This window comes from Ziziphus jujuba, chromosome 5 (assembly GCF_031755915.1).
Source record: "Ziziphus jujuba cultivar Dongzao chromosome 5, ASM3175591v1".
Classification (NCBI taxonomy): Eukaryota; Viridiplantae; Streptophyta; class Magnoliopsida; order Rosales; family Rhamnaceae; genus Ziziphus; species Ziziphus jujuba.
The window spans coordinates 30,106,977-30,225,000 of NC_083383.1; the positions used below are offsets into that span (position 1 = coordinate 30,106,977).

Genomic DNA, 118,024 nt, shown 5'->3' on the forward strand with positions numbered 1-118,024 from the left:
AAGTTTCTGCGTCTAGAATTATTTGAGGGTTAAAAAGTGTCAAAAACTATTGTCAAAAAGCCAAAGATTTACACTCTTCCAGTCTGAATATTGTCAAAGTTTATTACTTTTTTTTTTTTTTGGGTGAATGTCAAAGTTTATTACTTTTATAGGCGCAATTCACCTTGTCTATCACGGCAATAAAAAATTTTATCCCCCGAGACTATTGTCTGTGACAATCATTTTCTTTTCTGACCAAACTACATATCATTTAGTTTGTCAAAGTTTCGGCGCCCAAAAAAACTTTTTTTCCTTTTATATAATATCTTATTTCGCTATCATGAATTGGCCTGGTTGATCCCTTTGAATGAGTAGTGTTTAGTCTACATCTGTGTCCCAGTTAAGTCTCTGCAGCCGTTTTTTTACCAAGTTATATATATTTAGAGATTAAAAATATAATAAATAATAAATAATATTAAATTGACCTAAATGGTAAATTTCTAATTTTGGGAAAAATTCATAAATGGAAATAATCAATTGTTACTTCTACATATATCAAGTACCAGTTGATCTGATAATTTAAGACACCCATAATAAACCTTTTTTCTTTTTCCTCTTTTTTTTTTTTTTTTTTTTGTTTTTTTTGTTTTTTTGTTTTTAGGTTTGCTGAAACTGAGATTTTATTAGAACCCAGAAGGAAAGGACTGGCAAAAAAACCAAACCCATTCAGGTAGCTACACCAACATCACTTTCCTGAATATAAACCAAAACAAGAGAAGAGGGCAGGGAGCTGAAGTTTACCTCCCCATAGAACCTATGCTCTATTAGCCACTCTAGCAGTCCAAACAAAAGAGACATTAACAAACAAAGGAATCAAAAGACAAATAGGGTTAGCAATGTGTTCAGCTTTCCAATGACAGTGCTTAAAGTCGCACTTGTTATTTTTACTAGAGATCTATTATTGACATGCATGGAAGACAAAATTTAATTGGCTCTGCTTTTAATTTGTGTGATTTCGTACTACCGAAAAGTTCAATTATAAAAGTTACTATGTATTTTCTTAGACGATTCACCACTTTTGATTTCTAAAAAGGGGGGGGTTGGGTTGGGTGGGTGGAATGTGACCTTTTAAAACTAAAATTTAATATGAAAAAGTAAATTTTAAAAATAGTTAATTAAATTTCGTATAAACATATGGATAACAATAATCAATATGAATGCTGATAGAATTTCGGTGGGATGAATACAATAAGGTGGGAATGGGAAGCATGATCTCTTTTTCCTTTTATTTACTTTTGTTTAAATTAAGGCGTTATTCAAATTTATGAACAATGAGAGTATGAGTTATGCCTGCCTTTTTTTATTTTTGGTTATGAATATAAATTGTAACCATCTACCATTTTAATGTATATTTATTGTTTCGTTTAGGTTTTCTTTTCTTTCTTTCTTTTTTTTTTTTTTTTGGGTGAAAGAATTTGGTTTAACTTTAATCTTTTAATATGAGGTGGCAAAGGAGGATTGGAAGACAGGAAATGGAACAAAAATAAGGGTAGATTATCTCTGTATCCTCATGGTGGAATGGTTTTTTTTGTCTTTTCATGTATTTGAAATTAATAGATATAGTTAATGAGGTTGTCTCACTCCTGAATAGATATTACTTAATGTACAATCTTTATTTATTTATTTATTTATTTATTCATTCATTTATTTTGAAATTACTTGATGTACAATCTTAATCATTATTTTTGTGCCAAAAAATTACAAAACCAAGCACGGCCCATGCATTTCTTACAGATAAAGAGTATATGCATATTTATTTTCTTGTGACGATAAATGTCAGCAATCAATTTTTTTTCACTTTTAATCATCGGTGCTTTAGAAATTCGTGCTTGAGGGAACATTTCCACTGGCAATCCCTGAGGAGACAAAGAATGGAAATTAGGACCATAAATTATTTTTGTAAGAGCTTATTTTTCCCATATAGCAAAAATGACAATAAGAGTGTTGTTTTATTTAAACTGAGAGCAATACAAGGTTTTTCAGAATAGGCACTGATTGCAACCCTATCCAGAGACATATTGGCCATATATGTTATTATTATTATTATTTGGGCGTTGAATTTCTACTTCTAGCCTATGCTCTTGAGAACAGGGCAGCTTGAAGCAGCAGCCTCAGTTCCATCATCAATTTCAAGTTTTGCCCCTTTCATAAGTTTTCCAAGCAGCTTTTCACGGTCATAAAGGAACTCCTGCTTCACAAGTTTCTTATTTTCTTCCAACTGTTTCAACAAAAAAACAACATATCAAGGCTTAAATTTGATTTATAATGCATGTCTCTAATAGATATAAAGAAGCTTCTGTTTCATAATCTTATCTCATTATTTATTTGTATTTTGAATATCACACGCGTACATAGGCTCAGTTACTAGTTGCTTATCTTTAACAAATTTTCTTATACTAAAATGTGCATCTAAAGACTACTTTCTATCAATGAATATAAGCTTTTCCTTATCCATTTCACTGCTTCTTTATAGTATCAGAGCACTTGCTCTAAGGAGTTCTTACAATTCTTTCTTCTGTTCAAATTTTTTTTTTTTTCATTGCTACCATAGCTGACTCATCTTCTACTTTTGTGACTGATACCCAGAATTATGATTTTGTCAATGTAGTTTTTTATTAATGTTGCAACTCAAGGACCTATTCATCCTACCTCTAACAATTTTTTCACATGTAAAACTCAGTGGGATGCTCTTCTTTGTGGATATGACCTAACAGGATATGTTGATGGTTCTTTAGTGTCTCCACCTTCATCCTCTCATTTGGTGTATATGTATCGGACTTGTCAAGATCAACTTTATATGGATCCTTATTAGCATCTTTATCTAGTGATCTTGCTCCAATGGCTGCTTCAGCTAAGATTTCCCGTGAATTTTTGTGGAACAAACTATCTATCACCTATGCAAAGCAATCAACGGTGCGCCTTATCCGGCTACAAGAAGGCCTGTTAAACCTCAAGGATATTGAAATATCACAACCTACATGTTTGATATTAAAGGGGCAGTAGATGAGCTAGCCTTGCTTAACGCACCACTCAAAGATAATGAAATCATCATTTGTGTTATCAATGGTTTAAATTCTGATCTAAAAGAAATTTCTGCAGTTATTCGTTTAAGGGATACCGAAATTTCCTTTGAAGATTTACATGAAAGGCTTTTGGAGTATGAGGCATACCTTCACCAGGTAGATTCTCAAATCAATGATGATTCCCTTGCCATTGCTCATGTTGCAGACCGAAGCACCATTTCTTCTGGTTTTAGTCGCAACATCTCCAAGAAGCCAGGTACCAAGTCCTTTCAATCCTCTTTCAATTCTTCTTGTAGTAACCAATCTTTGGTTTCGTCTAGAAATTACCATGGAAAATGTCAGTTATGTAACCAGCAAGATCATTCTGTAAAGTTTTGCCCTCAACTAAAACAACGGTGGACTTACATGCCTCAACAAGGTTTGCTTCCCACTCCAAGGTTTGCTCAAAAGCCTCATGCTTTTTGTTCGGTACCGCCAGCATCTTCAACCCCCTCTCACCTTTCTTCTCAATCATCTTGGTTGCTTGATTTTGGAGCTTCACATAATGTCACCAATGACCTAAATAACTTGTCTTCTTACTCTGATTATGATGGTCCTGATGAGATCATGGTTGGTGATGGTAATGGTTCAAACATAGCTCATGTTGGATCAACTTATATTCCTGCTTCTAATTATTCTTTTCTTTGAAATGGTGTGTTGTGTGTTCCGAACATGACAAGAAACTTGATTTTCGTTTCTAAATTTTGCAAAACAAAATAATGCAAAAATAGAATTTTCACCACATACTTTTGTTGTGAATGATATCTCAATGAGGGTGACTCTACTTCAAGGATCAAATAATGGAGGGATATATGAGTGGCTATCTTACAAAGCACCTTCCTCATCACAGCCTATTTCATTCTCAAGTGTCAAGACTTCTTATCAGAATTGGCATAGTCGCTTAAAGCTCATAAGCTTCCCTGCAAATGAAATAAAGCTCATAAGCTTCCCTTTCATGTTTCTTCTATGACTGGTTCACAATCCTTGCAACTAATCTACTCAGATATTTGGGGTCTTGCACCAATAAAATCCATTAACGGGTACAAATACTATGTGATATTTATTGACCATTATACTAAGTATATCTGGTGGTTTCCAATGAAGCAAAAGTCTTATGTTTATTCTATATTTTTACTATTCAAAAATAATGTTGCAAATTTTGTTTAAAAAACAAATCGTCTTTTTTTATTTTGATAATGGAAGTGAATCCATTAAACTAAAATCATATTTTGAAAAAATTGGAATAACTCAATTTCTAACCCCTCCTCGTACCCTAGAACATAATGGGTATGCAGAATGACACCATAGACACATTAGGGAAACTGGTTTTGCTTTATTGTTTCAAGAAGATTTGCCTTTAAAATTCTAGACCCATAGTTTTAATATAGTTTTCTATTTAATAAATAGATTGCCGACTCCAAATCTTGGTTTAAAGTCTCCCTTTGAAATTCTTTTTCAAAATTTGCCAAATTATCACCATTTGAAAATATTTGACTGCCTTTGTTATCCTTAGATTAAACCTTATTCTAATCATAAATTAGAACCTACATCTAAACCATGCTTATTTTTAGGACACCAAAAAAAATCAAAGTGCTTATAAATGTTATGATTTTTCAGTGGAAATTTTTTTTATCTTTCACCTTCCCTTTGTGGAGTCTCTCTTTCCATATAAACAAAGCTCTTCTTCTCAACCCATTGATGAAGATTCATTCTCAAAATGGAATACTTCTCTTCCACACACGTGTCCTCCTCGCACAATAATTCCTTTTTCTTCCAATTCAAATAGTTCTACCCACCTAACCAGTGATATGTCTTTCAATTCTGTTAAAACTCCCACTCCTACTCAATCACTAGCACGTGATATATCTCAAACCTTTCCTTTGTCTCATCCATATCTTGATAGCCATCATATATCTACTCCTCACTCTAGTCTGCAGGAAGGAATGGTCCCTCCTATTGATCTACCCTCCACGTCATCTGCTCTTCAATGTGAGAAAACTCCATGGCCAGTCATCAAAATGACAGATTGAACACATGCTATTGGCACCAGATCCATGAATAACATCTTCAAGCCTAAGCCACTAACCAACTTCTTTGTTGTAACCTCTCATGATAAAGAAACAAACCATGTTTGATCACTTAAGCTTTGAAGAGTGCCGAATGGACAAAGGCCATGTCCTTTAAGTTTGATGCTCTAATTCAAAATGGTACATGGGAGCTAGTACCTCCCAATCCCAAATACAATCTTATTGGCAGCAAACGGGTTTTTACCATCAAGCGCAATCCTGATGGTTTGATAGGTTGATACAAGGCTTGCTTGGTCGCTAAATGGTACATTCAAACATCAGGCATTTAGTATTCTGAGACATTTCGCCCAATCATTAAACCAGTGACTATACGATTTATTTTGTCTATTACTTTGTCTAAAAATTGGTCTCTTCGACAGTTGGACATTAACAATGCTTTTCTTCATGGTCAGTTGAACGAAGAGGTCTATATGTCTCAACCTCAAAGCTTCATTCATCCAAGTAAGCCTTCTCATGTTTGTAAGCTTAAAAAAGCAATTTATGGATTAAAATAAGCACCTCAAGCATGGTATATGGAGTTGGAATCGTTTCTTCTCTCCTATTGGTTTGTAAACTCTCATTGAAACACATCTTTGTTGATCTTCAATAGCTCGGGTACGATTATCTATTTATTGATATATGTTGATGATCTTGTTTTGATGGGTTATAATGACACTGCTCTCTCGCTCTTTGTTCGAGCTCTTTCTAATAAATTCTCTCTCAAGGATCTTTGGTTCGTTGAATTATTTTCTAGGTGTTGAAGTTAATCCAACTCATTCTGGCATTCTTCTCACACAAATGAAATATATTTAAGTTGTCTTTGAGTGTACTGGCATGACTGAAGCCAAGGTTGTCACCATTCCTATGGCATCATCGACTACTCTTATGTTACAGGATGGCACAAACTTGACCAATGCTATCAAGTATCGTCAAATGGTTGGTTATTTACAGTATCTCTATCTAACTAGACCTGATATTTTTGAGTCTGTCAACAAACTATCTCAATTTATACACAAGCCAACTGAGACTCATGTTGTGGTTCTCCGACCACTTTAGAGAAGAAATATGAGAAGAAAAATAAAAAGAATTCTATTACTCTCTTAAAATAGAATACAAAAATACAAAAAACTTCTCTCTTGGATTCTCACGTGGAATCTCTCCCCTTACTGTCAAACTCTCTCTGGAATTGCTCACTCTTCTCTCAAGCTCTCTCTGGAACTTAAACACTCTCTCTCTCAGAGTTTTCTCTCAATATTCCTCACTTGGTATAATATTGAGCTTGCTCTCTTGGCTTGCTTGCATGCAACGGGATGGAGCCTATTTATAGGCTTACTGTAACACCCCGTCCCAAATCGCACCGGAATCCGTGCACGTTGACCGAGGTTGACCGTTGACCGTTGACCGAAGGGGGTCAAAAGTTGACTTTTTGACTCGGTGAGAATTTTGAGTTGACCAGGATACCGTGGCGAAGTGCACGATGCCACGAGTTCGTAGACTGGTAGCACGTCGAAAACGGAGCTACGGTTTGAAAGTTATGGACGAAACAAGTTGCGGTCCAAACTGTCCAAGGGGTGCCGGAGTTGACTTTTTGTTTATGGGGAATTGAGCTTTGACTCATGCATGGTTGTGAAGTGCTCGTCGATACGAGTTCACAGACTAGCGGCACGCTCAAAACGGACATCTGGTTAAAAAGTTATGGACGTTTGAAGTTTACCGGATACCGTATTATTTTAATGTTTTTTTTTTGGGTCGGTGAACAGTGAAACGCCACGTGTCAGTTTTTGATTGGTCCACGTGGCATGAACAGTGTCACGCAGGGGTTTTATTTGTTAAAACACTCGGGGAAGAGAGAGAAAGAGAGAGAAGAGAGAGAAAGAGAGAGAGGAGAGAGAAAGAGAGAGAGAGAGCCACTGCCGGCCACCGGAGTTTTCCACTGTTCCGGCCGAGTTACTGTACACACGCCGGACAGAAAGCTTGCCCACCTCATTTCCGGCAAAACCTCCAAATTTCACGGCGAACGGCCGCCGGACGCGCCCGGATCGGACGTCCGAAGTTTGGCGGCGATTTTTCCCCTCCACCGCCGGCCACCGCGAATCGGCACTGTTCCGGCCATTTTCCGGCCACACGCGCCTGACAGCCTTGATCCTCTCCTCAAGTCCGGCCTACCCACCAAAAATCACGGCCATCGGACCACCAACGCGCCGGGATCGGAGCGTTTTCCGGCGAGGGGTCGAAAATCTTCAAACGGTGATTTCTCCGCCGTCCGACCTCCGTTTTGCTCACCGTCGGTCCCGTTGGATTGCTCTCCTCACGATCTACAAATCTGAAAAATTTCACAGCAAACGGCCACCGTCGGAAAATACTGTTCCGGTGACGGTTGCCGGTGACGTGGCGGCCCGCCGGAAATTACTGTTCCGGCGAGTACCCGAAAATTCCGGCCAGCTCCAGTCCGCAGTGTTCGACCTCCTGAACCCAAATCCGACTTCCGTTTCCGCCAATTCGCGACGGTTTGGGAGAATTGCGGAGCCGAAACTCGAAAAGCTTTCCGGCGAGATTCCGACCCCGTCGGGTTCGATCACCGGAAAGTAAGACCGAATCCGTGATCCTCATCACACGAGCTTCGATTCGGTATATAACTCGTAACCCTTAGATGTCGCTTGGTGTTCGCTCCCCGGGTATCCATTTGGGAATTATCCGAATAAAATATTAATATTTTTGGTTTGTGCACTGTGGTTGTTTAGGTGCACGCGCGAGTAGTGGAGTGGATCCCGAGGAGGATCTTAGTTGATTTGCGCTCTCCAAGTGAGTGACCCACCTTCAAAAATTATTTTGGGCAATTAATTAAATTTAATTGGTATTTAATTTAGTATTTAATTACGCTCATGTGGTGTGGTTAATTATGGTTTTAATGCGGTTTAATTTAATTTATTTGTTATGCATGAGCAAGGTATGTTTCGGTATTAATTTTACGTGGTTTCAAATGTGATTTCTCGGGCATAATTGGGTTAAATATTTTGTGAAAATATTTGGTTAAATTTTATAAATTATACCCGCGGTATTTTTATGGTTGCATTTTGTATTTCGAGAAAATTGTGGTTTGTTGTTATCGCTGTTTCGTACCGGGTGATTGGATAAAATATGTGGGATGGTGTTTTTGTGAAATTTTGGTATACTTCCCACGGTGGTTTTTTGGAAAAACGGTACGGTTGGTTGTTTATGTTTATTTTTAGACGCACTCATACAGTATTGGTGTTCTGGTGTATGGTGTATGGACACGTGGTTTAGCACGCAGTTATTATATGGTTTAGCGTGCGGTTATTACTTCACCCGTGAGTTGCCATTGGACCGTGGGCAGGCAAGGTTATTGTTGCGCACAGCCGCCCCCCTCCTTGGCCGGGTGATGGTTTTTAGCAGTCGGTACTGTCGGGACGCCGAAGTGACCACTGCAGGTTTCTCTCTTTAACCTCCCGCCAGTCGGTGCTCGGGACGCTGGGTATCGGAGGGCAACACCGGTATATGGTGTGGTGCGTCAGGTGTAATTGTCGGTGTAATTGCAAATAATGGGTTAAACCCCAAAGGTGTTCAAATTATTTACTATAATTTATTATATTTTTATTATATATTTGGGGTATGTTTCTATTTATTTATTGTTTATCAAATGGTTTAATCCCTTGGTTTTTGGGAGGTATGCACATTGGGTTTTGCGAAAAGGTTTTAAAAAGGGAACATTTCAAACGGAGCGATTGGTGAGAGTTTTGAGGGAAATCATTATTTTCCAAAGGTTATTATTATTTATTATTAATTGTTGGTATTTGTTCCACTCCTTAATTGTTATTATTTTATTATTATTATTAAAAGGTGTTCAGTAGTTCGGGTTACTCACGGAGATGATTAGCATCTCACACTCTTAAATTCCGTTCCCTTAGGTGCAAGTGGTGGTAGACGTTCTTTCGGAGCGAACCAAGTTTTCCGCTGCTGTTGTGTTTCGAGAAGTTTCTTTGTACTCGTTCATTTCAGTGTATTATTTCTTTTCAGCCTTGTTGTATTTCTGTTGTTTAGCACTTCTTAAAGCTCTGTATACTATTGGAATACTTCTGTTTTATTTATGCACTGGACTGTTGTTGCTTTGAGAAGTGCTGGAATTTGTGGAATCAGTTTGTAGTTTGTGGGAGGAATAAGGGGATGTTTTTAGAAGTGTGTTTTCAGTGCAGGTAATTTGTGGTAAGTAAATCCCTTAGGGGAGGCTCTGTCGGATTTTCCTTTGGAGGGTCCGGTAGGGTTTCCCTGGGATCAGGGCTGTCTAGGGTTCCGGGGAAGGAATTCTGGACGGGTCCTGACACTTACAAAGTCGGTTGCATGGCCACAATCTTCAACAGCTTCTGACAGTAGCCCACAATTGTTGAGCAATCCATTTTCGGTGTTAAATGCAGCAATGGCCATTGTCAAAGATGGTGGCTGTGCAGTCTTCACACTGTCGGTGCAGTGGCGGTGCGGCTAGACTTCACAATTCTCCCCCTCCAGCCGCATTTAAACTGATGGTCATCTGCCATCCATTCCGGCTATGTCTCTGCATAAATTCAGCTTCTCTTGAGCAACAACTTTTGTTAGCATATCTGCTGGATTCTCTTTTGTGTGGATCTTCATCAGTTTCAGCAACTGTTGATCTATTACTTCGTGTATCCAATGATAGCGGATATCAATGTGCTTTGTACGGGAATGATACATTGAGTTTTTGCTCAAATCCATGGCACTTTGGTTATCACAATGTATCTTGTAGTCTTCTTGCTTGATGCCCAATTCTGTGAGAAAACGCTTTAACCACAACATTTCCTTACCCGCTTCCGCTGCGGCAATGTACTCTGCTTCAGTAGTGGATAAAGCAACATACTTCTGCAATCTTGACTGCCATGACACAGCTCCCCCCGCAAAAGTGTAGAGATAACCTGATGTAGACTTTCTATTATAAGGGTCTCCGGCCATATCTGCATCTGTATAGCCTTCTAAGATTGGAGCACCTCCCCCGTAGCACAAGCACAACTTCGATGTACCTTTAAGATACCTGAGAATCCATTTGACTGCTTCCCAGTGTTTCTTTCCAGGATTTGAAAGAAATCTGCTCACAACACCTACTGTATGAGCAATATCTGGTCTGGTACACACCATTGCATACATCAGACTTCCTACCGCTGAAGAATATGGTACTGAAGCCATCTCCTCTATCTCTTCTTTGGATGAGGGGCACAATCTCTTACTCAACTTGAAATGATTTGCAAGTGGAATGCTGACCGGTTTGGCTTTATCCATGTTGAATCTCTTTATCACCCGTTCAACATACTTCTCTTGAGATAGCCATAACCTTCTATTCTTCCTGTCTCGGATTATTTGCATTCCCAAAATTTGTTGAGCTGGTCCTAAGTCTTTCATATCAAAGGACTTAGACAATTCTTTCTTCAGCGGACTAATCTTCATTGCATCTTGTCCAACGATCAACATGTCGTCCACATATAGCAAAAGTGCAATGAAGTTTCCACCTGAAAATTTTTGAATATAAACACACTGGTCTGCTGCAGTCCTTTTATAACCTTGACTCACCATAAACGAGTCAAACTTCTTATACCATTGTCTTGGTGCTTGCTTGAGGCCATACAAGCTCTTCTTTAGCTTGCATACGAGGTTTTCTTTCCCTGAAACCTCAAATCCTTCTGGCTGCTCCATGTAGATTTCTTCATGTAAATCACCGTGAAGAAATGCTGTCTTCACATCCATCTGTTCAAGCTCTAGGTTTAGACTTGCTACTAAACCAAAAATGACTCGAATTGAAGTCATTTTTACCACTGGTGAAAAAATCTCATCAAAGTCAATTCCTTTCTTCTGAAGAAATCCTTTGACCACCAATCGGGCTTTGTGTTTCACCACCTTTCCGCTGCCATCTTTCTTGAGCTTGAACACCCATTTATTCTTTAGTGCCTTCTTTCCTGTTGGAAGCTCAACCAACTCATAAGTATGATTTTTCTGCAAGGATTCCATCTTATCTTGCATTGCTTGCAGCCACTTTTCCTTCTCTTGATGAGAAACAGCTTCCTGGAAACTCTCTGGCTCCCTCTCTTCAGTAAGCAGAATATACTCAGATTCTGGAAATCTCTTTGATGGAATTCGGCCTCGCTCAGATCTCCGAACTTGTAAACCACTGGTTTCAGGAGATGTACCATCATCTGACCGCTGTGATGGCCCTGCAGCTGCTTGAGAGGATTGAGTCTCCCCCTGCTCAATATCCCCTTCTTCCTCCTGGTCTGCTTCTGGTATATCTTCATGCACCTCATTATCTTCTGTGGCTATTTGTGCTGGTGCTGGATTAGGACAAAAATTCTCGGCACTAGAACTACAATTAGGAGACATTCTGGGCTTTTCAATGTCTTCCATTTTCTGGTTTTCATAGAATACCACATCCCTGCTTCTAATAACCTTCTTTGTTTTCGGGTCCCATAACCTGTATCCGAATTCTTCATCTACATATCCTATAAAGATGCATGGAGTAGATCTTACATCGAGCTTCTGTCTGAGCTCCTTGGATACATGTACATAAGCTAAACAACCAAACACTCTTAAATGAGAGTAGGAGGGAATCTTACCCGACCACACTTTCTCCGGAATTTCAAAATTCAACGGTACTGACGGTGATCTATTGATTAAATAGCAGGCGGCACGAACAGCTTCTCCCCAGAATGGCTTTGGCAGCTTAGCCATACTGATCATACTTCTGACCTTTTTCCATAATGGTTCGGTTCATTCTTTCGGCTATTTCATTATGTTGTGGGGTGCGAGGGACCGTCTTCTTATGTCGAATGCCGTGTCTTCTGCAGTGGCATCGAACTCCTTGGAAGTATACTCGCCTCCATTATCTGAGCGGAGACATTTCAGCTTCTTTCCTGTTTCACGCTCTACCATGGTATGAAACAGTTTGAAGTAATCCAATACCTGGTCCTTTGTCTTCAAGAAATATACCCACACCTTCCGAGAAGCATCTTCAATGAAGGTTAGGAAATACTTGTTGCCACCTAATGATTCCACCTCCATGGGACCACAAACATCAGAGTGCACCAGACTAAGCAACTCTGATCTTCTCAATGCAGAGGAACTGAAGGAGACTCTATGTTGCTTACCAAATAAGCAGTGACTACAAGGATCTAGTGCAGCATCCTTGCAAACAGTGATAAGCTTCTTCCTTGCCAAAGTGGACAATCCTTTTTCACTCATGTGACCGAGTCTCTGGTGCCACAGATTTTGAGACGCCTCTCCTTCTGCAATATTGAGGCTATCTGCACATATCTTCACATGAGTCTTGTACAGCATTCCACAAATATGTCCTCGGGCGACAACTATGGCACCTTTCGTCATTTTCCATGTGCCTTTGCTGAAGTAGTTGTCATAGCCTTGCTTGTCTAAGGCTGCTCCCGAAAGTAGATTAAGCCGAAGATCTGGAACATGACGGACATCCTTCAAAGTGATTGTACAACCAACATTCATTTTTACCTGAATATCACCAGTTCCCATAATCTTTGCGAAACTGGAATTTCCCATCTTTACCGTACCAAAGTCTCCTGCTTTGTACGTTTTAAAGAAATCTCTGTGTAGAGTGACATGGTAGGATGCTGCAGTATCGACTACCCACTCAACATCTTGGGTTGATGTATGAAGGCATGTCTCTTCTTCGGTGGAGCAGAGCGCCACTTCTCCTGTAACAGTGACTAGTGTCTCTCCATCCTTCTTCGGCTGATTACCTTGGAATCTCTGCTCTCTCAACAACTTTCTACAGTTCTTCTTCATGTGACCCTCCAGGCCACAATGATAGCACTTATACGATGATTTTCTACCTTCTGTAGATCTGCCTCTGCTCTTGCTCCTGCCTCTCCCCCTATCTCGACCACCTCTTTGCTGTCTTCCTCTCTCTGTGACGAGGGCATGTGACTGATCCATGCCAATGTCCTTTCTCCTGGCCTCTTCATTAAATAGGGCATCCTTAACCATAGACATAGTAAGTTTGCCATTCGGGGCCGAATTGCTGAGAGAGACTACCAATGTCTCCCAACTGTCTGGAAGAGAGCTTAGAAGTAGGAGGGCTTGATCCTCATCCCCTAGTTGGTAATCCACAGCAGATAGTTGATTTACCAAGCTCTGGAACTCACTGGTATGCTCGGCTACAGAAGTTCCACTCTGTAATTTTAGATTTACCAATCGCTTAAGCAACAGGGCTTTGTTCCGAGCAGTCTTGGCCTGGTACATGTCCTCCAATTTTGTCCAGAGGGCATATGCATCTGTTTCCTTCGCTACATGATGGAAGACACTGTGGTCGATCCATTGCCTGATCTGACCAATCGTTTTCTTGTTTAATTTCTTCCATTCTGCTTCTTTGCTGGGATCGGGATTTTCACCTTTAGCTTCTATAGGATCAAACAGATCCTTACAATTGAGGAGATCTTCCATCCGAGGTCTCCAAAGTGTATAATTTGTGGCAGTGAGCTTAACCATAGCTCCCGAAGATGATTCCTCCATTGACATTATGGCTTGACCAAAAATGGAGCTGAATTTGGCAAAACGGAGTTAACCGTTGCGTCCGGAACGGCCGAAAATGGTGGACTTAACTCTTCCGGGGTCAAAATATAATTACCAAAAATTTTGGGGCAAAAATGTAATTTCATAAAACTTCTGGGTCAACCTGTAAATACAGAAACTACATGGGTCAATATGTAATTTCCAACAATTTAGGGGTTGTTCCGTAATTTCAAAAAATTTTGATGACGTGGCAGATTGTGTTGACTTGTCAACACGTGGCAGATGACGTGGCGATTACGTGGCTGACGACGTGTCGGATCGCGTGGCAGATGACGTGGCTGGGTGTGCTGATGTGTCTGCTGACGTGGTCGTCTTCAACCTCCAGACGGCGCGTGCGGCGCGTGAGGCGCGTGAACTGTTGCAGAAAACTTCAGGCGGCGCGTGAGACGCTGCGTTTCTCTCCGGCGAACTTCTTTGTTCTCGTCTCATCGGGTACTTTCACCTGGTATTGTCAAATTAATTATTTGAGCAATTTTTCGAAATACCAACCTGAAGAACAGTGGCTCTGTTTCTTCAAATTTTGAACCCAAGCTCTCGACCTGGAGCTCTGATACCACTTGTTGTGGTTCTCCGACCACTTTAGAGAAGAAATATGAGAAGAAAAATAAAAAGAATTCTATTTAGGGGTGGGCAAAATCCAATCCAACCCGTTTAACCCGCCCAATCCAATCCATTTTTAACGGTTTGAATTGGATTTTTACATCAATTGGATTGGATTGGGTTCAAAATATTATAAATTGTATGGATTGGATTGGTTATGGATTAGAAATATAAATTCAATCCAATCCAATCCAATCCAAATAATATATTATATAACTAAAAAATTATATATTTTTTATTTTTTTCATTTTTATATATTAATTTTAGAATTTGTTTTCATTTTTATATAGTAATTTTTAATTTTTTTCCCATTTTTATATATTGATTTTTAATATATATATATATATATAATTTTTTTTTCTTTTACATCCCCATATCTCAAATCTCAAATCAAATTGTAAGTTGTAACCTTAAACTAAACATTTACCTTTGTTGCCGCCCACTACCAGTCCATCACCATCACCATAATATATATATATATATATTTTTACATCCCCATCATATATATATATATACATATATTGTATCCGATTGTTACTTATATATATATATATATATATATAAATGTTTAAATATAATTTATTGCTAATTTTATTGTTTTGACCTTTGTAGACCTTACAGAATCAACTAAAATTAGTGAACCTGTCAACGATGATTGATTTATGATTTACCAAAGTTTTAAGGTTAAAAAAAAAAAAGAATTATGCATTGATTCTTGAGTGAATGAATTTAGACGAATGTATTATTTTACATTATTTGTTTTAACAATTTTAATTTGATTTTATAGGAGTAAAATGATGACATTAATATTTATTATTTAATAAGTGCATGATGTGTATCATTTGCTACATTTTCTTCTTTATTTTTCATTGAAAACTATGTTGTATTATTCTAATTGTATTTTATGTTTGGATAATTATGATTTATTATTTATATTTTATATTTAAAAAAATTTTTATTTGTATTATATATTTATAAATTAGTAAGTTTCAAACCGATCAACCAATCCAAACCAAACCGATCATAAATGGTTTGGTTTGGTTTGGATTTAATGCCTCAATGGTTTGGTTTGGATTGTAAAATAAAAAAACCGATATGTATGGATTGGATTGTATTTCGGTCCAAAACCGAACCAATCCAATCCATGCCCACCCCTAATTCTATTACTCTCTTGAAATAGAATACAAAAATACAAAAAACTTCTCTCTTGGATTCTCACGTGGAATCTCTCCCCTTACTGTCAAACTCTCTCTGGAATTGCTCACTCTTCTCTCAAGCTCTCTCTGGAACTTAAACACTCTCTCTCTCGGAGTTTTCTCTCAATATTCCTCACTTGGTATAATATTGAGCTTGCTCTTTTGGCTTGCTTGCATGCAACGGGATGGAGCCTATTTATAGGCTTACAAAGTCGGTTGCATGGCCACAATCTTCAACAGCTTCTGACAGTAGCCCACAATTGTTGAGCAATCCATTTTCGATGTTAAATGCAGCAATGGTCATTGTCAAAGATGGTGGCTATGCAGTCTTCACATTGTCGGTGCAGTGGCGGTGCGGCTGGACTTCACAACTCATTGGGCAGCAGTTAAATGGGTTCTTCGTTACCTTAAGGGTACAAGCTCTTATGGCCTTTTTCTTCATCATGGCTCATCTCTTTCTTTCCATGCCTATATTAATGCTGACTGGGCAGATAATAAGGATGACAGTACCTCCACATCTGCTTTTGTTTTTTTTCTTGGCTCCAATCCTATATCTTGATGTCTAAGAAACAATGAACAGTGTCTCGATCTTCAATAGAAGCAGAATATCGTTTTGTGGCAACAACAACGCCTGAGTTATGCATATAGTCTAACCAAGCGGTCTAAGATTTTTGGTATATGTTACATAAAATTTTAATTTACACTCAAATTACATATAATTCAGATAAAATATTCAATAGGCATGCATAGTGGAACATTACTAATGATAATATATGGTAGTGAATTTGTTGGGATTAGTGGACTTGTAATCAACAATGGATGCTTTGTGGTTCAGCTCCATTTGCCATGTCTTGACAAGGTTCTGTACCATTTCTTCAAGTGACCCTGGAGGCCATACCTTCCATATATATATATATATATATATATATATATATATTCATAGATCAAATTAATTACCACTTTTTTTTTTAAATCAAAGTATGTATGTAAGATTAAAAAAAATTTTAAAAAAAAAAAAAAAGATGGAATGAGTTTGGTGAATTAGAGTTTCCTGCATATATCCATATATAGAGAGAGAGCCAGTGAACTTAGCTATTACATATTTGAAATTTCAATTTCATGCTCATAGAATATTTCTTTTAAAGGAATTAATTTGATTAATTACTTTCTTTGTATTTTATCAAAAAAAATTTACTTTCTTTATAATTAATTTAATTAATTATTATACAACATTTCTATTCACCCTCACTATCAATGCTGGCGATAATGACAGACAACTTAGTTTGTAATTATGTATATTGATTTTTATTTAAATCTTTTTTTTATTTTTTAGAAATAAAAATTGTACAGTAAAATAACGTACGTCTTATATATAAATGAGACTCACTATCACATCAATAGCTATATAACCGATGATTAACAAGCATCATCACAGAGGAGGTGAAGATTAATATTATTGACAGTGATAATTAGTTTTCTTTTTCTTTGTTTTTTAAAGAAAAGAGTTCCCCATATAGCCATAACCATATACCTCAGTGGTTAAGTACGCTAATTGTGTCCACAAGTATGTCGGTACGAATCTTATAAGTGGAAGGACCTAAGGGATAGAAAAAGAAAAAAATAATCATGTATTTTATTATTATTATTATTTTTTACATAGTATTTTATAGAGTTTTGGTTTAAGTGAACTGTTTAATTAATTTTATAGTATTAAAAATGAAATATGACATAAAATTAGTAGAAATAAAGAAAAAATGCATAATATTTTATTTTATTTTTTTAGGAAAATCCAATAGTATTTAAATATCATGAGAATTTAATTAAAATGTTCATTTTTCAGATTTTTAATCTTAAAAGATAAAAATGAAAAAATATTTTTATATTGCCATACATGATTTGTTGATCTTATTTTTAGCTAGTCAATAATTAAAATAAATTAAGTAACCCATTAAATTATTAGCGAGATTTTATAAAATATATATATATAGATATATAGATATATGCATGATAGGAAAGTATTAGCTCCACATGTTACAGTGTCATTTTTAACCACAAAACATGACATTATCCGTATATCAATACTTCTTTACTCGACATTTTCATTACTAAATAGTATTAAATCATATGGACTGAGCGAGAGTCAAATACCACTGACAAATTCCAAAATTTCAGTGGGTTAATCTCTAAAAGGTCAAAATCTCTTGATTTCTATATTATTTCATGTTGTATATAGATGTATATACAAATTGTAGCATTAATATAATTCTATAACACCAATTATAAAAATTTTAACTGTCAGAAATAATATTTGAAGGTGAAATTTCTGGGGTGAGAATCTTTGAAAAGTATACCTTATGGAAACATCTTCTTTCAAGTACTGTGACTAAGAATGAAGTTTGGTGGAGAAGTGGATGCTTGTTTGACGTACTCACCTAAGTCTGGGGTGAAAAATAATGAGTTATCCATATTGTTTATATATATATATATATGATTATAAAAATTACTAAAGATGAAAAGCATAAACTATTATGTAAAATCTAAATAGCAAGAAATGAAAAATTAGAATTTATACCCCATAATTAGTTAATTTCACAAATCTAGATCTAATTTATCAAATAAAATTTAAAAAAAATAATAATAATAAAGCTAAAAGGCTTTTAAATAATACCAGTTGGTAACCAAAAAGTTGGTTTGATGTTGAACATTAATTAGTCTTAAGAGAATCCAGATACAAATTCCCTTCAAAGAAAATATAAATAGGAGCTTGATAAAAGCTAAAAGCAGTTTCAATGGCTGATTTCCGAAATTGGGCTCGAATTATTTAGGTGGGCTCCTCTTTTGATTGCGATAATTGGGCCTCCCTGGAAATTTATGCTGCGATCTGCCCAATAGAGAGCAGCATGCCCGCATTAGTTCTTCATACCCGTTTAGAACTGCACACACTCCAAATTTCTTTTAATAAAATAAGGCCACCGGTCGAGAAACCCAAAAAAAAAAACAAAGAAAGAAGAAGTTAATATTAAAAAAATAATAAACAATAACAATTTGAAAGTTCAAAAACCAGAAAAATGTGGGAACTAAACTTTTTGATATTTTTACAATAATTAACTACAAAATGGAGTGTAAATAGAAGTAATAAGAGGTCCTGTTTCAGCAAATATGTAAATTATTTGCATGAACGAAATTAAATGATAGACCGACTCCGCTTCTTTGTCTGTCACTTTAGATGGTGTGACATTTTGCTATCGTCTTGATATATGTACAAAGGTCATATACATTGTTGTATATGACTGCAATTACATGATGAGATTGAATAGACATGGCTTGTTGTATATGACTGCAATACATGATGAGATTGAATAGACATGGCCAAAAGCAGAAATAAAGAGTTTGCGGATAAAAAGGAATGGAAGATTAGAATAAAAGCATCATAATGATTTTTTTTTTTTTTTTTTTGAAAGGCATATTTGAAGTTCTACCAGCTTGAGCATTTTTACCGAAAGGAAAAAGATTTAGGCAGCTTATACTCATTATTCCCTCTTAAAAAAAAAAAAAAAGGTAAATGGAGTTAATTAGAAGGGGTTTTCCAGGTCTAGAAAGTACAAATTAACTCAAGGGGATTTTTTGCGAAAGCATTTCTGAGTAAAATTTTAAGGGCAATTAGTAACTTGTAAGTGATAGGCCTTATAGTTTTGTACTAAAAAAACTTATGGCTACGCATAGAGTAGCTTCATAGTATGTCTTGTTGGTTCTCCTAAATAGCATCTGTCTTTTTTATTTTTTTTAGTAATTAACAGTTCATCGATTCGTCATATATTTGAATCTGAATAGAAAAAAATAAAAAAATATAATTTTTGCCAAACTCGGCTAATTGCATTATGTAAATAGCATATGCTTTAGTAGCAAAAAAAACACAACAGAAAGTGTCTTGTTTTGGGAAAGAATGAGATTTATTACTATACAGATATTTGTCGTGGAAATTTGAAGAATTTTCTCTAAGAGAAAACATGCTGCAGAATGAAAATTGAAACAGATAAGCCACTAGAAGAGAAAAATTGGTCTTGGAACGAAAATAAAAGATGCTGCAACTATTGCTTGGTCCAATTTTTTTTTCTTTTGGTTGGAGGTTAAAGGTCCTTGTAAGGAGTTATAATTGCAAATCATTACCCTTCAGCAAATTGTCTTTCTATATATATATATATTTTCTATTTGTTTGGCTTCCAAAAAAATGCAAATGGGAATCATTTCTTGGCATCTATAATGTCGGTCGTTCAAGGATTTATTTGGGTCGGCATGTTAGAGAACAGTGATCTTAAAAGTCAGAATGGTAATGGATGGATATAGTTAGGATCGAGACACGCTTTGAAGGAAATATTATATTAATTTTCCTATAAGAACAATACAAATTCAAAAACCTTAGAAGTGCTACAATAGGGTAAATTTTAATTCGCATGTTATGGCTTTCCTGAATATTTGCACAGTTTTATTTGGAAAATTTTTAAACTTTAAAAAAGGCTTTTAAAAAATATAACTTTTTAAAAAAAAAAAGTTTTGAAAAAATAGGGAAAAAAAAATTTATTACAAACAAGACATATTAAAATAAAACCTTAATATGTGTGTACTTTACTTTTTGATCTAAAAGTTCAAAACTTTCCTTTCTATATATATATATATTTTTATATGGAAATATAATTCAATTGTTTATCAACGACATGAAGCATTTCAAAATTACTATTCAAATTTCTTCATTCAAAAATGTGTTACAATTAACTACTAGAATGCTATTGGAGTTAGGTGACAAAATTTAGGAAGCAGATAATGAAAAATATTATTTAAATTTCTTCATTCAAAAATGTGTTGTAATTAACTATTAGAATGCTATTGGAGTTAGGTGACAAAATTTAGGAAGCAGATAATGACAAATGGGAGGTTTAAGATTGAGATTTGGTGATAATCCATTTGTGCTAGAAAACGATTTCTATTATATCCTCTCTTACCATTCTAGCTAGACCAGCCATGTTGGAGAAGTTGTTGCTTAAATTAGAAAAAGTTTGTGTTCATTTTTAACTCTTAAAAGTGCAATACCTAGTGAAGGTGATATCTGTAGTTGTTAAATTTATGTATGAATTTTGGTAAAATTTCTGAATTCTAGAGTGACCCAGCCAGTAGGGACCTTTGATGAGGTACGTTTCAGGAAATCAAGAAACAGTTACAAATTTTTGAATTTGAAATTATATGCATCCTAAATATAAAGTAACTATATATATATATATATATATATAAAATAATTACAATATAAATAATAATAAAATAGTCTATAAATATTAAAAATTATTATACATAAAATAAATAAAATGCTTTGTCTATTGGTATCAAAATAAAGTTTTGATAAATAATAGTAAAAGTACATCATCAATATAAAAAAAAACTCGTTCAGGATTTAGTGTATATAATAATATACTTCCAACTTATCATAATGGAAAAAAATTTCACGTAAATATGAATATATCAAAAATATTTCTCTGTATTAATTCCAACCATCTATCACCTAAAGTGAAGTATAGTATTTAGACAAAAGTCATAGAATAATTAAAAACACCAATTTATAATCATTGTGAGGATTATATAGTCTCATATGGCTAATTGGATATACAATTGAAATTTCAAAATTTTTATGTTAAGAGCTATTATGTGTACTTTTTTGATAAATTACTATTGTGTGTACTTAAGCCTTGATTCATCATAAAAATTCCATAATGCCTTTTTAAATCATAGCATATATTATTCAAGCTTTATAATCAAAATCTTATGTAGCATATGTATATTAATTTTCACTAGTAAAGGGATTTAATGATTGTTGACTTGGATTTTTTATCAAACTCTAGCATTTTTACTCTTTTTTGAGTGATATTTCAAAATTTTCTCATCATAAAACATGCTCAAATAATGAGAAATTTTAATGCATGCTTGAAAGGCTATAATTTCTATCAATATCTTCCATTGATAATCGATATTTTTGTCAACTTTTTCAACAAAATCTATACCAAATCTTTAGTTTCTATCAATAACTTTCGATTTCATTGATAATTCTCAACATCATCGATATTTGCATCGATAATTTAAACAAATATAACTTACCTCTATCGTGTCGAAGGTAAAAAAATTCTAACAATGTCAACAAAATGTTGACAATATCGACTCTTTTTTCTCCCTAATCCAAATGAGTTTTTACCAAATTCTAGATTAAAAGGACTTTAAAAGAGATAATTAAGCCATGAACTAGTATAAAGGCTTAGAGTAGTGCAAATTGATGAATTTACTTCTCCTTATTAGAAAGTTTCACTGAATAGGTCACTAGATTCCCTCCATTTGATGACTATTTGGAACAGTTTTTCCATTTTTCAATTTTTTTTTTTTTCCAATTCTTGACATTGCTCAATTATATGATGTATAAAATTTCACACCAATCGTTTGCCAAAAGACCTCCCCTGAAAAAACAAAAAAAAAACAAAAAAAAAAAAAGGCCAGTCCTTCGATAGTGATGTCATATATTAATATAGATGACAAGAGAAAGTGCTTGGGTAGAACCAATTTGTGCCAACATGAACCATGCTAGCCTTTACTTAATTACATAGGAACTACTTCTTATTCTATCCTTAAGCCAAGATATCCACTGTCCTTTTCAGTTGCTCTAACTACTTTGTAGCAAAAGCGAAAAACTTTGCTGCCTCTCAGCTAAAAAGGTCCTTTTGTTACTCAATAAATAAAAGGAATCCTTTGTGTTCACACCTGTATAACCTGTATAACGAATATTCAATCCACATGAATAGATCTCCAAGTTATTAGAGGACCAATCATTTGAACTTACTTAAGTTAGCTGCTTACATATAAAATATTAGCATATATATATATATATATGATTAAATATACTTGTTGAAAATTTGTGAAAGCTATTTCTCACTTTATGCTAAATGTTAAGGTTTTCACTTGTTCATCTCAATTTTAATTTTTAAATATTTAATAAAGTGTAATCAATTAATAGTATGAATCATAACAATTTATCTTTCCACATAAAATAGCTTTCCACATAAAATGGAAAATAGTTCTTAAACAATCAGTATTCTATCCACAAATCTTAGTCCCCTTTGGTGAAACGAATATTGAACTATTTAATTTGGATTGTATATTCCGGCTGTTGCTAAACATGAGATGTATAAATGTCTCATATGCAAATAGGCTAATAAAATGGATACTGTGGTCCTTAATTCGATGCCCAAATGATTTATAATTGGCTACTGACTAAGTTCTTAAATATTAACAATATATTTTGTATAAAATATCGGCATGTAGTACACAGAGTATGTTATATAAATTTTATTGTTTTGGATTGAATTGAATTATAATATATTATGTTAGAAATGTAATGTATTATAATTTTTTTAAAAAAATAATAATTTTAACTAAGAAAAATATAAACTTTACTTTTATTATTATGCATATGATTTGTTAAAATAATTATTTTACTCAAAATAGATCAAATTGATTTTTTATTATTATTCATATAATGTTTTTTAAATAATTATATCATTCATAATATATCGAATTCATCATACTAATTGCATTAAGAATAACTAAAAAGTTTCAACAACAAAAACTAATAATTTTTTTAATTTTAAGAAACAAATTAATATATTTTTGAGAATGTTATGCATCAGTAGATAATATAAAAAATAAATTTTCTCTTTTTTAAAAAAAAAATGAGTTTACGTGGAAAAGGAAACAAAAACAAAAAGAAAAAAATTTATCATATTTTTAAGAATATTATGCATCAGTAGATAATATTTAAAAAAAAATTCTGTTTTTTTTTTAAAAAAGAAAAAAAGAGCTTAAGTGGAAAAGGAAACAAAAATAAAAATATTACAAAAAGGACAAAATTTAATAACTAAGAAACGATATGGAAAAAAAAAAAAAAAAGGTAATATACATATTCACTTTGTAAATCAATATAATTTATCCAAAATTAAATTTCTTGATATTACTTCAATCTCATGAGACAAATGAAAGAACGGCAGCGAAAACGATTTAACCAAAAGATCCTAAACAAGACCCCACCCAAAAAAAAAAAAAAAAAAGAGGTTAGGACTTAATCAGTAATGGATAAGATTAGCATGTGTCACAGAACTTTAGTCTATATCCAAATTTTTATAAAAAAATATTTAAATATTGGTCATGGCTCCTATATTATTAATTTATTCTAAGAAAATATGACACTACTGACATGTAAGTTGACAAAAACGACATCAATAGCTAATATATATATATATATATATTGGCTAAAATGTTAATTACGGTGCCTTCAAAAAAAATATTAATCATAATAATATCATTGATACACATAATATATAAATTAATTTTTACTTGGCCAAAAAAGAAAACTCGATGCTTCTCTACCAACTTGCAATGACTGTATATATAATGCCTCTGTCTACCAACTGGTGGTATCTATTTATATACCTTGATATATTTATTATTCTTAACATTCAATATCAATTTTTTTTAATTACAAAATTATTTAATGTATGTCTTTGACTTAAGAAAATAGAATCTTGAGGTTTCAAGCTTTGTAATATTGCTGAAAATAAAATGAATAATGTTGTTTGTCACCGATGGTGACTGTCAGCATCTTATATGGTATTGGATCCATGTATATATATATGGATAAAAAAAATTTACATAATAATGGGTTCTATATATATATATATATATAAACTATTTTAACATTGGATCCATCATTATGTAGAATGGTGACAGTCACCTCTGATGACATATAACAATACTCAAATAAAATTAAAGTGTAGAGATTCTTTTTCCATGTCACATGGTAGAGTTGTGGAAGAATTGATTGGTAAGTGGTGATGGCATGCTTTTGAAAATAAGCAAATATTAAATAGTAGTATTCCCAGTTGCATCACTGTTCAGCAGCTAGCTTATCTTAAATGATCTCAAGAAAGATTTGTCAGATTATTAATTATTTTTAGCATAGAAATGAAAGCCTTAAGAAATATATACATACATGAGCAGTATGTATCATCAACTGCCAATTTTTTTATTTTTATTCTTTTTTTCTTTTTTTGAAAGAACAAATGCCAACCATTAGATTCATGAATGTGATGCTACCAAGACTTCTAAATGTAAATTAAATGGTATTAAAGAAGTAGATATGATGAGGTCCTTAGAGCACACATTTCAAAGGAATATATGTCATCAAATGAATTAACTTCTTAACAACTTGTTCCAATTGATTATTTACCCAAAAAAAAAAAAAACTTGTTGCAATTAATTAAATCAAATTCCTCTTAATACTCAACAAAATACAATAATTCCATAGATATATTCATCAACATTTGTTTACTTAATTTTGGCTACCAAGTGATATGTCATTGTATTTAGGTCTCATTTACTTTCTAAAAATTAAAGAAGTTGTTACTTCAATTGATATTCAAAATTAGAAAAAATAATTTGTATTTATACAATTGTTCAACAGATCAATTTTTTTGCTCTACTTGACTTGGCGAATGAGTGTAATCTCCATTTGTGATTTTTTGTTTCATTACGATTTATGGAAGGAAGAATTTTTATCAAAATCAAGATTTTAACCCTAAATCTAGAATATATAACAATTCTATAATATGGATATCCATATTTTTTTATTATACTGACATTCGTAAAAATGATTATTTTTTAAAAAATTATAATTTTTATATAATAGTATTAATAACTATTTTTTTTTAAAAATTTTATTTTTGTAGACATCCATACGATAAAAAATACAAACGTTGAAACCATAGAAAAATTATATATATATATATATATATGTTTAGATTATTAATATTATTCGAATCTAGAATCTTATAGATTCTCATGTACGAAGAAACGTGGATATTGCCATTAAACTGTCTGGCAAAGCAACTATTAAAAAAAATTATGTATAAAAAAAAACAATAGGCTGCAAATTCTAAAAATGAAGATAATGATTAACGGCAACCAAGCTACAACTGGGCTTTAATTTATAGAAGGAAATTCTGAAAAGCAAAACAGATAAAATATTGATAGATTGTTCAACTGATATTGTACGTATTAAAGTATGTCATTCCGTTTCAAAAAGATTGCTTTTTTACCCTAAATTGATCTAATTAATAAAAATAAAAATAAAAAAAAAACCTTAATTTCTGTTTAGAAACTATTAGTATTTATAAAAAGAAATAAAGGGCAATCTTATCTACAACAGGGGTCCCTCAATAGGTAAAAGCAAGTAGTAGCTAGCCCCAGTAAGAAAAAGGAAGAAAGAAACATACATAAAGGGGCTTCATAAGGAATCTGCAAGTATATGGTACATAATTAATGTTCCACAAAAAGATATTTTTTTTTTTTTTTAGGCCTGCCTTAGATACACATTATTAAATGTTACATTATCACGCTCAAAAGCATCAAGGAAAATTGACATGTCAAAGTTGATGTCATTTTCAATGTCTAAGTGAAAAATTAATACCAATATAATCGGAAAGAATTAGAACAAACCTAAAAAAATTAAAATAAAAAATTAAAATAAACCTGAGAGTTTGAAGATGGAGAGGCCCTAGAATATGTCACCAGCCTCAGAGAGGAACAGAGCCTTTATTGCAAAATAGATATATAAAAGCTCTCTCTCTCTCTGTCAAAAGTTATAATCAATTTCGAAGTGTAAGTTGTATAGAAAACATCAGGAAGCAAGAATAATTCTCTGTGAGAATCAGAGGAGAAGAAGATACTTACATACATACGTACATACATATATATATATATATATATATGATATATATGTATATATGTCTATAAGAATTATGAAGGAAACGAAAATGGAGAGAAGGTCTGAGAAAGGGTCAGGAAGCTCAGAAATTAGATCTGCCATTGAAGGACTATCAGAAACAGTCAAAGTTAAACCGGTTGCAGAAGAGGTCAAAGTTGAAGTACATGGTGATCATACTCATGATGATGATGCCCATTATATCCCCATAAAGCCTTTTCTTTCTATCTGCAACTCAGTTCTTCAAGTTCTTGGTTTTTACTCGCTCTCTGTCTCTGTCTCTATCTCTGTCTCTGTCTCCATCACACACGCTCAAAGAACCATCTAAAACATTTTTGATGATTATATTCTCCTTTTTCTATTTGACTTTTCTACAGATAGGATTGGTCCAACTATGGCTGTTCTCAGGCAAGATGTTTATCAAAACATTCAGGTAACACACACAAAATATATATACAGCAGAAAATGTACATGTTTAAATAATTTAAAGTTTTAACTTTGATGCTATTTAATACTATATTTGTTGCTATTTGCATGCATATAGAGATTGGAAACACTTCATGAATCTGATCCTTCAGTATTTTCAAATCTGGTTGAGATTGTGAAGAAAGAAGTCAATGAAGGAACTGCAAGAAAAGGTAGCAGCTGTAGTAAAGCCATTGTATGGCTTACAAGGTAATTATTTAAAATTCTTATAATATAATTTAACATGTATTTTCTTTTTTCTGTCTTTTTTCAGTTTTTAATTATAACAAACAGAACCAGCTGGCAAAAACGCCCCTAATAAAAATGCATATTCTTTGCTGTCTAGATCATCCATCAGATAAGTAATCAAACGTTTAATTGGGGACATATAATATATATATATATATATAGGATATGATGAATCTATTTGGTAAGAAAATATATATATTTACTATATAATTAAAAGAAGATACAACTTAGGTTACTGTGTTGTGAAATAAAGAACTGACCAATCTTCAAAGTTTGTCGTTACCTTAATGTCCTATATATTAAATCTGATAAACTCAAAGTTAAATGATAATTACAATGAAATTATTCGCCAATTCAATTATTTATTCTACCAATCAAAATCTAGTGAGAGAAAAAAAAAAAAAAAAAAAAAAAAAAAAAAAAAAAGAAGAACTGTCATGACTCATCCACCTCCCTCCATCCTAGATGAACTTCAAAACTCAAAGTTGAAGCAAACAAACTGTCTCATCTATGAACTACCCCAGCTAAGCAACTATGGCTTGTTGGTCATTTCCATTTTGAATTTTATATATTACATGCATTATTTTACTCCATCTTATTGTCATCAGAATCATAGTATGTCGTTTTCTTAAAATCTTTAGCCTACTTTGTCAATGAACTAAGAAAATCAGTTTTCAGCTGGTTTTGAAAACAAATCTTCTTCAAGTTTTGGAAAAGGAGTTTTAAACATTACCCAAAATTTGTTAATCTCGATCCTTAATTAGATCGCTGGATTTTACGGTGGCATTGCTGCAAAAATTAGCCAGAGATCCAGGGCAAAGTGTGGAAAAAGCAGTGGAAGAGTCATACAACACAACTTTGAAACCTTGGCATAGATGGATTTCTTCAGCTGCTTTTAGGGTACTATTTTTTCTTTTTACTACTATTTCATTAGCTCTGTTTTCCTTGATATGAAACTGTATGAAAAAAAAAATAATAAAAAGGTCAATTAAATAATATTTTGTTTGTTAAATAGTTGTTGATATATTTTCCTTTGGACTAACAAATAGAGAGTATTGGAAATTAGCAGATAGCTCTAAAATTGGTGCCTGACAATGAAACCTTCATTGGTCTCCTAATGGCAAAAGATGAAAACTATGAGACTCTTAAAGAAGATATGCAGACATTGATCTTGTTACTTGTTCCTTTTCTGGAGGAGATCCACTCTGTTCTGGTAATGAGCTAGCTCTCAAATCTCAAGCAATGTTTCTTAATGGTTAATGCATTAATTACTTCCAAGCTATATGTTTGTTAATTACCCTAATTATGTTCTTGATTTTGCAGAGATTTTATAGCTTGGACAGGATAAAGGCTACATAAAGATTAACTATATATATATATATCATATATTTTGTATACATTAAAAGCAGGATTTATATATACGTAAGTATATAGACTACAGAGTTTGGTTTGTAAAGTATTAATCAAGTCCCTTTGTTGTCCCTTTTTGATGTTCATAATATAGATATATACAAAAGTTGGCATGTTTTTCAATAGTAAAAGAAAATGCTTTGCTTATATTTAAGCTTATGACAAATAGAATACAAAATTACAAGAAAAATGACTCTTTATTCTCGTAAATCCAATCCATAACATTGTGACCAAACTGAAATATAAACCGTTAGCAGAATTCCAAAATGGATGTATATTTAGTTGACAAGAACTCCAAAGCTTTTGGTTTAAGCATGGTGCCATGGTGAAAGAGGATGTAAATATGGCATTTGATTATGTGCATAAATCTTATGTAAAAAGGTTGTGCAGAAAAGTCTAATTTAGGGATAATAATATAAATATATATAACAAAAGAAAAATTCCAAGAATCTTATTCATAATGTCATACACTACATCTTATTAGAACAAGCCTATAAAGACATATAGATTATTGATCACAATTTCAAAAGCTGCATTGCTATTCTTAAATTACAATATCATCATTGTCGCTTGAACAGTTTGTGATATACGAGACAAACTATCCTGTGTTTCTCAGGACTGGGCAACTAGAACCCACCCCTTCAGCAGAAGTTTCCAATTTGGCTCCTTTTAAAAGGCCTCCAATTAGTTCTCCAGGGTCATAAAAAAACTCCACCTTCACAATTTTCTTATGCTCATCCAACTATTTCATCAAAAGAAAGTATGGTTTATCAATTTTATATGTATATAAATGAAAAGAAAACTAAATAAAAAACAAACGTCTTTACGGAGACAATCCAGTGATAATATCCATATTTCTTCATATGTAAGATTTTGAATTCAGATCACCTAATAATAATAAATAGAAAATAAAAATAAAAATAAAAATAAAAGATAAATAAAGAAAGGTGAACCAAAATAATTAAACTAGTTTGTACCTCAAAAATTGCCATTCCATAGAATTCAACAAGTTGACCAGTTGGAGCATGGTCTTTGAAAGGACCTTCCATGTACCCCCAATGCCTGAACTTGTAAACAATAACAGGAGGCCCTGAGTAAACATGAAGAACCTCCAAAGCAAAACCACGAGGAAAAGTTGTGGTGAAAGCCTTGTGAGATGATTCTGATGTTTCTTTGTATGGATCATAACCTCTGGAACTTTCAGGCAATGAGGTTTGCAACAATGGGATATATCCTCCTCCAAGCTTTCCTATTTCTTTCAGATTTATACCTTTCCTTCCTGTAAATAATAATAATAATTTTTATAATTATATTTTAAATTTTCTATTATTTTATAATGTTATATATATATATATATATATATATATATATATATATTTTATTATTTATAATATACATACCATTAAGGCTGAAGGTATACTTTTCAGGATCAAGTGTTTTGTAATCATTGATGTCGACCTTATGAAAAATCTCCATTTCCCATGTCTTTACAAGGTTTTGCACTTGTTCTCCAAGTGACCCAGGAGGCCAAATCTTCAACACAAAGATATTAATCCAAACAAAAACTTAATCAATGTCATAAATCCATATTCAAAAACAGTCAAAAACCAGTAATTAAACTATATATATTCAAAAATTAGTTAAGAGAGAGGTGGACCTTGGTTCTGCCTTCTTCAAAGAGTTTGTTAACAACATTGTAGTTAGGAGGAACACCAAACTTCCACTTGGTATCCTTCTCTCCTTCTCCATTCAAAAGGTAACGATACTTGTCAGCTGAAGATGCCATTTCTAAGTTTACAATAGGACTGGATACAATATTATGTAGGTAATTATATAACAAGGAAGAGGTGGGGAAAATGGAAATAAGTAAGTTTTCTAAGAATAGTCAGACAGAGTGTTACGTCACGGCAAGTTATTGAGGAGAAAAGTCACTATTTTAGTTCCAAACCATATATATACAAGCTAGAGATGAACATACCATTAAGTATGTTTTTCCATTAAAATACATAATAGTGCACAACTTACTCTTATCAGCTATATATTATCGTATACCTTATATTTTCTTCCGAAGACATCATTTGCACTTCAAAAAAAGTTTGCTTATTCCAAAAAATAATAATAATAACAACAATAATACTCAGTTTTCAAGCTGTTTCATTATGTTTAATAGCTCAACTGATATTGCTATTATAGAATATTAAATCAATTATTTTGTCTGAGGACCATTTCAAAGTCACAAAAGGTTAATGACCATTTCAATATTAAATTACTTATATTATAATCTATTCAGAGCAATATGAGAAATTTCTTTTCAAGGGGATCCTACATCAATTACGTCGTTACTTTCTTTACCTTCCAATCAACTTACCAGTGTATCATGGCCATCCGAACTTCCCCAAAAGTTATCCTTACTTTTTTTTTTTTTTTTTTTTTTGGTGAATCAATAAAGAAATGGAAAAGAAAAAGGAAATTAATTGCAATTAAACGTCTTTCAAATTTTCTTTGTGAAATACACAACTAGAAACCTATTACCGTCACAAATAATGTTTCAGGGAATCTTTGTTCATAGGACCATTAAAATTGGACCACCGCAGACTAGCATTGTCATTCGTCCATTATTTTCAGTATGCCTATAATATCATCACCAAATATATCGAACCAAAAGAAAAAAACAAAATATAGTTCTGGTCAAATGTGAACCAACAAATATACAGTGTTTGTGGCCACCACGCATCAGCTAATAAGTACAAAAATATAAAACCAAACGTGCACCAATTCATCAAACCCACATTAGGGAATCCCGGCACAAATTTCTCCAACAAAAGTAATCAAACAAAACCAGAAGAAAATAAAAAAATAAAAAAATAAAAAGATAGGCAGCTCAAAATACAAAATTTGTATAGAACTGGCACACGCACACTTGATCTGCGGTGTTGGCTTCCAGTTTAGATATCATTACTAGCATTCTATCACTAACATTGATGAATAAAATTATTTACATAATAGCATATTCTTAAGCAATTAAACAACATTATGTTTCCTCGTGCATGGTCTCCTTTACTTGTTTCGAAGTTTGTAATAAATATGCACCATAATCATTTACAGGCTAAGTATGTCCAAGCAAGATAATGCCACCAACAGGTATAAAGAACAGGGGAACAGGGTATGGCTTTTTGTTACCTGGTTAAACTAATATTTGAATATCATATAAATAGAATATAACATTTCTACTTTTGGAAATATTTCTAAAAATTGTTCACGGAACAGGATTCCAATTTCTCAGAAGAACCAAAAAAGGTAACAGATTATCTAGTTTCTTCTTGCCAAACTTGTGGAAAAGAAAAGAGCACATTAATATAAAGACCCCACCTGCTTTAAAATAGCATAACATTCCGAGTATTAGAAACTTAGAATAGGTGGAATGCAGCCATATCTGATGCAAAGCCGAAACTGTACTGACTCCCCGCAAGGTAATTAATAAATTGAAGCTGCAGGAATTTTCAGCCTAAGGTATTTCACATGTGCATTAAACAACTCACCAGAACGTATCTACAAGCGTGGTTAAACTACTCCATAATTGTCAAAGCTTACTCGCTAGCTGAAATTCATGTACAGAAAGTAAATCGATTGTTTCCTTAGCCCAAGTTACAAAGCAGACAGAAATTTCTATGACTAAAAAGTCAAAAATCCTAAGATGGTCAGTCTTTAGTTCACCTTGTACCGTGCAATTAGCCATTTTGGAGTATCTCCTTTTTGAGTCCACAATGGTTTTCTCAGCCCTCCAGGACCAATTTTTAGACAAGAGTCGAAGTTCATTTATATGTAACGTCACGAACATTCAGATTGGTGCCACATTTCCATGACCAGCAGCTAAGAATTATCAGCCTTCGTAAGTGAAGCATCTTCAGTTGATGAAACGATCATCCCCTTCCGCGCCATATATTTTACTGGACGAGTCTGAGAACCAACCACATTTTTAGCAGACTTTTGACTAGGTTTCTTACTTTTCCTGACAGTTTTAAGAGCTAATGCTTTCAGTGGAACCATAACATCCAAGGGCAGAAGCACCTCTTCCAACTCATGTTGATCAAGATCTTCAAAGTCGCCATCGTCATACACCACCCTGAACCATCCGGTCTCTTTATCATACTCAGTCACAAGACCCGAATAATACTTGTTTCCAAACATCTTCTGCACTTCCCTCCCTTCCCACCACTCACCAAAATCTGTACTTGCAGTCGACCCTGCACCACTGGACTCTACACCACCACTTACAGTATTAGAGACATTAAGACCAACATTTGAGGAAATGTCAGGCACCCCATTAATAACAATGGCAGGCTCTCCCAGTATCTGAAAAACCCCTGTTGAAGAGGAATCTATTCCCTGCTCTTTTCTGATATTCTCCATCTTCCTATTACTAGCACTTGTTCTTGTAAAAACTGCAGAAAAGGATGCAATTATGCATAAGAATAAGAAATTAATAACCAATTTCTCGGGAAGAATGACAAATTTTGTACCAATTTATCCATATAGATACAAACACAAGTAAGCAACATCAACAGCCAAAGCCAAGCATATAATAGTTGGCCCAAAAGGGTATTCAACGAAGAAAATATGGAGGTGTATCTGAAATTGAAAACTTTTAACGAGTTCTATTTGATACAGAAAACTAACAAGTATTAGATTATGCTCATAAAAATGTACATTTTACTTCAAAGAACCAAAAATCAATCCATTTTATGACCTTTTTTCATAAATGTGGATTATAATTTTCTCCGAAGCAATCGTAGTGCAGACTAGTGAGTCAAATTTAGGTCATAATAACATTAATACTTCAATTCTGAACCAAATTTTTCAACAAATTTCAAAGCCTGATTATCAGGATTATGAAAAAGATATTTCATTCAATTATCAATCCGCGTCAACAATTTCTCAATTCTCAAATGAATTTCTTTAATTCTAACTCTTTCTATATTTTTTTCTCCAAAATTGAACTCAATAAACTACACGGTTCGTAACCCTGCTATATGCAATCAGGAAATCAGGGAAAATAATTCAACTAGTTTGATTGAATCGGGAAATATAATAATATGTTTCGAATTCAGACGAGAAGAATCCGACGATACAAGTGTATACATAGCCGATTTCGTTCGAAAAAAATCGCACCTGTTAGAAGAGAGCCATTACAGCCCAAAGCTTCAAGCTGAAGATTCCGAAATCCAAATCATCGTCTTCTTTCTCGAAGAAACTCGCAGCGGCTATGAAAGATTGAAGCTGGATGAGAACATCTCCAAAGCAGAAAATACCAGCACACAACAAGTACAGAGACTGAAGAAGAAGATAGAGAAAGAAAGGCTGCCTAATTTGGGCCTTGAGTCCGACCCATTAGAATGAGAAAGAAGAATTGGATTGGGCTTATGTAAGCCCCAACCCATATCAAAAATTTTAGGTCCATTATCATCCGATCAAATGGCAGCAGAGTTGGGCTTCAAGCCCAATATACTTGAAAGCATTAATTAAAAAAATACAATTAATAAAAAAAATTATTTCATATGAAAAATAAGCTAATACACACCCTCATATATTAAAAAAAAAAAAAATTAATCCCTAGCCTCGACCATCATTATATTGTTTGCGGTGTATGTCCTGAACAAATGGTATATATTGTGCAAAATTAAGATCCAAATTAATATAATTACACGTAAAAATATGAAAAATTATGGTAGATTATAGTTATAGATATTTGATTATATACCAAAAATTTAATCAAATATGGATTAATAGTTTTCGTGTTTATTTCATCCAAATAAAACAAGTTCTTTTTTCCTGTTTAAATAATGGAAAAATAGTTTTCCCGATTAATTTATTTTTTTAATGTAAAACAAAATCAATTCATATGTTAAAATTTTATAATACACAAAACATTGTAAAACTTTTATAATATAAAAAAAATAAAAATAAAGAAAAAAATCTTAATTAAAGGATTAATTCACGAGAAAAGAGGTCTTAATTTTCATAGAAAGCAGGAGTTAAAAATTTTAGTTATGAAATTTGTCTCCACCTCGGAAGAGGCAAATTGCAGAGTGCAGATTAGATGGCCTAAAGATCATGAGGTCTGGTCTAGAGTTTCCAAATCTGACAGTGTGTAAATGTAGCTGCCCTGCCTGCAAATCTGCAACACGATCATTAGCTTTTGTATTTAAAATTTTTAAAAAAATAAATGGAAAAAAAAAAAAAAGCAACACAGATAAAGATATTTGTGACCATGGTACCATGATTAGTGGAATTCATATTGGATTCGATATATAATTAATTGAATTTCATTTAAAATTTTGAAATTAAAATGTAATTTGGAAAATTAAATTTTTAACCTTAACCTATTAAATATTAAAATTTCACATTCATAAGAGTAAGTGAAATGATAAAAGGTATTGAGAATACATTTGTACGTTTAAAATACAAACTTTAATTTTAGATGAAAATCTCCTCTTTTTTTAAATTGTAAATAAAAAGAGCTAACAAAGCTTCACTTTATGTAAAGCAGTAATTAGATAACTTAGATTAATGCAATCTGCATGTCGCATTCATTTTGTAGGTATTTTTATGTTAGTTAAAAAAAAAAAAATAGCCTTATTCACCAAAAAATAAAAATAAAAAAACTGGCTTGAAAGTTGCCAGAATTTTGCTATTACTTATGAAGGAGGCCAGTCTTTTTGAGTGACAGAATGATACAGAAAGAAAAAAATAAAATGATTGATGATATGGGTCTGAGACCAGACAGGGACTGAGATTGTTACACGTAAAAAGACGAATAATGATGATATTTATTTAAGTTTTTCAGATTCGCCGATTAACCAAAAACAAAAGAAAAAAAAAAAAAACTTAAATTTTTTATATGTGCAAAATACAGAGAAGCAAAATAATGATGATTTTTATTTCAGTTTTTCAGATTTGCAACTTAACCCCCAAAAAAAAAAAAAAAGTTTTCAGATGAGCGAAATATTGAGAAAAGCAAAAACCTGACAACTTTGTTTTTAACATATACAGCTAGAAACATATATAGTGCTACCTACTGGTACCTCCAAAAATTTGAAATGATGAAAATACAGCAGATTTTATTAGTTGTCTAAACATGAGAAGCAAAAAACTCTACCACAAATCTAGAGTACTAGATCATCTTATATATATTTTTTTTTTGGCTGAAAATCATCTATATATATTATGTACTATATATTAATATTATTGTTATATAATTACATTTATATTTTATATGGAAAAATCCCTAGCTGCCCAATAATGGCAATTTGCAAAGCCTTCATTCATACCCTTTTTTTTATTTTTTTCTTTATATATATATATATATATATATATATACATATCATTAACATTTCCCAAGCTTGTGAGCCTCCAATGGTCGGTAACTTTTTCTGCTGCAGTACTAGTTCTAGTACTTATTTTCAGCTGAAACGGCTAATATAAGATTAGACCAACATATTAAATCAAAGTGATTTAATGATGATCTTGAGCAGCTAAATCTGAAAGTTTATTAATTAGTTGGATTCTGGAGTGAGTTGGTCTGCAGTTAATGCATATGTGTATATATATCCAAACGTATCTCAACATTTGTAATCATTTATATATAGTCGTCACATCTCATTACTTCTTCTCTCTCTATCTTTATCTTATGCCATCCAAACTGATTTTTTTCTATTCTTTTTTTTTTATAATTTTTGAAATTATTGTACTAAAAGATCGATTTTTAATTACTGCTTTGGATATTTTAATTAAGAGAATATTTTTTAAAAAAGACACCTTTTTTGGAGGGAAAAGAATATAAAAAAAATTGTTCTTTTTTGGGTCCTAAAAAAATTTGATATCTTCTGGATCTTTCTAGCCAGGGTTCTCTTTTGGGTCCTAAAAAAATTTGATATTTTTTTTGTTTTTTTTGTTTTTTTTTTTTTAACGGACTCTTGTAGAAATGATTTGACTTGTAACATTTTCAATCAAACAAGATTTTCTTAAAAAAATAAGCAATTATTTGATTGAGAATAGGGTTTTGAAGTATCATCCAACTCATCATTATTTGCTTAAAGATATACACGCAATCCATCCATATAGGGCTTTTAATCTTATAGTGGACAGATATATATATATATATCCAAAAGATTCAAAAGCTATATGTCTTTCGTTCCATTCATGTAAAATTTTCTCATCTTTAATATAATAAATTAATTAATTAATCAATACTTAATTTTATCCATTAATTCCCGATCCCGATAGAAGGCTTTAAAGAGTGTAGACATTGTGAGGGGACAGAACGTGACTTGGTCCGTTCGGCCATTTTTTCCTTTATTAACATTATACATAATTAATATCCTATCATTTTCATACTTGGCTTTGAATATTTGACAATGGCTTTCAAATCATGCAAACCTTTTGAATTTCGAATGTGGATAAGCCAAAGACTTTTGAGGCTTCACTTTTTCTTTAATTTTTAATCACTTTCTCTTTCGATAGAGGTAAGGAAACAGCTAAGGTATATTTACCTTTGTGAAACTTCTTACTTGGAACCCAAGTACTCCTCTCTCTCTCTCTCTCTCTCTCTCTCTCTCTCTCTCTCATTTCTCTTTCAGGTAGTTTTAATAAATAATCCAGACATTGTCCAGTTGGCAGATATATATCAAGATTTTTTATTTTAATTTTAAAATTCAATGGGCTTATAAACTAATACAATATATTCTCATTCGTTCCTTCTATTTTTTTTCTGTTTTATATTTTTTCCCCTTATCTTAAGGTGGAAAATTGAATTCAGTACTTCAAAACTGTCCCTATTATGCATAGCATATAATCAAGTAAAACCTATTGGAAGACTTTCCTACCGTAAACATTCTTCATGACTCAACACGATAAAAATATAATATATATATATATATATATATATATACATATGTATAACAAAAATATTAAAAGGAATCAAATATATTAAAGATGCATATCAAGCATATTATTCCCCCAAACAAACAAAAAAAAAAAGAAAAAGATATATATAAGCATATCCATAATTATGCAAATGTTGTCCTCTCTTTTCTAATACACCATATAATTAACAGGCTGGTGGCACAACAAAATTCAAGCTCAAAAAACTCAAATACTTGAAAGAAAACTATGATTTACCTACATATATATAGTACTTAGTGGCACAAAACTTGGTAAAAACCATCACAATGGACTCTGCAAGTGATCCAAAGACAAATCTAAAGAAATTAACTTACTCAGAAATATCAAAACTTTAGGTCTGCCTCTACAAAATTGACCTAAAAGTTCCTTCAAAAAGATCACCATGAGAAAGAAAATAGAGGAGACCAATTCCACTGGATATATCTAGATGAGGAATTGGCCATCTTTTTTGCTCCAAAAGGCTAAATCATACGGAGGATCAAATCAATGAGTACTGGTGCATTTTCCATCAGATTTTTCCATCATGATTCCAATATTATTATTGTTCGGAGAGAAAGAAACTTTATTGCAGTCCTTAGAGAGCCACTTGGATTGCATATAACTGGCTTTTCTCCAAGGTGGTATATGGAGGCCTCTCTCTTTCATTGATTCTTTAGCAGCTGAGCAAAGCAAAGAGATCACACTCTCAAGCTTCTCCTCAGTCCCAACAAAGATTGAAGGAAGATTAGCCACAATCTCTTCGTATGTTGGAGTTGGCCTAGCCACTTCAAATTGTGACCTGAAATCCACATCCACTATCACCCTTGTTTGTTTCCCATCTTCCTCATTTTTCTTCTCCATCACCATCACATCAATATATTCATAATCACCTGTAAATTGACAAACTAATTCCCAATACATACAAACAAATTACCCCCACATCAAATTTAATATCAAAATAAGAAAAAATCAATATTAGTTAATTTTATAGAATAAATTAGGAGCACAAAATAAAAAATTATTACAAACCTTTTGGGCGACCAAGAGTGGAAGCCCAGGAAGTTTTGCAGAGAGAAGCTTCATAGCCATCCATTTGCAATTTCATGACCAACCCTTTTTTGAGATTGCTAGAGTCTACTAGATCACTTTCCATGTTTCTCACATACATCAAGATTTTCTCGAGGAGCTCAATCTCACAGTCTGTGGCTCTCCATATCATCTCCTACATAAAAAAAAAATTAAAAAAAAAAAAAAAAAAAAACAGGAAGGAAAAATTAGCAAATAGACGATATAAGAAAATTAATCTCAGTGTGTGTGTATGTATATATATATATATATATAGAAATTAAAGTTTAGAAGGGAAATTAAGGTAGAAAGACCTGTAAAGTAATACGTGTAGGTGGATGATTGAGAGGGAGTGATTCTGATACCGAAGTTGGTGAAGGAGCTGATTCTGATTCTATGAAGTCCCTGACCATTTGAACCAGTTCTTCTTCTGTTAAGCTTTCCATTGTTTTTTTTCTATTTTCCTGTATTTCTTTTGTGAGTTTGATCTTGAAATAATACCGGAAACTCTAATTGATATGTAGTTGTTTGAGAAATCCTCGGAATGGGTTCATTTTCTGTACACAGTAAATGGAGCTGACGGTATTGAAGTTTTTTTTTTTTTTTTTTTTTTTTTTTTTTTTTTTGGGGGGTGCTACGATGAGCTTATATACAAATATACATAGAAGTCTTTCAACGGCAGCTTGACTTAAAAATTGCTGATGTCATTTGAAAATAAAAATAACAAGAAAAAAATAAACGACTGCACATATTCATACACATAGAATTAGAAAGAGACAGGAGATTTAACCCAAAAAAAAAAAAAAATAGAAAGGGAGAGGAGAGAGAAAATGTATTTTATATTATCTGTCAAATTGGGAAAACATATGTTTTACATCAAATTTTGAAAATATTTTTTTATAATAAGTTCAAATATAAAGTAATTATACATCTGTATAGATTGAAAACTAAGTATGTATGTTGCCTTGCATTTTGATTCATTTGAAAATAAAATCTTGTTTGATTATTGTTTTTTTTATTATTATTATTGTTATTTGGAACAGAAAAATTTCAGTTTTAAAAACCAAACAACAACTTGATCATAAGTTATACATATATGAGTGTTTTTGTTTTTTTTTTTTTTTTCTATGGGTATATATATACATATATATATGGGTGTTGTTTATGAGGTGGGTATTGGTTGAGATGCATTCGGTTAGCGAATTCATCCTTAATTCTCCTTCTAATACCATCTAATTAATTTGGAAGTGAAATATATTTTTTAATTATTAGAATATACTTATATAGATAGTGTTAAGCTTATTAAAATGTTTACTAAATTTATTTATTATGACAGATAATATAGTAATATATTATTAGTTTATTTTTTTAATTAATTTATTTATTTAAAAGTTGAATTTTTCATATATATATATATATATATATATTAAATCAATAATATTTTAACATATGTAATTTTATAAATAAATTTGATAAATATTTTTATATTTATAATTGTTTTGTATATATATATTTAATGAAGTAAAATATTTATAAAAATAAGCTTTTTGAAACTAACTTTATCTATAGCACTCAAATCTCATCAAATGTTTTTTATAGTTAATTACATTGAGAAAAAAAATATATCTGAAAAATGGGATTTATTCTTTTATAAGAAAAATTAGAATCAGTCTTACCTTCTTGCTTAAACGATTAAACAAGCTTTACATAGTTAATGCAATTGGTATAGATAACTTGTGCTCTTCTAGTTTTTCTTTTTTATCTTTTGTTTTAATTGATATTAGTACTATATTTTATGAATGTATAGACTAAGGGATTTTTTTTTTTGGCATAATGTATACTAATTAGGGAGTTATACTAGATAATTAAATTAATTAGAATTTTCTTTCAAGCCAAATTAATTCTAGAATAAACTAGTTAATAATTTATGGGGTACGAAAATGAAAATTATGGGGTGCTCCCTGGCAAGATATATTATTCTTATTTATTTGAGTCATATACTTCCATTGTCATAGAAATTGTCTTTTTATTTATTTATTTTTATTATCATGATCGGAATTCAAAAATGTATATATGAAAAAGTATACACATAACGATTAAATTGTATTCACGAGGGTGAAATTGTCTTCTTCATTGATTATATATATATATATATATATATTGTTTAAAGAACACGGTAATAAAGTTTTTTGTGCATCATAATCCATTCATTCTTATTGAATTTAGCATATTTTAGAAGTTATGGTAATATATGTAGTACTTTATAAATCAGTTTTTTTGTTTTTTCTCTTTTCTTTTTGTTTCCCTTTATATTGTTGAGAAAAAAATTTTATTTAGACCTTTTTGGTTGAGTACTAATTACACTTATATTACATGTTTTAAAAATCATCATTGATTTCTTGTTGGTTTTGTTATCTCTATTAAAACACTTATATTTATTAGCTTTTACATTTTAATCTCTTTTTTACTTTTAATTATCAAAATGCGTTTGTTTGAATAAATATCAAAAAAATATAGGTAAGTGGTGATTTTTCAATAAGGATTTGAATGTTCTTAAATCATCTTTGATAAGAATGTGAATTATGAAAATAAATATGTCGCTTAAGCAATTTGGATTACTCTCCAACCTTAATGTCTGTAACAAACGTAAAACTAATTTAGTCTAAATATTATTAAAGTGTATATCTATTTTTAAGAGCATCTTATTTTTTTAATTTCTTTTTATAAAAGAAAAAAATATATTCTAACAATATCATAGGCATCAAGCTGTAGTTCTGCGTCATATGGTATTTATTTTTAAGAGCATCTTCAATAATTAATGTAGATAACAATTTATATAACATTAAAATTGATATTATTTAAATTCAGGTGGCATAAATATAAATTTATTTTTAAAATTATTCTCTAATAGCAACGTACATAAGATTATTTATGATATTAACTCTATATATGTGTATTATCAAGTTTTTTTTTTTTTCTAAATTGGTTTTTTTAAGAAAAAATTTACTTAACAAAAAAACTTTACAATGTTAATAAAGTTTCCAAAATAAAACATTAATAATATTTAGCTAATATTAGTTTGACATTCATTCTAAACAATGCAAGAAAAATAATATTTTTAAAAAAGCCTATTTATATTATTTATATAGCATATTTGATTTTATAATGTATATTTCCATTAGAGATACTGAAATATATTTATTAAACATTATAAAGTTTTTAAATTTTTAAAATATATATATATATATATATAATTGATTAATAATCTTAAATAATTATTTATATATTATTATTAAAAATAATTTAAAATTAATTATATATTTATACTATTTAAATTTAAATTTAAATTTAAATAGTTGAATTTCTATATGGCATATATTACTACGTATTCACGTTGAGAATCCTGGTCGTTTATTTGATTAAATTTTATTTTTAAATAATAATTTGGGTTTAGTTTTCCACGAGAGAAAGTCTAAACTCCTCTGTGATTGGCTAGCAGCGGAGATGATCCAAAACACGTAAGGAAATACACCTTAAACTGACGTGGAACCCAGTGTGTAAAAGCAACTGACACGTATACATGCTTGCGTGGTAAGAAAAAAGGTACCGATCGGTCATCATCATCTTTAATCTTTGAAATTTTACATCCTGTCAAACTTCTCAACGTCACGGTGCCGCACGAAGTTTACAAATCACCACCAAACCAGACGACCCTTAACATGTGGGACCCAACCTTGATCCAAGATCGACGGTCATTGCTCTGTCTGTCACCGAATTAGGTCACTGCTCTAGTACCTCTATTTTTTATTTTATTTTTTTCGTCTATGGTCTTCTCCAACTGCCGGAGCCCAAAAAAAAAAAAAAAACTTTTCCTTTTCGTACAAATTTATTTCGTGTTTTAGTTTGTATAGATTTTCTCGGAAAATATCGATTTTCACGGGAAAATCCCTAAGGGCTGCTACTCTAAATTCTCTTGTACGCGAGCATTCATGCGTGCAAGCATATCTAAATTTCAATGATTTTCCTGTCTGTTTTTCGATTACTCTGACTGGTAGGTTTGACTCTCTCTCTCTCTCTCTCTCTTTTAATAATCTGCGATTGGTTTTTGAAGTTTATTTTTTTTAATTGAATTGCTGTTGGTTTTTAATTTATCGGTGGGTTGGTTTCCGTGAAGAAAAAAGCCCTCGATCTTTAGGAAAAGTTGAAGCTGTTTTGGGTTTTTTTTTTGTTTCCTTCTTTTGTGGTTTAGCCTACACTCTTCCTTTAGAAGATAAATCTCTATTATGGCTTTTATTTGGTAAATTGATTAGTCTCTGATGCTAGAACTTCAATTTTTTTTTTTTTTCCGAAAAAAGTTTTATATATATACAGTAAGTGAATATGTAAATAAATTTTTTCTAGCTATGGAATTTCGCAGGTATAATGTATATTTTAGTGAAACAAATACTTGAGCTTGCTTTGTGTAGTTGAAGGATGATAATATTTTTCTTGTAATTTTTTTTTTTTTTTTTTGGTTCAAGTTTTTATTGTTTAGGGATCAATAATTATACTTAATCTCCTAGGCTTCCCAGCTCAAGAGGCATTCTCTTCCTTTTAGTTATGTCTGAATCATGGGTTTTAGTAATGCGAATGTAATGCAAGTTTTTATTGTATTTTTGTTTTGCTCTAACAAATTGGAGGGTCTGTGACACTTCTTTGCTCTTCTGGGTCCTTTCAATCTTTTTAGAACTTGTACTTAGGATAACCACCATCAGCATTGAACCCTGTTGAGTAATTATTTTCACTCTTTTTGCAGATTCTGACCACTGATGGCTCTTTATTCAGAATTTTCAAAGCACTTGTGCATATCGGAATTGGGTGCTAGATATTGTTCCATGCAGTGCGCAATGTTAATAAGGAATTATTGCACAGGCAGGAAGGCTAGCTTTCTACGTTGAAATACCATATATTGTGGGAAAGAACGGTTTTGGTGTAGAAAATAGGAGGATAGAGTAAGAAAAAGGCACACTAAAAGCATTTTTGTAGTGATTGAGTCAGCTGCTGTGTTGAAATCTTTGATTAAGGAAAAGGGAATTCATTAAGCACAAAACATTTGATTTATTGATACTGAAAGTGGAATTGTATAATAGATTAACTGAATGGGATGGAGGAATGTTTTTTACTGCTTCTCTTTCCTTTTTGCTCTGGTTGAGTCCACAAGCAGATCAGGGAAAATGTGGTCAACTAATATGGATGCAGAATCTGGAGTGGTCTTCAGCTGGCCGATCTTCAGTGCAAGCATATTTGTAGTTGTTGCTCTTGCGCTCTCCATGTATCTTATCTTCGAGCATTTAGCTGCATATAATCAGCCAGAGGTCCATTCTTATATTCCTCTAGTTGTTTAAGTTAAATGTCTTTGTACATCATATTTAAGTGTATGCTAGCATATGGTATCATGTAAAAATTTCATATTGCTTCTATGCTTGTTACCAACTTGTATTGTCTACTATTGCATTTTGCCTCTTTTAACTTGATTGCAATTAACTGTCGTTCCTATAGTATTCCAAACTTGACAGCAGTATATTTTTGTCATTTCAGGAGCAAAAGTTTATGATTGGTCTCATTCTGATGGTTCCTGTTTATGCACTGGAATCGGTACAGCCTTCTTTCTTTCTGCAGTGTGTTTGAATTCAATTTTATTTTACCATTTCTCAGTCATCTTCAGTTGCTGCTCATTTATTTGGAAACTCAAAGGAAGACTGATATGTATTAAATTATGGCATCCTTTATTTATGCTGCTATTTCTATTGAAAATAAAGTCAGCTTATGAAACATATAGGAATTGCAAATATTTTGTGGACTAATCAGTCAATCATGTTTAATCCTGCACTTTTATCAGCTTGTGGATGTAATTGCTGCATTTAAATGCAAAATATTTGGGGAGATGAAGCATCTTATATCACATATAGATATATTATTGCTGTTTAGGAGTCATTCGTTTTGAATTAATTTTGACAGATATATAAGATATAATATTATCAACAGGATATGACATTATATGCTGCTAGAAAAGAATAGCTATTCTGACAATGTAATTATTATTGAAAATGCTGACTTATATTCTATATTGTATACAGCTTATATCATCTTTCATCTTTTGTTTTTTTTTTTCTTTTTTTTTGATTTAATTGCTCAGATATGATATTTTTGGGTGCAGTTTTTGTCACTGTTGGACTCAAATGCTGCCTTTAACTGCGAAATAATCCGGGACTGTTATGAGGCTTTTGCGTTATATTGCTTTGAGAGATACTTGATAGCCTGCTTAGGTATGTTGAGAAAATGTGATTTTCTCTCTCTTCTTTTCCAAATCAGCCACATTATATCTTGAATGCATATTTTTGTTGTATTTTATTTTGACTTTGAGATGTTGTGTATGAGTTTCTGAAGTTTAGTATAATTTCCTTCTTTTTCTTTGATAGTTTGAATACTAATGTAATATGTACCTTTTTATTTTTTTCCCTGCAAAAAATATTGCTACCTGAAGGTGGTGAAGAGAGTACGATAGCATTTATGGAAAGTCAGAGTGTAGCTGATCCCAAAACACCTCTTTTGAATGAAGCATATGCTTATGGAGTTGTGGAACATCCATTCCCACTAAATTGCTGCCTGGGAGATTGGTATCTTGGCCCCAACTTCTATCATGCTGTGAAAATTGGCATTGTTCAATATGTATGTGCTCATATTTTGCTATTAGAATTTTCTTTCGGTGATAAGCACTTCTATTTGGTGTTCACTGAAGCATTGTTTTGCAGATGATACTCAAGATAATATGTGCATTGATAGCAATAATTCTTGAAACTTTTGGAGTCTATGGGGAAGGTAGATTTGAGTGGAGATATGGGTAAGATATACTTATCCAATGTTTAACTGTTTAGGTTTAAAGCTTGTCTGTCTTAACATAAATGTATCTATGAGTTTAACTATCCAGCATATGCACTTCTCCATGCACCCAAAAGCCTATTTGGATGACCTAGTGAGTGAATTCTCTATGTTGATGCCTCCCTGTATGACCAAATGTTCATATGTATATACTTGTGTGTTTGCGCACTCTTGCACGGGTGCATACACACTTTTATTGGAGTAAGCAAATGAACAGCTGATAATATGTGCATTGATAGCAATAATTCTTGAAACTTTTGGAGTCTATGGGGAAGGTAGATTTGAGTGGAGATATGGGTAAGATATACTTATCCAATGTTTTACTGTTTAGGTTTAAAGCTTGTCTGTCTTAACATAAATGTATCTATGAGTTTAACTATCCAGCATATGCACATCTCCATGCACCCAAAAGCCTATTTGGATGACCTAGTGAATGGATTCTCTATGTTGATGCCTCCCTGTATGACCAAATGTTCATATGTATATACTTGTGTGTTTGCGCACTCTAGCACGGGTGCATACACACTTTTATTGGAGTAAGCAGATGAACAGCTGACTTTTCATGAATCTTGCATTCTATAGCAATTGATGTTATAATTACTGTAAAACTTGTTGTTTGACCTGAATTTTTGATTGCTTGCAGTTATCCATATTTGGCAGTTGTTCTTAATTTCAGTCAGACATGGGCCTTGTATTGTCTGGTTCAATTCTATACTGTCACCAAAGAGAAATTAGAACCCATTAAACCCTTGGCAAAATTTCTGGTGTTCAAGTCAATTGTATTCTTGACATGGTGGCAAGGTGTTGCTATTGGTTTTCTTTTCTCAATGGGATTCCTTAAGGGGTCTTTGGCTCTGGAGCTGAAAACTCGTATACAAGACTACATCATATGCATAGAGGTAAGCAATAAGAATATGCATGTGCCTAAGTATTACCCATTGTGCATTTCTATTGTTCGATATGTTTTTAACAAATGTAATTAAACTTGCCATAATAATAACTTGAAATGTGAAAAATTATTTGAGTATGAAGACCTGGAACATTATCAATAATAGGAAGAAGTTAAAAAAACAAAAAAGGGGTGGGTGGGCAGCATCTACATGTTTGCTTGACGCTTAAGATGATTTCAATGCACTTGGTAGTTTTGATTCAAATTCAACGCCAACTTCATTGAAGATTGAAATAAGATTTATAGGGATGTTATTGTCGTTTTCTATCACTTCAATTATGTTTCAAAAACTTTTCAGATATAATTAATTCTTTCATATTATATATTATATAATTTCTGTCACTTTCTGCATTTTAAATTTAACTAAATTTTGTTGCATTTCTGCACATCAAGCCCCTTCTACTCTGGTCTAGGTCTCAAAATCACACAATTAAATATTCTATTTGCTAGAAGTTTTAGTGTACTTTTAAGATGTGATATTTTCTCACTTAATATTTTTCATTTCAAGCTTCTTCTAATTTCAAACTTGTCAAACAAACAGATGGGTGTTGCTGCTGTGGCTCACCTTTACACCTTCCCAGCTGCACCTTACAAACGTGGAGAAAGATGTGTTCGCAATGTATCTGTGATGACTAACTATGCATCATTGGGAGCACCTCCTGATCCAGAGGAGGTCCGTGATTGCGAAAGAACTACTAGAATACGTCTGGCTCGGCATGACGAAAGGGAAAAGCGCCTGAACTTCCCCCAAAGTGTTCGTGATGTGGTAGTTGGAAGTGGTGAAATTGTGAGATATAGATTCTTGCCTCTTTCACTTTTTTTCATTTTGAGCTCGTTGCTTAACTATTTGGTGACACTTTTTTTTTTTTTTTTTGGTTCTTTTTGGTCTCTCAGATTGTTGATGACATGAAATATACAGTTTCACATGTGGTAGAACCAGTTGAAAGGGGAATTGCGAAAATAAATAAGACTTTCCATCAGATATCTGAAAACGTGAAACGGCACGAGGAGGAGCGGCGAAGAAACTCAAAGGATGATAGCTACCTGATACCTTTAAAAACAAGGACAAGAGAATTTTCTGAAGTTCATGATAATCTTGTTGAGGGGAGTTTTAGTGACAGTGGTTTATCATCAAATGTTGGGAAGAGACAGACCCAATCTAAAGCCTCTGCATCATCAAGGGTTAGAACAGGAAGATAATATTTACTGCTCTAAAGTAACATAAAAATAGACAAAGGAGGTAATTGTTAAAAATTGGCCTCATTACTGGGCGTGATTTTTGGAGGGCGTCTACATACCGAGTGTGACACACAAACTTTACTCACTAGGAAGTAACAATTCTTAGATTTTTATAATACTAATTTCAAATAATTATTTATGTCCACGATTATATCAAATTATCATTGTTATTTTTGTTAAGATCTGTAAATAGGGTTTTAGCCCAAAAAAAAAAAAAAAAGGAAAAAGGAAAAAAAGAAATCTGTACTTAAGAATTAAATCTCTTAGTTTCTTTTAGCTTTCTTAATTTAAAATTGAAATTCAAAAGTATTTTTCCTTATTTAACCTTTTAGTATCACTTTGTTTGCTCTCACTCTATAATGCGTGTGAAGGATTTGGAAAATTTTTGTTTCATGTTTAATACTTTTTGTTATGACATGTACAAGTTTCAAGCGTGTTTGGATTTTGAATCTGTAAGTAGGTGTTTTAAGGACTTTGCTATATGACCGTCAAGTCTTAGCCAAATGAAGAATGAACTTTTGTACATATTTCTGTCATTTTTTTTTATTTTTTCTTTTAAGGTTTTTTGCGTGTGTGTTTTAGAGTAAATTGCACACATTTGTACATATTTATTTTCAGCTGGAAAATTTTGTGGCGAATATGTATCTCAACTGTATAATAAGTAACAAAGATTTATAATCATGTTCTTTTGAGAATAATTTTATTTTGAAAAATTGTGCTGTAAATCTAAAACAATGTTAAAACATACAAAAATTTGGAAAATTATTGTAATTTTTGGTATAAATAAAACAAATAACACCATTTTGGCTGGTAAGCAAGTCTAAAAAGACTTTTACAGAGCTTCTTTTTTTTTTTTTTTTGAATTAAAAATTCTATTTGAAGATTAAAAATTTTTTTATTAAAAAATAAATATGTTTGATCAAAGTAAACAAATATTTATTGATAAAAAAATAATTTTTTTAAACTGTTTTAGAAAAATATAAATTTTATATTTTAAAATTTTTTTTTTAATTTATATAAAAATTTAATAAGTATTTAATATAATTTTTTAATTTATATTGGAATTTATTAAACATTTAATATAATTTTTTTTATTTACAATTAAATATTCTTTAATTTTTTAATAATAATTTTTTTTAAAAAAAATCTATTATACCATGTTTTAAAAACTAAAACTTTATTTTCAGTTATATCCAAGCGGATCCTTATACTACAAATATTTTGAGTAATGGAAGGGCAAAATGGGAGTATAAAAATGAACGTGAGGGTAAAAGAGTCATAAGAAAACAAACTAGGGTTTTAAGAGTTTTGGGTCTGCAGCTGTCGATGCTAATGCAGCGGATATATATATATATATATAGGAGGAGAAAACCCACAAATACTACAGCCATTATTTTGTTTCTCGTTGAAAACCAGATGCGGCTCTGGATTTCTATATTTCTTGTTTCTTTTTATTATTTTTCTGTTTTGATTTGGTATTATTCGTCAGAAAATATTTGATTATTTTGGAGAAGGCAGTGATGAGTAATTGAGATAGTCATGCACCACTCTGATGATTTCTTCTAATCTGTGCTGATCAATTTCTCATACCCATATTTCTCTGAGCCTTTTCGCTTTCAATTGCAATTTTTTTTTTTACTTACTGTAAGATCATCTTGATTTTATTTGGTTTCTGTATTTTCAATTTTTTTGTTTGTGGGTATTAATTTATTTTGAAGTTTTCAGTATTCAATTATTTGGATATGGAAGGAAGCCAGTTGAAATTGATGTAGGAACCAGATGATGGGGTTTCCATGAAACCTAACCATGATGCGGACCGTACAACTATTTTAGTTTTTGGGGATAAAGCTCGGTTTCTGATGGTTCCAAATCTTTGTTATTATTTTCCACACTATTTTATAAAAATAAAAAAAAGTTAATGTTTCTTTTCCTTTGTCATCAAAATATGAATATTTATAATTCTGTTATAAGTTCGTTATAATTTTACCCTTAGGTTCCAATTCTTATTGTTGGGACCTCTATTTTTTTTTTTTTAGTAAAAATATTTTCCAGAAAATAAACCTCGTTAAGTGATTTTTCTTTTATTAACACTTAAGAAAATAAGTTTATTTTATTTTAATTGCAATATGTAAATCAATTATATATATATATATATATATTCACACATAAATATGTTTTGTTTTCTTCGACTAAGAATGTATTTTCTTATTCAAAACTTTTCTTAAAAATGATTTACTTGTTACTAATCGAGTCCCTATTTTTGAAGTAAGTGAAAGTTTTGAAATAAGTGAAATATATATGAAGTAAGTGAAAGTTTTGAAGTAAGTGAAAGTAAGTGAAATATATAGAACATAATTCATAGTGTGCCAATCCAATCCGAAGATTTCTTCAGACCAATTTGAAAAGAAAATCATCACTAAATTCGATTCTCAAATGCTGACCAATAAGAAAATCATCATTAAATGCATTTCTCAAATACTCCGAGGGGATACCTGAGTGAACGTTAAGGTTCAAAGTAACAAACAAGTTTTAACTTTGTGCAATATTAGAATAAAACGGTTTTGTACTAATATATATATATATATATATAACCCCGAAGAAAGTTTTATGCAGTATCAAAATAAAATAAAACAGATGGAGGGTTTTAATGTACACATATAATACCTTTAATAAGTGAACTCTTTTGCTTGGACTATTTCCTCTTCAAACTTTTATGCGTTCTCTGAGTTTTCAAACGTTAAAACATTATATTTTTAAATAAAACTTTTCTGAATTGAAATAAACTTATTTCAGTACAAGAATTAAAATTTGAAAATTTGTTTGCCATTTTTTTTGTGGAATTTCAAAATCAATGTCTTCAAATTTTTGTTGTTAAATTTCAAAATCAATGTCTTGAAATAAATTTTTATTTTTTACTTGCAGGTCTAACATAAAAACTCATAAATAACTAGTAATTCTTTTTTTTAATTAAATCTAATTAAAATCTGTAATTTCAAATTTAGTGATTCTTAAATCTTGTAATTTAATTTTTATTCAATCCGACCAAACTAAACCGAACGGAATCATCCATTTCCATTCAATTTGGTTTCCTTTTATGATTTTTTTTGTCCAGTTTGAATAAAGAAAAAAAAAAAAAGTAAAAACGATCAAAACTGAATTGACGTCCACCTGTTTTTCTACCATTTTCATAAAGAAATTTTATATCTTTTTTTTATTGTACTTTCATGAGTATGTATAAATCTTTTTATTATTTATTTATTTATTACTATTTTATATACATGTTTTTTATATTTTAGATTTATCTATCAATAACTCCAAATCATTAACAATTATTATTAACAATTATTCTTTGTTCTTAATTGGATAGAAAGATCCCACCCTTATGCTTTTCATTTTAAATATCATGCTCTTCAAGATAAAAGGCATTATTGGTGATGCCCTTAGAAGCCATTTTGTCATTGATACTAAATCATTTTTTCTAAACAATTAATAATAATAATAAAATCATGTGAGGAAACTATTCATAGTACCCTTTTTTTTTTTCCTTGGTAAATCTATTCATAGTACCATTGATAATAAAAGTTTATCCTACCCGTCCAAGATTATAACGGGGTCACATATAATGTAGAAAATTTTTGTATACTGGCATTATAACGGAACATGGATCACCAAAATTCTACAAAATGGACACATTAACCAATTGGCATACCAAAAGAATAGGGATTTTACACATGTTTTTAAAAAAAAAAAGGCAATTCTCTCTTCTAAATTTTCATCCACTAATTGATATTATATCCGTCATGGTTAGTCAAAATGAGTACACAGATGTAAATTTCCAAATCCTCTTCTTTTGTTTTGTATGAGAAGCTTGGGGCGGCAGTTAGGATCTTTGTCTCCCAAACTGGTTCACTGGATTTTGCCAAATTGTATTCACTTCTTCTATGCAAATCAATATTCACTTCTTCTATGCAAATCAATATAAAATGCCCACGGCTACTAGAGAACAGTGAGACGAATGACTTCATCAACGTACTCAAATATAAGTTTGCAAGAAGCTATCTACATGGCTCACAAGATGGTCGGTAAGGTACACATGGTTTCAAATCACTGAAGGGCTGGAACGAGTTATCCTCTGAGCTTCTTCCAAATCCTTCAGAAACCTGCATTTCCCAACGAAGTAATGTTTGAGATTTCAAATGTCCTGAATGGATCTATTGCCGTCTTTAAATAGCAAAATATATTATTATAAACAAACATATAGAACAGAAAAATTAATTATATACAACTTGTGAGCAACCATACAAAATTAATGTTTCCTGTAAGATGCAACGTTGAGTCCTATAACCTTCTGCTCTTCAGGATAAAGTCTTAGCTACTAAGATGCACACATATCAAAGCTTAATTGTGTGCATGAAATATAAGCCCAACCAAAAACTAGTTTGGCAAATTCACATCCAATGATCTTCTGTATCAAGTTGGTTTAAATGATTACATGAATGGAGTGCAGTTAGCATATAAAATTATCAAACAATTTTCCCACCTATCAGATGCTAGTTCACTGAATATAATATGATGATGGCTTAAGGCATACCTCTTAGAATTGAGAACCACGGAACCGCCGAGTATAAAACGAGTTCCAGAATTGCTGGCATTTTGTAAAGCAACAGAACGAGATTCCTCATATGTTGTGCCACCAACAATGAAAATGACCACATCCTGTGGCCTGCTTGATTACATATACAAGTCATTCAGAACTGACAATCATATCCAAACAAATTAGTGCTTTCTGATTCTTATAGACTAAATTCATTGACAGCACAACAAAAAAAAGTTATTGTTAAGTTCTAAACTTCTAATTCCAAAGAAATAAATTGCACATTGCGATTTACGGTAGAATGTGATGAAGACCAAACTACATATACAACATATATTACTGTCAAGAATGAATTTCTTAGATATTTCGATTAAAAAAAAGGTAAGAGATTAGAAACTTTGAAAAACAAAGTGCAGGTTGCGCCATACATATGAAAGAGTATACAATAATGATGTATTTGGCAAATCAAATACCACTCCATGCAGTAACATCCTTTTGAATCTTTTCAACTTAAATTGGCATTTTCTCCATCATAATTATTGTGTAGAAACATCTACAATAATTAGCCTATTTTAGTTCTTTTTTTTTTTTATGTTATTTATGTTATTGTTATAGAAGGTCTGCCCTAAGAAAAGGGGAAGAGGAAGAAAAAAATGAAAAAGAAAAGTGTAATCAAATCTATATAAACGCAATCCAGATCATAATGAAACATTCCGGTGTTTTCAGATGGCATGGTATATTTATAAAGATAGACAAAAAATCAGCTTAAGGCCACCCTTTGCATATGGTGATTAAAGTTAGAAAGGATTTGTCATTACCTTAAGGAGAACCAGATTTTTGACAATACACTGCTATCCTAGCAAAATGTGGTCATACACTTCCATTCTAAACTCTAGTTTTTACATTGCTTATCTTTCATTACTAATTGCCATTTCGAAGGAAATATAGTGTGTAAACAATTGTAGACCAGGTTCTAGCATGCCATGATCCATTTCCATTCTGTATCATAGTCATTCATGTTTTTATGTAATTTAAGGTGGAGCACTATAATAGGGGTCAGAGTTATCTTTTGACATTGTTACTCTTGAATAATTAAGTAGTCTTCTACCTTTTGTCATTTCTAGGATTTGTAGCTTCTTTAATATTTTCAGTTAATCTTTTCATACTCCTTGTCCGTACCAGATGGTCCCTTACCAATCAAACAAACTACAGTGATCATGTCACAACTTTGCAATTGAAGTTAGCAGCATTCCCTAGCATTAAGTTTTGCTCACGGCAAGGGGAAAATTAAGCAAATTTTTGTACCAAAGAAGCTTCAAAATTGATAGTACCCCTTAAGTAATGACCACACATTCACAGAATGGCAATTAGCAGGCAGATAATGAAACCACCATATTTTCAAAAAGAACTGTGTAACATTCCACAATTTTAACCAAGATTAACTCTAAAAGTTGAATGCATTATCTAACCTGCCCTGCTGGAAGTGATTTCCAACATATGGATATTCTGTATCTTTCAGCCGTCCCTTAACAATATTTTCCATGGTTTGGAAGAGAAAAGGCTGGTGTTGTGTGTAGACATTCTCAACTCCCTATAATGCAAGTCCAAGAACACCGTATAACTATCTAAAAATAAAACCATGTCTCAAAACAGAAAGTATAATTTTGCAGAACAAACCTTCAGTCCACGTGCCATATTACGAGCAATATTTAAAAGATCACGATTTCCAAATAGATCTCCACTCCGCTTATCAACACCAGCTTGCTTCAAGAGGAACTGTACAAGCTGCTGCACCATAAGCGAATAGATTAAAACCAAAGGATTTCTCTACTAGCTGATTCCAAGATACACACAAAAGCAGGCATACTTTATACAACAGCTATTGAAGAATTGGTGCAGACTGTTCAATCACAAATTCCAAAGGTTAATATTTGAAAAATGTAAAAGGAAAAGTCAAATTCTCTCGAAAAGAGAAATGACCAGTTACTGTTTAAAATGAGGGATCAGTGAGTAAATCAAATGAAGAAAATTCAACATTATCACTAATTAGCAGTGAGTTCTGGAATGCATGATGGCCGCTTTTGTGACTATGCAACAACTTATATATGTATAAATGCTCATACCATCTTCTCATTCACACCCTTCCCCCACCCCCAACACACACAAAAAATAAAATAAAAAATAAAAAATAATAAAATAAAATAAATATAAAATAAAAAAATAAAAATCAGTTCATGAATTATGTTACCCCAGGTTTGTACTTGGCAGACTGAGAAGCCAATTTGTTACAAAGATTCATCAGATTGACCGGTTTCTCCTTCTCATAGCGCAGAGCATACAACATCACAAGGCGTAGGCGGTCAATTTCAGATAAATTTTCATTGTCTAATAGATTTTTAACTGCCTGCAAAGAAAATAAAGGAGGTTAATACATGCTTTATGTTTCTTAGTTTAGTTTTAACCTTACAGTGTGGCATGTACTTAGGTCGTATTTATAGCACAATTAACATTAAAAGGTTGAACCACAATGGTACAGATATAGTGACAATATACAATACAATATTCATAGAAACAAAAATTGGATGACTCAGTAGTCTAAGCTGTAAAGGAAAAAAACAAACTTAAACCTTCTTGTTGCAAAGGTCCATTCTCATTACATGGCATGGTTTTGTCCGACTATATAGCAATATCTTAGTCATCTTGTTAGTTCTAAGTTATTTAATACATTTGATAAAAGGATTTAAAAACATAATATAATTTTCACTACCTCAAAAGCTGTCACTTCTCCACCATTGCAAGCCAACTCTTGTTCTGTTTGTGAAACTAGCATAAGTTTCCGCTCCTCAACTATCTTGCTCATTTCTGTGACCAATGTTACATGCTTTGAGACATTGCCATGCATTTGCCTGTACTCAGGGTAGTTGTCAACAAACTTGGCCATATCTTCTGCAGAAAGCTTATGCATTCAACAGTTAAATGCTATTCCTGAACGCCAATGCCTATATTTAGTAGCAATCACATCTTATCAGTCTAAGATTTCAAATTTGCCTAATACAAACCTATTGTCTGGATATTCTGATTGCTTTTTGAAATTTGTTGAAATTCATCCACTAAATGTTTGATGTTCATCCCTATATCTCCGAAATTCTCATACATGTTAGATTTGAAAAAGGAATCTTGTTCTGATGACAGCACAACCTCCTGTAAGCGTAAATAGCATAAATAAATTTTTTACCACTTAAAATGATAAAAATATGTTTAAAATACAGGAGAAATATGCAGTTCAACCTGTTGATCCTTTGAGAATTTACCCATGTTTCTTAAATCCACCTTATTGTCTTGAATACCAATCAATTCATGAACCATTGCCTGTAAAATATAGCATGAGAAATAAGATTGACTTATAATTCTACGAATAAAAATCATTACCATATCAGGGAAAGAAAAGAGGCATTTCTCATATATGTGGTAAAGTAATAGCCACTGTCACAATCACCTGATAAGTCCACTGATTCAATAGTGGTGTTACAGGGTCATCTCTCCTATCAATCACCAGCAACAAAGGAGAAACTTCTGTCCGTCTGAAATCAAAAAGACCACTTTCCTGCTGGTACATCAGCTTCTGCCACATCCCCAAAAAAATGGCATCAGTTTTCATAATGAACTAAAATTCAGGGATAGAATCTTCTGGCTGTAACTTTCACATTAGTATGGTATTATGCACGCATAAGCTACAGTTCTATGGAAATTCTTAAGAAATGAGAGAGAGAGAGAGAGAGAGAGAGAGAGAGAGAACCCGTAAACTTAGGGTTTTGCACACCAGTCTCAAAAGACCTTTTACAATGAGAAATTTAATTATCAATAAGGCTCCAGCCCATCCCTCCGATTCCTGGCCGTCAGAGTTATTGATTAACATAAAATCCCTTTATTGCCTCAACAATTATAGCTTCAACATACATAGTTTGTTACTCGGACTCTGTTCCATTTTGAGAGTTCTTTATTTTCTTCTTCTTTTTCAATTTGCAATAAAAAATATAGAATTACAATCAGCCTCATTGATACAACTACCATTTGCCTTTGGTCTCCATGAAATTTCTTCTATAGAGCAATTCCTTGAATTTTATCTTTATCTTACTCTTTTATGTTTTGCATTTTGCCTTATTGGCTGGAATGTCATTTTTATATTCTCCTGTATTGGAATCTATCTAACCTTTCTAGTCCCTTGGCCAATGTGAAATGAAGACTACATAGGATTGGATCCTTTTAATTACATTCCTTAATGAATTTATCAGATTTAATGATGCCCCTATTTATCATACACTTATTTGTTTCTTTCACAAGGATACCCAACCACATGAAAATCCCCACCTACATGCCATTTTCGCCTACACAAACTGGAGATCAAATCAGTTTAAAATTACAAAAGTTTCAAAATCAAGCTACGTTTATATATATAGTCATTTTGCATTTCACAATTACACTTACTGCTGTTTCATGTGCAACCCTTTTCGCTATGTCAGATTTACTTTGGTACCGAATGATGGGTCGTCGTTTTAATGCTAGAAAAACAGCTGCAATACCATCAACAACTCGGTCACATAAATGCTGCCAATTTGAAGGATCTACAACTGCTGGGAGCATATACGTGTGATTTGATTGAATATTCAAAGTGAAATGGTAAGGATCAACGGCAACAAAATCTGCATAGAACTCCTGCAAATCAAAATGATAACTTTTAAGTAAAATCAGTTATTAAAAAAAAAAAAAAAAAAAAAAAAAAAAGAGAGAGAGAGAGATGTAATATGAAAAATATTTCAAATAAATCTAAAAACATAAAAATAAAAAATACAAAAATAACAATAAATAAATAATCATGGGTGACATTTTTGCAGCTATCAAATAAATAAATAAATGATTACAGATATTTTAGAGGACAATTCATATGAAAATACTTCATGCCACCTCTATTTAAAAATCATGCATTCACAAAATTTCTTCATGAAAACGGCAAAAAAACAGACATCCTCATGATACTATAGACTCACTGCAGGTTTTCCCTTTTTATCATTGTTGTATGCACTAGTCATAGACATCATACCATTATAAAATAGCTATTCAGATAACTAAAATGAAAGGTCAAGAAAAACTGAAAAATACAAATACAAATCAAATTATTATAGACTTAGCTAATGAAGAATTACCTGAAGTTGTTGGACAATTTCTTGCTCATCTGAATCCGCTAAGATATGAATTTGAGTATCCTTCAATATGTTGGAGAAAACTGTAAATCCAATATGGCATAAGAAGGGGATTTGAGCAATATCTAACTATTGCTACCAGAACCATGGTCCTCCTAAACTTCCATAGCAATACTACATCTAGCCGCTTCCATAATATCCAAGAAATTAAAAAATAAAAATAAAAAGAAAAAGAAATAAAAACTTACATAAGTGGTACTCTCCAAATCTAGGACTGGCCAACTGACGCCGCAAATGTTGGATGTTCTCTGAGATGGGCCGTAGAAAGCAAACAGCTTTAAGATGTGACATTGATTCTCTTGACATGGAAATTGATTCTACCAATTCTACCAAGAATACTTCTTTTTGAAGTAGCTCGGACTGTGAATACACAACACTCACTATACTAATCTGCATCCCATAAAATAGAATAACAAACTCAATCATCAAAAGCATTTTCTAGTCAGCGATAAACCCAAACTCAAAATATTTCAAAATGTTAATAACACGTATGGAATAGTTAGGAGGAGAAATGGAAGGAATATAAAAAGATGAAGACTAAATGACGATCCCAACAATATAAACTAAAATCCTATTAATTTTCCTTTTTCTTCAGTTAATCCTTAATTTCAAACATAAAAAGGAAAACAAAATAATAATAATAGTAGTAGTAGTAATAATAATAATAATAGAAATATAGAAACTCCCAACCTCTTGTTAAAGGCTTAACATTTTCAAAAAACTAGCCTTTAGTAACCTACATATCATTTCCAATTTCAGAGAACAACTACACATGCTCTATTAACTGCTATAGTTTATAAGCCTAGAAGAAAACCTAAAACCCAGCAGAGGAACAAGGACTAACAATATCACACAGCTCAACTAAACATCATGTGCTCTCTTAAATTTCTCTAAATTTACAACCAAACAGAAATATATTTACAAAAAATAAAAAAAATAACCCTCATATTCCTCATCATTAAAACTTTAAGCCCCCAATTAATTTTTCAATTTATAAAATTAAATAAATATATATATATATATTCCTCACGCCATCTGAGCCTTAAAAAATCAATATCTTGAAATCTTTATACATCAAAATTCAAATTTGATTCACCAGGATAGATCATATTTCTATCAATTTTCATCAATTTCAACGAAAAGTTGATAAAACAAATAAATTTTAAGAAAAAATAATGGAGGAGGATCGGAATTAGAAGAGTTCATACAGTGTAAGAATCGAGGATGAGAACTTTCATGCCGGAGATGTCTTGAAGCATCCGATTGATGTAATCCCGTGCCGCCGATACCAACACCATTTTCTACGCCTACACCCTTCAGATTTCTGTGGCGGCGATTCCAGATGCCGATAGAACGGTGTCGTTTTTCTCGGAACGTTTCGACGAAACGATCTGCGGAAGCGTACGGAAGAGAATCAGAGTGAGATTTTCAGATCTGCGACGACGAGGGAACTGGGAAAGAAAATTAGTCCGATTGATGATCACAGAAAGAAGACAATGGTCGAAACCTTGAAACGCCACCGTAGTGAACCTGGGTGATTAATGACTCAACGGCGAATAAAATATGGAAATTATAAATTTTATAATTGGCGAGGGATAATTGGTGATTAAAAAACCAAAAGTATAATTACAATAAACTTTTTTGGTTTTTTTTTTATTATTTTATTTTCTAATTTTTTTTCTTTACAATACAACCTGTTTAACATAAAATAGATGAATAAAGTTTACAAATAAAAAGACAAAAAAAAAAAAAAAAAACTCAAACTAATAAAATGCAACATTTTGTTGATAAATAGGAAGAAAATAATTAGAATTCAAATGATATTGTGGGTCTTTAATAATGTATCTTACAATTTAAATAGATAAACTTATTAAATATTCATTTTTAGAATTAAAATATGAGTAATTTATATTTTGTATTTTAAACTACAACTTCTTTTTTCCCCCTCGAGTTACAAAAATCATCGGTTTTTTTTTTTTTTTTTGAAAAATACTAAAATCATCGTTGAGCCCCCCAAAAAAAAGTTACTAGGGACAAATAATTTTTATAATTTAATTTTTTAAAAATGAAAATGGTGGATTGGATTACGTATTTTTCAAAATTTAAATACTAATATAAAGTATTTAAAAATACTTTGTGATATTTAAAATAATAAAACTGTATTTAATAAATATTAAATATGATATATAACTATATATACCTATGTGAATAAAAAAATTGTTATTGGAAATTATAAAAACCGCCCACATTTATCTCTAATTATTTTTATATATGTAAATATGGTGTATATTTATATAAATATTATTTAAAATAATAAATATTATCTATATCTTTATACATGTTTGTTTCCAAAATTTATCTGATTTATGTAGTTAAGACATTTTCTAACTTTATCTATATTTTAGCATATGTATATTTTTGTTCATTTTTTATTTTGTAAAAAAAAAAAAAAATTGTTTTGCAAACCATAATGGACATGGCCTAAAATCCTTAATATTACACTTTCCATTATTATTCATTTTATTCAGGGATATAAACAAAATAAAGACAAATGGATATTAATCAAACTTACTTTTGATGTCTCAAAAAAAAAAAAAAAAAAAAGGCTTTAAGCTATAAAAAAAAAAAAAAAAAAAAAGAAAAAAGGTATGGATCATTATACATTATATAAAGACATTAGCATAAAAACAAATAACAATACTAACTACCTAAAAACCCATCCAATTATATATAAACCTAAAACTAAAACCAAAAACAATTATATGTACATGAAGCTTCTGAAAAGTCCATGACAAGGCACTGAATATATGTAGATCAAAACTATGGCCTAATCATTTATAAAATACATTTTTATTTGTGTTCAAGGTTGTGATATCTTTGTTTTTATCTTGGTGAGAATAATTGCAACAAATTGTGTAGTGAAAAGATTAAGGAAGAATTTTCTTCTGACTTGTACCATTCACACTTTGACTTAAGGTGTCTTTAAAAGTCAATTTACTTTCTAGCTAGCCAAAGTCATGAACATATTTATGATTAAAATGAATTTTATGAAAAATAATAATAATTTTGTGTAGATTGCATTTTTGTTTTTTTTTTTTTTTTTTTTTGGGGTTGACGAATTGTGGTTAACATAGATGGAGTAAGAACTTTAATTTTGTCAAGAATAATGAATGAATTTTTTAGAAAATAAATATGGTGATGAAATTTAAATATCTAAATTTTGTTTACTCGCTTAAAGTGAAATGTGATAGCGGAAACGATATATTTCCTTCTTTGTTAATATTTTTTATATTCTTCTCACTGGGCTTTGGTATTTTCGGCCTAGTTTAATTTTTTATCTTTTCTATTGACTGCTTTGGGCCAATTTACGAAGCGTTTTCTTGCTTTCTTTTAATTTATTTATTAATATTAATTTTGAATAAATAGAATAGATATTAACAAGACAAAGACAACAAGAATAATTTATAAAAAATATTTGGTGAAAAATTACCCCCCAAAAAAAAAAAATGCTCCAAGTAGGAGGACTTATTTGAGGAATGAGGGGTTAATGATTTGACTCAATAAGGCATTCTGACCTTGTATCGCCCAATTGACAACAAAAATCTTATTTACCAAAAAAAAAAATTGACAACAAAAATCTTATTATTGTATAAATTGGTAAAAAAAAAAATAGATTCTAATTAAGAAAATAAAGGTTGAAGAAGGAAAAAAAAAAAAAATAGAGGTTTGAATGTAACCAATCGGAAGCTTGGCAATACCAAAATAGATGCATCATTTTGAATTGCAAGGTAAGACAAAATATGCTTTTCCAATTTTTTTTCTTTTAAAACCAAAAAGACAACAAAAATCACTCAATAACTTTTTACATGAACAATAACCAAGTGGGAACCGATTATTATTATTATTATTTTTTGTTTTCTCTGGGTTTAAAAGTAATTTTGATTTTTTCCTTGAACAATATAAACCAAATTACATATGGATTTTTTTAAAACAAATTATAATCACATGCAACACCTGACTGATAATAATAATTGCATAAGAATATTTGGAAGGATCGAAGCTGACTAATAAATGACACATATATTTATTGTATATAAAATAAATAATCTTATATCTGTTTTTTATATAAAACTAATATTTCCTTTAATTATCAAAAAAAAAAAAAGCCGAGAGTCTGTTTGGCCATTAAGTTTTAAAACAATTTTCTGTTTTATAAAACATAAAATTATTTCCAAAACAAAAGATCGTATATTTGGCCATCAGTTTTTAAAAATGGTTTTAGAAAACAAATTAAAAAAAATAAAATTTAAAAAACATTAAAATGATATTTTCTGTTTTTTATTTTTTAGTTTGAAAAACTATTGTTATTAAACATTACTAGTTAAATATCTTTGTTTTCAAAAAACAACTAAAAATAATTTTTAATTTTTTTATTTTTAAAATAATATTTTAAAAATAAAAAATAAAAAACATGGCAAAACATGACCTAATATTTCTTTTTGGGTAGGAGATAGATAAATGATGAACTGGACATTCTTAATTCACTTTTAGGTAGCTTAAGGACATCCTTATCCATCTAAAATAATGATCAGGAAATAACAATTAACAACTACTATGGTTGACAAAATTTATTTAAACAAAATAAAACACGTAATTTAATCTTGCTCACCAACCCCCCCAAAAAAAATATTATTTATATTTCCTATGGTTGTTGGACCAAATTAATCAAACACCAAAAAAATACTAAAACAGATTTGCACAAGATTTTATGGCATAAATATAAATGAATTGAAATAAAAAAATAATATTTATTTTCCATCATTCATGCAAATGACATAATTGAGTACAAGTATGCATTTTTAACCATTAAGAGCAAGAATCAAATTGGCAATGACAGATTGTTCAACAAAAGAAATTAATTTTTAAATATTTTTAAAGTTCTAGATTCAAAATTACTATTATTTGATAAAGAAATTGTAAATAACCCAAAAAGTTTCCACTTATTAGTTTTCTTAATCATTGTTCTTTTTTTTTTTTTTTTATCACTTATCCCCAACCAAATCATTCTGCACCTACACTATTACACAAGAAAAGAATAAACTTAAACATCACCCAAATAACAGGAAAAGAAAAAAAGTGAAATTTGACTATCTTTTAAGAGGAAAAACCAGGAGAATATTTTTATTGAATTAAAAAAAAAAAAAAAGGAGAAACATTTTTTGTCCATTTCATTCTCTAAAATGTAAAGTTTAGAAGATATATTTAAAGAACTCTAACATTGACTGGTCTGAGTCAATATTTTATTGGATTACCGGGTTTTAGACAAGAGCATGAAAAAGTAATGAATTAACTGCCTTCTATGGCAGTCTTTAACTCTTTTTAAGCCGGCAAAAGCTCCGCTACTCACTCTTTTAAATAGATCACAGCAACTGGGTATTTTCTACTTTTCGTTTTCAGTTCTCTGTATTTGCTTCTCTGAATCTGTTTTTTTTTTTTTTTGTTTTTTGGGTGTTTCCATAAAGTAATAAAAATACCTTCTTTTTTTTCTGTTTTTGTGCTTGCATTTGTTTTTTCTCTAAATCAGAATCAGATGGTGCCACTCTCATCTTGTTGCTTAATCGATTGAGATGAGAGGAGCTTCTCCGAGTCCCGTGGAGCCCAGACTCCGTTTGTCTGCTTCAGCTAAGTCAGTCTCTTTCTGTCTCTGTCTCTTTGTTTTCTGTGTTTCATTGCTTTCATTTCTGGGTTTTAGCTTAATTGGGTTGTGAAGGATGATTGCGATTTCCTGGAAAATTGTTTAATTTGTGCATAGGTGTTTCAGTGTTTGTGTAATTAGGATGTAGAGTGAGCCTCATGAAAGTGTTGAGTCTTACAAGATTTGAATTGTGTGTGTAGGATTAGTCTTTTCAAAGAAAATAAAATTAGTAGTGAAGAGAAAGTTCTGTGTTTGTTTTCTTTGAGGGATTTTAGTGCTTGTTGGTGATAATGGGTTATTGTTTGCTTATTTAATTTTGTTAAGATAGTTTTGAGTGCTTCGGCATTTGTTTTCTTGGTGTAAAATAATGAATTATACTTCTGCATTTACCAACTCGAAGTTTCCCAAATTAGATATTTGTGTTTTGGTTGGCGTTTCTTTCCTCACTGAATCTCTTTGGTCTTTTGGCCTGGCTTGTTAAATCGTTTTCAGTATTTTTTTTCAGATTTTCATCCATAAAGAAAGGTGTTCTAACCGATTGTTGGAGTGGGTATACCTGTAAATATGTTTGCATTTGTGCATATGGTAATACTTTAATTTAGTTTAGGAAATATTATTGAACAGAAGTGCTTTCCGAATTTGCATGTTTCTTGTTGAAAGAATTATTCGAGAAAATGTGATGTTGAGAGGAGTTTTCTGTGGCTTTATTAATTAAAGCTTCAGTTCTTCATGTATATATATTATACTCAAATATTTTGGTTTCGGATATTGCTCTTTTTACAACTAAGGTTGCAAAACGTGAACCAATTTCAATATTCTTTAAGATCTAACAAGGGGGAACAAGAAAATAAGGGAGTTGCTGATTATAGTTTTGTCTTTAACATAATTGGTTTTTACTATAGCTCTTGCCCTCCCTTTTTGTTTTTTTTTTTTTTTTTGGTTTTTTTTTTGGGTTTTTTTCCCCTTTATTTATTATTATTATTATTTTTTTTTTCAGGAAATGAATTTATTGTTTTGATGGGGATGAAAAAAAGTTGTGTTTACAGTGTTTCACTATATCTTTCCATAATTTTCTAGAATTAGCTGATTGGAAACAAATTAGTTAATGGAGATTTTCTTCAATGTCATTGGTTGCTCTTCACATTTCTGCTATTCTTTTGGTTGCTCTTTTCATTTTCTTTTTCACTTGCTATATGGGCTGTCCTCATGTAGTCATGAATATTTTCTTGTTACAGTGAGGACACAAACAAACGAAGGTTCCAAAGAAATAAAGTTTTAAAAGATATTGAGCGGGCACTCCACATTCCTGTTCAATATCGGAATTCAAAGTACAAGCCAACCTTGAAAGTTGTGTTAGTCATTATAACATTGGCAACTTTTTTGGGACTCTTCCTCTCTCCCGCATTTTATAGTACAGAACATCTGTCCAATTCTGTAACCCGGTATGTTCTATTGGCTGCTAACTTGCTTTCACTTCCTTTTACTAGCTCCATTATGAGAATAGCTCGGGATTTCTCCCTCATTAAAGGGGGAGAAGTACAATTTGGCTACAATGACTGACATCCTTGTTGTCTCTTAATAGTAAAGTGCTACATTTTGGTGATTTGAAATTAACCTCTCATTGCCTGAATTTCAAATATTTTTCTGAGTAAAACCTTGTAGAGAATCAGCTTTCCTTCTTGTAATGTCTTGAGGGATGATTATTGCATGCAGACCCACTTCTTTTGAACGATGGATAAGAGATGGTGCTGCCCCAGATTTACGTTACCAATCAGTCTTAGACACCAACTGGGACCAAATTTCGAATGCCATAGAGAAATTGACTGACAAGGATACATATCGGGGAGTTGGCCTATTAAACTTCAATGACGGTGAGATTGATCAGTGGAAGGAGCTGATACCTGATGCTGAGCATGTTGTTCTACACCTGGACCATGCCCTGTACAACATAACATGGGAGTCCCTGTACCCTGAATGGATAGACGAAGAGGAAGATTTTGAGTTTCCTACTTGTCCTTCTCTACCAAAGATCCAGATTCCTGGAAAACCTCGACTTGATCTTATTGCTGTCAAGCTTCCCTGCAACAAGTCGGGGAGCTGGTCAAGAGATGTTGCTCGTTTACATTTGCAGCTTGAAGCAGCTAGGCTTGCTTCATCTGCCAAAGGATATCATCCAGTTCGTGTGCTTTTTGTGACTGAATGCCTTCCACTACCAAATCTATTCACTTGCAAGGATCTTATTATACGAGAAGGGGATGCTTGGCTATACGAACCAAACCGGAATACGTTGAGAGATAAGCTACAGCTCCCTGTGGGGTCATGTGAGCTTGCTGTTCCCCTTAAGGCTAAAGGTAGGACTTAAATCATTCATTCTTTATGCAGCTTTAATAGTTTTTTCCTTTGATTTTTAAGCTATAGCTTTTGATGCCATGACATGAACGCTGCTAGTCTACCACTTCATTTTAACACTTTCTTTTATTTTTATTTTTTATTTTTTTACCCCTAGCCCCCTATATGTTTTGGTGAATTCTTTGGTTAAGAAATGCTCCTATATGCATCTATGCTCAGGAATTGTATGTTTGAGAAGAATAGCAATCACCATCATAGGTGATAATGGGATCACAAAATGTGCAGAATATGTTTGGTTTTGTTGTTTGGGTGTTGTTCATGAAGAAGCGTACCTTAATTCTGCTTGTTGGAGCAGCTGAGTGCATGTTCTTCAGTCATTTTCCTTCATGAGAAAGAGTCAGAAAAGATTGCTTGTGAAATTTTATAGATCTTATTGTTGCAAATGCTTTAGAAGTAACAAACTAACCAAGTATTTTTAAGCAGAAAATTTTCACTCAGAACGAGCACACCGCGAAGCATATGCGACAATCCTACACTCTGCCCATGTATATGTTTGTGGGGCCATTACTGCTGCACAGAGTATTCGCATGGCTGGTTCAACACGAGATCTTGTAATACTTGTGGATGAATCAATTAGTGAGTATCACCGAGGTGGGTTGGCAGCTGCTGGGTGGAAAATCCACACAATCAAAAGAATTAGAAATCCTAAAGCTGAACCTGAGGCATATAACGAGTGGAACTACAGCAAATTCCGTCTTTGGCAGCTGACTGATTACGACAAAATCATTTTTATCGATGCTGACATGCTTATACTCAGAAACATTGATTTCCTATTTGAAATGCCTGAGATATCAGCCACGGGAAATAATGCTACTCTGTTCAACTCAGGTGTCATGGTTCTTGAACCATCAAACTGTACATTCCAGCTTCTGATGGATCACATCAATGACATTGTGTCCTACAATGGCGGGGACCAGGGGTATCTCAATGAAATCTTCACATGGTGGCACAGGATCCCAAAACACATGAACTTCTTGAAACATTTTTGGGAAGGTGATGAAGTAGAGAAAAAGGAGATGAAAACTCGCCTCTTTGGAGCTGATCCACCAATCCTTTATGTCCTCCACTATCTTGGTAACAAACCATGGCTTTGCTTCAGGGACTACGACTGCAACTGGAATGTGGACATTTTGCAGGAGTTTGCCAGCGATGTTGCACACAAAACATGGTGGAAAGTTCACGATGCCATGCCAGAAAACTTGCATAAGTTCTGTCTACTCAGGTCCAAGCAGAAGGCGGCATTAGAGTGGGATCGAAGACAAGCTGAGAAAGGAAATTACACAGATGGTCACTGGAAAATTAAGATCAAAGATAAGCGTTTGAAGACATGCTTCGAGGAGTTCTGCTTCTGGGAGAGCATGTTATGGCACTGGGGCGAAAAGAACTGGACCGATAATGCAACTGCTACTCCAACACCACCTGCGATTACTACAGCATCACTTTCTTCTTCATAACTCTCTTTTTTTTCTTTTTTTCTTTTTTTTTTTTTGTTATAATTTTTTTTCCATACATGCATACCCAATGTAGATGACACAGTTACAGTTCAATATATTTTACATTCTTGGGATGTGATAAAAATGTGATCTTCTTCTTCTTAAAATTGTTACATGATCCAGATCAACTGGTTCAATGTAATTAATAATACCATTTTTCTGGAAACGTATTTTACACCCTATTCTTCTTTCCGTTTGGCATATATTTGTACCCGTTTGCTGCTTTTTGATGCTGTATGAGATTATACAATGACTCTTAATCATCTTATGGTGTTTAAAGAAAACAGAAAGAAACACATATACTATTAAACTTTATATGTGATTCAAATAAATTACATAAACATCTATTTTGAATTTTTTTATTTCACGTTTATTATCGGCATTTAAAATTTATCATAAAAATATCCTGCAAAATTTTATTTTATTTTATTTTTTTTAATCCTATCATTTTTTGTTAAGTAGATGAGAATTTCAGCTTGATTGATTTCTTTTAAATGACAAGCATTTATTTATTATATATTAATTATAATAGTAATAATAATAATAATAAAGTAACAGAATTGTCTTCTCCTTTTGAAGTATTTAATTAAATAAAACGTCGACGTTTACAAGGTTAATCTTCTCTTCCAAATTAACATCCGCTCCAGTTTTCTGGTTCAGGTTCAGGTTCAGCTTTCTCATTCTTTCTGACAGAGCCGAATTCAAAATTGCACTCCAATTTGTTTTGGGTTTTTCTGGTAATTATAGAATTCGAATTCCCAGATAAAATTAAAAAAAAATTATAAAAATGAACGTATTCATATCATGGAATTCGAGAGCCTCTGTGATTTCATTTTCACAACCAAGCTTCACCACGACGACCACTTCACACTTCCAAAGGCCTTCTCTCTCATCGCCCCGCAAGTTTATTTTACCATTTTGGGCATACCCATTTCCTTATTTTCCAAACAAGTCCCACCACATACTCCATGCCCGCAAAAACAGACGCTCAGAGCCTGACCACCACCAGCCACTTCTCAAACCAACCATTATCCAAGAAGTTTCAGAAGACGATGAAGAAGACGACGTTTTTCTTGACGAATACGAAGATGGTAAAAAAAAAACCTACCCAATTCCACTTGCTCTTTTTTCCTTTTTAGTTTTGTATTTCAGTTTCAAAGTTTATGTGCTCGAAATTTTGTTATCTCACTTGACTTAAATTTAACTATTTTCTTTGTGCTGTTCTTTTTGTTCTTATGCATTTAGTTAGTTTGATTTTGATTGTGAAAAAAAAGAAAAAAGAAACCAGAACTGCTTAAACCAAAGTTAAATGCTACAAAGTACCGAATTTTTGTTTTTGACATTTTTCATGTAATAATTTTGTGGTCATTTTGACGTTTATATTCATTTGGAATTGTTTATTATCCATAATAGTTATTTTATTATTGAATACTTTCGGGTCAGCTCTGGATTTGGCCAACAGTGTCTGCACTATGCTACAGTATTTTTCCGCTAAGTATAAGCAACTGAGTAATATTTAGGATTTCCCATTTTCCTATCATTTAAAAATAGCTTATAATTGTTCCTTGTCTGAATGGTATTCTGTTTTATAGAAGAATCCTTGGATGATGTTGATGGTTATTTTGAAGACGAATATGTAGCAGACGATGCTGAGCTCTATGTAAGTGTTTGTGTTAAAGTTGTTGATACTCCTCCTAGTTTTGGATACTAAACATTGACAATATGCTGACAAAAGATTTGTTTTTTTGGTTGAAGGCTGGAGATGGAGCTGGAGGGGGTGGAATTTCTCTTGCTGGGACATGGTGGGATAAAAAAGCATTGGAGATTGCTGAAGAAGTTTCTCTTTCCTTCGACGGCGAATTGAAAATATATGCCTTTAAAACGTTGTCAAATTCAACCATCCAAGTGCGTATCGAAACACTTTCTAACAAGTAAGCATCAGTGGGAGCTTTTCTTGAGGCATAAAATTTTTTGCAGAGCATATATTGTAGGTGAACAAAATTGATGAAATAAGTATGAAATAGTTTTAATAGTACTGTGGAATTTCATTGATTTTGTTGAAAATTCTGTGAATGAGAAAAGAGAAATGATTTTAAACTTTAAAAATTGACATGCATTATTCGGTGGAGTTATGTTCTTGCATGTTTTATGCTTCTAAAGATGCCTCTAAGCAAGTATTAACTATCCTTATTGAAACATGCTGAATTTTATCTAGATGTAATTTTCTCTATCTAATTGGTTTCCCCTAAATCAAATTTTCACTTTAAGATATATGCATTATATCTGGAATGCATAGAAATATTTTTTTGTTTATTAAATCGGTATCTGTTGTTAATGATAAAAACTTTCTAGTAATTATTTTTCCTCCATATGTTATGCAAGGAATTTATGTACTAAAGAACAATGATGCATCACAGGTCTGGTTCCCCCAGCATGGAAGATATTGAAGCCTTTTCTAGAACCTATCGGGCACGGTTAGATGAAGCAGAAGTTGCTAAATCAGTACCTGAGAATATGACTTTGGAGGTGTTTTTTTTTTTTTGGTTTCTCTAACTATTTGATTTGTTTCTGTTTCCTTTTTTATCTTAAATTATTTAGCATTCTATGATAGGGGAAGAGACATTAATTGATAACCTTAGACATGAAACCTTAATTTTAGCCAAATAATTGGTAGACATGGTTGATTGCTCTAGATTCTGTAGGACTACAGCTGACTTAGTTTGGCAGGTTTAACCCAAACAACTATTATTTTTGTGCCTTTTGCCCTTTTGGGTCTAAACAGATTAGTCCTTCTCAGGTGTCATCTCCTGGTGTTGAAAGAGTAGTTCGTATTCCGAATGACCTAGATCGGTTCAAAGATAGGCCTATGTATGTGAAATATGTCAGCGAGATAGATGAAACCGGTTCACCTTCTGAAAATGATGGTGTTTTCAGGCTTCTTTCTTTTGATATGGAGACTGAGTGTTGCATTTGGGGCTTAGCAGATGTGAGGAAAAATAGAGAAAAAGCAGGGAAAGGGAGACCATTAAGCAAAAAGCAAAGGGAGTGGCGTTTGAGCACACCCTTTGATTACTTGCGTTTAGTGCGCTTGTATTCTGAAATTTGACTATTCCATTTTGTAATATTTTTTTCACTGTTAAAACCTTATGTCTATACATGAAGATCAATATATAGCATACTAAAATTTAAAGTTAAAATTTATGTAAAGGTTATTTTTCTCAGTTTGCCACTATAGGGATATAATTGTATTTTTGACATTATGAGTTTCAATTTTCTTACTTAATTGTGCGTTTTTAGTGTCATTTCTTTTGGTAGATTTATTTCTTAGCTGTAGAAATTTGCAAGGTAAAAAGAAAAAAGAAACTGATTATTCTTCATTCTTTTTTGCCAAAAAGAGAAAAAAAAAATTCATGTAAAAAGATGTGGCATCAAAATGCCTGCTAACCATAGTGATTTGCAGGCTATAAGTTTGAGGCTGCCAGCTTAAAGTTTGAAGAGGTACTATTTTACTTATGTTGCTCATGGAACAATCAAAATAACATCAGAAGGCATCTAATTCCAGCAAATAATAAATACATTTAAGAAACAGATGGTTTTTATTAGGGTTAATCGTTAATTAGTAACTTGAAGTTTCATGGTCATGTGAATTAAACCTTAAATTTTGAAATTGCTTGAATTGAATTTTTAAAATTTCAAATTTATTGCAAATCAGTTTTAATTGACCAATAATGTTGATTTTGCCATTAGATAACGTCAATATACTAATATCATATTGATGTCATAATTTGTTTTTAACAAAAAAATTAAAAAAAATACTTTTTGAGAAAAATAAGTTTTTAATTTTCTATTTTATATTTATGATTTTTTATTCGGAAAATTATATTCAATCTTATTTTATTTAAACTAAAATTTTAATGAAATTAAATATTTTTAGATAAAATCTAAACAATAAATAAAAATTTAAAATAAAAGTGGAATTTTGGTCTAATAAAAATATTTCCACTAGACTAAAAATTAAATAAAATAATTTAAATAAACCAAGAATTAATAATAATTTTTTTTATGTCCAAACTATAAAAAAATTAATCCAAATTAAAAAAAAAAGACCAAAAATTGGACAAAAATAAAAATAAAATTTAATTTTTATAATTATTATTATTATTTTTTTGGGTCAGAAGAAAAGGACAGTAGATTTATCTATATGTATTTACGAATCACTTGATTCTACAAAGAATGAACAATCATAGAAAGATTAAAAAAAGAATGAACCACTTTTACTTTAAAAAATAAAGATTTTAAAAAGAATAAGAATAAATTATTAGACCAAATAAAAAAATAATAAAAATAAAATCAATAATAATAAGTTTATTTTTATTTTCTATATTAGACCCCAAAAAAAAAGTTTAAATTCATTTTTATTTTTTTTTATCTAATTTTTACTTTTTATGGTTTGGTTGTAAACAAAATTATTATAAATTTTCGGTCTAATAAATTATTTTATTTAATATTTGGTGTTTTTTACTAGAGCAAAATTTTCAATTTTATTTTTATTTTCACGTTTGTCTAATTATTATTTTTGTAATTTCGGTCTTTTTTTTCTTTTATAGTTTAGGTGGAAAAGATTATTATTAATTTTTAGTCTAATAAAATAATTTTTTAAAAATTTTTTGATCTAATAAAATTATTCTATTACATTGAATATTCCAACTTTATTTTTACTTTTTATCTAATTTTTGATCCAAAAATATTTAATTTTTTTTTAAATTTTAATTCAAATAAAATAAAAATGAATACAAATTTTCAAATAAAAAACCATTAATATAAAATAAAATAATAAAAAATTATTATTATTATTTTTTTAAAAAAATAAATTATTATATTAGCATGGAAACGACATGCTAATTTTATTTAATATTAAAATTAATATCACTAGTTAATTAGCTTGATTTACAACAAATTTGAAACTTTAATAATCAATTTAAACAATTTTAAATTTCAAAGTTTAATTCACACTCCTTAAAATTTCAATTCACAGAACCCTAAATGTTTTAATACTAATTAACAATTAACCCTTTTTATTATTGGTTTTAGTATACCGGTTAAAGATACAAGTGAACAAAAGATAACCCAACATACCACCTGGGAATGGGATTCAAAAATAATAATAATAAAAATAAAAGTCTTCTGGGGCAACAAGAAAAAGTGTTGTCATTTCATCTATTTAATTGATAAAAAGATCTCATATTTAACATTAATTCAACTTTAAAATGAAAAAAATTAATTATTGGTTTAGGTGATTTACCATGTTATTACCAAAAAAAGAAAAGAAAAGGTGATTCACCATGTTCATGGAATCACAATGGTTTTGCACGTGTGTTCGAGTGGTATGATTGGGCTTTCCATTTCCACACTTTTCTAATAAGTTTCTTAATGAACGGTTTCATCCTCTTCTACTCCTTTGAGTGGGGAAGGTATCTTTGACTTTGAAATAGTGGATAGAAAAGTGATAGGCGTGCTGTGCTGTGCTGTGTGTGGTGGTCCTGGTGGAACACTAGCAGCCAAGAGTATCATACATACACTGTTGTCCCACCAGGCTGGTCCATAGAGTGAAAAATGTGGAAACTCATTATGCAAAATGCATCATGCTTGGAATCCTCCTTTGGCTTCATGTCTGGTTTTGACTCTTTTAATCCTTACTATGCTAATCCATTATCCACATTTTTATTCAATTTTAGACACAAAAAAAATGGAGAAAAAACTGATTAGTCCTTAGCGCCATAATTTGCATACAGGCCCAGCAATTTTATTGTACTTTAGTTTTTGGACTTTTATATTGAGGTGTTGGGAAAGGTGAAGAAAACCATAAGTATCAAAAACAGCAATTGTCCATCAACATGGAGGAAAGTTTTAACCCTTTTTTTTTTTTTTTTTTTTTTTAAATAAAAAAGAAAGATCAACCATTATTAATCAGCCCTTAAATTACCATGACCATTTTTTGAAGATGTAAGGTACCACCATCAAAAACAAGAAGAGGAACAACTTTTTACTAGTGATTAGGAAATCATAATTTTAGCAAACTAAATGAGAAAAAACAGAGAGTTTATGGCTCTGTTTTCAATGGCCCATATTATACCTTAAAAAAGAAATGAAGAAAATAAACATACTTTTTCAACTAAGGGAGGCCATATTCAGTAGCATTGCAAAAACCAAAATTCAAATTATAAAAAAATTTGTTTGACATCGGCGCTGGAATAACTTTTGTCTGTATGTATTACCCATTATTCTTGTTCCATTGTTCAGAATTCTATTTCCATGTCCAAACAAAATAGTAGTTAATTGCTTTTGACTGAAAGATCAACTTGGCTTTTTCATTTGGAGTTTTGGACTCCAGATAAAATTTTAATTTTTTTTAACCGAAAAAATAATTCTGATTGTGGGCTGTAAAGTACTAAAGTGAGCTGCAGAATCAAAGCAAACGGCTAGACTATGAGGAATGAGGTCTGATACATTGTCTTCTTCCAAAGGATAAAGTGCAAACCAAAAGGAGTTTGTGAACCTTTTTTATGTGCTTTAATTGGACAGTGTCTCTCACTCTCTTTGAAAAAGACTGATCTTTTTTATTATTTTTTGGGTTTTTTTTTATTTGTTTTAATTCTAGTTTATACCAAAACCATCCTGTTGAAGCTGATAAAGTATGGCAAAGAAGACAACTTTGTGGGTGTGTTTGTTTTTTATATAGACTCGTGGGTTTATTTATGATTATGATGATTCATGCCTACTTCGAATACTTTCTTAGATGCGAAGTAGATTTTATTTTGGCTATTGCTATATCATCATGCTGATGATTCTTAACATCTCTCTCTCTCTCTCTCACTCTCTGTGTACCAGTTTAGGCAGCAAAACCTCTTACTGAAACGTAACTTTCCCAAGCACAGGAATTATCTGCTACCAACTCTCTCTCTCTCGCTATTCTTGAGGCTGCATTTATGATAGAATATTATATATAGATATAGCAAATTTTATAAAAACCAGATCTCCTACCTTCATATTTATATATATATATATATATATAAACACCTTTTTCGTTAAAGTATTCCAGGATTCACGTGCCTGTTATAACTGAAATTTGTTTGATAAGATTTACTTTTCTTCTTTTATTATCTTTCACTATTACTATATTTCTTTTATTGGGTAGACCCCTCTTTTTCTGTTTTCTTTTTTTGTTGGTAAATATCTCTTTTGGTTTTTTTTTTTTTTTTGGCGGGTGTAATGTGAATAACGTATTACATTATTATATATAGTTGAGAGGGTGAACTTCGAGGAATGTATTAAGAGGTGGGTTTTCCGTGAAAGACTTGGGATTTTCTCAAATGGGTAGGTGTAGGTTTGGTGGGGTTTTAATTGTGCTGAGCTGTGCTTTGTTGGTGCTCGTTGGTCTTGTTGTTGAAGGATACCCAGATGAGGACCTGGTTTTGAGTCTCCCTGGTCAACCAAAAGTTGGGTTCAAACAATATGCTGGGTATGTTGATGTGGATGTAAAAGCTGGAAGAAGCTTATTTTACTATTTTGTTGAAGCAGATAAAGACCCTGATAGCAAGCCCCTAACTCTCTGGCTCAATGGCGGTTGGTTCCTATTCTCAATTGGATCTAGTTTTTTACCTTGTTTGGAAACTGGGAACTTTGAGATTTGAAGCGTTTTTAGTTTTTCCTTTTGGTTTAATTCCTTCTATTTTGTTCTTTTCTAGCTTAGAATTGTAATTTGTTTTGTAGTTTTTTTTTTTGGGACTTGTGCTTCCTTTGCCTTTCTAATGTTTAAGATTCCTTTTTGTATTTTATTTTATTTTATTGAAATGTGTCATTTTTCCCTATGCAGTTCGATTCTGTTTTCTGTGCTTAGAATGATTAATATTCTTTTTTTTTTGTTCCCGGTTTATTACTATGTATTGATGGACTAGTTTGGTGTTTTAGGTCCCGGTTGTTCTTCCATTGGTGGAGGTGCCTTTACAGAGCTGGGACCATTTTATCCTAAAGGTGATGGACGAGGTCTCAGAAGAAATTCTATGTCCTGGAATAGAGGTAGGAAAAAGTGGCATGGAATATGTATATGATACAGGAACATATTTTTAGCAAGTACTGTATATTTTACTGTTTTTGATTATGAAAACTAATATAAATTTTTTTACCTATTATCCTTATCTTTTTGTAGCTTCTAATCTCCTCTTTGTTGAGTCTCCTGCTGGTGTTGGATGGTCATACTCAAATACAAGTTCAGATTACAATACCGGGGATGCTTCTACTGGTAAAACAGATAGCTAACAAATTTTTATTGTTATTTATTTTTAGTTTATGCTTATTTTAGGCAATCTGGTCATATATGTTATTCTCCTTAACAGCCAAGGATATGCGTATGTTCATGATGAAATGGTATGAGAAGTTTCCAACTTACAAATCCAGAGCTTTGTTTCTTACCGGAGAAAGCTATGCAGGTGGGCTAGTAGTAGTTACCAAAGTTTTGATTGAACTTTTCTGGAACACTTTCTTCAAAAATGGGGTGCTTATTTTGTTTCAAAAAATTTATATAAAATGCTGTTCCCATGTAAAGTAAAAAAGGTAAAAATAAAATTAATGCTTGCTATGATAAATGGGAAGGAAAAGGATTTGTCCTTTGTTGTTTATGATAATTTCTAGTTGGGGAATGAACTTATACACCACAGTTTTTCTCATTATCCATGATTTTGTCCTATTTTTCTTGTTTTTCTTGGTTTCTGATATCTATTACTTTTGTTGTATAGGGCACTATATACCGCAGCTGGCTATTGCTTTATTGGACCACAATGAACATTCATCTGACTTCAAGTTCAATCTGAAAGGAGTTGCTGTAAGACAGCCTAACATGTTTATTGAATGTATCAATTTTTATTCATAACAGTCACATACTTAAAACAGTTTTTTGGGTTGTCTGGATGATGTTTGTTTCAATTCATCTAAAAATTATCCAATTGGCTCTCTCTGCTAGATTGGGAATCCACTGCTTAAGCTTGATCAGGATACTCGATCAACATACGAATACTTTTGGTCACACGGAATGATTTCTGATGAAATTTTCCTTACCATCACGAACAAATGTCATTTTGATGATTATGAGTATGCGAGTCCTCACAATGTAACTGACCCGTGCAACCATGCACTATCAGAAGCAAACAGCATAGTTAGTGATTACATAAATGCTTATGATGTGATCCTTGATGTTTGTTATCCAGCTATTGTTCAACAAGAACTGAGATTGCGAAAATTGGTATTGTTTTTAACTCTTAATTACTTGTTTTATTTTTGCATTTCCCTGAAACAGAGTAGCTTATATGGAATTCTAATTCAACCCTGCCCTCACTTCTGCAGGCTACTAAGATCAGTATAGGTGTTGATGTGTGTATGAGCTACGAAAGACGTTTCTATTTCAATCTTCCCGAAGTTCAGAAAGCTCTTCATGCAAATCGTACAAAACTACCTTATGGCTGGTCTATGTGCAGTGAGTAAGTGAATTTACTTGATGCTTCAATCAACTTTAATATCAATGAAATAAATCTTGTAAGTTGAACAATCTTAACTATGTTTTGCTTGAAAGTGGAAGTACAATGCTTTGATATCCTTTTGGCTTTTCGAATTTCATTTTCATAGCGCAATAGTCCTTTACAACTCCCATGAAACTTGATGTTATCTGCTTCTGTCAATAACTGCTTTTGCTTCCCAAATATTCTTTTCTTCAACCTGTCAAGCAATCCTGTGCTTAGGCCTGGAAATCATACCATATGATGTATAATGTATTGGTTTTTACAACTTGCATTATGTAACATAACCGATCTTCACATTTTGTGTATTGCACAGAGTTCTAAATTACAGTGATACCGATGGTAATATCAATATCCTTCCCTTGCTCAAAAGGATAGTTCATAATCACATACCAGTTTGGGTTTTCAGGTAATTTGTGTTTTGTGCATGAAAAGACTCCAACATATATGCTACTTTTAGAGTTTTTTTGGGCTGATGGAAATGATTGTGAACCAATTGCAGTGGAGATCAAGATTCTGTTGTGCCATTATTGGGCTCTAGGACACTTGTCCGCGAACTAGCATACGAACTTGATTACCAGATTACAGTCCCCTATGGAGCTTGGTTTCACAAGGGGCAGGTGATTATGCATTTTTGAATAGCTGTTTCTATTCTTTGAAAATTCATGTAAAAAACTTTAGGCAGTCCATGTTTTGAACAAAAACTTAATGCTGCTTCACATTTTGAATTAGGTGGGAGGTTGGGCTACTGAGTATGGAAATCTGTTGACATTTGCAACAGTAAGGGGTGCTGCTCACATGGTACCATATGCACAGCCATCGCGAGCATTGCATCTGTTCAGTTCATTCGTGCATGGCCGAAGGTTGCCAAACACGACTCGTCCATCGATTGATGATTGAGAAAAAAGGTTTTAAGCCTATCTACAACAATGTAGTAGCAGAATGTTAGCTGTTTCAAAGAATAGAAAATTTGCTTAACAGAAAGGGCAATAAAGAAGAAAAAAAAAGAATTGGTGATTGATTTATCTGCAATTGTAATTTCAATTGTATTTTGGAAAAGTTAGTAGCCTCAAGCAGAGATATTCTGCATAAACACTTTCATCCAAGTTCTTGTCTCTGTCAAATGAAAAAAAAAAAAAAAAAAAAAAAGATTTGTGTTTGGATTAAATGAAAATGAAAATGGTTTATTGGAACTAATTCTGAACTTATTCGGTTTAAAAGCATAAAGTAGCATGAATTATTAATCGAAAGAATCCTTTTCACAATCCATGTTGAAACTGTCAATTCTTCAAAACTGTCAGTAACAGCAACTTGGAACTAATTAACACATACTTAAATTGAATGAGAAAATAGATGTAATCTTTTAATATCAAAATTGCATGATTTAATTATTATTATTATTATTTCTTGTAATATTGACGTTTGAGTATTCGAATTCAAGATTATTGATTGTTCATTGCCATTGCACTGTTTCCATAGAGATAAAATAGCCGAAAATAAGGTGAAGTTGAAGCAATCCAAATTGATAAAAATTAAATTAACTCATAAAACATGTAAATTTGTTACTTATTGTTGTAAAAAAAGAAATTGTGTAGGTCGTTTATTTTTGTGTCTATGGTTTTGTTTTTTAATAATATATTAGGATACTAAATAAAGATACTAAAACATATATTACATATCATTTGTTAATATTTGATCGATTTATATTTAATTATAATTATCCTTTTAAAGATTCATCATTTTATATTTAAATTATAATAATATATTAATAATAAAATATTGATATGTGATTTTTGATACATTCTTGATCCATTTATATATTATCCTTAACATTGTATTTTTTATATTTTATTATCCTTTTTTAACTTTATAAAAAAGTAAAATACTTAACAAATTCTAATTATTATTACTTTATATTTGATATAAATAAATTACATATAATTAAATAAAGAAAAACAAATATATATTTTTTTGGTTTATTTCCATAAGTTCCACTCCATTTTTTTTATATAGAAAGTTGTACTCCATTTATTTATGTGATTCTTTTTAGAGGCATTTTAAACTAAAGTAATTATTAATAGTGTTTCTTCATTTTTGCCTCAATCTTCTCCATCTTCATCTTCAATTTGTTTTTAAAATATATATATATATATATATATATTTTTTTTTTAATCGTTTAAAATTTCAAAAAAAAGTGTCTAAATTATTTTAAACCTTGGCGCGGGTTTATATATTGACCGAGTGACCAAACCGAGTCATGAGGGAAACCCCTCCGAGTCGATGCGCCTCAGACCTCCATTGAAAGCCTTTCCCGTTTCCAGCTTTCGCTCCTCCCATCACCAACACAGTTTCTCAGCTGTTCCACATGAGTTGACTCGCCCGAGTCGAACCCCTGAATCTGTCTATAACCATCTCTTGAAGGCGTGCACGGAACAGTGCAAACTGGTTAATGCCCACCACTCGATCGACGAAACGTCTGAGACATCTCAAGCTTTGAGAACCGGCAAGGTCGTCCATGCCCACAGCTTGAAATATGGATTGGATTCCTATGGGTTTCTAGGGAATTCTATTGTTGCTCTTTATGCCAAGTGTGGCAATGTGGGTTTCACCGAGAAGGCATTTAATCGGCTTGAGAGAAAAGATGTATTGGCTTGGAACTCGGTTCTTTCAATGTACTCGAAGCGGGGATTGTTGGAACAGGTTGTTGAGTCATTTGGGTCACTGCGTAATTCTGGGGTGTCGCCGAATGAGTTCACATTTGCAATGGTTTTGTCTACTTGCGCAAGGTTGGTGGATGTTGGGTATGGTAGACAAGTTCATTGTGGTATAATTAAAATGGGGTTTGAGTTGAGCTCGTTTTGTGAAGGTGCACTCATTGATATGTATGCCAAGTGCAATTGTGTGGGTGATGCTTGCCACGTTTTCAACAGCTCTGTGGAGTCGGATACAGTTGCTTGTACTGCAATGATTACTGGGTATGTTCAAGCTGGATTCCCTGAGGAGGCGCTGAAAGTGTTCGAGGAGATGAAGAAAGTTGGCCGTGCTCTAGACCAGGTGGCTTATGTCTCTGTGATTAGTGCTTGTGTTGGTCTGGGAAGGCTTAATGATGCTTGTGAGTTGTTTGCCCAGATGTCCAGCGCGAATGTTGTGGCTTGGAATGTGATGATCTCAGGGCATGCAAAGGGAGGTTATGAGGTGGAGGCCGTTAAGTTTTTCGTAAAAATGAGGAAAGCTGGCATAAAACCCACAAGGTCCACCCTAGGAAGCATATTAAGTGCAATTGCTAGTTTAGCGGCTTTAGATTATGGATTGCTAATTCATACTCATGCAATTAAACAAGGTTTAGATTCTAGCTTTTATGTTGGAAGTTCTTTAATCAATATGTATGCCAAGTGTGAAGAAGTAGATGCTGCGCGGAAAGTATTTTGTATTTTAGATGAGAAGAATATTGTTTTGTGGAATGCAATGCTTGGAGGTTATGCACAGAATGGGTATGCCTATGAAGTCCTAGAATTGTTCTCCAGTATGAGAAACAGTCGCATTCAGCCAGATGAATTTACCTTCACTAGCGTTCTGAGTGCATGCTCTTGTTTGGAGTTCTTAAAAATGGGTTGCCAGTTGCATTCAGTTATTATCAAGAAAAAATTGGCATCAAATTTGTTTGTGGCAAATGCATTGACAGATATGTATGCAAAATCTGGGGCTCTGAAAGAAGCAAGAAAACAGTTTGAGCTCATAAGGAATCGAGACATTGTTTCTTGGAATGCAATTATTGTTGGTTATGTCCAGGAGCAGGATGAGGAAGAGGCTTTCCACATGTTCCAAATGATGAATTTGCAAGGGATACTGCCAGATGAAGTGTCCTTGGCCAGTATTCTTAATGCTTGCGCCAATATCCGAGCACTTAAACAGGGGCAGCAAGTCCATTCCCTCTCTTTGAAATCTGGCCTGGAAACAAGCCTTTATGCTGGCAGCTCACTTATTGACATGTATGCCAAGTGTGGAGCCATTGACGCTGCACACAAGGTCTTCTCTTGTATGGCCCATTGGAGTGTGGTCTCAATGAATACTATGATTGCTGCCTATGGTCAAAGCAATCTAGAGAAAGCAATAAATCTGTTTCAAGAGATGCATGTCATAGGATTAAAGCCGACAGAAATCACATTTGCAAGCCTTTTAGATGCATGTAGTGGACCATATGTGCTAATAATAGGGAGGCAAATCCACTGTCTAGTATTAAAGAGAGCCCTTCTGTACGGTAGTTCTGACTTTCTATGTGTATCTCTTTTGGGAATGTATATGAAATCTCAATGCCAACAAGATGCAGACATTCTTTTCTCTGAGCTTCCGAGGCCAAGAAGTAGAGTGTTATGGACTGTTATTATTTCAGGACTCATTCAGAATAATTGCTCTGAGAAGGCTTTACAGATGTACCACCAAATGCGTTGTGAGAATGCCCTGCCTGATCAAGCCACATTTGCTAGTGTCCTTCGAGCTTGTGCTGTATTATCTTCTTTAAGTGATGGTAGAAAAATGCATTCTCTCACTTTTCATACTGGTTTTCATTTAGATGAGCCAACTAGTAGTGCCCTTATAGACATGTATGCTAAATGCGGGGATGTCGAAAGTGCAGTGCAAGTTTTCCAAGAAATGAGTAGTAAAAATGATGTTATTTCTTGGAATTCGATGATAGTTGGACTTGCTAAAAATGGGTATGCAGAATATGCACTAAAAGTCTTTGATGAGATGAAGCAAACACGCATTATGCCTGATGATGTCACATTCCTCGGCGTTCTAACTGCTTGTAGTCATGCAGGAAGGGTAGCTGAAGGCCATCAAGTCTTTGATATTATGGTTCATGATTATGGTTTTCAGCCTAGGGTGGATCATGTTGCCTGCATGGTTGACCTTCTTGGCCGGTGGGGTTTTCTCAAGGAAGCAGAGGAGTTTGTTAACAAACAAAATTTTGAATCTGATGCTATGATATGGGCCACACTACTTGGTGCCTGCAGATTACATGGAGACGAATTAAGGGGACGATACTCAGCTGAGAAACTCATTGAGTTAGATCCCCAAGATTCTTCATCCTATGTACTGCTTGCTAACATTTATGCTGCATCAGGAAAATGGACTGAGGTAAACTCTTTGAGGAGGGAAATGAAAGAAAAAGGAGTAATGAAGTTGCCTGGATGTAGTTGGACTGTGGTGGGACAAATGACACATAAGTTTTCTGCTGGAGATAAGTCTCATCCCAAAACTGATGAAATCCATTCAGTTTTGAAGTATTTGACAGCACTGATTAAAGAAGAAAATTATGTTGTGGACATAGATTCTTTCTTGCATGATGAAGATTGAGAGAAGCACCTTCTATATGCATGCTGGCTTAACTTAGTAGTGGTAGTACCATATTGATATCTACTCTGATAGAGCGATGACATAGTGGTCATTCAAAGCCATGTGGAGAAACATAATAGCAATGAGGTAAAAGGCAGGCCCTTACTGGGAAAGGTTGATGAGACTTTGGATTCGGGCTTTAGGCATAGGCCACTTAGGGCCTATGTTTAGTGGGGGCCCGAAAAAAATGATTCTCGTATTCATATTTATACATCTGTCCAATAGAATTTACATTTTATAAATTTATACGGGAAACATATCTTTCAATTATCTTAGAAGCCTCAAAATTAAAAAAAGGAATTATGTTTATTAATCTCAGTAATTATGTCAAATTAATTTTTTCTTTTGTTAAGATCTTAATTAAGTTTTCTCAGAATCTACTGGAAATGAATTAGAGTGATTAATGTTCATGCTATTTGTTCATGACAATGAAATGCTAACAAAGTGTAATTTGATTTTTGAGTTATTCAAAACGAAAGGGAGACAACTATTAGATCATGTGAGAGAAGTTGATTCACAATTCAAATTTGACACTCTTGACCAACCCTTTTATTAGACATAATGCCAAACTTTCCCCATAAAAAGTGAAACTTTACTCATTGCCAATAACAATTTATTATGACATGTATATAACAACTTCTTGTTAAATATAGTAATCCTATATCATTCAAACGATGATGGAAAAAGTTATGGGTCTGTCTACTTTTGTGCAATTGCTTTATCCAACTTTAAGGAAAATTACCAAAAAGGGTTACTTCCCTCTCATTCATTGTCTGCAATCATTAGTAAACTTAAAACTAAAGTTGCAAAACATTTAAAATAAAAGCAAAATTGTTTTGGTCCTATAGGATTCCTTTTCATCACAACAAACAAAGATATTGCAAAGCTTAGATGGGAATTCCGTACATAACTTGTAAGGTGGTGACGTGTACTATCGCAAAGTTGAATAAAAACTTTGAAGCAAATCTCCACCACAAGATGAAAGGGTTCCACAACCATGAGTTGACTTCTCGTATAACTCAGCAAATAGATTTCTGACACGCGGTCAAGCTCATTCAGTCCAAACTTGAGTGACCTCAGGGGATACCACCGACACCGACTGAAGTCGTTTTATAAGTAGCAGGTACACGCTCTCTGTGCCAGTTTTCAGTTGGGACATCATGTTGAGACCAACCAGGTGTTAGATTTCGTATCGAAATTATTTTAATGACCCGTTTGCCCTTCTTCTTGTCTTCTATTTGCCCATTTGGGTTCACCAGCTTTCCTCAAGTCCACCTGAAATTTATTTGCCATTTTAAACACTTTCAGAAAGCAGAGACAGCATAGCTGCAAAGAACCCACTTGGTGTAATTCGTAAGCTTACTCTTCTAGATTCTTTTTTGTTTGGTGGGTTTTTTCAAATGCTTAGTTCCGAAGCTTGATTTGAGCTGCTTAGGAGGTACATTAAAGTCTTGGTTTTTGCTTTTGAGTTCGTTTTTGGTGGTGTTATATTAATGGGTTTGTTTTCTGGGTTTGCTTGAGTTTGAAGTTTCGTATATGATTTCAATTATAGTTTCTGTTTCTGGGATTATGTGCTAGAGCGATGGAGATGGTGTTTTCTTTTGCAAAATTGAAACTTTTTTCCCCAAGGGGTTTGAGTCTTGGGAATGGAATCATAAAGGATCATTGTAAAATCTGGATTTTCCATTCCATCAATGGACTTGTTGCAATTGGCTCTTTGACATCTTTCATTTTAGCGATGGCATATGCTTATCTGTATTTGTTTCCAAGTTCTCGTCCTGTGATTCGTAGTTATGGGATTTCTAATTCCACTGGTTCCATTGAAAAATGTAATCTTTTCCAAGGGAAATGGATCCCGGATGAAAATTACCCTTTGTACAATGCCTCGGATTGTCCATTTGCAGAACGTGGATTTAATTGCTTTGCTAATGGGAGGAGAGATAGAGGCTATTCAAAGTGGAGGTGGAAACCAAAGGACTGTGATATTCCAAGGTTTAATGTCCAAGCTGTTCTCGAAAAACTTCGAGGGAAAAGAGTGGTTTTTGTGGGTGATTCATTGAGCAGAACACAGTGGGAGTCTTTGATTTGTATACTTATGACAGGTGTGGATGATAAGAAGAGTGTTTATGAAGTGAATAAGAATAAAATCACCAAGCAGATTAGATTTTTAGGTGTAAAGTTTAGTTCTTTTGATCTTAGGATCGACTTTTACCGGTCAATCTTCCTAGTGCAGCCTGGTCCAGCTCCTCCCCGTGCACCGAAGAGGGTTAAAACTACTCTCAGACTTGATGTGTTGGATGATATTAGCAAAGAATGGATTGATTCTGACATTCTGATATTTAATTCAGGACACTGGTGGACACCAAGTAAACTTTTTGAGCTGTAAGTTATCTAGCTTTCTTAGCATTGTTTTTCATGTGTTGTATATGGTATGTTACTTAAGAGTATGCTTACATTTTAGTTGTGATTGTAGTATGCTTTTTCATACCTACATATTTCTTTTGCCTTTTCCTTAAACTATCAGTTTAGAGCGTGGACTCTAGATTTATATGTTGCGCTGACCATTGGTTTATATGCATTGTGCCTTGAGTAATGCAAGTGATAGAATACATGCATTGGATTTAAACCACTGTTCATGTTTGGCCTAATATTTCATCAACTATGCTTTATGCTAGATAGAATTTGCAAGACGATGAAGAGAGAGGTGAAGACTCTATCAGTCTAGGGGTGATTGAAAGCTTTCAACTTGATTATGTTCTATAATGGAACTTGTTTAAGGAAATGAGCCCTTTATTTATTTATTTTATTTTATAAATATTGTTTGCATGGAAAGTTGCAAAACATCTTTAATTGTGAATCCCTATATTTAAGATATTCCTTCTCACCAACAAATTTTTTTTGGCTGGAATTATTTATAAATATTGCTGGCTGCATGTAAGCTTTCCTGTAAACCAAATTTAGAACTTTCAACTAGGGAAATCCTCACCTTTGAAAAATGATATTCTTTAACTTTCGGTTTAGTAATCAATAGAAGGCAAAGCTCTTCCAGAGCAGATGGAAAGGATGATTTAATCAACTTGCCCTTTTGAATACTATTTGTTAGTCAAACTTGGTCTAAAACTTTTAAACTTTTAGTAAACTACCACATCCTCTTTAAAGGGTAGTTAAAAATTAAATAAATCAATTTATAAGTCAAATTTGGAGTATAGTTTAATGATGCACAAGTCCAATGGAAGGGTCCTTTCTCTCCCTTTCTTTGTATTCATGTGTGTGACAAAGCTTTCTCATTTGAGGTAAGTCCTTGCTGTTGTATTTTGTTTCCTCATGTGTAATAACTGCATGAACTTAAAAGAGTTCTTTAATACTGTACTTTTTATGACGTTTAAATTATCCTCAAGCAACTTTCCCTTGATTTACAAAAATAGCATTGCATATTAGTTTGTCATAGGAAATTAGGTAGCTTTTAGAAAAAATGCATATATATACATAATCATAATATATGCTTCTAATTTAATTTTTTAGACAGGGGCTGGTATTTCCAGGTCGATAAATCACTGAAGCTTGGAATGCCAATCAATACTGCCTTCAGAAAAGCATTGAACACCTGGGCATCTTGGGTTGAGAAAAAGATCAACACAAATAGAACAAGTGTATTCTTCCGGACCTTTGAAGCATCGCATTGGAGGTGCGTTATGTAGTGGATCATAACTTTTTTTTTTTTTTTTTTTTTTGGGCTTCAATATACGGCTGATATCAGCTGATCTAACTCCAGGTAACCATGTTTTCCATATGTTTTGTCTGAATTTTCCTTCTTTCTGAGAATCTAGGTAGTGATACAGTTGATTAAAAAAATAAAAAACAAAAAAATAACCAAACTATGTTTTAGTATCTGTAGAAGAAAATGCGGGGTGTGCCAAAACTAAAATAAAGTAGAAGTGCAGTAAAAATAAAAGCAAGGATAAAAATGTGTAGGAATCTAACTAAATCGAGCAATTGTACTTAAGAACAAAGAATTAAAAGAATGGGTTCTTGACTTTAAAATAAAATTATTAGAACAATTAAAAAAAAAAAGGAAAAAAGAAAAGACTAATGTACAGCTGGATAGACATTTTGAAAAGGGTTGTTGTATTGTGTTGAGACATATGTCTTCTGTCTGTTGGACCCTTTATGTTAAACTCCAAGGTAGACTCTTTATTAAAATAATAAAAAAAAACCTATTAAATAAACTAGATAATTATAGAATTTACATAATAATCCTAATAAACAGATAAAAATAAAAACTACCTGATAATCTAATCTAGATAAATATACAAATAAAATATAATATCTAAGATAAAACTAACTTTACAAACAGATACATGTATATCTATACACACACATCATACACTCGGGGATGAAGTCATGAATTTTGCAGTGATTAGATATTGTTTAGCCAATAGGAGAGAGAATGATGGAATTTTGGATCTTATAAGCACTGTTGAAGTGAGATCATATTCAGAGGAAGAGATTGAAAGGAAACGAAATCAACATTTAGGCAGAGAATGTGGAAAAAAAATGGTTTCAAAATGTGCAGCACAATAAGTTGCTTCTTTGGGAACAGAGATTTCAACTCCCTTTAAGACCCTAAATTTGAGCTATTTTGACTATACAAGATTTAAGTGAAAGAGAATTTGCAAAATGAAATCACATTCAGGCAGACATGTGGGGAAAATTGTTTCCATATCATCATATATACAGCACAATAGGTTGCTTCTTTGAAAACAGAGGTTTCAATTAGACCCAAAATTTAGAGCACATTTTTGTTTATACATGATTTAAGTGAAAGAGAAATTTCTCAAATAAAAAGCATTTTGCAAGCATAGCTTTAATGGTGATCTTTAAGTCTAGTATGAATGGCACAAAAAAAAATAATAAAATAAAATAAAAATAAAAAAGGAGTATGTTTCAAACAAGCAGCGACAAAATGCAACTGCTTCAGATGACGATGGCATGACAGAAGTATATTGCATTATTTAATTGATGGCTTAGTTTTAAAGCAAAGCATTGCCAAAAAACACAGATGTTTGTGCCTTCAAAGTAAAAAGAACTTGATGTTTATACCGTAAGGTTTAGATGAAAGTGATGTCTATGCCTTATTTTTTCTGATTACAGTTAATTTTATAGCTATGTTGTTTTGTACTGTTTTCTGTTACTGTCATTTTCTACTTTCTTAAGTATCATGTCCTGCTGGTATGATTAATCATTATTGATGAACCTCAGTTATTTAGAAATAGCTTATGCAAATTCCAACTTGTAGCATTTGTGTGTGTATATATATACAGTAGTCGAAGTCGTAAGACCTGCAAAGTGACTCGACGGCCTTGGTTTAGCACTAGAGGGAAAGAACGAAGTCCGATTTCAGATACCATAATCAATGTTGTAAGGAAAATGTCTGTACCTGTTACAGTTCTGCATGTTACGCGTATGGGAGCGTTCAGGATTGATGCTCATGTAGGTACATGGAGTGACAATCCATCTGTGAAAGATTGTAGCCATTGGTGTCTTCCTGGTGTACCTGATATGTGGAATGAAATTCTGTTATCATATCTCATGCTGCCGAATTTGGTTTCGTCCAATGAACAATAGAGACCGGAAAATTAATGAATTTGGTTATTTTCCTTCAGCATTTATCTGAATCTCTTGACCAAAGGGTTGCTTCCTAATAGTGCTTATACAGTTCCTGAAGAACATTAACCCAGTTGGGGAATTGGGATGAGGCTAACATGAAAGACGATATTGATTCATCTACTTGTAGTTGGTAGAGAATATAAGTTTGTATACCATGCATATATGAAAAAAAAAAAAAAAAAAAAAAGAAAAAGAAAAGAAAAGAAAAGAAAAGACCTTGCCTAAATCTCTCAATTGATTTATTTTCTTTCTAAATGTAATAGAAGTTTCCAAATATTTTACAAATCGGTTAACTGTGAGCCTTGTTTGAAAAGGGAGATAGCAAAGCTATCCCTTTGATCTGCAATATGCATGCCTTGGATTTTTTATGTTGAATAGAGAAGTATGTTCTTTCTATTTTCGTTGTAAAATGTTGGTATGTGATTTTTCAATATATGAATATAGTATACCGGGTCTAGCAAGAACAAAAACAAAAATTTTCAATTTTATACCAGAGAATAGGCCTATGGAACCAGGACATGGGATGTCACTAAAAGAACCATTCTGAATGTTGGTCTCTTTGCTTCAACCAGTCCGAGTGTTGGTCTCTTTGCTTCCTTGATTAAATATTTCAAAACAACAATAGAAGAGCACTTACCATATATATATATATATATATATATACATATATATATATATATATGTATATATATATTTTTTTAAAACTTTAGTTCATGTGGTATTTCATTTATTTTTAACACTTTAAATTTTGTCACACTGCTTAATACTTAGAAGCTTAATAATTAATATGACATATGCAGCATTACTCTATACGATAGTGTTGTTGAAACATTACAGTGCACGAGTAGATCTGTAATTGGATGCAAAACTCTAAAATATCAAATAATAAGCCGAAACATGAATTAGCATGTTATGCTCTTTCTTTAGAGCAATTATTAGTGGTTTGGATGGAGGGAGGCTGGATCTTGCCAACACTCCAGCACCAACAAAATATGTAATCTTTTTAGTTATGATTAGTAGTCATTGTTCTTTTGAAAAAAAAAAAAAAAATATATATATATATATATAAAAATATAAAAAGCTTATGTTGATAGAGAAAAAATGTTATTTGCGCCAATTAGTAACCCATCATTGTATGATCCCATAATTGATGTGGGAATTTAATTGATGAATGTTAGAGTTCATGTATAATATAAATCTTTCATTTTAAATAAACCTAATTAACTAACACTATGTTAGTTGTAATTAATGGATAATCACTAATAATAGCAAATATGACAATATACTGAAATAGTTTAGTTGATAATAACTATTGATGATAATCTCAAATTTTAAATTCAAAACATAATAATGAAATTTCCTTCCCCAATTTATCAAAAAAAAATGAAATTTCCCTCCACAATTTATCACCCCAAAAAAAAAAAAAAAAAGAGCATATTTTATTAAACTTATTCATAATATTTGTTTAATTTCCACTTATCCCAAAAGTTTAAGTTTATGAAAGGTGAACTTTCATTTGATTTATATTTTTCTCTAACACTCCCCCTCAAATGTAGGCATGCTTCTTTTAGACTTCTTTATGGGTCCAAAAGTTTAAACTTATAAAGGGTGAACTTTCATTTGATTTATATTTTTCTCCAAAACTCCCCCTCAAATATAGATCCGCTTCTTTTGGATTTCTTTATGGGCTCTTATGTGTTTTTCATTTACTTATTTATTTATTTTGGATAGATTTGTTAAGTTTTGAACTTAGGACCTTTTGGATCTCCGACTTTGATATTATGTTGAAATACTACTGATGCCAAAAGTTTAAGTTGATGAAAGATGGGTTTTTATTTGATTTATATTTTTTTTCTAACACTCCCTCCCTCAAATGTAAGTCTGCCTCTTTTGGGCTTTTTTTTTGGGCCTACTTTTTTTTTTTTTTTTCTTGGGTCCTTATATGTGTTTTTTTAATTAATTTATTTTGGATGGAGTTGTTGAGTTTTGAATTCAGGACTTTTTGAATTTCTTGCTCTTATATCATGTTGAAATATCACTGATCCTACAAGCTTGACCTTATGGAAGGTGGACTTTCATTTCATTTGGGATCAGTGATATTTCAACATGGTATTAGAACCAGAGATTCAAAAAGTCTTAGGTTCAAAATTCAACAACTCCATCCAAAATAAAAAAAAATAAATGTAAGGATCCAAAGAGAAGTCCAAAAGAGGCGGACCTACATTTGAAAGGAGTATTAGAAAAAAATATATATGAAATGAAAGCCCACCTTCCATAAACTTAAATTTTTGGGATAAATGGTATTTCAACAATATTATCTTAAATCTCACAACTCTCACACACACATATATAAAATTTTGCTATAAAAGTGTGTTCATTTACATTACCAAATATGTTTGCATATTAAATTATATGTAATTTGGAATACACAGTCAATAATGTATGATTTATATGTAATTGAATAATATATTGAATACACAGTCTATAATTTATGATTTACATGTGATTGACTAATATAATTTCACATATGAAATTTTACACACGTAATTTGTAGAGGACGTGGCGGGCGTGTATATATATATATATATATATATTTGTGTTTTTATTGTTAACCATATACTAGGAGCATGATTCGCGGGCGATACCTGATTTATTACTCGAAACGCAGAGCCTATAAAGCTAGTTAAATTGATTTTGTGTCCATTTCATTTCACTAAAATGAATAAGATTTATGTGTATATATATTATTTGTTAATTTCAACTAGTTTAATAATTAAAATTTGAGCGAAACCTTTGTATTTAAATGAGAGTAGTTTCTAACAACAATAAAATGACAATGACTTCATGTCTTAATTATATATTTTTAATCATTAAAAATTATAAAATACATATAGCTGGTTCACCTTATTTAAGGAAAATTTAAGCGTCTTCAATAAAAACAAAGGAAACCCTGAGAAGTGTTTTCCAATGCAAACAATTGTAATCCCATCACAAATCTTAGCATGAGGGACAAGTCATTCAAAACTTGCAAAATTCATACACCATAAAAATAAAAAACTTCACTACAAATAGCCATCCAAACATTTCAATTTCCCCAACAACAATTCCAATATTCCCCACATTATTTGATCTTTCACTACTAAAAATGGCCAACACACCAAATAATTTCTTCCCGTACTACTCTCCACCACCACCGTCACCGCCACATGTTCACCCCCCTCCACCACCGCCACATGTTCACCCCTCTCCACCACCGCCTCACGTACACCCGCCGCCATCTATACCACCACCTGCCCCATCACCCGACGACGGTCCAACAGTCATAGTCATTGTGTTCATATCATGTGGTGGTGTTTTCTTCCTTGCATTCCTTGCGGTTGTTTTGTTTTGTTTCCTTAGGAAGAAGAAGAAGAAGAAGAATGTCGAAGAAACCGATCTCATTCATGTGGATGAACATAAGAAGATCAAAGAGCAAATTGTGGAAGGTCCTCATGGAGTGGAAGCTGTGGCATTATCCACTCAGGATGATATCCATGTTGACGAAGTTATAAAGAAATGAAAAGGAGACGTTTGGTAAAGGCTCTACCACTCCTCCTAGTGCCATTGGTATATCTGGTCCTGCTTTCTCATCAGCTGGTTCTGTTGATCATCACCACCATAATGAACACAAAGCTTGGTAATTAATAATATTGTACATGTTTGATTGGAAGACAAAAAATATGAACAAAACTTAGGTGTGATATTTTATTTTATTTATCTTTTTTTTTTCCGTTTCTTTAATTTGAATTTAATAAAGTCTGGTCTACTTTTGCCATGTTTTTTTCATGTTATATATATATTTTTTTCTTTCTTCTTATTAGGTTTGTAATAAATTTTATGAACCAAAATGTATTCATTATAAGTTGAAGGGATTGTATTTTATTTATTTTTATTGTTATTTTTTTTCATGTTCATCTCCATTATTATATATATGTATGCAAGCCTAGACCACTCCACATGCTTGTTTTGTTCCTCAGGGAAATTGGGAAAGAAAAAAAAAAATATATATATATATATATAAAATTAGGAAAAAATTCAAATTCGAAATATTTTTTTTTTAAATTAAAAAAATATTATTTTGTTACTGATGGAGTCCATATGGTATATATGGAGAATACAAATATGAGGCGCATAGCACTACACCCCTCTCATTTATCGTTATGTAACAGTTTGATTGAGTAAAAATTATGAGTTTACTTCTGCATACTGAATTTTGAATTTAAAAAAGTCAAAATAAATGTAAGTGCAGTCTATTAACAGTTGTTACATATCCTTCTTATTGCATTAAAAGCCTTTCGTTTGAAGAAATTTTAGTGGTTTGACCTCATCCAGATTGATTTCTATGTAATTTTTTTTTTTTTTTTTTTTTCCTTTTTGAGGCTATGCCCTCCAGTTCACGAGCATCACATTGCCCGCCTCTTTGGGGAAAAAAATTTCTAATATATTGTATTGAAGATTTTTCTCCCTTTGTAAGAGATAGGAAACTGTGTTTTTAGGAGCATCACAGTTTTTATTCCCATTTTAACAACAACAACAATAATAATAATAATAAAAATTGTTAACAAAAACAACTAACATTGACATGACAAATAGCATAACTTTTTGGCAAATGTTACAACTTCAATCCCTTTTTTAGTTTTTGGGTGAGTGTTACTACTTTTATGGGTAGGGTTTCCAAGTGGCATGGGTATTACTCATGACTCAGCTAGCTTGCCATCGCTAAGTAAAATGAGCTTTTTTTTTTTTTTTTGGGTGAAATCGCTAAGTAAAGTGAGTTAGTTGCAAGTAATTAATCAATCAACTAATTAATATTTAATAAAATTGAAGAATAATTGTGACCTGGGGTTAATTATATATTAATTAATAATTAATAAAAAATGGGAAACCCAAAATTACGTCGATGATACCTAAGACTGAGTTGTCAAGAAAAATTTGAAACACAGAAGCCAATGCCTTCGCTTTTGCTTAGCCGTTTTAAACCCACTGAAATCACCCTCCCCTGGTTCCAACTTCCAACTCTCTGTGAGCCCTGTTGAAACCACTGCGCCCCTGGTTTTGTACACGTTGTATTTTGCACCTAATCTTTTCTATACGACCATTTTGCCCTTTTTCTATTTTTTTTTTCTTTCTTTTTAGTTTTTCTTTTTTAATTGAAGACTAGCATGTGCATATTTGCTATCATAAAAAAAAAAAAAAAAAACTATAGAGGAAAGGATCCACCTGGTAATTATTTTTCGTTAAAAAAATAAATCTTTCTAGTTAAAGTTGTATATGTCAAATTTTAGTCATGTAAATAGTTCATATTGGGGGTTTTTAATTGTATTGAAAGTTTATATATTGAGACCCTTGCAAGAATTTCTTAAAACAAAAAAAAAAGAAAAAAGAAAAAAAAGAAAAAAAATAATGAAAATTTATTTTACCTGAAATTGAGCCAAATACATGAAGTCAAAGAAATTCAACGAATATATCACAATTATTTGAAATCAATGAAAAACCTAGAAATTTAAATAAATACATATTTATACCCAAAAAAAAAAAAAAAAAAAAGGTTAAAAAGAGGAGCTATATAGTCAATTCATATAAAAAGCGCGAAGCAGATTACCAAAAAGCAAATCGACCCGACCAGAGTCCAGAAGGGACCAAACCAAAAAAAAAAAACCGAAAATGGCATTCTCGTTATTAAATCCAAAACCAAGGTTCATTAAATATCCTCCTTTCCTATAAATTTCAAGCCCACTGGTCACTGACTGTTGAAAAAGCTGAGTTTACCGAGTCACCGCCAAACAGACCCCTTCAAAAAAAACACACACACACCACAACCATGCAGGCTTCTCGCTGTCTGGGTTCTCAATATCACGCATGGAGCCCACGTGTCCACCACCGCCACGGGTCACTCCGATCACCACCAGCGATCCGATCCATCGCCGCCCCACCAAAGCCTCAAACCCGAACCAAACCCGCCTTCCTCCCCCAACAAGCCGAAGTTTTCCGATCCCTGGAGGGCTGGGCTTCCGAATGCGTCCTCCCACTGCTGAAGCCTGTAAAAGACAGCTGGCAGCCACAGAACTTCTTACCCGACCCGGAATTACACTCCGACGAGTTCACGGATCGGGTTCGGGCTCTACGTGAACGGACTGCTGAGCTTCCGGACGAGTTCTTCGTTGTGCTTGTTGGGGATATGATCACGGAAGACGCATTGCCTACGTACCAGACCATGATTAACACTTTGGAAGGAGTGAGGGACGAAAGTGGGGCCGGGTCTAACCCGTGGGCTTTGTGGACCCGGGGTTGGACAGCTGAGGAGAACCGCCACGGCGATTTGCTCCGCTCGTATTTGTACTTATCGGGTCGGGTCAATATGCTGATGGTCGAGAGGACCGTTCAGTACCTCATTGGAGCTGGCATGGTAAAAGTCTATATATATATATATATATATTTCCATTTCAAGATTTTTTTTTGCTATAGAAGTATTTTGATAGTTTAATATCCTAAGATGAATTTAAAATGACTAAAATCATTTTTAAAAGAAATCAAAAATGAATTTTTATAACATTTGACAATAAAATGTGCAATCAGTTTTTTGAGAATTTTTTTTTTTTTTTGAAAGTCATCTAAAAATCACCAAATAATTGATTCTTGAACATTCACATCCTGAAGTGAACCGGGCAGTCTATTTCATAAATTTCATATTTATTTGAATTTCATATTTTATTTCATAAATTTCATATATATATATATATATATTTTGAATATTTATAAAAAATATATATATAAATCTTTGGAAAAATGATTATAATTGTACACGTGGAAAATTTGGGATCCGACAGGAACCGGGAACAGAGAACAGTCCGTACATGGGGTTTGTGTACACGTCATTCCAAGAGCGAGCCACGTTTATATCCCACGGCAACACGGCTCGAATAGCGAAGGAGGCTGGCGATCCAGTGCTCGCGCGTATATGCGGGACCATTGCATCGGACGAGAAGCGCCACGAGAACGCCTACTCTAAGATCGTTGAGAAGCTCCTGGAAGTAGACCCCAATGGCGCAATGCTCGCCATCGGCGATATGATGCGGAAGAAGATCACGATGCCGGCTCACCTTATGTACGATGGGAACGACCCTAAGCTGTTCGAGCACTTCTCGGCCGTGGCTCAGCGGCTCGGCGTGTACACGGCGCATGATTACGCTGACATCTTGGAGTTTTTAATCGGGCGGTGGAGGTTGGAGAAGCTGGAGGGATTGACAGGCGAAGGGAGTCGAGCGCAGGACTTTGTGTGTGGGTTAGCGCCGAGGATTAGGAAGCTCCAGGAGAGAGCCGATGAGCGGGCGCGAAAGATGGAGCCACGTGGCGTGAAGTTTAGCTGGATATTCAACAAGGAGATCTCGTTGTAAAAAGTAATTGAGGGATGGTTGTAAAAGTGAAAATGGAACGACGTGGGTAAAAAAAAACGTTTTTTTCTTTTTTTTTTTTTTTTTTTTTGGTAATAGTAAAAAACGTTTTTGTTTTCCGGACTTTTTAGACATCGCTATAGTAAACTATAATAAGCAGCAGTTGCTTTTTGATGAGTAATGAGGGGCTCTCTCTCTCTCTCTCTCTCTCTCTCTTTCTCTTTAATAACTATTATTATTATTGTTATTATTATTATTTAAGTCATCCTTTGGGGACAGGCAAAGCCACCAAATATTTTTAGCTCTCTGCAATTTTTATGGAAAAATCTGAATTTGAATCCCATATTTAATATTAAAAACAAAAAATTACAACATTCCTTCTTATTATTAGAATAAATGACGATAAATAATTAACAAGGACAATATGTTCACACATAAGATAAATGTAGTTTATGCAATTAACGTCGATAAATTAATTTACCAACTCATGTTGTGAGATCTCTTATACCAATTAGATTTAGAAGACATGAAACAAAACAAGCACACCATTCATATATAAATATTCTATTCATACAAAGAAATGATGAAATATTGCCATGTTTCTATTCAAAAGCACATAAAAGTCTTACATTCAACTAATATACATATTTCTATTCAAAAACACAGAAAAGTCTTACATTCAACTAATATACACAGGTAACATGTATAGGAAATTAACAAAAAAGGTAACATGTATAAGAAAATTAATATTAATAAGTGTACACATATCATTTAATTTTTATAGAAAGGAGCATTATTATACATGTAATCATAGATGATTTTAAAAATAATTTATAATAATTAATTATATTTAAATATAATGATAACAGGGTAAAGAATATTATTATTTTTTATATATAATATAAATAATATATATATAAGTATAATATTGTAAGTAATAATTAAATAATAATATTCAATCTTTGATATTATTATATATTATATGCACATTTACATATAAAATTTTAAAATATATTATATGTATTATGTGTTATAAAAATAATTTGAAACAACAAATTAAGAGTAAATAGAAATTAGATATACTAAAATAAGTAATAATAAGACTAATATGATAAAAAAGATTATTTTTTTATATATAATATAAATAGTATATATATATATATAATATCATAAGTAATAATTAAATAATAATATTCCATCTTTGATGTTATTATATATTATATGCACATTTACATATAAAATTTTAAAATATATTATATGTATTATTTGTTATAAAAATAATCTGAAATAGAAAATTAAAAATAAATAGAAATTAAATATACTAAAATAAATAATAATAATAATAATAATATTAATATGTAACGAAAATTCAAAAAAAAAAAATGTTCATATAGTATAATTGCCTACTCTCTAATGCAAAATGTTAAAGCAGGTGTAAACTGTTAAAATGCGATTCATTGAATGGCTTTTAATATTGTTTAAAATGTCAAACTTGCTTTTAGACACTGAAAATATGCAGAGAGAAGTAATACCATCGATAGCTTTAATTTCATTACTTAAATTTTTATTTTTTAAGTAAACTGGAAATATGAAAAGCTAGATAATAATTAAAATAAAACCACTATTTTTATTTCAATCCAATTAAAAATTAAAATATTATTTTCAAATACAATAGATTCTGAAAAAATAAAATATAATAAGAAAACAAATAACTATATTGTTCAGGATAAACGCTTAATCTTTGTAAGCTATTTCTTGTTCAATGTATTTGTTGCAAAGTCCAGAAATTTTGGTATCACCTGATTGACAAAACAATTGTATCATTCTTTCTTACATACCCTCGACCTGAATAATATCTTACGTCTTTTCCATTTTATATTCTTATTCTTCATCATCTTGAAAAATTCAATATATAAATGTGAATTGATAATCAGTGAGGAATCTTCTTAAAAATTCTTTTGTTCTTTTCAATCCGTTTCCATAGCATATTTTGATTCAGCATCATCAACTTCAACCAAAAATCAATAGCATGGTTCATATTCATAATCATGATTAAGATGATTATGATTAAGATCCATAAAAAAAAAATTAAATTGAAATTAAACAAAAAAAATTCTAATAACCAAAATAGAAACATGAAAGAATAAAAACCATTAAAATATTGAATACCAAAATTTTAAATAACTAAAATTTGTTACTTATTAATTTATAACCAAATATATTTAACTTATTTGATAAATAAAATAAAATCAAAAAAATATATTTTGAATATAAATCTTGCTTTGTCATGTTTAACAATTATATTCTGAAAATAATATCTCAAATTTTTTCCATTAATAAAATTATATTATTTATATAATTTTTTTGTGTCTAAATAAGAAGATATCTTTATTATTTTCCATATAATTATATTTGTATATATAAAAATATTTAAAATATGTTATATATGGAAATACACTTTAATTTATTATTTTACAAATATAATATTATATTTTTGTCGTAATTATACACTTTAACATTTTTATCCTAAAAAATATATATACTTTTGGATACAACCAATTAAAAGTAAAAAAATCTCATACTCTTAAATAACTGTTCAATTTGATAATGATTGACATTTTGATAGGGCCATAAATAATAAAGAGAAGTGGAGGTGATTTTTTTTTTATTGTTGATTTTGGAGGGAATTTAAAAAAATGTTATGATAATACGTGACATTATTTTTTCACTAACTATTTCGCTTTTATATATTATCTAGAATAATGAAATTATATATATAAGTGTACATTTTAAAGACTTTTTAAAAAATATTGAAAAATATACATTATTCATTTGAAATTTCTTGATAAATAGATCAATTTTATTACTAATTATTGTATTTTAATCTTATTATTTTAGAACAAAATTCCATTTATTACATATATATATATATATATATATGAATATGTATTAGTATATGGAATTTTTATATGGAATATCTTTAATAATAAGAAAATATTTTATTATATATATATTTTATTATTTTATCTTTTAAAAATTCAAAAAGAAATCAAATAAAAAGATTAATTTCATTATTAATTTGTTTATAGTTACATATATTTTAAAGAAATCATTTTTATAATTGAAATCTATACATTGTGATATTTAAATTATATTTATTACATATACATATATAAATATTTATTAGTATATGGATTTTTTTGTGTGAAATATATTTAATAATAAGAACATTTTTTTATTATATTAAAAAATAAATAGATCAATCTTATTCTTAATTACTGTATATAAGATATTGTTATTTTTGCAATAAAATATTTATAACAAACGAATAAAAATATTAATATATAAATTATAAAATCTTTTTTTTTAATTTTTTATAAGTATATAAAATTTATATGCTCATAAATTTGAAAATATACACATGCAATATTCTTCATCATTAATTTTGTATTTTGTATTTTGTATTTTTTATTTTTTACTGAGATGATGGTATGAATTCTAAATAAAATATATATAATAGTTAACCATATATATATATATATTATTATAATTTTTAACTTATCTTTTAAAAGCAACTTTAAATAATATATATATATATATATATATATATAAATCCTTTTTAAGTGATTGTTTTTTTTTCCTTTGTTAACATATTTGTATATATTTTATCACATATATATATAAGTACATTTTAAACATTTTTTTTGGAAAATAATGAAAAGAATGTATCATCCACCTTAAATTTCTTTTCTTGATAAGAGATCGATCTTATTATTAACTACTGTATATTAATTTTATTATTTTATAATGAAATTCCATTTATTACATATCTATATACAAATATATATTAATGTATCTAATTTTTATATAAAATATCATTAATTATAAAAATATTTTTTATCATGTATATGGTTTTTACTTTATCTTTTAAAAATTCAAAAACCAAATAAGGAGATCAATCTCTTATTTATTTATTGGTTATATATATTTTAAGTAGATTAATAAGAAGATCAATATTATTATTGAAATTCCATTTATTACATATTTATAAATGAATATGGATTAGCGTATAGAATTTTTGTATGAAATATATTAAATAATAAGTAATTTTTTTATTATAAACCTGTTTTTTATCTTATCTTTTAAAAATTTAAAAAGAAATTACAAAAAATTAGTCTCATTGTTAATTACTATAAATAAAATCTTATCATTTTACAAAAAAATAATATAACAAAGTAATCAATATATAAATTATATAGATAAGGAAATCAATTGCATTATTAATTACGGTACATAAAATTTTATTATTTAGCAATAAAATAAATATAAAATTAATTACACTGTACATCTTCGAATTTGTTTTTAAATACAACCAGACGCCCTGATGTATGTAATAATTCTAAATTAGTTCCTGCCATTAACACATTAATGTTAAAATTGACAGACGAGGGGCATAATAGTCATTTGACAGCCATTCCAAAAAAAAAAAATTTAAAAGAACCAATAATTAGAAAAACGTAACCCTAGAATACTGTGAGCTTCTTGCTCTGGGTCCTCGCCGACTCTTCTTCATCGTCTACTGCTGATGGGGCACGATCCTCTAGTCCACCGAAGATGAAATCAGAGGAAGCGAGGGTGAGGTTGAGATCCAGCATTGTTGGGGGGATATACCAGTGGGAAAGTGTTTATACAGAGAGAGAGAGTGGTGTTTGGTGGAGAAAAATGGGTGGGTGAGAAAATTGATATTCAGAATTGTTGGGTTTGAAGGAAATGAGACCCAGCTAGTGTCATGAGCTAATTCAGCTCTAGAGAGAGAGAGAGAGAGAGAGAGGTAATAGGGGGGTTGGTTTGTTGTTTGATTTAAGAAAAGAGAAGGGAAAAGAGGAATGGAGAAGAGGCGGTTGCATCGCAGGCGAAGAGGAATCTCATACTGTTGGCTGGTTACGGCATTTCCATGCATAGAGAGAGAGAGAGAGAGAGAGAGAGAGAGAGAGAGAAACAAAGAGATACAGAGAGATTGTTGTGTTGGTTGTGTGCTCGTTGATGGAGCAAGGAACAAGAGGACGGTCATGGAGGGAGATGAAAGGAGTGGGTCCTATTTTTTTTTTGTGTTATTTTATTTTTACTTCTTTAATTTGGCACGTGGTTCTATTCTTTAATTTGTTTTTATTTTTGTTTTTTAACTTTTTTTATGGAATAGCTGTCAAATGACTATTATGTCCTTACTCTGTCAATTTTAATACCAATATAGTAACGGCAGTGACTTGATTTAGAATTTTTACATATATCAGGATATTGGTTGTATTTAAAAAAAAAACTCAAATGTGCAGTGTAATTAACCCAATAAATATAACTAAGCAATCATGATATCAATATTTAGATTATAAATTTTTTTTATTGTTTTTTTGGTATATAAAATTTATATACTCAAAAATTCGAATATACATATAATATTTTTTATCATTGATTTTATATTTTTTTATTTTTTATTGTTTATTTTTACTGATAAGATGATACAAATTACCATTAGCAAATGAAATATATATAATAGTAAACCATACATAATCTCAAGATAACCATTTAAAAAACAACTATATATATATATATATATCTACATATAAATAAGGCCTTTTAAGTGTTTTTTCCTTTGTTAACATACCTACATATATATATTATCATATGTGTGTATATATATATAGTATATTTCAAGCTGTTTTTGAAAAATATTATAAAACATGCATTTTCCTTCTTAAATTTTTTGATAAGTAGATTAATTTGATTATTAATTATTGTATATTAATCTTATTTATAATGAAATTCCATTTATTATATAATATAACTTGAAGTCCTCATAATATAATCTAATTATTAAGATATTATTATTATTATTTATCCTATAAATATGTTTTTACATTGTAAGGTAATTTATTTATGATTATATATAATTTCATTACTTTTATTATTTGTGATATTTGTGACTATTCAGGTGGAGATGAGTTTTTTTATTGATGATCGTGGAAGGAATTTAAAAGAATATTATGATGATACATGATAATTTTTTTCTAATGTTTATTTTACTTTTATATATTATATAAGTAATCTACAAGTCACCATGGTATATATATGTATTTTTGGCAAATCATCAAAGTTTATGCTAGTAATAGACTAGGATATATATATATATATATTGTCTAATGGAATTGGACACATAATATATATAATATATATATAAAGAAAAAAAATAATATGATAAAAAATTTAAGGAGAGTGAATATCTTTTTTTGCAATTCAACGGTTGTGAATAATTGTTATTATATATATTTAGGATTAATTACACTGCTGAGTTTTTTTTTTTTTAAATACAACCAATACTTGATGTATGTAAAAATTCTAAATCAGTTTCTGCCATTACCATATTGATATTAAAATTGACAGAGTAAGGACATAATAGTCAATTGATAGTTATTCGATAAAAAAGGTTAAAAAGCAAAAATAAAAAAAAAATTAAAGAATAGAACCACGTGCCAAATTAAAGAAGTAAAAATAAAATAAAAATGAAAAAATAGGACCCACTCCTTTCATCTCCCTCCATGGCCATCCTCTTGTTCATTGCTCCATCAACGAGCACACAACCAACACAACAATCTCTCTGTATCTCTTTGTTTCTCTGTCTCTGTCTCTGTCTCTGTCTCTCTCTGTCTCTCTCTCTCTCTATGCATGGAAATCCCATAGCCAGCCAACAATATGAGATTCCTCTTCGCCTGCGATGCAATCGCCTCTTCTCCATTCCTCTTTTCCCTTCTCTTTTCTTAAATCAAACAACAAACCAACCCCCCTATTACCTCACTCTCTCTCTCTCTCTCTCTCTCTCACTAGAGCTGAATTAGCTACATGACACTAGCTGGGTCTCATTTCCTTCAAATCCAACAATTCTGAATATCAATTTTCTCACCCACTCATTTTTCTCCACCAAACACCACTCTCTCTCTCTCTCTCTCTCTCTCTCTCTCTCTCTCTCTGTGTATAAACACTTTCCCACTAGTATATCCCCCCAACAATGCTGGATCTCAACCTCACCCTCGCTTCCTCCGATTCCATCTCCGATGGACCAGAGGATCGTGCCCCATCAGCAGTAGACGGTGAAGAAGAGTCGGCGAGGACCCAGATCAAGAAGCTCATAGTATTCTAGGGTTACGTTTTTCTAATTTTTGTTTTTTTTAATTTTTTTTTATGGAATGACTGTCAAATGACTATTATGCCCTTTGTTTATAATTTTAACACTAATGTGTTAACGGCAGATACTGATTTAGAATTATTATATATATCAGGATATCCGGTTGTATTTAAAAAAAATTCGAAGGTGTCAGTATAATTAACTTTATATATATATATATATATATATATATTATATTTAATTTTGATAAAATAAAAATATATAAAAACTTTATATGGCAAGCCAATAAAGATTATACTTGCTTTTAAAGTGCAGAAGAAATGATCATTTTTACTTCAAAGGATGTGGCACCCTCCATTGTAGTCCTGAGAAAAGCCGACAGCGACTAGTTGGCAGTCATTACAACATGGAGGAAGATTACAAGGTTTTTTAGGTGATTGTTTTGGTTTTTCAGATTTAGGAGGTCCAACACTGATTATCTTTGCAACTTTGCCTATCTTCCTCAAATTTTTTACAACCAACACTGGATCCACATCTCCAACCACACTCAACAATTCCTTCTCTCCATCCACTGACACTTCCTGTATACCTGTTCCATCACCATAATATCATATCATATATATATATATATATATATTATATATAAAGACTATAAGTACAAACGGCGTTGGCCAAATATGTAATATTTGAAAGCCTTTGAACAAGCGTTATACGTACTACATATTAATGCAAAGATTCAAAAAATATAAGTGAGAGTATATGTGTATATATAGACACGTATTTGTTGTTTAGCATGTGTTAGTCCCCTGCACATGTGGGACTTACGTGATCGTGAGAGGTTGTGAAAGGGAACTTGGCAGGACCGAGACTATTTGAAAGTTGCTTTTACTGTGGTGGCACCGAGACAATTTTCTCTAGCAAAGCTGCAAAATTTAAATCCCCGTCCCCAATATGCTAAAAGAAACCCCATTCTAAATGCTAAGAATTTTTTTGAATTTTTGAACTGATTATATAAATTATATGTTATATGTAATACACTCCATATAAGACAATCTAATGGCAAGTTACCGCTTCTGATGAAGGTCGTTGAGAGTTTGAATTCTCCACCTTCAATTTCAACAACAAAAGAAAAAGCTATATATACCTGAAAGCTTGGTGGTAGCTTTTAGTACATCGGTTTTACATTTCTGGCACTTAATATTCACTTGTATCACAGTCTTCTGCCATAAACGAAAAGATGAGATAGAATTAAGCACAAAAATGTAAATAGATAAATTATACATGTCCAAGGGAAAACCAAACACAGTGTTTGGGAAAAGCGTTTGATATAATACCTTCATCTTTTGGGAAGCAAAACCTGGTTTGGATGGGTCGAGTACTGCCTGCTGTCAATGTGGGAATTGCAAAGGTGGAGAGCTCTATATATAATAGAAAATGTACAGTATCAAACTTTTGACAAAGTTTAAAACGGGAGTCTATCTGTCTATGTATGCACCGGTATATGTGCGTGATTCTGAATCCAGACGAAATATCTCGTTCTTTGATGTATGAGAGATTGAATTAATTATAATAGAAAAATTATCAATTCGCTAGGGGATCACCTAATATGTAGGTCATGTTTACCAAGGAAAAGAAAAACTAGCGTAAGAGACTAATGACAAAGTATAAGTCTCTCTCAAAAGGGATATTAAATATTGAATTAATTAAAATAAAAAACTATCAATTTTCAAAGGGATCACCTAATATATTGTTAAAGTTTAACGAAAGAAAAACCAGCCTAGGATACTTTGACAAAGTATTAGTCTTTCTCAAAAGAATATTTACTATATAAGAGTAGTTGTTATTTGTCGTAATTTTATTATTTTTTATATTAAAATTTTAAAATGAATATTTGAATGATAATTATTTAAATTATTATTTGACAGATAAATTTTATTTATAATCATTCATCAATGATAATAAATAATATTTTTTCAGGTTTACTATTTAATGAAATTTTTTTTTTTTAAAAAAATAAAATGAGAAGACTAATCACATTATAAATTAAAAGGTATAGTAAATATCACCATACATATATATATATATATATATATATATATTTTTCAAAATAAATTTACAGTGCAAATCAAACTGGAGTTAAGAGTAACGGCATCTCACTTCATACTATGTGAGAAATCTCCATTCATAGCAATTCTCTATATATATATATTGTATTACCATATAAACTATACAGCAATGAAATACATTAATAAGAAAATAAAAAAATATTGCCTGAAAAAGAAATTAAATGGAATTACGTAATGTGCGCGATCCATGCTGACGTCATTTTCACAGTCGCTTAGGCTTTGCGAAATAAGGATCTCTAATCTTGACGAGGCAACAAAATTATTGACTGTTATTGAACATTACGAACTGGTTAATCATCATTAAAGTATTTTCCCTTTTTACTATATATATATATATATATAGATATATATATATATATATATATATTTACAATCATGCTCAAATTAAGTTTTTAGTATTAAAGCTTATATCAAAAATTTCTTTTTCAACTATTGCAACACGTCAAATTCCACCATTGAAAATCAAGAATATAATAGTAATATACTAATAAAAGTTAACAATTTGCTTAGGAATTAATATATATGCATATATGTATTTAGGCTTTGTAGAATACGGATCTCTAATCCCAACGAGGCAACAAAATTATTAACTATTATTGAATATTATTAACTAGTTAATCATCATCAAAGTATTTTCTCTTTTCACTTTATATATATATATATATATATATACACAATCAGGTTCAAATTAAATTCTTAATATTATGATTAATATCATTATTTTCTTTTTCAACTCTTACAATATATTGGAATTCCCAAATTCCACCATCAAAATCAAGAAAATAACAACATTATACTAATAAGGGTTAACAACTTACTTACAAATTAATATATATACATATATGTATTTAGGCTTTGCAGAATAAGGATCTCTAATCCAGATGAGATAACAAAATTATTGACTTTTATGGAATATTACAAAACTAGTTAATCATCATCAAATTATTTTCTCTTTCCACTATATAAATATAATCCGGTTCAAATTAAGTTCTTAATATTAGGACTAATATTAAGATTTTCTTTTTCAACTCTTACAATGCAATAAGGATTAAAATTTAAAATTATATTTATTAATGACCATATCTAACAAAGTTACTTTTTCTAAATAAAATTTTAGAATATCACTAAATTTATATTTTACCATTTTTAAATTTCAACATGTAAGTAATTATATTAAAAAAAAAGAAGACAATATTTGGCTTCATACTCATTCTCATATGTAGCACTTTATTAGTGGTTGATATGATTACCAAAATAAAATTTGTAATTAATCACTATTCAATCATTAATGCAGGGGAACCATAGTTAATTTTACTTTTTCAAATGAACTATTTATAATTTATTTTTTTTAAAGAAAAAATGTCAATTTTTTTGGGGATCAATATTCATCAGGTAAAAGTAACTGAAAATTTATATTACACATTATTCTTTGTTTTTAAATATTTACACTCTTGTTAAAATACATTCAATGAAGTGTGTAATCTTAATTAATTATATTTTTAATTTCTCAAAAAAATTATGATATTTATTATTGAAATCCATACTATATATGAGTAAAGGCACATTGGATATATAGAATGACTACTCTGAGAATAAAAAAATAGAAAAGGACTACTCATTTCTTTTATATGTTTGGTAAAAAAAAAAATTAAATAACAATCAAACTTTGCCTTTTCTAAACTTTTTTTGTTTGAAAAATTTTTAAATTTGATAAAAATTAATTAAAAACTTATTTTTATATTTATTTATATGTTTTTATTTTATAATAATTTATCTAAATCTAAATTTATATGATAAATATAAATTAACAATTATGAGATTTTTTAAAGAAATAACTATTTTTTCAAATGCAATTTTTATCCATTTCCATGAAATGATAACTATTTTTAAATTTAAAAATATATCAAATATACGAAATGATAGACTTATAAATAATTATTTTATTCCTACATTTATTTTCCAAATTAAATGTGACCTAAAGAGAAGTCCAAGTATTATTCTAAAAGAAAAAAAAAAAAAAGATTTGACACGCAAGGAGACTTTGGCAAAAAAGAAACCTGTTTTTTTAATAATTAATGAATTACAGTTATTCCTTTGCACAATTAAGTGCAGGTATTTAAAAGTAATCAAAGTTAATGTTTTTTTGGAAAAGAAAATATATTTATTGTTTTTCAAGCCGTGGCAGCGGCTCCGTGCGAACACTGCGTTTGATCACATTGACTTTTCAGAGATCTTGATCGGACGATGGAGGTTGGAGAAATTGTTGAGGTTGACGGGGAAGAAAAAACGCGCACACGACTTCATGTGGGGGTTTTCGCCGAGGATAAAGAGAGCTGCGGGAGAGAGGGGATGATCGGGTGCCCATTTTGGAGCCACGTGGCGCAAATTTAGCGGGATATTCAGTAAGGTTGTCTCCTACTCGTAGTTAAAAAACGTAATTGGGCTTGTAAAAGTGCAAATGGGATGGGATAAAAACGTTTTTGTTTCTCGGGCCGTTTTAGACTTTTTCTTTTTTTGGTAAAATATTTTTAGCTTTTAATGCTACAGTAAAATGTAATAAGCAGTTTTTTTTTTTTTTTTTTTTTGGTTATGATAAGTTTTGAGGTTTTTTGTTTATAAATTGGGCTATAACTATAATAATGATGGTTGTTGTTGTTGTGTAAAATTGTATAGAGGACCTCTGGCTTTTATTAAAGTTACATTCTTTGATATAATTAGAATAAAATTAAGTTAGAAAAAGGAAAAATAACAAGGAAATTAATGTATTTCCCCAAAAAAGAGGAAATTATTGTAATATGTTTTTGCAAAGGATAAATATGATTAGCCCTGGGTTGACTAGGTTTCATACTCATCCAATGAAGAAAAGTCCATCCAATTTTTATTTTGGTAACCGAGCATCCGTTGTCAATATATCATTTGGTTATTCAATATATATATATATATATATATCATTGTTTTACTTTTAGAGATTTTGATCCCCAAAAAAAAAAAAAAAAAGTTAGTGACAGGATTCATCCCGAGAACTTTTGCTAGTGAAACCCAATTAAGCAATTTCTAAGAGAAAACTCAATGGAACATCACTTAGATTATGAATAATTAATGCATGCAATATAAAATAATACCTCAACATATATAGATAAAATAACAATAGCATGCAAGTGCCAACTACATTCTCAAACTATAGGTCATTACTACATATATATGCTAGGATCACTACGATGTTCACAATTTAGTTTAGAGCATTTTGAGAGTATTTATAATATTAAACAATACAACTTATGCGAATAAGTTTACAAAAATAAAAATAAATAGGGAAAAATAAATACTGTCATTGCTGTAGGAAACATAAAACAATAAATGATATGCAAGGTAGACTGTTCACTACCTGCTTGGACTTAGAAAACAAATTTAATAACAAATGAAATGTGAGATAAAAATATCTCAGTGATTGATATAGTATAATAATATATATATATATATATATATATAATTTCTGTAAATCTTTTTCTCCAGATATTTGGTTCCACTTTTTTGAAAGGTATATCATTTAAAAATCATTTCACAAAACTCAATTTGTACCCCGGTGCTTAAATAGTATAAATTAATTTTTATTAAAAATATTATCAATTGGATTAATTATGATATAAATATTAAGCATAAAATAATATAAACATAATTTTATAAAATAATTATAAAAAGTGCAGTAAAATCATAAATATTAGAAAATCGACAGTGTACTAAAAAACATAAATAATGCATCATATAATATACTTAGTGCCACAAAGTGGTATGTGGTCTTTTTCGGAACATCACCACGAACATTAAGAAAAAAGGAAAAAAAAAAAAAAGAACCTATACGATGAACTCATTTTAAGACTTTTAGTATCTTAAAGGCGTCAAGACAATACAAACTAATGGGATAAACCCACCTCAAGATCTTTAATATATAAAAGGTACCGTGGCAATAATCAACCTGTGAAATGAATCCATCTCATGACCCTTAACATATTATAACTATTATGGCAAATTAGAGCGCTACAATATAGTACTGAATAGAGACACTTATACTATATGGTATACCAATTAAAAATAATAGTATAATATTGATAAAATAATCTTTCCAATATCATACATTTCCACTTTTCTAAAAAATATTATACCATAAAGCATAATTTAATATTCAAATCCAACTATTTATTTAAATATTACAAAAATTTAATCATGATTTTATGCCAAAACATAAATACCAAAAGTGAAAGTATATATCATCATAAATCATCTTTAAGAATTTTGAAAAACAAATCACGCAAACATGCCTAAAAATATACACAATTTTCAATATATTTTTTGAAAATTAAATATTTTCCAAATTGATTAAAACATCAATTCAAATACCAAAATATTTAAGTACTAAGATTCACAAATTCACTATGAATTTATTAATATTTGGAACCACTTAAAATATTATCAAAATTCATATAAAGTGATAACATATATATGTAAAAACAATTATTCACATATACATAAAATTACCATTTAAATCAAATCTCAAATATATTATATTCAAATTATATATATATATATATATTATACTAGCACGCTCAAATTCATTTAAAAATATAATTACTCTCAAGTACCATTGATATTTGCTCCTACTCCTCTGCAGAGTTATTTCCAAGTTCAATATGAGTACTTGTAATATAATAAAATATTCCTTAGACTTTGATAAATCAAATCTAAGACATTGGTAGACATTGATATGTACCATTGTCTTAAAATAATTTATACAATTATAAAATTATATAAATTAATCATCGATAGTCCAATTATACTGTGAATCCTTAAGATTCGATATCCAAAATTGGAATTTTTCACTCGAAGGTTAATTTTTCAAAATTGAATATTTTAATAAATCCTATTAATATCTAATTATACTTATCTAACGTCCAATTTTTGTCTAATTTTTTCCAAACAACATTCCAATTTTAACTTGTATTTAGTTAATTAATGCAAAAATAGAAAAATTATCAAACAGTATCCAAAATTCACAAACTTTCTATCAATGGAAAGCTTAAGAGATGAGGAACACATTGGTGTGCTTATATCAGTCCAAAAGTGTTACCGGTGGCCAAAAAACTCGTCAAAACTTTTGGTCAAAATTTTTGTTGATGAATTTCCTACATGGCTAGGAATCTTGGCAAACAAATACCAGAAATGGATTCAAGGGGTCCAAATTAAGGGGAGAGGGGTGTATGGGTTAGTCTATAATAGCTGGAAAACCCTCGAACCCTGATGATCAAATTAGACCATTGTCGCATGGTTCCGGTGGCATATCAGCAGGAGATTTAGAGGGCTTGATCGCCAATAGACAAGCTACAAGGCTGATAGGAGGGTGTCATCAATGATGGCTTGAATTTGGTCAAAATCGACTAGATCCAATTCGACATATAAATGAGTTTTGATCGATCCAGTTCGAATCATCGGGTCTATGGATAGCTTTCTCGGGTTTTGAGAACAAAATGGAAATTTTGAAATTTGTTTACTGTTGGGCACGCTCTCCAACATTTATATAGGGCCTTAGGTCACTTATACACGAGAATCAAACTGGTTTGAACACTAATATAATACTTATGTTTAGAATTTCTCAGAATCATAATTCTTTAATCGTAATTCAGAATTTGACATACTATCAATCTATGGGCTCCTATTGATGAGTTCTACGTAATGGTTTATCAATCAAACTAAAACTTTGACAATAAAAAAGGTTAATTTAGGATACACATATAGTGTATTTGATCAAATCCGATCAAACTTATGTAATAAAATATTTTGGTATGGATCATTACAGTTAGTCTTTAAGGCGACTATCATTCTAGATAAATATATATATATATATATATATATTTTTAAAAAAGGGTTAGTCTTTCAGATGACTATCGATGTATACAAGTATTGTTATATATTCATGCTAGTTGAATAAAAAAATTAATAAGAAAAAGGTATCAGGAAATTATTCAGAAGTAATATTATTGTTTTTTTGGTGATTATTGAGAAGTACTGTTGTGAAACATGATATATATATATATATATAAAACACGTGAATGATAGTAACTATTTTTCTTATAAAAAAAAGCAAGAAAAAGAAAATTGTGGACATTAATAAAATTATTTATTAGTTATTAGCTGATACAGACGCTGACCAACAAATATTTAGCAAAAAATAAAAATGCATGGTATATAACTTTTTTTTTTCTTCTTTTTTTTAAAGAAAAAGGGTTGATCTTTGAGATGACTATCGATGTATACAAGTGTTATTATGTCTTCGTACTAGTTGAATAAAAAAAATTAATAAGAAAAAAGTATCAGGAAATTATTAAGAAGTACTGTCATTGTTTTTTGGTGATTACTGAGAAGTACTAATTTTAACCACGATATATATATATAACACGTGAATGATGATAACCTTTTTTTTTGGTGAAAAAAAGAAAAAAGAAAATTGTGGACATTAATAAAATTATGTTATTAATAATTAGATGATGCAGACGTCGACCCACAAATATCTAGTAATTACCAAAAAATAAAAAAAACAATATTTAGCAAAAAATAAAAATGCATGGTGTATATATATATATATATATATATAAGATTTTGACATAATAAAGATACAGAATATAAAAAATAAAAAATAAAAAAAATAGATACTTGAGATTTTTGTATGGTAAGCAATCCATATATATATAAAAAATAAATTATCAATAAAATTTAAATAATATCTAATAACCTTTTACAACAATTATTGTGAAATTTATGCAAACTTAGCAGCTTATTATATATATATATATATATATATAAACATAACTAAATGGTATAATTTGGCACATAACTGTGTTTGCCATCAAATTTTTACCGCTATTTCAAAAATATTATATATATATATATATATATATAATTTTCCACAACGTGGATGTGAAAAAACACAAATAATGCTCTAAAAGAGTTCATATATAGTTATCTTTTTAAGCAGTGAAGAATACTTGCAATTTTTTCAAAGCAGCATAATCTTTCTTTCCTTCAAAGGATGTGGCACACTCTATTGGGGTGTTGAGAAAAGCGGACACCGATTACTTGGCAGTCATTGCAATATGGAGGAAGAGATACGTTTTCAGGTGTTTCTGGATCTTCAGATTCAGGAGGTCCAACACTGACAATCTGTGCTACTTTGCCTAGTTTCCTTACCTGTTTTAACCAACACTGGATCCACATGACCGCATTCAACAATTCCTTCTCTCCATCCACCGCTACTTCGTCTATACCTGTAATCATTCATTTTTTATATCATATATACATACTGATATTCAAGAATATATATATATATATATATATATATATATATAAATATTAATTTTAGATTTAATTGCACTTTGATACTTTTGATTTGTAGAATTGTATAATTTAGATCTACAACTTTCAAAAGCAGTGATTTAAACTTCTAAATTTTTTCAATTTCCTACATATTTGTCTAATTACCAATTTGACTAAACAAATATCAATATCACCTAAGAACTTGTTTTTATAATGGATTCAAAGCTCTACACTTTGAAAAATGACATTAGAGTGGTGATTAGAAAAGGGGGAAAAAAAAACATGGGGACAAAAGTCTTACCAATAATTTGTTTGGTTAAATTGAGATGGAGTAATACGTAACAAATTATAAAATTGAAGGTTTATATTGTTATTTTTGGAAATTAAAGATTTAAATTGTAAAACTCTAAAAATTGAAATTATCAAAGTATAATTAACACATAATTTTATATGTTGATTAACTGTTCAATAAAAAAAAAACTGTTCTAATGAAATTTTATTTTAAATTAATTTCAAATCAATCTAATAAGAGTCTAACTTTGAATATAATATTATACATATGTTATATGTACAGTTCTAATATGATGAACAATAACGTTAAAATTATAATTGATGTTATCTGTGAGATAATAACATACATATGAATTACTAAAGCCTATCAAATTAGAATGAATTACCAGGATTACAAGAAATCCAACTGATGATGCCATCATAAGTTGGATAGAACGTTATATGTATACCTGAAAGCTTGGCGACCGCTTTTAGTATGGCAAAAGACTTTGACAAAGTATTGGTCTTCGGAAAAAGAAGTACTAGTCTCACATCTGCAAGGGAATTTTTATTATTAAATTTATAATTACATCTATTTACATTGTTCCAAGCCTGGCCTGTTATCTGGATTGATTATGGACCTATATGGCTTTACTCTCTTATCCACGCTTATGGAACTCTCGTTTAATATTTTCCTCTTTTCTTCCAAAAAAAAAAAAAAAAATGAAAAAAATGATCATCAAAAGATAATGTTTATTAGTTGTCGGTATTATTAGTGAACCAACTACCCAAATGATGGTAACAATTAGTGAACCAACTACCGAAATGATGGTGACAATTACCAGATTATAAATAAAAAGTAAAGTAAATATCATGATTTAAACTATACATACATAACATCATAATATACAGATATTAATTTTCAATATTAAAAAAAAAAAAAACAACAATACCGAACGAAAATGAAAATTCACTTACAATATGGACTTCATCTCTTCACATTATTCATTACCGAATGAGATCCTCTGTGTGTTCTTTTAAATGCTCATTTATGATTACATTTAAATTTTAACCATCTTTTTTAACTCTATTTAATCTGATAGTCATCGGTGATGTAATATCAATTAATAACATATATTTTTCAAATGATCACTAAAGCCCTTATATTTGTGCAATACATGTGACCTCTTATTTTTATTTTTGGCTTTCTGCGTTTATCCCAAGATAATTAACAGTGGCAAGCCACCATTGTAAGTGCTATCATAATAAAAACAATTTAATATGCATCAACTATAGCGTTATAATCCCAAGATCTTCACACACATTACAAAACTATATTTTAATTAATTATTAACTTTTAAAATGCGGCCTTTGATTTATCATATCTACCTGCAAAACAGAATAAGAATAATAGAAGTACTGCTCTCTAACCTTTTTCTTTAGGTTTTCACTTAATAGGCATCGTAGACACCACAAAACCCTAATTTCAATTGTATCGTATATTAACTTTAATGACTCATTCCCAATTTATATATATATATATATATATATACAAAATAATTAATAAACAATAATAGTAACAATATAATATAATATAATAATAATAAAATAGGGAATAAGTCAATTGGATTTCTAAAGAGAATAGATCATTCAGTTTAATGGGTCAACTGAATGTGTGGTTAAGGACTCTACTTAAATGTTGAATAAACAAGTCAGTTCCATTACTGGTATGTAAGTGAGTTATATGATTATAATTAGTCCATACAAAATATTTAACAGCCATAGCCATCTTGAAGGAAAAGAACAGTACCAATGGAGAAAAAGGAAGAGAGCCAGAAGGTTTAAAAATGGGATTTTACTCCTGGAATCCGAAAAAAATGGGAAAAAAAAAAAACACTATTGTTCATACAAAAATTTTCAAACCTTGGTCTTATTCCTTTCAAAGGTCTCAAGGTTTATGGTGTAAGAAAGGAGTTGAACATCAATGTATCAAATAGCTTTTGGATGCACGGTTTTGTTATTTTCTCCTGACGCCCCAAAGATAAACTTCTAGTCACTTTAAAAGAAAATTATATATATATATATATATATATATATATATAAATATAAATAAATAGTAATAGATTTTGAACTATAGAACCAGGTATCTTTAAATAAAAGGTATTTGTGGGTCTCTAATCCATTGTAATCTAGTTACAATCGGACCAGAAGAATTCGGTCTTAGACGATTGAGGTTCCAACTTCCAAGCAAAAATGTTGGAAGTTTTTGGGAGATCTAATAGTTATTTCAGATTTAGCAAGTAAAATTCCATTTTTACACCTTGAAGCCTCTTGTCCTTCAAAAATGGCTATGGCAGGCTCTTGTTGGTTTCGCTCGAACACAAAAAGCCAAAATTAAAAGGTCAAGCTTATTGCACACATAAAGGCTTTAGTGATCTTGTGAAAACCATATGCCATTAATAAATGATGTGGTATCACTAATGACCATCAGATTAAATAGAATTGAAATAAATGATTGATATTTAACAATAATACTATAGGCAACAAAAACTTCACAAAATTATAAACCAAATGATATATCATCTGATATAGTTATTTATTATTTGATATACAATAATAATATCTTATTATTATGCGAGATAAAAATCAATAAAATAATAACTCATTAGTGATCACAATTTTGAATTATAAATTTTGTTAATGTAGAATTATCTGAGATTTCAAAACAAATATAAATAGACACTTAAAAAACCAGATAGGATCTCAATCCATTGATCATATAGCTTTTTCTTCTCTTTTTATTATTTTTTTATTTTTTTTAAAGTACATGTTAACATAGTTTGATATACAATATTGTGGTAATTAATTAATATGATATTATTGTTCAAAATTCTAGCTAAACATTAAGGTTTAAGGCTCTGTTTGGCAGGGTGTTTTTTTTTTTTTACTTAAAAGCTCTACTAGACTGTTAAAAGCTCTTTTATTAAAAAATAAAGATGTTTGACAAAAGTCAATAAGTACTTATTGATAAAAAAAAATGAGCTTTTTTAAACTGTTTTAGAGAAGTCCAAATTTTAAGCTTCTCTAAAAAAGCTCTTTTCTTTTACCTTATATGGAAATTTAATAAGCATTTAATACAGTTTAATGAGCATTTAATATAGCTTTTTCATTTACAATCAAATATTTATTAGCTTTTTAATAAAAATTATTTTTCAAAAAGATTTATTATACAAAACTCTACAGACTAAAATTATACTTTCATCAACTATACCAAACAGACCTAAGTCACTTACCTTCCATTAAAGAAAAAATTATGTGTAATGACTCAAACATTCTACAAATAAGGAGGAATATTCGCGTTGTTTACACAATGTGGCACTTTTGAAATCGGTTTAAATTAAAAATGTTAAAACCATAAACCTACTATTAATACTTTCGAAAGTACTACAAATTAGGCACAAACTTAAACATTTCATCACAGTATCCAATAGAAACATTCATTTCGTGTTTTTAAAATATTATAACAAAAGCTTTATTATTTGCTATTATTGTTGATTAGTACTGATATAAATAGTAATTGGATGTATTTAATTATTTATTAATTTTTAAAACTAAAAATCGATCAAGGATTCTCTTTATTAAAAAAAGAAAAAATTATCATGACTTATAAATCCTATTGTCTTCAATAATCACAAATCATAATAATAATAATAATAATAGTAATAAAATTTATTATTTATAAAATTTTTCTTAGTGCATAATAATAAACACATATATCAGTGTCAATGTATCCTGAAGATTTAAAAGAGTTGCAACACTAGAATCACTTCATATAATATTTGGTGAAACAAAATAAAATGATTTTTTAGTTATTTCATTTTAGGAAAATCATCTGTCTTTTTAGAAACCACATTCTAGATGGCCCTCAATACAAAGACATATACTTTCAAACCACAAAGCTAGAAGAAATAATAGCAAAAGCAATATCACAAAGCTTCTCAAGTATATCTTCTCTCTGTGCCAATTCACTGGGATAATCCAAACCAATCCTACCAAAATCAGAGCCACAAGTCTTGGCACTTTCCCTAGCTTCACTGCTCTTTATTCCTGCAGCATGAAACTGATTGGCTTGCAAGTCATTCAACGACTCCTGAAGGCTTTGCTTCGGCGGAGTTATGGTCTTCACACAACAGCCCAGCTTGCCCGTACTCGGTTGCATTCTTCTTCAAATGGTCGGCGATGAAGGCGGCTGTGTCGGCTGCACTCGCTTCGGCTTTTTGGACAATGATTTCGACAAGACCTTTGGTGTCGGCATTGCCGTTGGAACTGTCGAAATGGAGGGTTGAAAGTCAAAGGTCGTAGTAGGGAGTTGTATGGCATGTCTATTCTATCAATGCTTCATCCGCTGCTATAGGAGACAAAAATGGCAGCATTAATGACGAAACGATCGTCACAAAAAGCAAAGAAAAGGAGGCCATCAAGATCTTTGCTATTTTCTAATGTGTTGTCCTATGAAATTGTGAGGAGGGTTTGCGCAGAATTTATAGAATTTTTTAGGGTGAGAATTCATGCTAATGATGGAAAAAAAAAAAATTTGATGTAATTGGCTAATTGAGATGGTCATGAATCTGTACAAAGTAAAATTGAATGTTGATGGAAATGGGGTGGGTAATAATTTCATTGTAACAGTAGCAGTGGAAGCTAGAAGGGTGTTGTTGTCTACGGTGATTGATTGAGTAATAGATTTTAGGTTAAAATTTGAGTGATTAAATTGTCTTAAATTAAGAATTTTATAAGTTGCCAAATGCGAAGTGCCAGTTCGTTTTTGGTCCTTTCTTTTTTTTTTTTTTAAAAAGTAATTATATAATTTTTATTTTCCTGTTTTATGTCTTCTGTGGATGATTAATTAAATTTAGATTATATTCTATGGGGTTTCATCCTTTGGTATTACATGTTTAACACATCCAAATTACGTTTGATCAGTCATATATGGAGAAAAAAAAAACACAATTAAAATCAAATTAATTTAATTCGCATTTGGGTGAACGAATTAGATTTATGTTTAAAAAAAACTGTTTTTCAGGAAATTGATATTGCTGAAAATCCAGTGCGAATTGGGGATTTTAATAACGTGGATTATAGAAAACGAAATGTCAAAGACTCAAAATGTGAAGTATCATTTTTGACATTGACTGGGCCGTTGTTGGGCTGGGTCAGTGAGTAATTTCCAATTGGAGCAAGATCAATCTCTTTTTATTTTAATTTATTGTTTTTTGGGTTAAGAGGTCAATCCCTTATTTGATTTGGTATGGCAGAGCATATCAGCCCTTTTTTCAAAACAAACTTTAGAAAATTTATTTTACATATTGGGGGTGAGTGACTTATCCATTCGAGGAGCTAAAATAACTTAGATTCAGAACCATATGACTCCTTCTCATAAAAATGAGTAGGATTTATGAACCCCATTTATTTATTTTTCACCACTCTGAATGTTTCTTTGGACATTATAAATGAAGTATATTTTCATTGTCATTGTATAGTAAATATTAGTCACCAAAAACAGAAATTTGACAAGAATGGGGCGGTGGGGCGGAGGGACTTTTTACTTTTTTAGCTGTAGGAGGGATCGAATTTAAGATCTGGGTTAACACCAACGGTTGTTATCACAGGTTAAATTCGAATACTTTTTATTTTTTTTATTATATATCTTACATTTGGGTAAATCAAACCTTGTGGTTTTTTTTTTTTCAAAAATTTCGAACAAGAAGAGGTAGCAAACACCTTCTCTATTAGAATGCAACATGGCCGACAATCAATTACTACTTTAGCACACATAAAACTTACTGTAGCAATAAAAACTGTTCCTATCCGTACTTCTAAGCAAAAAATAAAGAATTATTATCCGTACTAGTTGATTGAAAATTATTAAGACAAA

The 118,024-nt window shown here is 31.1% G+C and overlaps 14 protein-coding genes and 1 non-coding gene across 20 annotated transcripts; 10 read left to right on the plus strand and 5 right to left on the minus strand.

The window, feature by feature from the left end:
* Positions 1 to 26,158: 26,158 nt before the first annotated feature.
* Positions 26,159 to 28,687, plus strand: LOC107421640 (glycolipid transfer protein 3). Of its 3 annotated transcripts, none has more exons than XM_060817710.1 (6): positions 26,159 to 26,670; positions 26,794 to 26,849; positions 27,024 to 27,091; positions 27,895 to 28,030; positions 28,197 to 28,343; positions 28,454 to 28,687. In XM_060817710.1, the coding sequence occupies exons 1-6, from the start codon at positions 26,439 to 26,441 to the stop codon at positions 28,487 to 28,489; spliced, it is 675 nt and encodes a 224-aa protein (XP_060673693.1). In that variant the 5' UTR covers positions 26,159 to 26,438; the 3' UTR covers positions 28,490 to 28,687. The 3 variants fall into 3 exon arrangements, with proteins under 3 accessions (XP_060673693.1, XP_060673692.1, XP_015886406.2); XM_060817709.1 differs by having other exon boundaries at positions 26,162 to 26,670; positions 26,961 to 27,091; XM_016030920.4 differs by having other exon boundaries at positions 26,166 to 26,670; positions 26,961 to 27,091; positions 28,200 to 28,343.
* A 277-nt stretch (positions 28,688 to 28,964) lies between these two features.
* On the minus strand, positions 28,965 to 30,437 carry LOC107421642 (pathogen-related protein). Its single transcript, XM_016030923.4, has 4 exons — positions 30,198 to 30,437; positions 29,941 to 30,073; positions 29,518 to 29,819; positions 28,965 to 29,282 (listed from the first exon to the last, which is right to left on the minus strand). The coding sequence occupies exons 1-4, from the start codon at positions 30,324 to 30,326 to the stop codon at positions 29,139 to 29,141; spliced, it is 708 nt and encodes a 235-aa protein (XP_015886409.1). The 5' UTR covers positions 30,327 to 30,437; the 3' UTR covers positions 28,965 to 29,138.
* Positions 30,438 to 31,724: 1,287 nt separating this feature from the next.
* On the minus strand, positions 31,725 to 33,868 carry LOC107421633 (dirigent protein 17). Its single transcript, XM_016030913.4, has 2 exons — positions 33,710 to 33,868; positions 31,725 to 32,982 (listed from the first exon to the last, which is right to left on the minus strand). The coding sequence occupies exon 2, from the start codon at positions 32,948 to 32,950 to the stop codon at positions 32,411 to 32,413; it is 540 nt and encodes a 179-aa protein (XP_015886399.1). The 5' UTR covers positions 32,951 to 32,982; positions 33,710 to 33,868; the 3' UTR covers positions 31,725 to 32,410.
* A 3,697-nt stretch (positions 33,869 to 37,565) lies between these two features.
* LOC107421617 (uncharacterized) lies at positions 37,566 to 39,160 on the minus strand. Its single transcript, XM_048476093.2, has 3 exons — positions 38,860 to 39,160; positions 38,510 to 38,702; positions 37,566 to 38,385 (listed from the first exon to the last, which is right to left on the minus strand). The coding sequence occupies exons 1-3, from the start codon at positions 38,989 to 38,991 to the stop codon at positions 37,985 to 37,987; spliced, it is 726 nt and encodes a 241-aa protein (XP_048332050.2). The 5' UTR covers positions 38,992 to 39,160; the 3' UTR covers positions 37,566 to 37,984.
* Positions 39,161 to 42,388: 3,228 nt separating this feature from the next.
* Positions 42,389 to 47,790, plus strand: LOC107421628 (protein LAZ1 homolog 1). 2 transcript variants are annotated; one of them, XM_016030905.4, is made up of 9 exons: positions 42,389 to 42,596; positions 43,341 to 43,899; positions 44,123 to 44,179; positions 44,742 to 44,850; positions 45,069 to 45,253; positions 45,337 to 45,425; positions 46,107 to 46,362; positions 46,954 to 47,199; positions 47,307 to 47,790. In XM_016030905.4, the coding sequence occupies exons 2-9, from the start codon at positions 43,684 to 43,686 to the stop codon at positions 47,610 to 47,612; spliced, it is 1,464 nt and encodes a 487-aa protein (XP_015886391.1). In that variant the 5' UTR covers positions 42,389 to 42,596; positions 43,341 to 43,683; the 3' UTR covers positions 47,613 to 47,790. The 2 variants fall into 2 exon arrangements, with proteins under 2 accessions (XP_015886391.1, XP_015886392.1); XM_016030906.4 differs by lacking the exon at positions 42,389 to 42,596 and adding an exon at positions 42,681 to 42,842.
* Positions 47,791 to 49,163: 1,373 nt separating this feature from the next.
* LOC112492144 (small nucleolar RNA Z221/R21b) lies at positions 49,164 to 49,259 on the plus strand. The gene has a single exon (XR_003056485.1). It is a non-coding gene; the product is annotated as a small nucleolar RNA Z221/R21b (small nucleolar RNA).
* A 2,126-nt stretch (positions 49,260 to 51,385) lies between these two features.
* LOC107421618 (vacuolar protein sorting-associated protein 45 homolog) lies at positions 51,386 to 59,071 on the minus strand. Of its 3 annotated transcripts, none has more exons than XM_048475929.2 (13): positions 58,712 to 59,069; positions 57,692 to 57,893; positions 57,447 to 57,526; positions 56,731 to 56,958; positions 55,742 to 55,867; positions 55,534 to 55,614; positions 55,305 to 55,446; positions 55,013 to 55,191; positions 54,494 to 54,649; positions 53,923 to 54,033; positions 53,715 to 53,836; positions 52,243 to 52,374; positions 51,386 to 51,811 (listed from the first exon to the last, which is right to left on the minus strand). In XM_048475929.2, exons 1-13 carry the CDS (start codon positions 58,799 to 58,801, stop codon positions 51,751 to 51,753), a joined length of 1,710 nt encoding a protein of 569 aa, XP_048331886.2. In that variant the 5' UTR covers positions 58,802 to 59,069; the 3' UTR covers positions 51,386 to 51,750. The 3 variants fall into 3 exon arrangements, 2 of the variants coding, with proteins under 2 accessions (XP_048331886.2, XP_048331888.2); XM_048475931.2 differs by having other exon boundaries at positions 53,923 to 54,030; positions 58,712 to 59,068; XR_009639032.1 differs by having other exon boundaries at positions 51,794 to 51,811; positions 52,243 to 52,405; positions 58,712 to 59,071.
* A 3,668-nt stretch (positions 59,072 to 62,739) lies between these two features.
* Positions 62,740 to 67,185, plus strand: LOC107421627 (putative UDP-glucuronate:xylan alpha-glucuronosyltransferase 3). The gene is made up of 5 exons (XM_016030903.4): positions 62,740 to 62,936; positions 63,088 to 63,189; positions 64,434 to 64,640; positions 64,912 to 65,549; positions 66,031 to 67,185. Exons 2-5 carry the CDS (start codon positions 63,131 to 63,133, stop codon positions 67,059 to 67,061), a joined length of 1,935 nt encoding a protein of 644 aa, XP_015886389.1. The 5' UTR covers positions 62,740 to 62,936; positions 63,088 to 63,130; the 3' UTR covers positions 67,062 to 67,185.
* A 529-nt stretch (positions 67,186 to 67,714) lies between these two features.
* Positions 67,715 to 70,414, plus strand: LOC107421638 (uncharacterized). Its single transcript, XM_016030918.4, has 5 exons — positions 67,715 to 68,191; positions 68,693 to 68,760; positions 68,856 to 69,031; positions 69,518 to 69,626; positions 69,898 to 70,414. The coding sequence occupies exons 1-5, from the start codon at positions 67,888 to 67,890 to the stop codon at positions 70,204 to 70,206; spliced, it is 966 nt and encodes a 321-aa protein (XP_015886404.3). The 5' UTR covers positions 67,715 to 67,887; the 3' UTR covers positions 70,207 to 70,414.
* Positions 70,415 to 73,595: 3,181 nt separating this feature from the next.
* Positions 73,596 to 77,863, plus strand: LOC107421631 (serine carboxypeptidase-like 42). Its single transcript, XM_016030911.4, has 10 exons — positions 73,596 to 74,723; positions 75,069 to 75,176; positions 75,307 to 75,399; positions 75,494 to 75,586; positions 75,893 to 75,978; positions 76,117 to 76,395; positions 76,497 to 76,630; positions 76,983 to 77,075; positions 77,169 to 77,286; positions 77,399 to 77,863. The coding sequence occupies exons 1-10, from the start codon at positions 74,471 to 74,473 to the stop codon at positions 77,564 to 77,566; spliced, it is 1,425 nt and encodes a 474-aa protein (XP_015886397.3). The 5' UTR covers positions 73,596 to 74,470; the 3' UTR covers positions 77,567 to 77,863.
* A 907-nt stretch (positions 77,864 to 78,770) lies between these two features.
* Positions 78,771 to 82,397, plus strand: LOC107421629 (pentatricopeptide repeat-containing protein At3g09040, mitochondrial). The gene has a single exon (XM_016030907.4). The coding sequence runs from the start codon at positions 78,947 to 78,949 to the stop codon at positions 82,019 to 82,021; it is 3,075 nt and encodes a 1,024-aa protein (XP_015886393.3). The 5' UTR covers positions 78,771 to 78,946; the 3' UTR covers positions 82,022 to 82,397.
* Positions 82,398 to 83,194: 797 nt separating this feature from the next.
* On the plus strand, positions 83,195 to 87,722 carry LOC107421611 (protein trichome berefringence-like 7). Its single transcript, XM_016030891.4, has 3 exons — positions 83,195 to 84,442; positions 85,587 to 85,745; positions 87,382 to 87,722. Exons 1-3 carry the CDS (start codon positions 83,643 to 83,645, stop codon positions 87,683 to 87,685), a joined length of 1,263 nt encoding a protein of 420 aa, XP_015886377.3. The 5' UTR covers positions 83,195 to 83,642; the 3' UTR covers positions 87,686 to 87,722.
* A 3,085-nt stretch (positions 87,723 to 90,807) lies between these two features.
* Positions 90,808 to 91,664, plus strand: LOC107421639 (protein TRACHEARY ELEMENT DIFFERENTIATION-RELATED 7A-like). The gene has a single exon (XM_016030919.4). The coding sequence runs from the start codon at positions 90,873 to 90,875 to the stop codon at positions 91,284 to 91,286; it is 414 nt and encodes a 137-aa protein (XP_015886405.1). The 5' UTR covers positions 90,808 to 90,872; the 3' UTR covers positions 91,287 to 91,664.
* Positions 91,665 to 93,365: 1,701 nt separating this feature from the next.
* On the plus strand, positions 93,366 to 95,338 carry LOC107421632 (stearoyl-[acyl-carrier-protein] 9-desaturase 6, chloroplastic). Its single transcript, XM_016030912.4, has 2 exons — positions 93,366 to 94,172; positions 94,594 to 95,338. The coding sequence occupies exons 1-2, from the start codon at positions 93,588 to 93,590 to the stop codon at positions 95,158 to 95,160; spliced, it is 1,152 nt and encodes a 383-aa protein (XP_015886398.2). The 5' UTR covers positions 93,366 to 93,587; the 3' UTR covers positions 95,161 to 95,338.
* A 7,204-nt stretch (positions 95,339 to 102,542) lies between these two features.
* On the minus strand, positions 102,543 to 103,767 carry LOC132803927 (heavy metal-associated isoprenylated plant protein 2-like). The gene is made up of 3 exons (XM_060817771.1): positions 103,666 to 103,767; positions 103,476 to 103,551; positions 102,543 to 102,920 (listed from the first exon to the last, which is right to left on the minus strand). Exons 1-3 carry the CDS (start codon positions 103,669 to 103,671, stop codon positions 102,667 to 102,669), a joined length of 336 nt encoding a protein of 111 aa, XP_060673754.1. The 5' UTR covers positions 103,672 to 103,767; the 3' UTR covers positions 102,543 to 102,666.
* Positions 103,768 to 118,024: the final 14,257 nt, after the last annotated feature.

Coding starts and splice junctions, on each gene's coding strand:
- LOC107421627 (XM_016030903.4), top strand. CDS start 63,131: ATGAGAGGAGCTTCTCCGAGTCCCGTGGAGCCCAGACTCCGTTTGTCT. Junction 64,641..64,911: donor CTGTCCAATTCTGTAACCCG/GTATGTTCTATT, acceptor TATTGCATGCAG/ACCCACTTCTTTTGAACGAT. Junction 65,550..66,030: donor TGTTCCCCTTAAGGCTAAAG/GTAGGACTTAAA, acceptor ATTTTTAAGCAG/AAAATTTTCACTCAGAACGA.
- LOC132803927 (XM_060817771.1), bottom strand. Junction 102,921..103,475: donor AGCTACCACCAAGCTTTCAG/GTATATATAGCT, acceptor GTGATGGAACAG/GTATACAGGAAGTGTCAGTG.
- LOC107421618 (XM_048475929.2), bottom strand. CDS start 58,801: ATGGTGTTGGTATCGGCGGCACGGGATTACATCAATCGGATGCTTCAA. Junction 55,868..56,730: donor GGGTTGCACATGAAACAGCA/GTAAGTGTAATT, acceptor GGGATGTGGCAG/AAGCTGATGTACCAGCAGGA. Junction 55,615..55,741: donor TGAATCAGTGGACTTATCAG/GTGATTGTGACA, acceptor TATATTTTACAG/GCAATGGTTCATGAATTGAT.
- LOC107421642 (XM_016030923.4), bottom strand. CDS start 30,326: ATGGCATCTTCAGCTGACAAGTATCGTTACCTTTTGAATGGAGAAGGA. Junction 30,074..30,197: donor TTGAAGAAGGCAGAACCAAG/GTCCACCTCTCT, acceptor TTTGTGTTGAAG/ATTTGGCCTCCTGGGTCACT. Junction 29,283..29,517: donor ATGGAATGGCAATTTTTGAG/GTACAAACTAGT, acceptor TTGATGAAATAG/TTGGATGAGCATAAGAAAAT.
- LOC107421638 (XM_016030918.4), top strand. CDS start 67,888: ATGAACGTATTCATATCATGGAATTCGAGAGCCTCTGTGATTTCATTT. Junction 68,761..68,855: donor CAGACGATGCTGAGCTCTAT/GTAAGTGTTTGT, acceptor TTTTGGTTGAAG/GCTGGAGATGGAGCTGGAGG. Junction 69,627..69,897: donor CTGAGAATATGACTTTGGAG/GTGTTTTTTTTT, acceptor AGTCCTTCTCAG/GTGTCATCTCCTGGTGTTGA.
- LOC107421633 (XM_016030913.4), bottom strand. CDS start 32,950: ATGGAGAATATCAGAAAAGAGCAGGGAATAGATTCCTCTTCAACAGGG.
- LOC107421628 (XM_016030905.4), top strand. CDS start 43,684: ATGGGATGGAGGAATGTTTTTTACTGCTTCTCTTTCCTTTTTGCTCTG. Junction 46,363..46,953: donor ACTACATCATATGCATAGAG/GTAAGCAATAAG, acceptor TCAAACAAACAG/ATGGGTGTTGCTGCTGTGGC. Junction 47,200..47,306: donor TAGTTGGAAGTGGTGAAATT/GTGAGATATAGA, acceptor TTGGTCTCTCAG/ATTGTTGATGACATGAAATA.
- LOC107421617 (XM_048476093.2), bottom strand. CDS start 38,991: ATGGAAAGCTTAACAGAAGAAGAACTGGTTCAAATGGTCAGGGACTTC. Junction 38,703..38,859: donor CTACACGTATTACTTTACAG/GTCTTTCTACCT, acceptor TTTTTTATGTAG/GAGATGATATGGAGAGCCAC. Junction 38,386..38,509: donor CACTCTTGGTCGCCCAAAAG/GTTTGTAATAAT, acceptor ATTGGGAATTAG/TTTGTCAATTTACAGGTGAT.
- LOC107421640 (XM_060817709.1), top strand. CDS start 26,439: ATGTCTATAAGAATTATGAAGGAAACGAAAATGGAGAGAAGGTCTGAG. Junction 26,850..26,960: donor ATGTTTATCAAAACATTCAG/GTAACACACACA, acceptor GCATGCATATAG/AGATTGGAAACACTTCATGA. Junction 27,092..27,894: donor GCCATTGTATGGCTTACAAG/GTAATTATTTAA, acceptor ATCCTTAATTAG/ATCGCTGGATTTTACGGTGG.
- LOC107421639 (XM_016030919.4), top strand. CDS start 90,873: ATGGCCAACACACCAAATAATTTCTTCCCGTACTACTCTCCACCACCA.
- LOC107421631 (XM_016030911.4), top strand. CDS start 74,471: ATGGGTAGGTGTAGGTTTGGTGGGGTTTTAATTGTGCTGAGCTGTGCT. Junction 75,177..75,306: donor TTCTATGTCCTGGAATAGAG/GTAGGAAAAAGT, acceptor ATCTTTTTGTAG/CTTCTAATCTCCTCTTTGTT. Junction 76,396..76,496: donor AACTGAGATTGCGAAAATTG/GTATTGTTTTTA, acceptor TCACTTCTGCAG/GCTACTAAGATCAGTATAGG.
- LOC107421629 (XM_016030907.4), top strand. CDS start 78,947: ATGCGCCTCAGACCTCCATTGAAAGCCTTTCCCGTTTCCAGCTTTCGC.
- LOC107421611 (XM_016030891.4), top strand. CDS start 83,643: ATGGAGATGGTGTTTTCTTTTGCAAAATTGAAACTTTTTTCCCCAAGG. Junction 84,443..85,586: donor CCAAGTAAACTTTTTGAGCT/GTAAGTTATCTA, acceptor TTTTTTAGACAG/GGGCTGGTATTTCCAGGTCG. Junction 85,746..87,381: donor TTTGAAGCATCGCATTGGAG/GTGCGTTATGTA, acceptor ATATATATACAG/TAGTCGAAGTCGTAAGACCT.
- LOC107421632 (XM_016030912.4), top strand. CDS start 93,588: ATGCAGGCTTCTCGCTGTCTGGGTTCTCAATATCACGCATGGAGCCCA. Junction 94,173..94,593: donor ACCTCATTGGAGCTGGCATG/GTAAAAGTCTAT, acceptor GGGATCCGACAG/GAACCGGGAACAGAGAACAG.